This window comes from Leptosomus discolor, chromosome Z (genome assembly GCF_034619465.1).
Source record: "Leptosomus discolor isolate bLepDis1 chromosome Z, bLepDis1.hap2, whole genome shotgun sequence".
In the NCBI taxonomy this organism is placed as follows: domain Eukaryota; kingdom Metazoa; phylum Chordata; class Aves; order Leptosomiformes; family Leptosomidae; genus Leptosomus; species Leptosomus discolor.
Window position 1 is genome coordinate 80,172,392 of NC_141419.1, and position 144,179 is coordinate 80,316,570.

Here is a 144,179-nt window from a genome sequence, read left to right on the forward strand (position 1 = left end):
GCACATAGGACATTGCATTCAGGGCCCCACAGCACAAGAAAAACATTGATAAACTGGAGCAAGTTCAGCACAGGGCCTGGAGCACTTGCCCTGCAAGGAGGGGCTGAGGGAGCTGGGCTTGTTCAGCCTGGAGAAACAGCTTCAAGGGGATCTTGTAGCAGCCTTCCAAAACTTAGAGAAGCTTATTAAGAAGAGAGAGTCAGACTCTTTACTGAGGTGCATAGCAAGAGAACAAGACAGAGTGGTCATAAATTGAAATGGGGTCATAAATTGAAATCTTACTGAATATAAGGAAAAAAAGGACAGGTTGTCCAGGGAAGTTGTGGTGTTTCTGTTCATGGAGGTTTTCAAGACTCAGCTGCATAAAGCCCGGAGTAATCTGGTCTAATTTCAGTGTCCACCCTGTTTTGAGCAGGAGGCTTGACTAGATGATTCCCTGAGGTCCCTTCTAATTCTGTTATTCCATTATTTTGATACGTATTTTTTGTTGTGGAAAACCAAAAGAAATTAAAAGATCCAGGCTGATGATTCAAAAACTGAAAAAAATTACTTGTATTGACATATATATAGCTCCAGTTCTTTAGTGCAAACTATGTACCATAAATAGATTCAGTAGTGCATATACTGCTTTCACAAATAAGTACACGGGAGGCACTGCAGATGCACATGTAGATACTTTTCCACACAGACATACATCTGTGGAAAACATGCCCTTTTAATAAAGCACAATCCCTCAAATCTTACATAGTACTACTAGTAATAATACTTTTTTTTTTTAACTATGTCTTTTATTTTTGGACTTCAAAGTACTTGGAGGATGATATAACAAATATGGAGCTAATTCTGAACTGGCTGGAGTCTCTTAGCCTCTAACGAGTTTGAATTGGCAGTTCTGGTGATAAAAAATGAATGCGTATGTCCTGAATGAGCAAACTCCTGGGAAGGCAGTTCATTTTCCTGAACTGTTGGTTAGCAGAATGCCACATGGCCCCAAACAGTTAAAAATACTCTTGTTTTGCACTGCATGTTTGTTCTGGAATACTATAGGGGAAATTTAAGTAGCAACTTACTGCCAATCCCTCTCTAGTTTCAACAGTCTTCAATAAGCTTTGTACCTCCTCCTAATCCCTTGTCAGGCAGCTGTGCTAAGAGACCCTGCAGAGCTCAGAGCCTCTTCCTTTTCCTTACACATGACTCTGCCCAAGTTAGGAGCTAGGTCTCACTTACCAGCCCTAGGGCTGCCATAAACACCCCATCAGTAGTGCTCCTCCACTCCTGCCTAAGCAGTAACTGGGGCTGCCAGCAACACACGCACTCTCACTACATTCAGGGCTCCTTCCCATCACAGGATTCAGCTCCAGCTCTAGCTCTCCTTGCCTTTGGGGTAGGTGGCAGAACATGCTGTGGGTACTCACAGCTAACAGGCACGCACTCAGTCACCTCACTGAGCTCCCTCTGTCCAGCTGTTTTACCACACACCAGAACAGACGGGCAGGCCAGAAATTCTGGCACATAGACACCTCTCATATACAGCATTGGAACTGGTCTGAGAAAAGAAACGTGGGAAGGGGTTAAAAATTAATAAGATGCACTGCTGCACTAGGCCAAACTGAGCAGAGTGTAAACTCTGCATTATGGGAAATTAGTAAGGGACAATGAGTAACGTACTAAGAAAACTGCCTTTCAAGTATTTTTTCCTTGAAACTAGATGCTAGCTTTTATCGAAATCTCATGGCCATTCTTCTGTTGTTTAGGTGTGGAGAACAGAAATGTTGGAGCTGTGGAGTGCGGTTATAGACTGTATTTGTTCATGAGGGTGGGGGATAAGGTGACAGATACTGTGCTATCAATGATATCTCCTCCTAAAATTTTAATAAGTGGAGAGTGCTCACAGCATGGGATAGGTGGATTTTGCTTGAGTGATTAATATATCTGAAAATTAAAATGAATGTATTTTCCTCACTTTTTTCATGTTAAATAAGGAATTCTTGGATAAATAGGAGTCATGTGAGTGCCCCATGCTGACATTCACAAAATCTGTGCTACCCTTTGACGTTCTGCTTAATAAGAGAAACAGATCTGCAGGGGACAGTGCCAGTCCTGCCAATGACAGCAGGAAACATGCAGGCATTTTCAGGACTTTGACTGAACACTTAATTGCAAACACTTGGTTTTGTTTGTTATAGTTGAGTGTTCACAAAACTGTTAGACTCATAATTAGATTATAATGTCTTTGGTCTGGAGTTCATAGTTACTGTGGCTATAAAAGAACCGTGCACCATTTGGAGGCTTGAAGAAATAAGGAATTTATCTTATGACCTAGCTAAGACTATCGCACAGCTAACTTCTCTGCTTTTTACTTCTATCTCTCTTAATCCAAAACGAATTTCACCATGATGTGATGAAAAACTATTTATGGAGAAGCTCATTGTTCATTAATTCACATTTTCATAGGTGAAAAGTCAAAAATACAGTATATGTGTGCTTTATGATTTCCAAACAAATTATTTTGCCTTTTTTTTACTTTCAGTTCACAGTTTTAGATGGTGTTCTGCACTCACGTAGCTGTCATGGTGTATTAAAGATTCTATTATTTGAAGGAGTTCTGCAAGGAAAATGAATACAATTATTCACATGTACTCACACAAATATTCACATGTTCTCACACAAATATTCACATATATTTATTCACGTAACAACACAAGGATACAAGAACGGCGATGCTGGGATGGACCACAGTATCCTGTCATCAGCCATGGCCAGCAATGGATGCTAAAGCTGAGGAACAGGACAAGCTGCTGTGATGCTTCCCCAGTTGTAGTTAGGGACATCTAATGACCCCAAAGGATTCTATAAAATCTGTCACAGTAAGTCATGGGGATTAATTTCAAACACCCGTATCTGCTGATTGCCAGCCTGCGCAGCTGGTTTCACTGCAGATGTTCTGTCAGGGCTGGTGCTCTCTGCAGGCTGATCTCAGTGTGCCCAACAATCACATGGCTGAGGGAGCCAGTCCTTATATGTTTTATTTCAAAGGTGTGTCTAGATAGCAATAATTGCACGCATAAAACAGATTAAGAATAATGTGTCTTTTTGATCATCCAAACCCACTGATCTTGGAGGGACTCCTGCCACTGATACAAAACAGGTCGCAGGTTCCACTTTAGCCCAACAGGCAGTGCCAGGGAAGGTGTAGCAGCATGCAGAGCGGGACAGGTAATTGTTGCATTTTCAAACAAAATGTAGGTGTTTGAAAGGCATGGCCAAATTGAGCATTAGTGAGTAAAGGAGAAAAGCTACAGTGTGAGGAAAAATTAATTATGACTCTTCAAATTGTGATAAGCATCAAAGCATAATTCTCATCAAACCTATAAAAACATGAAAAACAAATCAAGTGGAAATACTCAGAGGTTATTTTTGGAGGAACTGGAGTATTTCTCATTACAGTCACTCATAATTTTATGGTTGCATGTTTGTCGTTTCTGTGATTCTAAGCAAGAAAATTAAAACATTAGATTTGTTGGGCATTTTTTTGTTTATTTGTTATTACCATGTAAGTTACATTATTTTACATTTTGAAATACCCTGAGCTTTTACGGATCACTACCTGGAAATATATAAACCAACATATTGACAATAAAATGTAATATACCGTGTAAATCTTGCCTCTTCTGCAGTTTTACAACATTTTAAACTCACCTAAGTTCAACTACTGCATTCTAATATTTTTAATTGTTTTGAACAATTCTACTGTAGGTGGTCCTGCTCTGGCAGTGGGGTTGGACTAGATGATCTTTTGAGGTCCCTTCCAACCCCTAACATTCTGTGATCTGTGATTCTGCAAACAAGTGTAGGCCAGAAGTTAAGCTAAGCTGAAGCAATGCATAATTTCTAAGTTAAGTTGGTAAAACGGAAGTCAGCAAAATGTCTGTAAATTCAGTCAGCAAATTGTTTAGGTTTTTCAGATCTAAATACAAAAAACTCATGTGATCCAATGTAGATCATACATGAAGAAAACATTCTCTCAACTAGGAATAGGCCAAATCTGCAAAGCTGAGACCATGATCTGCCTCTGGATGCAACACTTTCAAATGTTCTGGGATACTAGGGCTTTAGATTACAAATCAAGCTCATGTTTGATACAAACAATCACAGTTAATTTCACACACCTCTAAACTCAGACTTTCATTTTACTTGGCCACACTTAGTGTTTAAATAAACTTATTTACAGCATTTTAAATGGGTTTTACAATAATAAGCTGCTGTGGGGAAGGTTGAGTACACACCGATCACAACAGAACCCAAAACAATGCCCAACAAGAACAGAATGTTCAGAACCATTAAGCTGGTCTCAGTACATTTACAGACTCCTGCAAGTTATTGCTAACCTCTACAACCTTCACAGATTTTTGAATGTAAAGAGGTATCAAACCATCATTTTAAGAATAAAGAATGAAGTTTTTTACACTAGTTTTTTAAAAGACAAAAATTTCAATGTCAAATTCCAGTGTCCTAATTTTCAGATGTACCAAGCAGCTGCAACTTGAGCTGAATTCAGAAGCAGCTTGCTCAAAAAGAGCAAGTAAGATGTCTTTAAAATCACTGCATTCAAAATAGGTTACTCACCGTCGTTTAGAATTGGCCCACATAGAATCAAGATTTTCAACTTGGCCAAGTTAGCAATGCAACACATAAAAAGCTTTTTTTTCTAAGCTGTGTCAGACACATTGATCAAGAACAGAAAGTGTTCAGCATCTTCCAACATGCAGTCTGCTGATTTATGCCTTTATTCACCATGTTATTCAGACTGTTCACTGAAAGTGTAACAATCTTGATCCTGTAGTAGAATACACAGTAAGATTATACAGTACAGTGTGCCTATACGTAAGCACAACTAAAACCGCTGAGAACCTAGAAAATCTGCAGATCACTGTGTATGAATACACAGAAGAAAATCTATCACCAATTTATTAGTATTCATTTTGTAAGAATTCATTTATTTGTCAAAAATCAATTATGTAGTAGTTATGTCACATATTTAGGCATTTGTGAGTCCAAAGGTAGCCCACAACTAAATATTATTGGCATCAGACCAAGTATTAACATGACTCAAAAGATACCTAAGACAAAGCAGAAAGCTTTGAAATTAAAAAAAAAAAAAAAAAAAAGAAAGCAGAACGAAATTATTAGTTTTATTGAGCAGAGATGAAAAACAGGTTTCATGTTAAGGCATGTAGTGCAGTGAATTGGAAAGGGGCCAACAATGCAGCAGCAACACTTGCAAATGAGTTACTTAAGTTAGTCAGTTGAGAGAAGACATTGAAGAAGTTGAGAAAACTTCTACCCTGTAGTCACTAACACAACGACTAATGACATAATACTAATGACAAATTATTGTCTGGAAGAAAATATGCTTTCTAAATTCATGTTATGGGACTCTAAATTAACTCTTTGGTAATCTTAAAAAAACTGGGAATTACCCCGAACAGTGTGATTAAAGCTCTGTTCAATCTGCAATACGACAGAAAAATGACTGAGGTGTTAGCAAACATGTGGAAGAGAATGAAAAATAATTCTGGAGCAATCAGGCACAGCTCTGTGCCATTGCCTTTTCCACAATGTTGACTATGGGCCACCTCAGTCCGGACAAAGGTGTCCTGGAAGTGGAGCCTCGAGAGCTGCAATTGAAGCAGAAGCAATTCTCAGAGGAATATGACTGAAAAGTTTCAAACAGTTTTGCTCAGAAGATGAATAGAATATGTGATCAAAGTATAAAACAATGAAACGTTCAGAAACCAGAACAATACTGTTGCACACACCAGTAACAAGGCGCTGTTCAACTTAAACTGAAAATTTGTGAAATCAAAAATGGCAAACAGTTCGTCACGTAACACGGTGACTGTGGAACTTGCTGTGAAGCCAAGGGTTTAGTAAGGCTTAGACTGAGGCTGCACATTTAATTGGAGTTCACAAAAATACTTGGTACTGACAGAACAGAGGGTACTGCAGTGGGGGTAGAACGGCACACTTCAGGACTTAATGCCAACACACACTGGGATTCTAACGAGGGAAAATTACTCACTATTTGCCTGCTCTTCGACCTCTTGCATTTTTTTCTGTAAAACATCTGAGATTGGCTGTGCAGAGCAACTAGATCAGACTAGACATATGGTTCTGATGAACTTTCAGAAAATTCCTACCTTTTTGTCTTGAACTATTGGGATTACAGGCTGTTTAACACCAGGCCTGCAATAGCATTTGGTTCGTGTCAACATGGGAGTAATCATAGTGCTAGGCTTCTTCGCTTGGTTTCACAATCTTTTTGAACACAAAAAGGCCCAGAAGTCAGTACCAAGCGCAGTATCAAAAGAGATAACTGCTAAACAAAATCTACAATTCCATTAGAGAGGAAAATACAGGTCCTCCATGACGAAACCACCGACGAGGGCAGCACCTCCGCTGCTTTTCAGCTCTCGGCTCTACCCGGTGCATTCTCACGACGCGCTGTGCCGGACCGGCCGGGCAGCGCCGCAGCCCCTCCCGCCGCTCCCGCTCCAGCGCCGACATGGGGGCGCCGGGGACCGCCCGCCCACGCTCCCCGCAGGCCTCTGTCCTTCGCGCCCGGGCCCGAGCCAGCCGGCTGTCGGCCCCGGCTTTCTTCGGCCCACGCCGTAACAAGCCGCCCCAGGCAGCCGCCGGCCCTGCGCCGCCCTTTGCCGGGCCGGCGGCGGACGGCGCCGTTCAGCCCGCCGAGCCTGGCGACTACCCTTGCGGGGGTTCGGCCCCTCAGCGCCGCCGGGCGGGCTGTGCGGTCATGGACGTTCTCGGAGGGGGGCCCGGAGACGGGACCGCTCGCTCCGGCGGTCTGCGGCGCAGCGGCACAGCAGCTGCAGCAGCCTTCGGTGGGTAGTTCACCGCGGCAGGAACCGAGCCAGCCCCGCCAGCGCCCGCGGGCAGCCCAGCCCCGCCCGCCCCCTGAAGCCGCCGTGGGCGCTAACAACCCCACCAGCCGCAGCAGGCGCCAGCCTCTCCCGCTCGGCGGGAGGCTCCTCACGCCCCTCTCTGCACAGCGGGCGGCCCCGACCCTCCCCGCCCGCCCGGCGCCCACCGTGACTGAGCCCTCCCCCGCGTCCCCTCAGCCGCTGCCGGTAACCGCCACTCACAGTCCCTCCGGCCGCTGCCCCGCCCGCCCTCCGACGTTAATCTGCCCGGCTCTACATATCCCCTCCCAACGGCCAGCCCCAGCCAAGAGCTCGCCCCGGGCTGTCACTGCAGAACCCGCGCGCCCTCACTCCCCCGCGGGCCGCCGCAGCGGCCGCCGGTCGCTGCGGTGAAGCGCTGCCCGGCGGCGGCCTCCGCGGCGCCCGGGCCCTTGGCGGCGTCGCGGCCGTTCCCGTCCGGTGGCGGGTGCGAGGGTTGGTCGTCGCGGGGCCTCGCCCGGCTGGTTCTGAGGTCAGGCAGGCCTGAGGAACAGCTAATAAGACCAAATCCAGACCTCTGGACCCAACTACGGGGCTTATATACCTAATATATACACATATGATTACATATATAGATAGATAAGGGTACTTCTGAGGCCCTCATAATGAGAAACCAGCCAACTCCTGCTTGCAGAGGGGATGTTCTGTGTACAGATACACGGCGGTGCTGTGGAGGCTATGACGTTTCACTCAGATCCGGGCACAGCGTGAAGGCTAAGCCTGACCTCCCCAAAAGAAGAGACCGGCCCAGTGACCCCTGGGCTCTGCACGGAGCCGCTCGCCTGCAAGGACAGACTGCCCACAGGCCCTGCCCTGGCTCCTGTAGCAGCAAGGCAAATCCCGAGGAGGACTGCTGTGCAGGTAGGCTTTATTGGCTAGTACGTTTTGCATGTCCCCTGTGTTGCCCCTGCAAGGAGGTTTCTGGGCAATGGGATAAACACAAAAAGTGTGCCTGGATGGTGACAGTGTTGTGGGTGATGCAAAACATCAACTTGGCTGGCTCTAGCTTCTTTATTGCAAGTTCTTGCGAGTAATGTGTCAGGAACCTCCAATTTATATTTTAGTTGAGGAAAAGACACTACTGGATAGTGTATGTTTGGGATTGTACCTGTAGAGCCCCCCCGAGAAGTCTCGCCATGTTTCTGAGTGTTGACTCCCCTGTCATTTCAACTTTCTGCAGCTTTCCCAAATGCTGGTCCTCACAGTGGGTGGGAACAGCGCTGGCTTTCCTGGCCATACCTGGGAGCAGTGCTCGCTTTCCTGGCAGTTCCTGCCGTGCCCTGTGCACCTGGGCAGCGGGAGCAAAACTGGCCCAGGCTAGCCCTTCAGAAAGATGCCTGACTCCAGAGGCGGACAGCGAAGCCCTTTGTCGCCTAGGTAGTGAGCAGGGCCAAGAATTGAGAATGATTTGTATGAAATTCTAATCATAACATTTTTTAAGAGGATGAGTAAAGAAACCAGCGCAAATATTAAGGACATTTTTAAGATGATGCCACCAATGCTTTTCTATCATGCAGGTTGATGAATGAACTCAAAGCAGCAGAAGGAAGCATGTGCTTTCAAACTCAAAACCTGTTGCTATGACTGATACAGTTTAGAGTGCTTAGGCTAATTTATCAGTCAACCAGCCTTTCAGTTTGTGCTTAGTGTTGGGCACACGTAGTCCAATTTACTTACATGCCTAAAATTTGAAAACATGTGAGAGTTGTTGGATCATGGCCCTATTACCTGTATAGTTAAATTTCTGCACAAAAAACCCGAGTGCTACTTCTATGCTACTTTGTAGGGATTTATGCAATTTAATATTGGTACAATGCTCTGAAAATTGTAAAGCTTTATATGCCTACGAATTTTATTGCTCTTGCATTGAGTATTTTACAGGCTTTTATGATAGGTTAAAAATGCTGAGCACTAGGATGTTAGAAGTTCCAGTGTTTATAAAACAATTTTTGGTTACATGCTTTGGCACAGTCCCGCTGGTCTAGTGACCTGGTTACTTCTGGCATTGCATCACTGCTAGAATTACACTGCTGTGATGAGACTCCCCAACATATTTTCTTTCTAAAGTTTGAAATAAAGCCAACTGGGTTTCATTTCTCTCAGAAATTATGTTAAAGTATTGCTGGGATAGGTTTTTTTTTTGTTGTTTTAACGCTTGCTTATGCTTGCCCCTATAAAGGTGAGGACTGCACTCTACAGAGATGAGTGGGTGTGACAAGTGCTGTATTTATAAACATTTTTGCAGGCTGTCAGCTGCATGGCTGAACACGGCTGAAAAGAAATATGTTAATTTTTAAATTGCATACAGCATGCTATAAACCCACAGTGGAAGCTAGGAGTAGTAAGTGGAATTGTTTGAGTAAAAGAACTCTTTCCACACTGATCAAGAAAACTGTATTTAGAATCTGTAGCATTGAGAAGAGTGACTGAAGAGTGGGTGAACATGCCTTGAAAATTTAAGACCTGATTCCGCACAACTGTGCCTGGATGAAGAATCCTTGCTCTCCTAACTGGTCTCACTGATGACAGTAAAAGTATTTATGTGGCTTATGAACTATTTGTATAACAAAGAATATGCAACATTGGAGTCTTAACAGTACAGTAAAGCTGTCCTAGAATGAATGCTTCCAGAAATTTTACTTCTCGCTAGTCAGTTGAGTGAACTCTTCCTTTCCTCTTTTTGAGTACGATGAAATGGAAACTCACTTCTTTGACGATGTGCTGTTGATCCAAACAGGGATGTGTGAAGTTATTTACCAGTTCCCTAGACTGTATTTATGGGATGCTATCTGAACCCAAGATAATACACTTCATATTTAATACAGAGCGTTTGAACAGCATGCAGTGCTGTGTTCAGCAATCTCTTCGTGGGCCACCGAAGTACAGTCACTTCTGTAGCAAGCACAGCCAGTGGCTAAACATCTGTGGTATATGTTTAAGTTCTCTAGAGATAAAATTCTCAACAATGATGTTTTTCAAAAACGAAAGGCTTTATCCAAAACTTCATCTCAGTATGTTTGAAGTACTTAATTTTAATAATGCTGAAACTGTTTCTTATAAAACACTTCAGCATGGTTTTGGACTAATTATTTAGAACAATTTCTGTTGAACTTTTTGGAAAATCAGGATTCATGAGAGCTTGTTGCAAATTTATTGATTCACTGACGCTATTCAATAGAAGCATATTCTAAAAGAAATGATTCAATTAGCTTACAAGTCTGGAAATTATGACTAAGATACTGAACTTGAAAATTTCAACATGTGTCTCTGGTACTTCTGTGTATGGAAAACTCTTCTGATTAGCGTTGCAGATTTGACCAGATTAATTTGATTTATGGCCCTGGGTTTTTTTCCCATTTTGTTTTTAGTGGTTACTGATGAAAAAAATCCACCGTGTATGTATAATAGATTTAGATGCAAATGAATTAATCAATCTTGTCTTACAATGTCTTAGCAAAAAAAAAAAAAAAAAATTTGCTTGGAAAGTCCTGCCATTTTGGCATTAAAACTGATCTTAATTTTTAAGTGAGTTGTCCTAGAAAGTACTTCATGCTTCGTAAGCAAAAATCAAAAGTATGAAGGGTAACAAATGGGAATCTGAAAGTAGGTTTCCATGCCCATATTTAGAGTCTTAAATAAGTGACCTGATTTTTCAACGGTGCTGAGCAGCCAGCCGTGTGTGAATTCCACTGGGGTCCTCAACTGCTCGGTGCTTACGGAAACAGACCTGTCACTCAGGATCAGCAGTGCAAGATTTTTAAAAGCTTTTTCTGTACATATTAAAGTTGGTCAATTTTATTAAGTTGGATGCTTAAAGTACTGTTCTAGGACATCCCCATTTTGCCTTGTGTCATCTTCCTCATTTAAGTTTTGGCAGAGGAAAGCCTGGCTTACGTACTGAGGTCACTGAGGGACCTGAGATGTTAGCTGGCAGCCTTGTTGCGCCCTCGCTTGGCTGTGAACTGTCTCTATTTTATGTTCAGTGAGTATTTATAAAACAGAAACCATGGTTCTACTGCAGGTTTGGCAAACACTGTTCTTAGCCAGAAGGTTGTTATTGTTTTTTTGCCTCTTTTTAGATGAAGATGGTCCATCTCTGGAAATATTGACAGATGTCTTTTTGTATCAAAAGCCAAAACCAGTATTTTAAACATGAGCCTGAGCTTGGATAGCAAAGCCTTGTGTTAATTTATCCTACTTAATATTTTCACTATATGTATTTATCTTCTGCCTATTATTGCAGTTTTATTATCTGAAATATAGGTACTTTTGTGGTTTTGCAGCATATTGAACAAAAAATTGGTCGTATTAGTATATAGTCTAACTCTGATGCTCCTTGAGGCAACATGTTAATGGACAGATCACCAGCTAGCGTAAACAAAGTAATTCCTTTTTTTTGAATGGAACTGTACTGTTTTCTGGATCCATGTCTTCCACTTACATGCTAGTCCATTGTTGCTTTCTTTTTCTGGATGCAAAATACCAGGCACAATATTTTCTCTTAGTGTTTTTTTTTTTTTTTTTTTTTCAAGTAATAGCTGTAAACAGCGTATAAGTTATTTTCTTTTCTTTTATTTTCCTGTTGTGGTGGTTTGACCCTGGCTGAACACCAGGTGCCCACCAAAGCCTCTCTATCACTCTCCTCCTCAGCTGGACAGGTGAGAGAAAATATAACAAGAGGCTTGTGGGTCGAGGTAAGGACAAGGAGAGATCATGGGCAAAAAATCCCTCAACTTGTGGAGATTAATTTAATTTATGACCAATCAAATCAGAGTAGGATAATGAGAAATAAAACCAAATCTTAAAACACCTTCTCCCCACCCCTCCCTTCTTCCCCAGCTTAACTTTATTCCCGATTTCTCTACCTCCTCCCCTACAGCAGCACAGGGGGACAAGGAATGGGGGGTTGCAGTCAGTTCATCACCTGTTGTTTCTGCTGCTCCTTCCGCCTCAGAGGGAGGACTCCTCACACTCTTCCCCTGCTCCAGTGTGGGGTCCCTCCCATGGGAGACAGTCCTCCACGAACTTCTCCAACATGAGTCCTTCTCATGGGCTGCAGTTCTTCATGAACTGCTCCAGCGTGGGTCCCTTCCATGGGGTGCAGTCCTTTAGGAACAGACTGCTCCAGCGTGGGTCCCCCACAGGGTCACAAGCCCTGCCAGCAAACCTGCTCCCGCGTGGGCTCCTCTCCCCACAGGTCCACAGGTCCTGCCAGGAGTCTGCTCCAGCACAGGCTTCCCATGAGGTCACAGCCCCCTTTGGGCATCCACCCACTCCAGCACTGGGTCCTCCACGGGCTGCAGCGGGATATCTGCTCCACCGCTAAGCTCCATGGGCTGCAGGGGCACGGCCTGCCTCACCGTGGTCTTCTCCATGTGCTGCAGGCGAATCTCTGCTCTGGCGCCTGGGGCACCTCCTCCCCCTCCTTCTTGCTGACCTTGGTGTCTGCAGGGCTGTTTCTCTCACATACTCTCACTCCTCTCTCCAGCTGCTGTTCTGCAGCAGTTTCCCCCCCTTCTGAAACACATTATCACAGAGGCACTACCACCATCACTGATGGGCTTGGCTTTGGCCAGCGCTGGATCCGTCTTGAAGCCGGCTGTCATTGGCTGTATGAGACACAGGGGAAGCTTCTAGCAGCCTCACACAGAAGCCACCTCTGTAGCCTCCCCACTACCAAAACCTTGCCACACAAACATAGTAAAACTGTGTAAAGTAAAAACTGTAGTTTGTTTTACAATTAAAAGTTTTCTTATGATGTGCAAATAAGATTGCTACAAAACCCAAAGAGGTTATTTTTAGGTTTTAATTTTAATTTAAGGAATTTGAGAAAAATGTTATTTTTTGCAAGTCAGCTTTTGTTATCAGTGTTACGTCTTTGTTGACAGTTATGAACTACTGGGTGTTTTGTGAGAAGGATTCAGTTTTGTAGCTGAAATACCTGATTGCAGGATTGGTAGTTATTTGTAAAGAGCTATACAAATGACATACAGAGTTGTGGGAATAGTAGAAGCTCAGGCAAAATCCAGTGGATGGGCACTAGGCCTTTAAAGAAATTCTCTTCATGAAACTGTTGAAAGAAACATGAGAATCCTGACACCTAACTGATCATTTGCACTCGGTTGGCAAATAGACTACAAAATGCCTATTGCCAGCTCTGTAGTGAAATATGTAAAGGTACAGTTTTTCATATGGCTTTCAGTTAGGCCTCGTTTTAAATCTAATACAAAGCAGAAAAGCAGAACACCATATAAAGTGTCTAACTTTATATTTTATAACGTATTAGGTTAATTTACTGGAAAAGTAGTTACAGCTTGCTTCAACACTGGCTGACTAGTCCCTGAAGAAGGTATTGTCTAGTCACTGAGCAGGAATTTAAAAATCTGGGTGATGTTGCAAACCTTTGACAACACAGAAAGCCTGATCCCTTAAATAGTTACTCAATTTTGTAATTAGCTAAAGGGGATCAATAATTAAATCAATTTTAACAGAACAAAAATTGGAATAAGAAAATCAGTTTCTGTACTTCCTTTCTACAATAGTATACATTGCTGAGACTGGAGGAGAAAAATATGACTCGCGTATAAGAACTGTAATAGCTGTCAAACTGATGCCTGCATTTTAGCACTTTAATCCATATACATAATCAGTTTGATTTTTAGATTGATGGACAGTCACAACTTTTGCTGGAGTCAGCTATCCTGAGTGATACAAAACCTTCTACTGTTATTTTTTGTAGATATAGGTTCCCAACTGTAGATACAAAAAATGTGAAAGTATTGGGTATGAATATGAATTAAAATGTTTTCAGACTTCTGGCAAGTTTGGTTATGGTGAAGATGCAACAGAATTTATTTTCTTTTGAATCTGAAAACGTAAAAATTAACTGTTTAAAAGTTAGAAGTTAAAAAACTTATATTGAGATCACAAATTCCTGTCTTACCCTTATAATGATTTGAGGCATTTTTGCTTTGTGAGGAATAGAGCCTTAACCCTGTCAGCCACTTTTGACTTGCGACTTCAGGCATATGACTGCCTGAAAATTGGAGAGAGATTTGGGCTCATATTCTCTCCGCTGTGTCCTTAGCCCTCAAGGGTTAAGGATCATTTATCTGTTCTCTGAGCAAGATGGAGCAATAATAATACCAACTCTAAAATTTTCAGACCCATGAGTTTCCCAGTTATTTTTTAATGTATTTATTTTGTGAAATTTCTACAGCTTTAGAAAAAGCAGTAGCAGTAAAACTGAGAAGTGGAATGTCACAGCAAAGGCCAAAGGACCCATACACCTCATGGACTACACTGGCTTTTGGATACAAGCAAAGCTGGTGAAAACAATTTTACATTATATCTTGCATGTCATTCTGACTAGTGCTTCCTAGGCTTAGGCAGCAGACAGCAATTATTTTCCCAAATACATCTCTGTATTTTCTTTCAACTGGAACTCTACAAATGCACTCTCTCTCCAACTGGGCATACGAACAACCGTAATTTGCCGATATTGCCCGCGTGTACGGTGCTAGGCGGAGCGTTGAGCAGAGAGATGGAGCGGGGATGCCCATGCTGGATGAGTAGAGCAGAGCAGAGCGGGCACCAGGCCATGTTGGGGGGCTCAGGTCAGCGCACGTTTGGTAGTGCTTCTGCACAGGACAGGAGGGTGGAGCCAGAAGCCACGCAGGTAACGTCTCGAACATGGGAACTGGATGTTTCTAATGTGTCTTTGGGCAAGGCCTTATTTTGAACTCTGAATGCAGCAAACATTAGGCCAAGACCTTTCTAATTCAGCAGCTTCAGGGGAACTGTAGTGAGGAAAAGAGCCCAATCTGCAGTGATTATTCATGGGCAGACAGACAGGTCCGGTGTCTGGACTCTTGGCTGAGGCTGGTGGATTATTCCCGTCCCTGCAGCCAGAGGCAGCCCATTTGGCAGGTTTTTCTGGTGACTTTTCCAAGAGTCTCTTTTATCCACAAGTACCAAGCTGCTGCGGACTGGAGTGGCCCAGCTATAACCAGGCCCTAGCCAGCCTGTGTCTGTCCATGTCCTGTTGAGGAGGAGGAGGAGGGACGGCTCCAGCCCACCCTGCTCCTGCTCCCACTCCCGCTCCTGCCGGCTTTGGCTGCTGCTGCCTCTTCCCTTGGACAGTCAGGCACTGCCTGGCTGGGTGCCCCCTGCCGCTGCTAGGAAAGAAGGGTGCAGAAAGGCTTCTGCTCCCAGCACACTGACATCCTCCCTGGCAGCAGCAGAAAACGAAGGAGAGAAGTTGCTCACCAGTGTTAAAATTAGCATGTTGACATGAATATGTTAACTCCTTGATGGTCGTATGTTACATCCACAAGTAATTCTGCATTGCTTTTCCTGTGGGGATCAGCTGCAGATATTTTAGGCTGGAATATCTGAGAAGTCTAATTGGAAATTGATACATAGGATACATATATAGTTAACGGAAACATATTTTTAAAAATCTGTTATGAATGTCCCAATAGAGGGGTGAAGATCATACTGTTGAGCTACATGGAATACTTTTCAGGAATTAGAAAAAAGTTTTCTTGATTTGGGTAGAAGCGATACAGAACCATAAAATGATAAATAACCGTGGCAGCATCAGCAACCTCTGACTAAATCTACAGATGGCAAGAAAGTTTTTGCTTTGGCTCAAAAGCAGTTGATGGGATATATCTTTTATATTGACTGCAATATCAAAATACACATCTCTGTCTTTAGGAGGTACCATTATACCCTAGCTTCATGTGTTTCTGTTGGTAATCAACCAGTTAATGAATTTTTCTTCAGGAACTTCTGGGTTTTCAACTATTACTGGAATTTTGTTGTTTAAGTTGTAGTGAACTTTCCTAATTCCTTCAAACTCCCTACAACCTTTTAGCTCCATCAAAGTTAACTCTGTGATAGCAAGTCAGTTCCTTTTTTACAGCAATTGACTCTGCTAATTCCATGCTTTGGAGTAGTAAACGTACCTTTAAAAATATTGCTAACTTCTGAGCTTTGAGAGGTATTGTGGTGTGGTGGGTAGACCCTGGCCAAAATGCCAGGTGCCCACCAATGCCGCTCTATCACTCCCCCTCCTTAACTGGACAGGAGAGAGGAGAGAAAAAAAAAAAAAACAACAGGCTTGTGGGGTTGAGATAAGGACAGGGAGATCACTCAGCATTTACCGTCACGGGCAAAACAGACTCAACTGAAAGGAAATGTGATTTATTACCAATTAACTCAGAGAGGAGTAATGAGAAATAAAACCAAATCTTAAAACACCTTCCCCCCACCCCTCCTTCCTTTCCTGGGCGTAACTTTGATCCCGATTTTCTCCCTCCTCCCCCCCCAGTGGCACAGGGAGAAAACAGGGAATGGGGGTTGGGGTCAGTTCATCACACTGTTGTTTTCTGCCGCTCCTTCCTCCTCAGGGGGAGGATTCCTCACATGTTTCCCCTGCTCCAATGTGGGCTCCCCCTCACGGGAGAAAGTCCTCCATGACTTCTGCAGCGTGAGTCTTCCCATGGGTTCAGTCCTTCATGAACTGCTCCAGCGTGGGTCTCCTCCATGGGGTGCAGTCCTTCAGGAACCGACTGCTCCAGCGTGAGCCCCCCTCACAGGGTCTCTGGCAGCAAACCTGCTCCAGCGTGGGCTTCTGTCTCTCAACGGGCCACAGGTCCTGCCAGGAGCCTGCTCCGGTGCAGGCTTCCCACGGGGTCACAGCTTCCTTCAGCCACCCACCTACTCTGGCGTGGGGGCTCTCCACGGGGTGTAGGCAGTCATCTGCTCCACCACCCATGGGCTGCAGGGGCACAGCCTGCCTCACCCTGGTCTTCACCACAGGCCACAGGGGAATCGCTGCTCCGGCGCCTGGAGCATCTCCTCCCCCTCCTTCTGCACTGACCTTGGTGTCTGCAGGATGTTTCTCTCACATATTCTCACTCCTCTCACTCGCTGCAATTACTGCTGTGCAACAACTTTTTCACTCTCTTAAATACGTTATCACAGAGGTGAAAAACGCTGTCGCTGATGGGCTCGGCCTTGGCCAGCGGCGGGTCTGTCTTAAAGCCGGCTGGCATTGGCTATATCTGACATAGGGGAAACTTCTAGCAGCTTCGTACAGAAGCCACCCCTGTAACCCCCCCCGCTACCAAAACCTTGCCACGCAGACCCGTTACATGTGGACAATATGAAGGTTTCTGTAGTCATGCTTTAGTTTTTGTATTTTTCCTTCATTCAATAAGAATGAACAAGTACTTTTTTTTTTTTAAGGAAACAGGAAAAAAGCCTATTATATTTCAGTGAAATACTATTGTTTATGTATGTCACTCCCCTCTAGTGAATAGAAGTGGAATTGCTCCATCTCATGCTGTGCCATGGAACCCCCAGCTGCAACCAGATTATGGAAATTTTCTTCAAATTTCAATGGCAGAGAGTTATCCCTTATGGAGCTGAACAGTGTGAACTTTTTTCTGTGTTTTCTATTAAGGATAAACCAGACCTTTGTTGCAAAGCATGCCAAGTTTGCTAAATTCAGTCCTTTGCACGCTTATAATGCCCAAATATAAAATTAACAACAGCAAATCTGTGATTCTATGAGATCTCTATTTGTTATTACTGCTGTGTCTGTATCACTGAGCTTGAGTACCAGTTTTGTGCTTCTTGCCCCTGTTTGCATACAAGCAGCATTTATTTGATCTGTTCACTTTTTTATTGATTGTTGAATATGTGTCTGTTTAGTAATTTTAACCTCTCCATGGTAGGCTGATATTTGCTTTATTAAACCTTTAAGTAATTGATAACAATGCTAGACATGTTTGATCACAGATATGTGTGCAAGCCAAGATAAAAATATTGATCCATATATTTTCTCATGGACATTTTTGTTGAACAGGTAACAGAGGAAGTGTAAAATGGTGTGTACATGGTAAATATTCTGTCAAATGTCAATTAACAACATGTCAAGTGTGGGATTTCCTGGCCAAAGGCCAGTCATGTGGCTCAGCAGTCAGCCTAGTCAGTCCTTATCACCTGTGGACAGAAATACTTGCCTTTAGGCTTCCATTCATCTCCTAACGTACACAGCTAAAATACGCTCGTGCCCAGAAGCTGATTGTTTCTATTGACTGCACATTACAGACATCTCAAGCTAGTATGAGATGAATCTTGTATGTGGTGGTTTAAAACATCTATTTCTGTCTGCTTCTTTGCTCTTTAATGGTGCTATTTATTGGTATAATAAATGTGCCAGCAACTTCTTTGTTTACACCGATGACCCAAGTTAGTCCATCAGAGTTGCACAGGCTGTGAAAGTCTCATTGTTAGCAAAGGAAGTAGCCTGAAGAAGTCATATAAGATGTAGAAGTAGGGAACTCTAAACATAAAATCTGATGTGAGGCAGCTGTATGCTGAAATACTTTTCATTAAAAAAAAAAAAAAAAAAAGGATCCAAAGTTGTTTTCAGTCATACCTAAGAAATGCAGAGGTATGCCTGAGAGTAGAGTTTACTCTATAGAACTTCATATGTTTATATACCATACTCACACGTACTCACACTGACACTAGGCATTCACATACCTGAGGCCTAAAGCATGGGAAGTGTGACTGTAGCTGGGAGGCCAAGTGTTACATACTCCCTTGCTTTCCTTTTGGGATCATTTTACGTGTCAGATCCTTGCACTTTTTGGAGAACCAAAGCTGCAGTTCACCCTTGGTCTTAAAGGATGGCAGCTGTTGTTTGTAAAGGCTAAAAGCACTTTTTTGTTCTTTTTAACTAAAAGAAGTGTAAAAAAATAAGAGGCCAAATCCTGTGGCATCTAGTTAGGCAAAACTCACATGGGGATTTGAGGACTCTAGCTTTTTTTTTTTAATTTATGGACTGTGCTGTATATCACTGCACCTTTATAATTTCTTCCTTTGTAATGACAGGATAGATTCCTGGTTTTTGCTGCACAGCACTTCAAGAACAGTGGTTGGGACATGCTATTATAGAATTGTTATTAAAAATTATCTCTTCTCTTTTTCAGAGAGATCAGTGCTTTCCCAGCCGACATTTGTTTTTGAAAAGAAGGACCGTCCTTTGAAGGTAAAAAGCTTTTTTTTTTTTTTTCATAATTGATAAAATATGCTGAGATATGAGGATATGAGACAGTGATCTTAGCAGTAATAAGAGGTTTTATCCAAGGTTAAAACTTGGCCTCAAAATAGAGCAGGAAAGAGTAGAAACTAGAAACAAGACTGCTTTTAATGCATATATGCTGGATTCATATCAAATATGTCTCCTGGTCTAGAAGATGGCTGTTCTGTTCTCCTTGACCTTTCCACATTTATATTTTTTTTTCCAGCGGCCTGCAGAAGACCCAGTTTGCAAAGCTGAAAATGGTAATAACCACCCCATTGAAACAGTATAATAATACACTGGCTCACTTGTAGGTCTGACTGTTGCCTGTGAAAATAGTGTTTAGACCCTTACCTTCTATGACCAGGGACAAATCCCTGTTAGTAAACTAAGACTATGTGGGTTGTAGAGCCACCTACTATGTTCTAATATATATATATGTCCCTGTCTTACTTCAAGAATTCTTTCATCTTACCTCCCATATTTACCAGAAAGCCAACCTCCAGAAGCCCTGAAAAGTGCCCAAGTGTATTCATCAGCTCCTAGGTACCCTTTTCTATTTGTTTAAGCTACTTTATAATGTAACTTCTCATTCTTAATGTCTTCTGAGCCTATGGGCTATGAACTGATTCTAAGTGCTTGATTTAGGTTCCCTGAACTTAGTAGAAATAAAGAAGACTCCCTAGGGCTTTGTGTCAGGTGTTGACTGAGATTCCAAAGCCCGCTTGCTTAGCTACTGCCTTAAAGCTGTTCCTGTAAGTCATTCCTAGAATTTACTGTGTTCGGGTTTTGATTCCGTATCATACTATTGTGCTGAAATCTCTTGCCAGTTTGTCCCTGCACAACATTATATTTACTTTTCTCTAGATTTCTTTAGTTGTTCCAGAAAACGTGCAAGATCATCATCTTTTACTTTCCAGAAGTCTGACTCTCAGTCTGACACAGGTATGACTTTTAGCTCCAGTCATGTTTTAGTTACTGTAGTTCTGTATTCTCATCTGGTAAAGAAGAGAAGGAATTTTCCCGTCTAAGAAACGTTTCTGCACTGTAGAAATGCTGCAAGCCATGAAGACTTAAACATTGATACAAACTTGCTGGGAATTTCCAATAAATATCCTTTAAAGTAAAAATATATTAATTTTCCGTACTTACATGATTTTACATAAAGTAGTGAAAAATCTGTGTGTCTCATATCGTTTCCTTGAATTGCTTACACAGTCAAGGGAGGAGGGAGGCTGGAAAAGAATGAGATCCCCTGATTTGTGGAAGAGATCAGTGTTCCCCAGGCAATCCCTGAAAATGTAAAGCAGTTTCTAGAAGGGCCCCTCCTTCCGTCCATCCAACAGCTGACCTGGAAGGTCCTTTACACACTGTGTATTGCATCTACGGGGAATGCACATGAGTTACTGAGGCTACTGTGCTTAAGGACTGATCTGGTTTTTCCAGTGTTTATTTAACATATGGACGGGACCAGAAAGTTGCTTCTGAATTTAGGCATTAATATTTGTACACTATATTTTGTTTTATCTTGTCCTGTGATACACTTGAGTATAGCTAAGAGGATTTAAGATAAGCTAAGTTTGGTTTACTCTGAAAATCATGCTGAGGTCATACACAAAACATCATAGATGTGGTAGAAATGTTAGGGTATGCCTATACCAAAAAATAAAGCAGCATGCAGGAGGAAGCTTGAGTGATTGTCCACACTGCTTAACTGATAGCTCATGCCCTGGTTCTGTTTTGAACCTCTCCAACTGGCAGTCTCCAAGACGAAACTGTTCAGAGTGGGCCAGAGCCGTAAGCCATGGGCTGGAGCCAGGCTGGGCCACTTGGCCTCAGAGACCTCTCCAATTCAGCAATATAGGCATAACCTAACAGTCTGCTTCAGAAAGCTGGCATTTAGCAGATGATAATTTATTCTACTGCCAGTGAAGGCATGACATCAAATTGGCTAACCTTAAAATGAATCTTTTTTTTTTCCTTGAAACAAATGATAATTTCAGTCTCTTATCCTTTCAGATACAACTCTCACTCAAAAGAGAGGGAGATCATCTTCCTTTACCATCCTTCCTACCTTCCCTCCCTCCCATCCAGGTAATTAAAAGCAAACAAGAAAAGAAAACAACAAAACAATAATTATTTATGCAGAAAAGCAGGTATTAGCTAAAATAGTGTACAGAAATGCTTTTTCTGCAGAACAGAGCTGGAGTTCGTTGGACTAGGCTGGTATTTGGACAGGAGAAAGAAATATGTTAGGAGGAGGACTGGCAGTTCAATAGAAGAAGTGTTTTTTGTGTTTGGTGTTAGGGAATCCTGCTGTGCTGGGGAGGAATCTTTGAATGATTTGCAGATAGGCATTTACACAGTGTGGAACAAATTATACTTGAAAGAACAGAGTGGAGTTAAAGTAGTTACATGAATTAGTTTGCTTGCAATTTAGTGGTGATGGTTCCTACAGGAATATCATTTCCTCTCCTAGGAGCCTGTCTTCCACCTAACCAGTGACCCTGGGAGTATTCTCCCACTTACCACTAACAGGAATGATGGAGTGGTCTTGAATCCTAGTCTGCGTCTCTTACCAGACACGGGTCCTTGACAGACCTTGGCATAAGGGATTTCTAAACCATCTTAAGAGGACACGACATTGTTATAGCCACAGAACCCACTCTTTCTGCAATGAAAAGTAGTGATTGTGTGTGGAGTATCAGTTGTGTTACTTTACAGGATGTGGTACATGGTTGCCATCACTTTCTGGCTGGTGTTTGGTACTTTTATTAAAACAGCACCAGAGGTGCGCTGCCATCGTCATAGCAAGTTATGAAAGCCTTTTTAGCAGAACAGGGCAGGGTATGTTTATTTATTCCCATGTTCTTGGGCCTTATTTACTCAGCTTAAAAAAGCCTAAAACTGGACCAGATATCATTGCCATTTCAATGGCTTTTGGAAATGAGTAGTACCTGGTTTTCAAAGCTGAAGAAGGAGTATAAAACATGCGTTAATATCCAAAAGACTTCTGTCTCTAACATAGCCAGAAAACCCATGGTGCCTTCTGTGCGTAAGTCTACATACCTGTAAAATGGAAGACAGCAACAGTTATCTCAGAGGTATTGTTTAGATGATAGGTTGGAACATTGCTCTAAAGTACTACCAAAATAGGGAGGGGTTACACAAATATGAATTAATAATTAAAAGTTTGTTATTACTCATTGTTAAAGTTTAAATTCCTTGTTCTGTAGTAAAGAAGAATAACATATTCATGACCTCAGCTCTTCCTCGAAGAAACCCTGACTTGATCAAAAGTACAGAAGAAGGTAACTACCACTGCAATATTTGTTCACTGTAGTTCCACAAAGATGTTCTTAACAGATACAGAAGACATAAAAATGACAACCCTTCTCTATGCTGAGTGATAGGCTAAGTAGCTTTATGAGGTTCATAAGTTATTTGTTTGACAGTGTAAATGTCCTGTGAGCTCTGTTCTGAGCCTCTGGTCTGACTACTTAATTCCTGAGTGGATTGAGTATAACCTTGAATAGTGAAATTCCACATTTCTGAGTAACTCTGCTCCTGAACAAGGCAATGAAGAACCCTCTTGGCGTCTGCAGGTGCTGAATTAAATTTGAGATACCAGAAGACAGATCTAACACAAAGCAGTAAATTTCAATATCAATCTATATTTAAATACATGAATACAAATATATTTTATAAATATAAAGAAGTATATTTATGTATATACAGCATTACCATTTTATTCTGATAGAATAATAGGTTAGTGTCACTGCAGAGTTCTGTATTTTAGAAGGGATTACAATTTTTTAGAATATGTAGCAAGTAAGCAGTTAAAGATGCAAGACACATAGGTATGAATTAGATGTGAAGCAAAAGTCTCTGTTTAAATATTTTGTCTTTGTATTTTGCAAGGGTCCCTGTCACAAAGTCAATTGCGGAATATCATTAGACCTGCCATTTTACAACCCCCACAAGCCCTGACCTGTCCTGAAAATCCTGTAGTACCTCTAGTGACTAAGAAAGAAGCATGTGTTCAGGTAAAAAGAAAAGTAATTTTACTGACTAATATATGTTTGGAGCTCAAATTAAAAAACCCACTGTGCTGTTTTAAAGCAGTTAATTATTTACTGCATGGTTTTCAAGAAAGTTCCTATGTCAGTTTCAATGGAATTGATGGATCACTGACATGGTGTGAACTGTTAAACTCATGCTGACTGTCTTTGAAAAAAATCTCTTCTCTGCAGGCTGTCTCAGCTTTCAGGTATCACTATTATTTGGGCAAATCAGGTTTGAGGGTCTTTTGGATTTTGTTTATTAAGAAAGTAACATTTTAGCATTTTGATTAAGGGCATTGACTTAGACACAGCTGGAGAAAGCTCTGCCAACTGCCACATATACATATATGTATATATATATACCTTATATATACCTCAGTGACTCTGGACTTCTATCAGATCTGTTTTTAACAGAAAATGAGCTTAGTCTAATTAATTGATCTGGTTTTATTATTCATAGTTATCTGAAGACAGCTCTTATTCCTCAGCTGAGAATTCACTAAGTTCCAAAACAGCAGTGAGGTCATCTACTACCATGAATCTTCCCAGCTCTAAAACAACACAGTAAGTTTTTGTTTATTATATTTCTGAACCATTTTGTCACTTTGCCTATGGCATACACTTTTGCCCTACATGTCTAACACGTTACTAAGCCCGTGCTATCTACTACACCCACACAGTGCTCGCTGATGTTTGCATGTGGTGCCAGGATTTGTGGGTGCTAACATGAGCTCAGTGCACCATAAGAAATGGACCTCTGCTGGGAATTAATCTCTGTGGAACAGTTTGTTTCTCATTAGCAACCCCCAAGCCAGAAACTATTTTGGTTTGCCATCTCGTGCAGCTTTGGCAGTTCAAAACATGTCCCGATTTTGAATGTTTACAGCCATCTTTAGTATTTCACCTGGGTCAAGGCAACCCTCAGTATCAATACAGGCTGGGGGATGAAGGGATTGAGGACAGCACTGCAGAGGACTGGGGCGTACTGGTGGATGAAAAACTGGACATGAGCTGGCAATGTCCACTCACAGCCCACAAGGCCAACCATATCCTGGGCTGCATCAGGAGAAACGTGACTAACAGGTCAAGGGAGGTGATTCTCCCACTCTGCTCTGCGCTGGTGAGACCCCACCTGCAGTGCTGGGGCCCTCAGTGCAAGAAGGACATGAACCTGTTGGAGTGGGTCCAGAGGAGGGCCACGAAGATGACCAGGGGGCTGGAGCATCTCCCCTATGAGGACAGGCTGAGAGAGCTGGGGTTGTTCAGCCTGAAGAAGAGAAGGCTCTGGGGAGACCTTATTCCAGTACTTAAAGTGGGCTACAGGAAAGGTGGGTGCAATGTTTTTAGCAAAGGGCCTGTTGCAATAGAACAAGGAGTAACGGTTTAAACTAAAAGAGGGCAGATTTAGACTAGGAAGACCTTTTTTACAATGAGAGTGGTGAGACACTGGAACAGGTTGTCCAGAGAGGTGGTAGAAGCCTCATCCCTGGAAACATTCAAGGTCAGGTTGGATGGGGCTCCAAGCAGCCTGATCTAGCTAAAGATGTCCCTGCTCACTGCAGGTTGGACTAGATGATATTTAAAAGTCCCTTCCAGCCCAAGCTATTCTATGATTCTGTGTTCTTTGTGTCCCTTTGGAGATCTCTATTCCGATTGCATAGCTGCTGCATCTCATCAACAGATGCAGAGAAACTCAGGAGTTACGAGAATATGCCAGCATATTGGGTACAGGAGACATGAAGAAAACCGTACAGGACTGATTTGGAAGACAAGTTGAGTTCTCCAACTGGTGCTCTGCTTCCCGTGCACACACCAGAATTTCTGGCATGAAAAGTTAGCTGTGATGATGGTGATAGGGTGGCATCTTTGTGCAGACATGGGTTGATCAGCACGGACTTCAGAATGTCTGTATGTGGAAGCTGACTTCCTTGGACTAGGACGTTGCCCTGTGCCCTTGCATCTGTATATGACTGAAAGAGCTCATACCGGTGTGGGCTACTGCCTCTCTCTGGAGACTGACTCATGAGCACATTTGGTCTGCGGTTAGCCAGCTTAGTGTTGGCAGGTTATGTTTTGGGTATTAATACTGCTTGCTGATGGTTGATGAGGGTTATTTACCTGGAAGTTGTGAGCATCAAGAATACACCTGGGATCAGCTATAATAAAAGAATGAGATTTCAAAATGGCTAGGGCCACAGGAAGCACATTTGTGATGTTGCCTTCTTTCCCCCTCCCACTCAAATTGGGCAGAGGACATATTAATTGAAAACGAGTCTGTTCCAGCCTTCTTCAGGGCTGGATGGGCCGCAGATAAAGGTTTCTGCACACAACATTTGGGATGCACAGTTCTGGGTTTCTGAGGAGATAAGGGATTTTTAGATGCACAGGCAACTTAGATTCTTAATCCTTATCAACAAGAAGAGCAACATTAGAGGGCAGATGCTCACTGTGATTTTTGGAAGAGTCAGCCTGTCCTTTTCTATCACAATTAATGCTGTGAATGATGCCCTGAGAGGACAACATGGAGCCACACAGCCTGCTGGATTTTTAGCAGATTCAGAATGATGGTAATGCACATACGGGAAGAGCTAAAGGGAAGATGGCACTGACTTCAAAATCAGTTGGTATTGACACCCCAAGTCTATTTACCTTCTGTTACCTGCACAATATCTAGGAAAAGATAGGTGAGTCACTTTCTCTTGTGAAGTAGATGGACAAAGAAATGCAATGCAGTGTTTCAGTCCTGACAAGTTACAAGACTTAGAAGTGCTTATAGTATTTCTTTTCTTTTTTAAAGAGGAATTGCTAATCTGCTTGGGGTATTTGTGCCTCATTAATTCTGTATATTGCAGTTGTGGTAAATGTTGGTTTATTTAACAAGTTGAAAACTAATTTAAATACAACTAGGTGCTTACTGCTCTTCTGCAATTGCAGGGGGGTGTAGGTGCCATTCTTCTGATCTATATTAAGTGACTGATGCTCTAAAATACCTTGGTAAAATCTTTTTGGGGTAGCTGTTTTCTCATAGGCAATTTGGGAACAAGTACTCAAACAAAGAACTTTTTCAAAGTCCACATACATGCTACACAATAGTGGACATTGCAGCCAGACTGCCTCATTGTTAAGATTATTTTAGATTTGTTTTTAATTATCAATCAGGGTGTAACTATTGACATTTACCTAAAAAAATAACATGCAGAGAGACTCAACAGCAGGGATTACTGCTGCTTACAAACGTCTCTCTTACTTTCCCTCCTGTTCCACCTCTTCTTCTCTATGTGATGCAGTTCTGTAGAGAGATGAACGAAAGTGGTTTGTTAGCCCTCTGCAGCTGTCCATGTCCCAGGAAACTGCCAACAGTTCCATTTCCTGAACAGGCTGTGGTAATGAACTGAAAAGGAGAAGCAGTTTCTCGAGTCTGATTAAAAGCTTGGAAAGGAGATTGTGTCATGACAGAAATATAATGCTGGGAAAACGCAGGTTTCTGGACATGTATTCAGCTTTGCACAAGGATTTGCTTGGAAAACTGCAAGGGTTCAAGGCCAGCACTGGAACTGGCAGCTACTCAAACCCTTCTGGACACTCTGAGAAGGACAGTACCTGGATCTAGTCCATCTCCAGTATCTTATCCACATTTCTCCTTCTCTCATTCTTCCTTGTTAGTGGTCATTCCCTGAATTCAGTGCCTCAGTTTTGCATCTCCATGGAAATGTCATCCCTGGCACACTTTGTTCTTGCCCTGCAGCAACAGTAAGACTTTAAGGCTGGAAGACTTTAAGGCTGGCACTTCCAGTTAACTGTCTGGAAAAAGAAAGATCCTGCACTAGTTACTTTTTCCTTATGTTTCTGAAAATAATCAGAATCCATTTCCCACGTTATTTCTTTGATAAAGGCTCTAGTTTCTGGTTTTTAGCTCATCTGGAGTGCTATCCTTACTAAGTTGCTACTGGAATAGCCTAGAAGTAGCAGATGAAATTGCAGGAGGGAGACTGATCACAATTCAGTGAATTTTAGTGGGGGACGTTCTTAAGGAGAAGAAAGTCATTAGTTAAACACACTTCAGATTCCCTCTTCATAGCCCAAAGCACCTATGAAAGGCTACAAGGCTGAAAAGAGAGAGATTTTCAGATTTCTCTTTCTTATTTGCCGTTAGTCTTAGTGTATTAGGTTTGCATGGCAAGGTTTTGGTAGTGGGGGCGGCAGGGCTACAGTGGTGGCTTCTGTGAGAAGCTGCTGGAAGCTTCCCCTATGTCCAACAGAGCTAATGCCAACTGGCTCAAAGATGGACCCCACCTCTGGCCAAGGCCGAGCCCATCAGCGATGGTGGTAGCACCTCTGTGATAACATATTTAAGAAGAGGAAAAACTGCTGCAGAACAGCAGCTGGAGAGAGGAGTGAGAACATGTGAGAGAAACAGCCCTGCAGACACCAAGGTCAGTAAGAAGGAGGGGGAGGAGGTGCCCCAGGCGCCAGAGCAGAGATTCGCCTGCAGCACGTGGAGAAGACCACGGTGAGGCAGGCCGTGCCCCTGCAGCCCATGGAGCTTAGCGGTGGAGCAGATATCCCGCTGCAGCCCGTGGAGGACCCAGTGCTGGAGTGGGTGGATGCCCAAAGGGGGCTGTGACCTCATGGGAAGCCTGTGCTGGAGCAGACTCCTGGCAGGACCTGTGGACCTGTGGGGAGAGGAGCCCACGCGGGAGCAGGTTTGCTGGCAGGGCTTGTGACCCTGTGGGGGACCCACGCTGGAGCAGTCTGTTCCTAAAGGACTGCACCCCATGGAAGGGACCCACGCTGGAGCAGTTCATGAAGAACTGCAGCCCATGAGAAGGACTCATGTTGGAGAAGTTCGTGGAGGACTGTCTCCCATGGGAGGGACCCCACACTGGAGCAGGGGAAGAGTGTGAGGAGTCCTCCCTCTGAGGCGGAAGGAGCAGCAGAAACAACAGGTGATGAACTGACTGCAACCCCCCATTCCTTGTCCCCCTGTGCTGCTGTAGGGGAGGAGGTAGAGAAATCGGGAATAAAGTTAAGCTGGGGAAGAAGGGAGGGGTGGGGAGAAGGTGTTTTAAGATTTGGTTTTATTTCTCATTATCCTACTCTGATTTGATTGGTAATAAACTAATTTCCTCAAGTTGAGTCTGTTTTGCCCGTGACGGTAATTGGTGAGTGATCTCCCTGTACTTATCTCGACCCATGAGCCTTTTGTTTTCTTTCCTCTGTCCAGCTGAGGAGGGGAGTGATAGAGCAGCTTTGGTGGGCACCTGGTGTTCAGCCAGGGACAGCCCACCACACTTAGCAACATATCAAGCGTGATAGTGCTAAAGAATAATTTTTTCCTTAAGTGTAAAATGGATATGGCTAGTACTTGGGAATTCCTTCATCCTATGTCAAGAGATTTCAAGCACACTGTAGTTGTGAACACATAAACTAAGTTTAAGAGGCAATCATCAAAGTTCTGGCAACAAACCCAACTTATTAACAGTAACTTCCTCTGCATGACGGTTGTGCCGCTAAGACCTCCCAAGGGTGATGGAGATGATTGGTGCTGAAGTATCCTGTTTGTGGCATAACATCGGATTGTCTTCCTGCAAAGTCATCCTTCTGGAACAGAAAGACACACAACTTGAATGGTTTTGCCTTTGTCAGTAAGAGAGACAGTGATTAAGCTCTACAGAAAGCATGAACAACCTGTAAACCTTTTGTAAAAAAACCCAAACCAAAACAAAAAAACAACAAACCAGTAGCAGGAACAACTTCCACACAAAGAAATTTACAAGGGCTTTTCTAGTGACTTTTATAAAAAATGGATCCTGTTAAAGTGGCTATGTAATTAGCAAGTCAAATCACAACTCTATTTATATTAGAATATTTTTGAATGTAATCCATAAGTAGCATACTTTTTCCAAGTTGTGACTATGTCACTATTTAAAAATGCACTCACCCTTTTAAAACTTCTTGAGAGGTAAGAGGCTAACTGAGGTTATTTAAACTGAGGGTGGCAATGCAAAAAAATAAAATAAATGTTTTTAATCCAGAAAACCTGAGATGCTAAGAAGGAAAAAGGGACAGAAGAGAATAAGGATGCTGTTTAAATGTGGGTTCTGCCAAAACCAATCCAGATCCTAAATGTAAAATCATTTATCTACTGTATGAAATTTTCTCCCAAATCTATATCCCCAAACTATAGCTGGCCAGTACCAAAGGACTGCAAGTGTTTAGTTTTCTTTACTTCTCATTTTAAGTATGTTTATGGGTCATTGAAAAATGGAAAGAAGATCTTTCTTTCCTCTTTTAGTTATACTCATCGTAAGCCATCTGCTGTCATACCTGTGAATTGAAAGTGTGTGCATTAGAATACAGTGGCTCTCTGCCTTTCCAAGATGTTGGGCAGATGACCAAGGACTGCCTGTAAGGCACTGCCGAGTGTGTTATTCTGAAGGGTACCAGAGCTGCACCAACATGAAGGGGTAATTGTTAATTGCTGGTAGTCTTTTGGTGGAGCAAAAGAAAACAGGGAAACAAATGTAACTCATTAAAGTTTCTGCAGTAAGACACTTCCCTGAGGAGGAGGAAGGATGTTGGTTTGCTTGTTTCTTGCTTTTAAGGAACATCCTGAGTAATCTTCATGGAATACAGTGTGATACTCTCTGTTCCTTTTATGAAATGTTATGTAGAGAATAGTCTCAAATTCTCTTAAAAATATTTGTCTGATTACTTAAGTGGTCATTTTTTCGTTTGTCTTTAATGTAACGTCTGGTAAAGTAAATGCATGAACTTACTTATATTCTTTTCAAAGTTCTAAATAGCTCTAAATCACATTCTTACGTTATTTTGTTCCCGCAGAAGTCAGTTGTTTGAAGACGGAAGTGTACAAAATGGCAGCAATTTTGATTTTGTGTTTGGAGAAAACATGGTTGAGAGAGTTTTGGTGAGATCTGTAAATGCTGGCAGACTTTTTATCAAGGTTAATGTACTTATAATTTTTTTCAGAGGTTGATTCTTTTTACCTCCTCCTGTTCTTTTAAAGATGTGAGTAAATATGATTCCAATGACTGTGGAGAAGAAAATATCTAAATATTTGCTGTAGGAGGGGTAGGCATCCCTATCTTCCCAATCCTAGATAAGTACTCTAACTACTAACGTATGCACTTTTTTTTGTTCATTTTTTTGACCTGAAAAAGGGGGTTTCATATATTCTATGTAATGTGGGACAGCCACAATATAAGATAAAAGAATGTGGTCCCCACCACTCTAATAGTTTCCATGATAACTGTTAAGAGATGAGAGAAATTAGTATGAGGGGAAAATTGAACACCCCTCCTAGGTAGTGTCTATGTTAAACTATATTGTGCATGCTGTGAGACAGCTTAATGGATCAAGTCCTGAAGGAAAGTCAGAGAAAAAGACAGTTCCCAAGCGGGGACTGCACCATTTAAAATGGAATTGAAATTAAGTTTTTAGTACAATGAAAATAGTATGCATATCTGCCATTGAAAAAGCGTGGCAACCATAGGCTGGGGTTATGACTTCTGACCAGGATTTAGTTATAAGGTAGGTGTTAAACCACTAGGCATTGTCTGGAGCCAGAGCATTTTTTCAGACATGCCTAAGAAACCTTATCTGCAAAAACTGAGGGTCATGGAAATTTTTAGTTCCTCTAAGGTTAAGTTTGTAGTGTCTGGGGCTTAAGTGCTTAAACTGGAAATCAGCTGGTACTTAAACATCTAAGTCTTTCAGTGGATCTAAATCCTAGTCTAGGATCCACAAAAAGAGACTTCTTGGTGGAAGAATGATGTACTGATTTTATGATAATAAAATTACTTCCACTAGGGACTGAAATTGTATCATCTGGGTCAGTTTTTACTCTTAAGATATTACAATTGCTAGTCTTCAGCCTAGCATGCATTAAGTGATTCAATGTTCTGTTTAATATGAAGTAACATAGCCATTTTATTTCAATAGGAATTCTTATTTCCCCTGGTTTTTTTTTTAGACTCCTGAAAAGCATCCCAAGCTGTGTAATGAAGCTGATCCGTACAAAGGAGAAATAACATCCATTTACATAGAATCTTTTCATGTCAGTCCACAAACAAGTAAGCATACTCAGCAAACAAGTACAGTTAGCTTTATTATTATATGCTTCACTGTATTTTAGCGGATGTCAAATGAGTGGTGGTCAATAATTTTCATCTATTCTCAGGTTCTCCAGTCACTAGTACACTTGCAGTATGTGCCAAAATCTGTGTTCAGATAGGTACAATTTGGTTATGAGATTTGAACTGGACTAATTTAAGAATGAATGATCTAAGTTACTGAGGAAAGGATAGACTTTTACAGCTTATTATTATTTATTACAGATTATTATTATTTATTATTTGAAAAAATGCACTGAACTTCGTGAATGCCACTTGGACTGCATTTTTGAACTACAATTTTAAGCTGTCTGCTGCCTGTATTTTGTGATTGTTCATATAAATTACTTTGCCATATTTTTATCCTAATTGTAGGACTGAAACTTCTACAGAGATGGATTTCAGGGGGTTTTGTGACTCCAATGTGAGCTTTTCTACTAGATAAACCACATAAACCTAGGCTGTGAGTGAATCCCAAGTAGGCCCTTATCTTGAGCCCTCTTGCCAAATTTTGCACCCCTTTTTACTAATGGATGTATTGGATCCTCTTACTTCATATGAACATTCTTAGAAGTAAAAAAAAATAAAAATGAAAGCCTATGGAAAACATATATAGATTATACAAATATAAAAAACTTTATAACAATGTTCTTCTTTCAAATCTTGTCCTTTCATATTCCTGTCAAATATTCATTATGTATGTATTACTATTCTGAATATTTGGGCATGTCTTTCATTATTTATTAATCTGCACAGCAATGTGACAGACCAGTTTCATTTGGAAAATCAACTTGTACTTATTTAGGGCTTGTTTCTGCAAGTTGTCCCTTGGGGCAAAACTCCACAACTGCAGAGAGCCCTGTTCAATTCAAAATAAGCTTAAATAAGTGAGACATTTTGCAGTATTCCAGCCTTTTTCTCTTCTATTTACTGCTTTGGCCAAAAACTTATTAATAATACTAAATAATATCAGACACCACAGGGATTACTGAAGTCACAGGCCATCCTATGTGCTAGTTTTGTTTTCCTGAAAATATTCCCCGTGCAGAAAGTATTTCCTTTTTTTTTACCCCTGCCCCTACAGAAACAGCTTTGTTGAGGAATGCAACACTAATTGAATCAGCAGCTGCTTGTATTTCCAAGCCAGTGGAGAAAATTCTGTTAGATAAAGTTGAAGTTATAACAGGAGAAGAAGCAGAACACAATGTATTACAGGTGTGTATTTCATAAAGCCGTGATGATGAGCAGTTTTGTTGTTGCAAAAACAATCTAGATCTATTACAGATTGCAGCAATCTGAAATTAACCCAATTTATATTTTAAATTTTCACTTTTGTAAGATATGTCTCTGCTAACCCATTTTTCTGTAGGCTGATACTTTCTTTTTTGTATTATATTTCTTCATTTTATGGTCCCTTTCAGTGGCTGCTTCAGAACTTCATTCTACAGCTGTATTTTATAAGCGTCTACACAGTATACCAGCAGTAACCAAAACTTCAAATTGGAAGTGATTTGAGTAAAGATTTTTTTGGGAAAAGACAAAACTTTTTTTGGAAAAAAGCAATGTGTTGTCTAAGTAATTAGTTTTATAGTTCATCTAAAATATCAATTATCTTTCTGGGCTGGCAGGACATATCTTGCTATTCTTAATCTTCAAAATATTATTTTCCCAGAAAATAGCAATGATGTATATGATTTGAAAAATCTTAACATTGAAAATTACATTATTTTATCATTGATTAAATCTTCTGTCTTGTCAGAAATGAAAGTTTTACTTTCTTTGGAGTGATATTCTCCTCATAGTAGTATGGTATCCTGGGCTGCATAATGTTTCTGATGAGTAACGGAATAAGACTGCAGGACACTTGCAACAAGTTCAGCTATATTAGTGGTATCACAGATGAAGAGTTAATGAAGATGAAATAATTGAAAAAGTAAACTGGGTTTCATACTGAATGTTTTCCAGAACTAGCATGGATCTCGGAGCCATTTATTTTAAATAATAATGGTGATCAATCAATCGATCGATCGATCGATCAATCTATCTATCAGTCCGTATCTTTGTATACATGCGTATGGATGTATTAAAAGCCGTATTAAAAGGTTTAAAAACATAAAGTTTTAGAACCAATACAATTAACATTGGCTGGCAATTTCCATCATATATTTCTCTTCCAGATCAACTGCAAGCTGTTTGTATTTAATAAGATTTCTTTAACCTGGATTGAAAGAGGCACAGGATCCCTGAAGCTGAATGACACTTCTAGCAATAAACACGGAATGTTGCAATCAAGGCTAAGTAAGAATTAAATAACAAAGTAATACATAACACAAAACACTGAATAATTTGTACTGCTGCTAGCCAGTACAGAATTCAGAACGTTTAAAACTGAGTAGCTAGTTTTATTTAAGTCAAGTTGCTGATAATCTTTTTGACATTGCCTGATAAATTTAGCTGTGTTATGGGCTGAGGCACTGGACATTTTTCACTCAGCTTGTACAGTCACACTTGCATACATTGCTAAGTTCTGTGTATTTCTACTGCAATGTATCTTTAGCTCACTCAGCAGCCTGACAGTTTGCTCTTTGTTGATTCTGCTTTTACAGGAACAGTTTCAAGTCACTTCTGGAATGTTTTTACTGTGCCGTCATTTTTTTTTACATTATTGCACAGATTCAGCAGATTATTTGCTTTGTATGCCAGATGTATTGAAAGAAACTAAGACATTTTGGTATTTAAAAAAAAAATAATTAAAAAAAATCACACCATGTCAGGTTTTAGACCAAATTAAAAAGAATAGTTCATGAAAATATTAGTTGTATGCAAGTGCTAGAGAAAACTGCTGCAGTAAAAATGGAGATAGTTCCAATGACTTGTCATATAAACCTTATTTTAGTTATGCGAAATCAAGGAAGCTTGAGACTCATTCTCAACACCCGACTCTGGGATCAAATGGTTATAAAAAGAGCAAACAGAAAGAGCCTGTGCTTCACTGCAACAGACCAAGAGGACCACTCTGTTCAAGTGTTTCTAGTTCAGGTAAGCAAGTGATAAAAACCCCTCCCAAATCGCCATTTCATTTAGGATTCTGAAGACTTGTTGAGGTCTTGGCTTTAGCAAATGACCTTTTATGCTCTGTCAGGCAGTGCTTTAGCTTAGCTGTTACATGGCTTTTATTATGAAATGAGCTAAAAGTGCCATCCCTTGGTATTTAAAAAAAAAAGGTGTGAAGACAGGATATGGCCTTAGGACAGACTTTTCCAGACTTTGGTTCACATACTGTTGATGGAATGAATATCATTCCAGTTTTATACAGTGATTACTCTTTCTTACGGAAGCAACACTGTAAGAATTTCTGCACAGGTAGTTACATATTTCTAATTTAACTTTCATACAAGGCAGCAGCTTTCTGCTGTGGTTCTCAACACAGTGCTTGCATCCAGTGTAGGACCTCCATTTCTCAGCTGAGGAGAGCACAGATTTTGTGATGTTACATTATGTAAGACAATAGTCTTGGGAATCCTGGTTTTCTCTAGGGCTGGTAAATTGAGACTGGAAATGTGGTAGACTTTTTTTGCAAATAAATAGCACCTATGTCCTAGGTTGGGAAGTGAGAGCATCCACGTGAAGTTAACGATGTCTCCAGTTTCCCCAGTAGACCTTTCTGGGAAGGGTTCAGCCTCCTAAGCAAGAAAAATAAATCGCCACTTCCAGGAAGCCTCACATGTCGTACACAAACAAAGCACCATGCACTGTGTATGCAAGTACTAGAAGTTTATCACTTCCAAACAGTGATTGACTTAACTATGGCTGTGCTGCACAGCTGGTCTGCATGAATTAGAAATGTCCTAGATTTCCAGATGTGCTGCACAGTTTTTCTAGTGTATATAGATGTAAATAGATGTAAACATTCCTTAAATTCTGTCCTGGCACTTCTGGACAGTAGAAAAAAAACATGTATTAGGAAACTGAGATACATGAGAGCTATATGTGTGTAGCAAGGGTTGCAGGAAGCTGCTTCTACAGTCATCACTGAAGTGACTGGTATCCATCCCTATGGCTGGTACCCAGCCAAACTAACACCGAGACTAGAGTGTGCAAGGTAAATTAGTCAATGCGTGAGACATCAAGCAGGCATCATCAAAGCCTTGGCACATAAATCAGGCTGGTCTAGTGGTCAGTGAGGCCCACTTACCCAAGGCACCAGCAGATATTTTTAACTGCTATTTAAATTTGTTTTTCCTGTGCACATGAATGATTTGATACATTTGGTTCAGGGATATTATCCAAAGGGCTTCTCATGAGTGAGGGAGGAGAGTCATATGTGCTGCCTACAGAGGAGGCAGTCCACAAGACTCCCATTAGGTTGGTCCTGTAGACTCACCCAGGTTAGGGCAGAGGGCTGACCCTGCCCCATCCTCTCATGCATGTTTCTTCCTCCTCGCTTTTGGTGGCATTGGAATTCATACAGCTATGAGTGAGGCAGATCAGAGAACTGATCTGGGTGGGTTTTTTGGGTTTGCTAAGTTAGGTTTTTAACTTGATTTTATTCACCCTGTTATCATCCTAATGGTGGTACTGGCACAATGGAGAGGGTAGAAATGAAGAGTCAGAGGATGCATGAAGGTGAGTCGACCCTTCTTGGCAGAAGCCAGAGTTCATATTCGGTTAAAGTGACAGAGGAACTCTGGCTTTTGAATGAAAAAGTAGAAAGCTACAGATAGAAAAGATCAGACTGAATAGCTGCCTTTTTCATATTTATGACCCTACATTACCTGAAAAGCCATGTTATCCTGAGAGCTCGGATTTGTCCACTGAGAATTGCATTTGCATTTAAGACACCTGAACAACTCTGACCTGGCACCTTCTTTGCCTGGCTGCAGGGAGAGAATTGTGTGCTGCTGCAAGCCTGGGTAGCACCGAAGGCAACGCTGATATGCTGCTGCTTCCCAATTAGCATAGCTTTTCCACCTGCACACACTGAAATGTGTCATTCCAATCTAAACAAGACATATATCCTCCTATTGCCAAGTGACACAGATAGAAATTACTCCACATGATACACAGAAATGGAGAACTGGGCTACAGAAGACCATACGCATTCAGTTACCCTCTGGTAGATGATCCACTTCATAAGAACATAGGAAGTACTCTACTGGCACCTCCGACAGTGCCCAAATGCAGAGCTTTTAGACAGCACAGGCAAGCATGGCCACCATATATGATCTGTTCACCTCATTGACCCCCAGTGTCCGTAAGTATTGTATTAGGGATGTGAGAGCATGCACCTTTACTTGTTTCCTTTGCTATCTGTTTTATGAAAGGATTGTCCCTGAATTTTTCTAATTCCTTTTTTTTTCAATTTTTATTACTATATTTTGGGTCTGTTGTTTTTAGTTTATACTGTCTGTCACCACTTTGTCCTGAGGCAGCAAATTCTAGAAGTTCTTACTCTGTGAAGAAGCACTTTCATGAAGCATACCCTAGTGCATTTATTGTGTGGTCTGATGAAAAGCTGTACCATATTCAGTTTATCCACCACTTTTCTAATTTTGAAAACCTTAGTTATACCCCCTTCTCATCCTTCTCTTTAGACTGAAAAGTCTCAACTCTTCATAAGGATCTGCACCACACCCTTGATCACTTCTTGGTGCCCTTCTCTTTACCTTCTTTAATTGTACTATATCCTTGAGATGCAATGACCAGAAGGGAACACAGTACTCAGGACACGGCTGCTCAAAGATTTTATGTCCTGGCAAAATGCTGCCTTGCCTAGTTCTCAGTACCCTTCTTGATAATGCTCATCTTCTGTTCAACAATAGAGCAGAATTCATGGTATCTTTAAATTTTATAATCACAAATAATTTTTTGTAGTTAGGCTTTAAAAACATTTGTTCTGTAAACTAAAATGCAATACATATATTAACATTTCAGTGCTTTCTTCTAGAATCATATTTAGGAATTGTCTGGAATATGAAGTAGTACAAACAGAGCCATTCTTCAGGGGAAATAATAATTTTTAAGCTGATGTTTCTTGTAACTATGGAGAAAATGATCAACAGCTACATATTATAAAGCTCAGACCACTTAAAGAAACTTGACGTTATTTGTATGTAAATATATTTTATGAAATGAATTATTAAGTGTGAATCTTAAATGGATTGTTTGGATTAAAAAGGAAAAAATACAGCTCTCATTACTTTTGAAAATATCTTAGCTTCTCTGTAAAAAATAGAGATTTTTCTCTGTAGTTTGGACTGTATGAATTTTATGTTCTGCAGGCAAGCTCAAAAGACACTGGATGCCTGTATGCAGCAATACATCACCGCCTTGTGGCATTGCGAAGCGTTGCTGAGAAAGAGCTAGATGCTAGTCAAGTAGACACAGAGTCAGAAATAGCTTTTCAGCCATTAAACTGTGATAGTGGTGATGAAGATGATGAAAAAATAACTCAAGTGAGCAGCAGTGGATCTGGTAAGCAGAATTTTTCCTGGGAATGCTATAAGCCTTTCAGGGTATTTTCTTGAAAGCAATGAAAATTGTACTTTTTTTTTTTTCCCCTATGCTGACTATAACTTTCATCTATTACAGATACCCCTTTTCAGGTAGGAAAGGCTAATTCCTTTTAGTATTTTGACTTACTACTGTTAAAATGCAAGGTTTTGCCAGATCAGGTATCTGCATATCGTTATAGCAGTGGAATATTCTTTTGACAAAAGGCTAAGGGGGCTAAGAAATTTTAATATTTCAAGCTTTACCTGAAGGTTTCTTCATTGTATTTCAATAGAAATGACTAGAGATACAGAGATACTAATTGTTCCTTGAGTAAGTGAAAGTTGAGTCCCTTCGCATCAGTGCTTAGGTAGTTACTAATGGCTTGAAGCATAATGTATTTACTAAGATATTTATTATGCAGTTATTAACTTTATTTAAAGCACTGATTTTTGTTCAGCTGTACCAACTATCTCACTAGGAAATTTGCCGGTCAAGATTTACACACCAATTTTGCCAGCCTTCTTCAACATAATAAAAATGTAAGCTTCTCAAAGAGAAGAATGCAACTAAAAGGAGAGATAAGGGGCAAGCAGCTGACTTAATCCTTTTCTAGAAGCTGTTAATACAGCTCACAACAAGGCTGGAGTCACACTTGCAGAAAGCAAGGCATAAACAGCTGTCAGACTTAAAAGCTCTTCTGTGTTAGCAAAAGTCACATTTCTGGGGTGAATTCACTTGCTTGTGCCAAGCTGCTACAGTGGATACAGGAGCTGCCAATTACATTCAGTTTTCTAATAGAAGGACTACAGCGTGCATGTTTGAGTTGTTGCTCGTAGCATGTTTCCCTCTGCAACTGAGTAACATACTGTCCTTATATTAGAAACTCTTCCTTCTAACAACTATTCAACAAGAATCAAGCCATGTGCAAGTAAGAGCTATGAGGGACTGTTTCCTCCTAGTCTATTTTCCCCTTTAGGCAAATAGATGGCAGTTTACAGTGCTTCCTCCCATTATTAATTGTTTAACTACATTTCAGTAGCATTCAGTGCTCTAAACAAAGCATGGTGCTCTTATACAATATTTTCTCACAAATACCTTTTTTTCTGTTAAGGAAGTAGGAAAATTGTTAGTTCTGAGAACTCCCTGGATTGTGCCCAGGTAATCAAACATTCCCTCTGTGATTCCTAAATAGTCTCTATTGACTTTACAAAGAGTTTCTGGTAACTTGAAATTCTGGTTGGAGCTTGATTGCTTTCCAGATTTATTGATGATAAGAACTCTTTGTTCTTTTAGGGAAGGAAAAAAAAAAAAAAGAGGGGAAGGGGAATGTCAAAGCATTGTAGGAGCACAGATTTACAAGTTAAATATTTGTTTTGATTTGCAGAGACTTCTGATACAAATATTCAGATGGCAGCCAGCGAATGAATTCTCAGATATGAGTGTCAGGTGGTTTTTTCTTCGCCTTTTAGTTTAAGCATCTGTCCTTCATTTATGCCCAGTTACTGACAGCAGTTACAACAATCCCTTTCAAGTGCTTTTTTGATGACTTCTAGCATTTCCTGCTTATCTTAATCTCTTCTATTATTCTTAGAGCCATGGGGTTTTAATTTTGCATACATTTCAATTACTGGTATCCAAGTCCCACTTGACATGCAGACATTCACATCTTACACATGCCTGTCCCTGGAACTCTGATTTCCCAAACAGTAAGAAAAATATACCTCATGGGTTTTGAACAGGTTGAGGTCAGTATTAAATATCAGCATAGAAACATCTATTTGGATGCAAGAGATCAGGTCCTGCATATTTAAAAGCATTTATTTAAATCTTTCATTTTCTTGCTTTCATTTTGATTGAAGGACATGTGTGAATAAGTCATTGTCTTTTTATTGATGTAACTCAGTTTCAGAGATTACGTCTCTTTAAGACTACGTAAATGTTAAGAGGCATAAGTTCTCAATGAGTTACATTACAAGAAATACAATTAGAAATTATGCCTGCATTTTATTTCATTCCATTCTACCCGTTTTGTCTCAGAAGCCCCAATGATAGTTTTTTCTTAATATAGGCAATTTCCTTCTTATTAAACTGAACTGTCACAGTTCCCTAGGTTATGCTATATATTTCATGACCCTATAGAAGATGTGAAAAAGTAGATAAGAATTATCTTTAGTGCTAGAAACTGAAGAAGAAAGCATATATGATATACATAAGTCAAGCGTTATGAACAATAAAGTGAGTCTATATGTTTGCAAGATATTTTTGTAAGAATTTTTTACACAGAATTCGTCATTTTAACTTCCACAGGATGTTAATGCTGTATAAGGCCACTGTATAAGGTAGTAGAGATACTTCTACCATTATACAAATTCAGTATAGACATTTATTCCAGTATTTTTTAAATTCTTCATTGAATTGCTTTGCTTTCAAGTAGAGATACTAATTTCCTGAAGTGCATAAAGAATAAGTTGCTGTACCTGATACTTTTATCAGATCATATTTCACCAGTTACAGATTGGATATTTTTACCAACAAATTACTCTTTAAATCTAAGTGGAGAGAAGCAGCACAATTCATCTTTAAACAGATTTTTAGAGTGGATGGGATAAATAACTCTCTGGGACGTATTTATCTTTTCCAACTGACTACAAAGTGAGCAGCAGAGATGAATTTAGACTAGACAGCAAACTTCTAAGCTGACCAAAGTCAAGCAAATCTCTTCTGTTTCTTTAATTGCTAATTAATTTATCTGCTAAGTATTGTAATTATCTTTGCCTCCAGTCGTCTTCATAGAATCATAGAATCATAGGACGGTTTGGGTTGGAAGGGACCTCAAAGATCACCTAGTTCCAACCCCTCTGCCATGGGCAGGGACACCTTCCACTAGACCCGGTTGCTCAAGGCTCCACCCACCCTGGCCTTGAACACTGCCAGGGAGGGGGCAGCCACAGCTTCCTTAGGCAACCTGTTCCAGTGTCTCACCACCCTCAGGGTGAAGACCTTCTTCCTCATATCTAGTCTAAACCTGCTCTCTCCCAGCTTTCAGCCATTATCCCTCGTGCTATCACTGCAGGCCCTTGTAAAAAGTCCCTGCCCCACCTTCTTGTAGGGCCCCTTCAGGTGCTGGAAGGCCGCTAGAAGGTCTCCCCAGAGCCTTCTCTTTTCCAGGCTGAACAAGCCCCACTCTCTGAGCGTGTCCTCATAGGAAAGTTGTTCCAACCCTCTGACCACCTTGGTAGCCCTCCTCTGGACTCGCTCCAGCAGCTCCGTGTCTTTCTTGCCTTGGGGGCTCCAGAGGTGGACGCAGCACTGCAGGTGGGGTCTTACGAGGGTAGAGCAGAGGGGCAGAATCACCTCCCTCAACCTGTTGGCCACACATCTTTTGGTGCAGCCTTTGTAATATCTAGCTTAGTAATATCTAGCTGAGGACAGGTCAGCCAAATTCTTTATTACACATAGGCAAAATTTTCTCACTAAATAACGTAACAAATAAAACAATGAAAAGTGCTGATAAGACAATGTGTGAATGATTAGACCAAGAGCGCTCACTTCTGAGAGAAATGCCACTGGCCTCAGTTGCATAACTCTCCCCTTTTGTTCTTTTTCTCCTCAGAGCAGTAAACTTTACGTTTGCTGTGTGGTAAATCTGCTTCAACAAACAACAGAGAATTACCCTCAGCCAGGCATACAGAATGGCCTAGTAAGGGAGCATGGTCTCCTGGTAGGCAACCAGTTGTGCCTGACCCCTGCGAATAAAGAGGACTAGCCCCTGTAGGTCTGTCTCTGCTGCGCATTCTGCAATGAGTAAACATAATGTCAAACCATTGCCACGACCTCCTCCTGCTTTGCTAATAGATCTCACCCATCAATTTGGGGCTTTCCTGTGCGACAGCACAGCTGTGTCAGGTATCTGTGCAGACAGTGTCTTCTGACTCCTCTTTTTTAAACACCTTGACTACAAGCAGTTACGAATTCAGCACATGGGAGTACTGAGTTGCACTGCTAATATGCGTAAATTCCACATGTAGTTATTGGAAAGACAGTTCCCTAATGCACCTCTTGCAGGGCACGCATCTCTTTCCACTGGCAGCACAAAAAACCAAGGTACCTATGTCAGGCTCCAAAAATCATCCTGCCAGAACATGGATCTGTTAGAACCGCAACACCTAAGCTTGCCATTGGTCCCAGGTGGAGTGATTGGAAGTCACTGCTTAGATCCATAAGTGACTAAGATGTGTCCAAAAATGTTACTCCTTGCTTCTGATGCTTTTAAGAGTTTTTTCCATGTTTTCTTCATAGCCATAAGGAGATTCTGTCCTTGCTCCAAAGGAACGCATTTTGTTTACATTTAGAAACATGTCCATCATGGTCATCAGAGACAGTGCAAGGTCCTTAAAGTGATGTAACCCCGTTAGTATTTAGAAAGAACTGCTACTCTTTGTAGCATAAAGGCATTTCTGTCACAGGGGAGTACGAAATGTCAGTCATAGTAGTAGAATAGCATGGGGCTGTAGGTAGCATGGTTCCTATGAATTCCATCCTTTTCCCTTTTTGATTTCATAGGAATTTGTTTATTTGTGTCCTGAGGGGGAACAGAGAAGCTGGAAAAGTACATGAGAGGGACAAGGATGACAGTGTCACCAGGCAGAGAAATGTTTTATGCATTCTTATACTGCACCTCACTGATAACTCTCTTAAATCTTCTCCTAACTTCATCCTGATGGAGAGATCCTCTCTTTTGATTGAGATGTCTTCTCTTTCCTGGCATGGAATTTTCTTTTAGAAGCTATTAGGCTGAATTCAAAGACACTGGAGTCTAGGACTAGGTTAACTCCCAAGAAGTCTCTCCACATGTATCCACTGACCTTCAGAGAAAACCATGGTGTGCAATGAATAGCTTGTACCATATGGGCCCATGAAGAATTGTATGGATTTTGGAGCCTAGCAGTGTTGAGAGCTGGATGGTATTGTATCACAGAAGTGCAGCCTTTGTTTTCTTTTAGAGATGTTTTCTAGTCCACTATAAAGGTACCTCCCACATTGGAGTCATTAGGACTCTGTCATCTGCTGGTGTTTATCAAGATTTAAAATGTTACAAGAGCCTGTTTTATTTTTAAGTAAAATACTTTTGAGATTCTTAAAGGAACTACTGTTCAGCAACAGGAACTCCTGAAAAACTGCTGTCTTTGTTTGATGTTTCTTGTCAATTTCATTTGAATTCTTATCAGCTGTTAAGGATTCCAAATCATAAATCTAACACACACACACATATACCTGATAGTGATTAAAAGTGAGGAAAAGTTAAGAGTTAATTTATTTGTTGGAGTCCAAGTTTCTGTATGCTTTCCAGCAGATACCGGTAATGTCTAAAGCAGAGAAGACAACTCTGATTGGCTTTAAATGCTGACATATCAGGAAGGAGAGGGGGGAAATCAGGTTTAGTATTCTGACAAATGCAAGGCCTTCCATTTCACCTGCAAGAGGTTTAAAAATGTTAGTATGTATTTAGTGGTGCCCTGATGGTAGCAGCAATTTTTAAACAGATACTGAGATAGTGATACTATGTCCAGCACTAGTCAGCTATACTTTCTGCAGATGAGTCAAAGTCATAGCAATTACTCATCAAAAACACTCTTAGGTACTTTAGCATGACCAGTGAGTGGTTTGAAGATATGTTGGGTTTCTCACAATTTACTGAGCATCTATTATGAAGTATTAAGACAATGTTCCCCATATAGAGCGAGATGATTTGCATCCCAGACACACTGTGCTATCTAGGCATCTGAATCCTTAGTGCTTATGTGCTTGTCCTTATTGACATGGGAGGCCACAGGCTTCATTCACTATTCACGTGCTCAAATATTTGTGAATAATCTTGTGTTATCTAGTTAGATATTTACCTCATCATAGCCAAACTTTAACCTACTGCTTTGGTATTATGAAATGCCGGATTGTTTCAAAACATGGATACACTCAAATAAGCAAGATCTTTTAAAATTCTTTTTCAGACCATTCCAGATGGAACCGCAGGCAGTCTGTAGTCTGCCCATGACACCTACCAGAGGTTACAACAGCACGGCTGGGAACTCATCTTCCCAAAATGTCTGAGCCAAGCCATTAGTGCCTGGATGGAGGAAATCAGATGCGTTTTGCTTTATAACTTTTAAGCAAAGATTCATTTTAGGGACAGCTTAAATTTAATACATTGAGAAAGAACTTGAGATGCACTTTTCAGGGTTCCAGTTGGCTTGCTTTGCACTGAGATAGGAATGACACAGTGGCTTCCAATGCTCAAGAAGTGTTACAAGGGCTTCAGATTTTAGAATTAAATGTATTTACATGCATTATTAAAGTAAGGAATTTTATGGGGAATAAATGTTTATTCATCACATTGGTGGATAAACCACATAACCATGAACTAATAATACACATGAAGAGATATTTGTTACTTTTCACCTGTTATTTAAAAGATACATTTGGAAAGCTTTAAGTCGGGCTTCACTGAAAATGTTTATTTAAATCTGTGTAGTAACATTCAGCATCCTGTTTGTCAGTACACACGAGCAGAATTGGGAGTGGCAGTTTAGCACAACCAAGGCCTATAGAAACCAGCCTTCATAACAAGTTTTTTTTTTCTGTTTGTTTTGAAAATACCTGGAGTTATATACTCGTTGTAGAATTTTGTTAAAGGGCAAAGAAGCATGATCTGCCTTGACAGCTGTAAGCAGTAGGAGTATTCACCATGAGGAACTGCAAGCCAGTTCTAGGAGGCATATGAGCTTTAAAATATAAAAGTGTATCTGCTTGCACTCATGAACACCTTTTCAGTTGCACAAAACAAGCACTTGGGCTGTTAATTGTCCGTTTGATATATGCAAATAAATGCATGCACAGTGTAACAGGATATCTACATAAAAATTTCTTTTAAATGTGTGAGATTATCTGAGATTACTTCTGCCTTAGCTATAGCTATCCCTAAACACCCTCGTTCATTGAAGCAGATGAATATGTTACACATCCTAATGCATGCAATAATCCCAATGGTGCCAAAGACCCAGTCACTGTAGAAGTGATTCCTCAAACTGCTGCCTTCTACCCAACCATTCTCATGAGGAATTAGAAAAATCAATTCTCTCTAATGCCACCTGTGAATTAAGACTTACTGGATCATCGATAAGCCCGCGCAGAGAACAGACACCATTTAGGCTCTGTGTTTCCTATTCATTCTGTCAAAAGATAAAGAAAATATGTCTGCAATCATTCTGCTGCAACTCTATGCTGCCTTGTATGTTGTTGGTTACCAAATACTACTTCTTTGTCATCCTCAGAGCTGAAACAATGTTCTGAAATATCAGGAGTCCTTTTAATTAAGGTAATTGTAACAATTTCTCCATCTGAAAAGCTGCATCACACCTGAAGAGTCAAATTAAAATTTAGTTTTCTGCTCTGAACGTTATGTATGAAGTTGGAAGAATACAGTCGTCTTCTTGAATTCTCAGTGCCTTGTCAAGATTAGCATCCAGATGAAGCTGAACTAGCATCTGGATGATGCTGAATACTAAATAGCCTGCCAAAATTAGCACTTGTCTGACATCGATTTCGCATCTGGATGACAGTAAGCTTAAATGGGACTGGATTTTTGCCTTCAGGAAAAGGGGAGCACTTCACAGCAGAGCACCTAAGTCAAATAGTGAAGCAATGGGATTTGCTTTGACTCTTCAGTCTGACGATAACAAAAATGTTCTTTCCATAAATAGCTGTACATTTTGTCCTTTTCTATCAGCCTCACTCCTGACCACAACAGTATTTGCATCACTGACCTTCATATTTCATTGCTGCAACTCATACTCAGGAACAAAGCTCCATGTTATAAAAACTTGAGCAGTTGTAAAACACAGCAGCCCTCTGTATTTAGCAACAGGTCATGGCGATAACTTTGCCCTGGAGTTCAGCTGGCTGTGCACTGAATGCAGTTTGATTTCAAAGTCTGTCCTGATAATCAAAGCCTTCTGTGAAATAGGATTTAAACACCTGAGTGTCATGATATCCCTCTAAATTCTACTACAGCTGTAAAAACCTTGGCAAATGAAGGAGCGCCCCAGGGCAGGCACAACAGAACTTTTGCAGACACAGGACTTAAAATTTGTCATTTGCTCCCACAGCATAAGGAACAAGGCTTTTGATCATTCACAAATAAACTCTCTTTTGATCTGCCTCTTCCCAAAATTGTTACATATATGCTCAAGTATATACACACAAACGCACATGCTTATGTGCACCCACAGTCTCTCAAACAGCCACGTCTCCTAAAAGCTGAGGAGGAAAAGAGATGTTTAACTATTTTGAAGAGTTTGGATACTGTGGTTATAGAGGACATATAAATACATGCATGTGCAGACATATTTATGGTATGAATTTTTACTCTTGAGCTCCAAATTATTTATTCTGTTTAGTCTCATTGCACTAAAATTCATTGTTTCTCAAGACTGAGGGTATGCTAATATGTAATATATTAACTTGATTTTAAAAATGTAAAGTTTGTCATTTTATGACAGCCAGAGCAACAATTTCTATGCCTGAACAATAAACAATTTTCTCGCAGCATTAATTTCTGTCTAACTAGTTGTCTTATTTTGTGTCCCATTTAGAGCTTCCTACAGATGGTGCCTTCCATGCCACAGAATTTCAAGTCTGTTTTCCCAAGGAAACAAGATTTGAAAGTTTGTACTCTGTCCATCTATCTGTCAGACCCCCTTCAAGCCCACTGTTATGTTTCAGAAATACGGGACAGGAGGTAGTAAGCTGAAAGACAAATTGAGTTCTTCGTGAAAACTGGCAGTTGTTGAGTGACAGACAGAGGAAGGTATCCCTTGAGGAAGAAGTTTCAGGGTAAGCTTGGAATTTTCTGTGAGGCTTCTGAGGGTGAGTGGTGTGTTCCTGCTTCTGAGTAAGTGGCAGCATTTGCTGGGAGGGAGGAGGAAATAACCATGGAAGGATGGATACCTGGGATTACTGTGGCCTGAAGAGGGGTGTAGGAACATGACCCAAATCCGTGTGAAACTAGACATCATTAATTTTGCTGTTTGTGAAGCAACCTATTTTTCTATGCTTTTTTTTCAGATGAATGCTATTCATTTATTTATAACAAATCCCAGTGATTAATTTATATACATAAGGGATGCAGAGCTGGAAGCTCTTATGTATTAGTGCAGTAATAATTTTCAAAAGGAGGGAAAACTAACAGTTCCTAGTACAAGGATACATATGCAGATATCTGCCACTTAAGATTATGAGTTTTTAGCAAAATCTACTCGGATGGGATAGCCTAAATGGCTTATTTTATGTTCTGGAAGTGTTTGTATCTCTTCCTAAATCAGATTTTTATGTCATGATCTTTAGTGACCTCTGAATTAATTTTGGCAAACTGTATGAAGTTGAGTTTGGTAATGTCTCTGTTGAACGAATGAGTATAAGGAAAACCTTGAGCAGAACTGATACTGCTTTTGGTGCTACTGGCAGCCTGTACCACACAGACAGGGAGGGAAAGAGCATCCTCTTTTCCTGAGCTGGGTTTTAGAGGATGTACCTGCTGGCAGGAAAATCTAGAAAAAGCATACATTGCCTGTTCTACAGCAGTTGTCTGTCTAAAAAGTAAGGTTCAGATTCCTGAGTTGTCTTTTGCAAACACTAAAGTTACCTTTACAAAAAACATGTGTCTGCAGCTGTTTGGGCATATTCAAATGGCTTCTGAAGTGGTGAAGTCAGTTGTGTTAGTCCACTTCAGGGATGGTGCAGTTTGCATAAGCAAAGAGTGGGAAGAAAAGTAGAAAAGTAAATTTCTGTTAATTATAACATATTCTAATGAAAGTGTGGACAAGAAAGCTTGCCCCTTCTCATTGGTTTTGTGTGAAAAATTTTCAATAATTTGCATTCAGAACAATAACTGCACTTATTTTGCTTTTTCTGAAGCAACCCCCTTCATTTTGGAATTTACAAAGCCAATTATATGACCCAATATGTAATCGCTGTTGAGAGTACATATGTTGCAAGCAAAATGCAAGCACACATGGCCACACCTCCTGGGATCAGACATTCAACCAGACTACACTGGCTAATGTGTTCATCTACCAGCCTTGTAAGATTCTGTCAAGTTGCACGAGTGACGTGAGCTGGGCTCAAAATCTGAGGACTCAGTTTCGTGAAATGTCAGCTGTCATGGTCTGCTCACCTCCTCCTCTGTGAATGCAGCTGACACTGATAGCATTAACATTTTCAACACAAAGATAGCACATTTTCAGGTATCAGTAGTACGTAGGGGCATATAAAGGAAGTCTAGAGAATGTAAATGATTGGATTAGTTAATTACATAACTGGTTGTTAATTAAATGGTCACAAGAAGGCATTACTCACAGACTTCAATAAGGAGTAGAAATGAACAGGTGTCCTAGATTGTAACTGCACTAGAAGCAGTATGTACATTCTTTTGGACAAAAAAAAGCCTACATTTGGAGACCTTCTTACGTAAAACTGCAGGTACAGTCATACATTGCCAGTTTTGCAGCTAGTGTAACGTCTTAGATATAATTCAGTGTTTACACAGAAATTTTTCCAGTTACATTGTTTTGTTAACACAGAATAGATTATTTTAAGTTTATTGCGTAGGAGTTTTTTAAAGTCCACTATACAACCTGAAGAATGTAGAGCTCAGGATGCCTCATTTTCTATGGATTTGTGCCTTGAAATGTACTTTGTGTATTACAACTCCTTGGTGTCTAAAATGGGCATTACTCTGAAGCATTTTCCTTACTGCAGGCAGTATTGAGGTGTCTGCTTCCATGAGGTATTTTTAAGTACTCTGTGGCCAAAACAAAGTTGGTTGTGGCCAGCCAAGGGTTTAGAAAGTTATTGCAGTGGGAATTCACCCCTGCTGTATACTTTATCCTGTAAGAATACTAGGTTAAAATGCCTATGCTTATTAATTTAGGTCTGTATGGATGAATTTAGGTCTGAGTCTGTCCCTTAATGCACTAAGTATATTGCTCTAAAGTCATTGAAGATGGGACATGAAGACACGTCACAAACTGTGAATATATTTCAAAGCAAGTAGTGTCATTTGACAGATACTTGTGTCTTGTTCCTGTGCACCAGGTGTGAGTTCAAATCAAAAGGTGTAGTAAGGGAGAGGAGGTTAAATAAGTGTCTATTGAACGTTTTTTAAGTAGGTCCATATACAAAGTGAGATGCAAACTGTAAGTAACATCACACAAACTCTATTTTATATGTTATGGGAACTTTAAACCTTTTTCCACATAGACAATGGGGTGTCAGACAATCTGTGTACCCTTCAGCTTATCTGTCAGAGACTTCATTCTGGGAACCCTGGATGAAATACTTCACAGAATCACACAGAATCACAGAATGGTTGGGGTTGGAAGGGACCTCTGGAGATCATCTAGTCCAACCCCCCTGTCAGAGCAGGATCACCTACAGCAGGTTGCACAGGATGGCGTCCAGGTGGGTTTTGAGTATCTCCAGGGAAGGAGACTCCATAACCTCCCTGGGCAGCCTGTTCCAGTGCTCTGTCACACTTAATGTAAAGAAGTTCCTCCCCATGTTGAGGCGGAACTGCCTGTGCTCCAGCTTGTGCTCATTGCTCCTTGTCCTGTCAAATACATTCGTGCTCCATTACTCGGCTCTGCTTCCAGAACATTAAGATATCTTCTACTGTTTTGAATTTACATTTTAAAATATATACTTCATATTTTATTCTTATAATGCTTGCTGTGGGCATCAATTCAAAAGACTGTTAACATAATAATTGCATGGCCCCAGAGTAAGATACTGTTCCATATTCAGGCTTGCCTTGGTGGTTGAAACTGATTTGTTTTTCAAACAAAGATCAAAACAGTTTGATATAAATAGATAATACGTGAAGCACAGAATCCCTAGAGGAGCAGCTCAATGGGCAAACAAGTTATAAACCAGATGTGATTCAGAACAGAGCTGTAAATTTTCAAAACCTCTTCTATCCTTTTGGTCTCCAGGATCTCATATTATCTACTGCTTTGTACAATCCAAAAGTTAGTTATGTAGAGTGAGGCATTTTCTGGTTAGCAAGGGGATTAGTTATGTTTATTTACTCTCCTGGTAATCTGGTTTGTGGTAGTTTCCTTCAAGGCTAAGCTAATCAGATCGAAAATCCCCCTACCCATCAGTAAAGACTGGATGGAGCTTTTGTATTGTTATAAAGAGTAAAGAAGGACTGAATGGCTTTAGCTACTCTCATTTCCTGACTCTCAGCAAAGCACTGTGGAAGGGTGCTGTACTGACAGGTAAAAGCTGCTGCTTCAGTCCCTCCCCACAGCGAGAGGGAGAGGCCGTGCCTTCCTCCAGGGAAAGAACAGGCACAAGGTGAGCAATGAGAAAAACGTGCATAAATGAGGCTTTCACTGCAGAAGCACTGTCTGTGAAAGTCAACACCTGAAAAGGCAGTTATTAATAATGATGTAACACACACACACCCCGCCCCCTCCCCCCCCCCCCCCCCCCCCAGTATTTCTAGATAGCTTGCTTACAGTATTAAAAAGTAACTCAGGATCGATTGTTTTGAGGTTTTTTACCCGGTGTTGCAAAACACAGACTCATGCACTCGCAGAGCTGCTGCACAGGTCTTTCTCCAAGGCTGCTGCTGCTTTCACTACGTTGCCTTTTTCTGTGCTTCCTCAGGCAGGGCGGGAAATGTAATGAAGACCAGAATAATCATGAATGACAAATGGACAAGCTGCACAGAACCTGATGCGTTTTTCTAGCTTTCAAAGACCTTTTCCTCAGTCAAGTTTAACTGAGGAAGCAAGCCAGCTTCCCAGCGAGGAACCTCACCGAGGCCCACCTCAGGATTTCCACAGCCTGTTTAGTACCAGCTCCTCTCTCCATCAGCTAACACACGGGACGCAAATGGCTTTATTTCACAAAGCGTTAGCACAGAAGCAGGCTGAGTGGAAGGCCGCGAGGGCTCAGGAGGGCTCCCCGTGGGGCGAGGTAGCCGAGGCGGCCCGGCTGAGGGGAGCCGGCTGGGGGGGGGAGCCGGCTGGGGTACCCAGCCCCGCAACAGGCAGCCCGCGCGCCTGCCTACGTGCCTCCAACCCCGTCCCGCCCGCCAGGGCCGCGAGGAGGCGGAGGCGGGGCCCTGGGTGGAGTCGGTGGGGCGAAAGAGGCTGTGCCCCAAACGCATGCGCAGTTCGTGCTCCCAAGGCGCGGGACGGCGAGCCTTCCCTTCCTCGGGCCGGCGCCGCCGGTCGAGAAGGGCGCATGCGCAGGCGGAGCCGGGCCCGGTTCGGGACTGCTCCCCACGGATCCTGCCCCGCCCGCGCGGGGGGGGTGCGTGCCTAGCGGCGTTCTTCTGTATTGGTGGAGGCGGCGCCTGCGCGCGCGGAGGGCGGGGCGGGGCACCGCGGGGCGGCCGTGCCATGTGTGCCGAGCGCTGCCCGGGCGCGGAGGCCGCCTCAGAGCGGGGGCAGCCGCCGGCGGGCAGCGCTGAGCTCTCCTTCCCGCCCGCCGGCCGCAGGCTCCTGCCTCGGGCAGGGAGCGAGCCCGGGCCATGTTCTCCGCGCGGGGCTTCCTCTACGGCTGCCTCTGCCTCGCCGGCCGGGTGCCCGCCCGCCGTTCCCTGCCGCTCTACCAGCGGGCGGCGGGAGCTTCCTCCGCCCTGCCGGGGCTGCAGCTCCTCGGCGGCGCCCGCCGACGCCTCCTCGCCCTCCGCGGGCTGAGCCCCGCTGCCAGCTGCGCGGCGGCAGGGCGGGAGGCGGCGGAGGCCGGGCCGTGCGCTCCGCGGCGGCGGGGCTCAGGCTGCGGCGTGCTAGGGGAGGCGGGCGGCGGGTTCCGGCCGTCGCGGGTGGCGGTGGTGGTGAAGACGACGCGGTACGAGTTCGAGCAGCAGCGGTACCGCTACGCCGGGCTCTCCGAGGAGGACCTCAAGCAGCTGGTGAGAGGCGGGGGGGGGGGGGGGCTTGAGGCGTTACCGAGGCGCTGCCCGGGCTCCGGAGCGGCGCGCCGGGCTGTGCTACCTGCAGTGGGCCTGGGGCTTCCCCTCATCCTCGTGCGCGGGGCGGTGCCGTGGGGCTGGGGCGCGGCCGCTCCCCCCGCGTTCGGCCGCTGCCGGGCGGCTGTGGCCATCCCGCCGCTTTCTCGGGCCCGTGAGCCCGCCGTGGTGCTCTGGGAGAGAGGGTGCTAGCCGCGCCGCGCAACCGCCCTTCATTCATCTATTGCAAATTACCGAGGGGTTTTTGTAGTAGGCATGTTACGGTTTTATCGTCGGAGTGATTCCAGCAGTCTTCAGCAAGCTGCTGTTTTTTTCTTGCAGTGTGTAATATAGGGACCATATTTAGAGAAGTGCACGCGGAGGAAAGCACTACGTTGTGAAAATCCCCTCTGAGGCTTAGAGAGGACTCATTTCCTCCTACTCCTTTGCTCTGCATCCTTGCCTCGCCTCCTCACTTCATCCTTCAGGTGTTTTTTCTAACAACTCCTCCAGCTGAACAGTCAAATCTCTCATTCATCTGTCTCGCTACAGCTTTTAGAAAAGCCTTTTTCTTTGGTCTTTAAGAAACATATGGTACAAAACCAGGTGGCTGTTCCATTAATGAAGATATATTAAAGAAAGCAGATATCTCTAAGAGTTGGTACGTGCACCCAGTGCGTAGTGTCGTCTTCACCAAGCTGAGTGACCCTATCCTGTCCTCCATGAAGGATGGCACCTGCTGGAGTTACTTTTGTTGTGGTTGGTCTGTACAGGCCAGGTCCTGAGCTCATGTTATCTTCATTTTGAGTAAAGACCATTGGGTCTCTGTAGTATTTGGTTTCTTATAACAGGAAATGTTTTGGACCTCTATTTGTTTGCAACGTTTGGATTAAGCTTGTAAAATGCCTTTAACTTAGGTAGCAGGGACAAATGCCTGCATAGCCTTGCTTTGTAAAGGGCTAGGATAAGAAGTATAGTATCTAAAGCAAGATAGTTCTGATGTTTTTCTGTGTACTTCAGTTTGTCTCCTGTGGAATTCTGGTCCAAATATTTTTGGTTATGTTGTAAAGCTCTAGTCCAATGACATGAAGTTTAATGTGGAAATACAGCCTTTGTTCTTATTCTCGCCTGCATATAGGTTCCTGTCGCTGAGATGTTCCTGTACTTCCTTTCATATGATGGCTATGGAAAAGCTATGTCTCTCACAGCTCATCTGTAAGAGTGCTTTTCTGTCTTTGTTTAAGCTTCTCTTGAGGAAGCATTTCTTGCTGTTAAGTACAGAGAATCAGATTGTCCTCAGTTTGCAGCTAAAACCAAGAAAAACAAAATGGCGAGTTTGGTCACCTTTCCCTAATTGCTTGTGTACAGGCAGGACTGACTGTGAATCGGTCAGTGAGCAGTGTTGTTAGTGTTTCATATCCTAAAAGTGCTGTTGACTGAATGTAGCAATAGCTGCAGTTGCTCTTCTCATGAGAATGGATGTTTTGTGTGATGGGTAGCCTTATCAGTCTGAAGATGAGTTTTAAGAAGTTACTGTGAATGCACAGTGTCTGATTTTAGCAGTTGTGGACACACCTTAAAGTTTCTCCATTTGGAGAAAGTTACAGATATAAGATAATTCTCCATATTTGGGAGAATTGTAGAATTTTTATTCTAGGAGTGGTGCTTTTTTTTTAATTTAGCTTTCCCCTGAAAATACCTCCATGTGAAGAGTTGCAACAATAAAATTTACAGCACTGACAGGTAGACAAAGCTACATGCCTAACTATGCATCTAGAAACATTAAGTTAGGCTTGTGCCATGTAGGTGGGAATACAAAGATTTGTGCAAGAGCACACTGGAAAGCTCTTCCAGAATTACATTTTTGAAACCAGAAATAAGAGTGAGGGAATTCTCCTTACTACCTGTTACTCAAATTTTGTAGCTGACCTGTAAAAATTTATGTATTTACATTCTGCTGTGGCTCTGGTCTCAGATTTCTGAGCTAATGGTAGCCTCAGTAAATATGTTAGGTGAAAGTTCAGGAGACTCTTACCCTCTCTGTTATGGACAGAGATGACTACCTAGCAGAGTGATTGCTGCAGAGTGTCCTTCCCGCTCTGTGCCGTGTCCTTTGTGGGCAGCTTGGGAACATGATGTGTTTTGTTTCCTGAGGTTAGCTGCTCTCTGTGTCCCTGCTTCTCCTTGAGAGATTTCGGAAGCTGGTCCCAAGGCTGCTGGTCTCTGAGAACGGAGGCCAGATGCTGCCTGTGGATGTGCTAGTCGCTGCTGCTGCTACGCAGGGTGATGCTCAGTTTATCCCGAAGGTTGTGAATTGGAGTGGTCATGAATCTGGCATGGGAGCTCAGTCAGGCCAAATGGCCCTACGGAGGGCAGGGTGGGGGTTGAGGCTCACATGAAAGATTGCTGTTGGGGTCGTGGCAAAGACTGAAAGCAGAAGTGTCTGGGAAAGGTTTGGCTCACCTGATGTGTAAGCTGTTAGCTAACCTGGATGGGGGTGGTGGGTGGTGGTGGGGATTGTGTTATGTTGCAGGGGCTTGAGCTCAGGTGACACGAGAGCTTGCTTGTGGTGTAGCAGTGTTAGGGTGTGAGGAGCCAGGACCAGTGGAGGAGCATGGTGCTGTTGTCATCTGTCATGGATCTTCAGATGTCCAGACACTGGCTCTCTGAAATACAGAAACTGGATTTCAAGGCAATGTTGAAGGCTTAGGTTTGAGAAGTCATAACTGGACTTGTTTGCCTAGTGGTTGTGAGGAGAAGAGATGTTTGCAAGTTCCTGGAGATAACTGACATCTCTACTTGGAAGCTTCAGATTGTAGTATAGCACAAATAATTATGATAATGGGCTGAAGCCGTTGTGGCTGATCACTGAGACAGTACAGCAGACCTGAACTTAGCTGTTGCAGTTTGTGTGTTATGTATTAACACGGAAAATGGAGTAAGTCACTTAATGGAGAAGTGACACTGCATGTGTGCCTTTGGGCACACATCCTAATTAGGTGGGATTTGATCCATATTTTAAGGAGGCTGAAGATGAATCATTGGCATACACCAATAGATACTAAAATATGGTACAGATCATATGATATACTAGATAAATCACAGTATACTCCAATAAGCAGAATGTCTCAGTATCAAAGCTGGCTGGCTGACACTAATGGGCAATAGAGGCCCTGAGCAGCTGTGGCCTAAATACTTCTGTGGCCTTTTTTTTTGGGCACACAGTGAGTTGTGCTATACAGATGCCATTAAAATGTTGCAAATTCAAAGCTGCAAGGTCACGATTCCCAAATTCTTTGTCTGTGGAAAGGGAGATGGGACAGGTGAAGAAGCAGTCCAGACAGCAGAAGAGCAGAACAGGTGGGGGAGAGATGGAGAGCAAGGGAAAGCACTTTGAAAGAGTGTTCAGTAGATCTGTGAAAGATTAAATTGTTTGTGGCATCTCTACCTACATGTTATGTGTGCTTGCTTCAGGTGATTGTTTTTAAGTATCTTGTGGCAGATACTCTTACACAGTTACAGGTGAGTTTTTTTAAATCTGTTTATAACGGTACCGAAACACATCTGACTATCATAATTAGTATTCTAATCCTGAACTACTCTGAAAAGTGTTATAAAGCACTCTGAATGCTGTTGTACAGGGGAGGTTTTCAATCTAGTTCACAAGGGAGATTAGACACCTATAAAATTAGAGATTTCTCTTCTAATAACAGGGAAGAAAAATGCCCTAAAATGACCGAGCACTTTAAAAAAAAAAAAAGTGTTCTATCAGTAAATTCTCAGCATCAAATCACACAAGGAATAATTTTGTTTGCCTTCATGAGATTTAAAAAGATGATTCCTAACACTTGCAGTTACCAGCTTTAAGTTAAATAAAAATACTAGTCATTTTCATAAGTCCCTACTAACAGTTTGCTTACCAGAAATGACAGCAATTTGAATTTCTTCTTACCTGGTTATTGGGGTTGGCATCTAAATATGGCTGGTTACAAAAATAAATGGTCCAGTCAGCTAATTAATACTGAAGGCTACTGTATGTACTGACTGTTTATTTCACTCTCAGCAAACCCATGCAGAGCAAGCATGGCTCTTGTCCTTATGTAAACTAAGAGAACTTAATATCCCAGTAGTAGATAAAGCCAATTTCCTGAGTCCTGTTTTTTTGTTTGATAGTGCAGTTGAGGTACAGCTGCTGACTTCTCATTGCTGGAAGGTGTTTAGGGAAATTCAACAATTTAGGTGTCCAAACACAATTCATATGCAGTTTTAATTACCTTTGAAAATGTTTTGTCAGATTAAAAGTATGTTCCTTTTGGTCTTAATGATTCAGTGTGGATCACAGCTGATACTATGTGGTGGCTGGTTTATGTGTCTTTATTTGGAGCGGGGATGAAGAGCAAGGAGTTGGAGATTTGGCTCTTTTGGACTGCTGAAGCTAATTGGCAGGGACGGTCATTTCAGAAACGTGAAGTTCATACAGCTTTCTTGAAAACTACTGTTTGTGTAGAGAAAAGGTAACCTGTTAGCAGGATATAGCCTCCCCTAAAAGAGACACAATGTGAACTTATCTTCAGCGTAGCTGTCCTGGTTTGGGCTAAACCAGAACTAATTCTGTTTTAGTGATTTTACTTTTCGGTTAAGTCTCTTCTAAGTAACGGCACTTTATGAAGTCAACAGCATGTTTTTCCAGACAGTGGCAGCTTCTAGCAGTGATCAGGCCTGATGTTTATAGTTCGTACCAAGGCATGGTGTGCAGATAGGCCCTTGCTTATTCTTGTTCTTACAGTGACCAAGGTCACTGCTAAATCTTGTACTCCGTGTTGGGGTGCGGGAGTGAAAAGGATGACAAGCACGAAAAAGGTCGCACCTGCAGGGAGGAGCGAACCGGACAGGGGACCCAAACCTGACCCACAGAGTGTTCCACCCCATACACGTCATATTCAGTGTAAAGCTGAGGGATCACGAGGGTCAATCTCTCTTCTTCGATGGCTGACACCTGAGGAGGACTCTCTGTTCTTCTGTCGTCGATCCCGACTCGTGCATCCCGTTCCTGTCTGCTGCCCAGTCCAGCCTGGGACCCCAGTGCCAGCCCTGTGGTGCCAGTGGTAGTGTATCATCATCAAGGTGGGGGGAGTTGGGTTCAGTATTGGTTTGTGTATATTTGTATATATTTCATTATTCTATCATTATTATTATTTTTATTTTTATATTTTCTTTTATTGTTACTGTTTCATTAAAGCTGTTTTAGTTTTCTTTTCCAACCTCCAAGTCTCGCTTCCCTGTTCTCTCTCCCTTCCCTTTCTGGGAGGGGAGAGGAGTTAATAGAGAGCGTCTTTCATTTGTTAGTGACCGGCCAAGCCTCAACAATAGCACACAAACAGCTTCCTGATCAGGACTAGTCAGGAAGGAAGGAGTTTTCCAGCAGGTAGGAGAGCTTCAGTTGGAGCTCATATACTCTTGTGCACCAAACCAAAACCCACAGAACTGTGGAGGGTGGTGTGTATGTACAACACTACTTCCCCCTCCCCCCCCCCCCAATTCCTAATTTAGATGCTTATAGCACTAGCTGTTATTAATCTGCACATTAAAGTTTTCATGTTTCTTAGAAAATTTTCTCTTGGGGGAAATGTACTATTTTACCTGTAACTTGGCAGGTGATTTTTTTTTTAATTACAGAAAAAATTCTTTACCTTCTTTTACATTAAATGGTGCCAGATACATTTTCAGTATCACTTTTGAATTAGCTTTCCTAAGTACTAGTGTTCCATGTTTGTGAATGTCACACCAAGGTAGGTTTGTGGAAACTAGCCAGTTATTTCATTGTTACATTTCAGTTTTAGAGAACTGCACTTCAGTCCAGATGCCTGTGATCCACTAGAACTCTGTTTAGAGAATTACTCAAATATTTTCAAAACACTGGGATTTTTACAGATGCAAGGAAAGTAGAAGGAAAAAGTGATATGCAAACTTAAAAGTTGAACTGAATTCTAGCTTTAAAATTAAATTGCATAATGCAGCACAGTTTTTTTCTTAATAAATTGTGTTTTATTTTTTTCTTGGGGAATAAAAGAAGTTGAGTTATTCTAAAAAGAAATAAGTGTTATGGTATTTACCCCTGTGTTTTCTTGTGGATCCACATGTACAGTGGTACATTTGAAGGTAGTAGCCTTAAATAGGAACTTCTTTCATGGATTAAATGGTACTGTGAAGTTTTTCATTGTTCTGTTGAATTCAGACTACACATCTCTGGTTATTTGGAAATGTCAATTAACTCAGTAGATTTTCTTCTAGGGAGCACATAAAGTGTTTAAAAACTGACAGGACTGTACTTGGCTTTATCTCACCCTGAAAAGGTGGGGTGGGGCATATACCATCTCAGTCTTACTGAATTTGAAGCATGGAGAATTCAAGACACAGGCTATAATACACCAAGATTATATAAAGACACTTCTTTTCAGAAACAAAATTTTTGAGCTAGTTGACTGGAATCTGAGATGGGTGTAGATATTTTTCAGGTTACACAAGCACAGTGTGCATTTGTTTACCTTTGAAATTTGTTATACTTACATCAATGTTAAGTAACTCAAGTTGCATCTGCTTTCTGAAAATGTTCCTTCTATGTTGTCATTCTGTCATAAGCAGTCTGGAAAATGATGGAAACAAATAAATGGGGTGTAGTAATTTTTCCATAGCATTTGTTTTTTTTTCCAGCACACAATTCATGTATACTCAGTCTTATACAGCAGATACATGCGAAAGTAGGGCATTTCCACGTATTAAATTCAGCTTTATGTACTGTCTCACCAAGGGTCTGATGCTTTATACAGCTGAGAGAGGTTGCTTTTTGGAAGTGACTTAATACTGTTTTTAAGTACTTAGCTAGTTGAAATTTATGACATTATTTTGGTGTCCTGCTGAATTAACGAGAAGTGAATGATTGAATTGCCTGTATTGCGCTGGGTTTCTAGAAACCTGGCAGCACATAAAGTAGTTTGTGCTCTGTTTATAGTTAACACAACAATTTGCTCTGCATTAGCCTTTGAATTACAAACCACTGTGTATTATTCGGTTGTGATTAAAATTACAATAATACTTTAATGTGGTAGATGAAGAATTAGAAAACACTTTATGGTATTTTACTTTTGTTCCATGTATACATCAAACTCTTGCCCCAAAGCAGCATTTCAGTAAAGCGTCAGGAACATAATGTTGCCAGTTTCACTTACCAAGTGAAGAAATTATTGAAGTCAGCTGCTACAGAACTAACGGCATAGAAAATGCTACAATATGTGAAACACTTCATAATCATTACTCTATAAGAAATACAAAGGCAGCATTTGAAAGACTGCTATGACTATGTGATCAAAGTAAGGGGTCGAAGTTGCTGAAGAAAACAGTGAGGAGAGTATAAGGAAAAAAACTTCATAGCCAAAGCAGCCCACTGGGCTTCTATGGCATGAAGGGTGACGTAGCAAACTGGTAGAAACCTAGCAAATGGCCAGCAATAATACTGGGAACAATTCTGAGCAATTGACAGCTGGGCTACTACATCAATCAGCAGTAGACAGGCCAGAGTGCTGGTCAGGTAGGACCAGCCTACTACCTACCTCTCTTTTATGGTAGGTACTGACCTACTGCATTAGTTAACCTACCACATTTTTTAATAACGAAGCAGTTAATGGCCTGTATAATATCTGATAGCCCAGACTGGGAAGGGGGAGGAAGTGGGCTTAATGCCTGCGGCTTGCAACTCAGCAGTAGTTTGTAATTGAAGACTTGATTCATGTTTAAAGCTTTATGGAGAACTTAAACCTTAGCTGAGGTAACACTGACTCACAGTAGGACTTTGTTTTGGGAAGCCGTGTTGTTTCTCTGCTGCTTTAGCTAAGGCAAATGCTCATTACTGAAGCCGTGCTGTAAACAGTGCATGGAGTTTGTGGATTGCATTTTAAAATTTTTATTAAATTTTCTGAAACCAGCCAGGACCTGCAGCTGCTCAGTGAAACTGGGTCTCGGGTTCACTTCAGAAAGGAATTCAGAGCACTCCTGCTGGTCTGAATGATCTGGACTGCAGGTCACTGAAAGACCTGGGTGTCCCAAAATGGGTTAATCCACTAGTATCACAAGTTTGATTCTGCTGAAACCTGCCCTGTTGTTAGCAAAAGGTTGAGCCAGAGACTTATCGAAGTATCGATTCAATGAGCCTCAATTTTTTTCAATAATACTAAAATTTTACTAGGTTTTTTTTTCCAAATCTCACTTTTTTTCTCTAGCAAAACCGTGTAAAATCAGACTTGATGCATTTAGTGTTTCTAGTGCAGAAGCAAGTAGGAGAACATACTTCCTTCCCCTTTTAAGAAGTTTGAGACATTTAAGTTGAGCAAGCTCTGTGAAAGCAGCGTTACAGAATGGTTTGGATTGGAAGGGACCTTAAAGATTGTCTAGTTCCAAGCCCCCTGCCATGGGCAGGGACACCTTCCACCAGACCAAGTTGCTCAAAGCCCCATCCAGCCTGGCCTTGAACACTGCCAGGGAGGGGGCAGCCACAGCTTCTCTGGGCAACCTGTGCCAGCATCTCACCACCCTCACAGTGAAGAATTTCTTCCTAATATCTTGTCTAAATCTCCCCTCTTTCAGTTTGAAACCGTCACCCCTCGTCCTATCACTGCAATTCCTGATCAAGAGTCCCTCCCTGCCTTCCCTGTAGCCCCCTCTAAGCACTGGAAGGCCACTACAAGGTCTCCCCAGAGCTTTCTCTTCTCCAGGCACAGCAGCCCCAACTCTCTCAGCCTGTCCTCATAGGGGAGATGCTCCAGCCCCCTGATCATCTTTGTGGCTTCCTCTGGACCCGCTCGAGCAGGTCCATGTCTTGTGCTGAATGCAGCACTGCAGGTGGGGTCTCACTAGAGCAGAGTAGAGGGGGGGAATTATGTCCCTCAACCTGCTGGCCGTGCTTCTCCTGATGCATCCCAGGATGCGACTGGCTTTCTGGGCTGTGAGCGCACGTTGCTGGCTCATACTCAGTTTTTCACCCACCAGCACCCCCAAGACCTTCTCCTCAAGGCTGCTCTCAATCCACTCATCCCCCAGCCTGTGTCTGCACTTGGGATTGCCCCGACCCAGGTGCAGGACCTTGCACTTGGCTGTGTTGAACCTCGTGAGATTTGCACACACCCACGTCTCGAGCTTGTCCAGGTCCCTCCGGATGGCATCCCTGCCCTCCAGCATGTTGACCACACCACACAGCTTGGTGTCATCGGCAAACTTGCTTGTCCTTAGTATAAATACAGCAATTGAAGCTCATAAATGATACTTGTCTTGATAGTTCCTCTCTAATTAGAAGAAATTGAGGGTGGGCATGCTGTCGTATACTTACTGTGAAAGTTGGTGTCATATCCAAACCTGTACATAACTTGTATACAACCACCAAATTCAACTCCCCCATCAGTTCTGGCTGATGCTGGAAAACTCACTGAAGGTTCAGGGTTGTGGTTCAAGGTTTGCTGAGGCTGTAGTTGTAGCAGACCCTTTCCTGTGAAGCATTTGAAATGTGTCTCCAAGGTGCACGTTTCTACTGGGCAGGTTCTGCTGTGGCCAGCTGTGCAGTTTATCTCTTTTTGTCTTCTGCACTTTAAGATTCAGAAGCTGAATCGTGTTCTAATCCCACTTACTTGTATGCAGATTATTTTTACATTATGAAAAAGGAAAGCTTAATATATGATTTGAGCTCTTGAGAAATCAGAAAGTTCGGTGTCTGCCTGACCTAGAACACTAGAACACAGGAAAATTACTTGCATGCAACTATAGATTGCCAGCCTTTGGCTTTGGTACTTAAGAGTACTTGAGTCAGGGTTCCATGTTTGTCAGGGAAGCTAAGAGGAGTGTATTACTTGAAGTACATGCTATGTTCAAAGCTGTTTCTAGTTCAAAACTTCACAGTTTTGGAAAATTACTTTTTTCCATATTCCTGTCAAAATAAATGCTTGTTTCTTTTAAAACAGAGAGCACAACTGAGAGCATTAATTTTGTTGATCTGTGGGAGATGTGGTTGATCTAGAGAGACAATCTGAAAATTCAGGACTTTTAATAGTGCCGTGTTCTGCTTGGAAATGGTTAGAGGATTATAGTTATAGTGGTCATAGTATTTTCCTCTTCAAGTTAAAATTAAAAATTCTGCATTTTGCTATTGCTCTCTAAATCAATTTGTTTGGTGGTTCTTTCTGTAGAAATTAGGTAGACTGGAAAGGAGTGATCTGTTCTTGTTTTCCTGCTGGGGTACATGAGTGGGCAAGTTCATTGTGGAAATTTGAGAGAGTAATCATTGCTAGATCTATGGACATTTAGTTTAACTCCTGAGCAGCATCATAAAACTACTGGTTGGTCCACTGAGACATTAACATCACCCTGGTGCAGTCGCAGTTTAAGGGCTGTAAATTCAGGATAAGCCAAGTAATGGGAATATGAATATGTATTTATATAAATATATATATATATTTTCTTATATAGCCAAAATGCATCTGAAAAGTTCCTGTTAGTGTACTAGGATGAGATGTAGAAGGTGCTTGATTCAGAATTTCCCTCTGTCAGATTTGTGTTACTGTTTTGAGAGAGCATACTGTTTTATCCTAATGCTTAGGTTACCAGTGTCAATAAGGCTTGGATATGGCTTTTCTTTTCCCTGTTCTCTAAATCAAGGATCATAATGCACGTACATAGACAAGCATGGGTGTTCGGGTGTTGCTTGGCTTTGTGTTGCTTCTGTATTTGTGGCTACAAGCCATGTCCTTGTTGCGCAGCATTGTTCCTGGAGGGCCCACATCACTCAAGGACAGCAGACCCACAGTTCAAACCGAGTGGAGTGAGGCTTGCCAGAGGTGACAGCTAAGACTCCAGAAGCAAGGCAGTCAAGGAAGTGTCTTTTGCCTAAAGGACTGTTAAAGGACCTCTGTGAAAAAATATACTTTCATTAAAAAAGATGAGAAGAGGTTTTTTTAAGCATTTGGTCTAGCTCTTTTCTCCTTCAGGCTCCTGAGGAAAAAGAACTCCCATTATAGAACATGTTCTGCTCACCTGAGTGTGTTTTCCAGTGCAAGCTCTTCTGGAAGCCTGCTTTGCATTGTATCTCTGCTGTGAGGTTTAAGAACACTACTGAAGCTATGCCCGAATGTATTTTTGGCCAGTTTGTCCCTGCTTTCATATGCTAATGCATAGCTAGAACAGCTCTTATGTACATATTCATGCATTTTATTTTGCAGTTTTGCATGCTATTGAGGTCAGATTAATAGGCCTACAGTTGTACTTCTTGTTTCTTCGCACTTGCCATGAATACTTCTGCTTTTGGGTACTTCCAGTAATGCCATCCTTAGCTGACTACCTTTGTGCTCTGGTGCAATATTTCCTGTACATTTTACCCTTATTTTTTCCTGGAGCCTCAGCAAGTGGGACGCAGCAGATACTATGTTTTCTGTGTGTTTATAGCCAATAACTTCTATTCATCAGTACTTTTCAGTTTCCTTTGCTCTTTCTGATCTTTCCAGATGACTGCTGAAAGAAATTACTTAACCTGCAGTCAGTTGTGTGGCCCCTCACATAGACTTTTACAACTGCAATACTAAGAAATGCCAAGCATACTCCAGTTTGAAGATCCTGAGCTCTGTAGGAATAGCAATTTTTATTCTCTAGCCCATGTCTAGAAAGTCAGTCTGCAATCTGGCAATTTTTGGAAGAATAGTGCTAAGTTTAAATGTTTCATGTTTTGCAGTATACTTCTTGTACCATATTGGTAGGATTCTTAACGTTCTTTGTAATTTTTTATGTTTTCTGTGTTAGTACGGATAAGTTTTGCAGACTACATACTATTACTCCGTAACACTTAGTTTAGTTTATTTTCAATTTTATGAGGTTTTCTTCAGTTTCATGGGCTAAACAAAGCTGCTTATTCCATGGAAGGAAGCGACTTTTCGTAAAGATTAGTGGTAGATGAAATAGAAGGATTACTTTGAATGAGAACTTTTTCCTGTAAAACATCAGAGCTCTGTTGTGTTACTTCATTTAAGTCTTAGTAAGGATTTTAAAAAAGAAAACCTGAAGAAACTACCTTATACAAAGTTACTTACATAAATGTTATTGTGTTTGGTGTAACTCTTTTTCTTCAGGTAGATTTGATACTCAGATCAAATTGCTACTCCGTACAGCTTGAAATACCAAATAAAATCAACACAGGTCTGTCATAATAGTTGTTTTTCACATTTTAGCCAAGTATGACAATACTTCGTATAAAGATACCCGCTCTGTAAGACTGCCGGACTGGCTTTTGGATGTTGGAAGTGGAGAGTGGCCTGTCAAATGCTTTCCTTTTGAAAGAACGATCATGATAATTGTAAATCAGAGCTTCCTCTGAAAGAAGGATTTGCAAGTTGTCTTCATGGGGAAGCTAAAACCTGCTGGCCTTTTTGAGGAGTCAGCTGGTAAGACTCAAGCCTGTCATGGGTTCGTGGGCCTGTCTGGTCAGTGGACTTGGGAGCCAGGCTGCCCTGCAGTCTGTGGTTTTCTGTATGTCACAAGTTCCTCCCAGTCTCTTTGGGGAGGTGATCATGCCCACAGCGACTGGGCTGTCTTCAGCTGTTTTTAAAGAAAAAAGGAGGCGGTGGTCTTGGTTTGTCTTATTCTTTATCCTCAGGGCAGAGCTTTTTTAAGAAGCAGCATTCGTTGTAAGTTTAATATGGCATTCAGGTCCTGGATATGAGGCAGGACCAGAGGCAGTTGGCGCAAAGTGAAATACGGGGAGGTCTGTCTGGATATTGGGAGACAGTTTTTCACTGTGAGGATGACTGAGCACACGGACAGGTTGCCCAGAGAGGTGGTGGAGGCTCTATCTGTGAAGATCTTCTGAAGCCATCTGGACATGGTCCTGGGCAAGCGACTCTAGGTGGCCCCGCTTGAGCAGGTGATTGGACCAGATCACCTGCAGAGGTCCCTTCCCACCTCAGCCACTCTGTGACTCTGTGCCCGGTGACCACAAGGGTTGTAGGCACTTTTCTGGTTCTTCAGAGTAGTTACATGAAGAGCAGCTGATGATTGGCATTCCTGTTTGATACACTTGATTGTGGTTAGCCTCAGGCAGGCTGTCCCTTTGTGAGTTCTTAGATGAATGAGCTTGTGACTTACTTCTAGAGGGATGAGGCTAGAGATGAGCAGACTTTTAATCTCTGGAGCCTTTTGCAAATTAGGACAATTCATTAACTCTGTAGATGTAGCTTGGCTATTTAAACTCAAGGCCCTAACTTTTCATTTAACTTGTTGCTTAGTGATACCTGCTTACTTGTTCTAGAGCTAAGTGCAAAGGGGAGACCTCTATGCATTAGATACTGTTCTGCAGTGCTGCTCTTAGCAAGCTTAGAAGTATCTTGGAAATTGTTCAGCCAGTTATCAGGATACTGGCAGCTTATTTGCTGAGCGTCCTCTTCTGCTTTTTGAAGCTATTGATGAAACAATTTAACACAGCTAAGGCAGATGTAAGTTACAGAGCAGACTGTTCCACAGCAATGACGCTACCTGTATCTCTCCTGGCTAGTAATACCAATGAAATGTTGGTCGTAGGCTCACCGCTGATGGTGGATCAAAAGGCTGCAAATGATCATAGAGAGATTGATTACACTGTCATCGTTCTGAGATAAAAGCTTTCTGTCACTAAGTTGAAAGATAGCATGCAGACAAAATCACCAAATAAATGAGGTACAGAAGATTGTAAGATGGAGTTTGCAGTTTCTGTTGGGTGTGGAAGGAATAGCCTGTCGAAATAGCCTGCAAAACGTATGCTTGCAGCAGCAGTCTGCTTGTCAGGTGCTCGTGTTTCATTCACAGCAGATATTTCTAGAGAAGCATGAATGGGAACCCTGACTTTAGTAACACAGTTGATTTTTTGGAGGTTATTTGCTATGGATTTCTTGTTCTTTCCGGTGATAAAGCAAGGTCAATTTGTGCTTCAAACGTGCAGTTGAAAACCCCTCTTCTAGCAAATTAGACCTGTGATGCTCAGTGGCAGATGTTGTCTGTGGAAGCTAATACCTTCTTTTCTCCTTTCCACTTTCTCCTTTTTGCTCCAAATGGATCATCAGAGTCTGACAGCAGACCCAGCAGCGGGCAGTGCTGTAACTGGCCATAGCCTTGGGTACTCTTTCCCTCCCCACAGCTTATCTGTGTGTTGTGTGACCAAGCACAGCTGGCAGCTACTCCCACTGTCTGCCTGTGGTGCTGTTGATGGCATACAGGTGAAGTCTAGGAGCCCTTCTGTTGGAGTGGTTTCTTAATCCCAGCTGTAAGAACCCCACATGATCTCATTCCTTCGAGTTAATCACTGGTTGTAAACACACTGAACAAGACAGTGGTGCAGTTTGAGAGCAGTCAGTTCCGTTCTTTTCTGTAATTTCTTCAGTGCCAAGTCTGTCTTTGAGCTTAGCTCATGGTTGGATTTCTTGACATCAGCCGGTGTCAGATGAAGAAAGATTGCATTTGTTGGGTATTGGATTGCTGCTAACTGTAATTGTCATATCCTGCCAGTCCTCTCCCTTTTGCTGTGGAGTTCTGTGGTGTGGCAGTCTAGGGAAAAGGGATTAGATGTGGCTGTCTGGCACCACTTTCTCTTGAAAGGGTCTGCAACTTTGAGTAAAGGCAGTTGAATGAACTGCTGGAAGTGCATATTCAAAGCTTCTGGCACAGATGAATTTCTCTACACAAACTCTAGCAGAAGTTCTGTTTCCTTGCTGGTAAATTGGTTTTAACTGGTCAGGGGAGAGGACAGTGTCATTGCAGAATAATGAAGGCTAGAAGGAGCCTCAGGAGGTCATCTAGTCTAGCCTGCTGTGCAAAGCAGGATCACTTTTGTTATGAATGTATTTATAAACTCCTTTTGCTTAACAAGCTTTTCACACACTTTCTTTTGCTTGCTTAATCTCCATGCAAACAGATATTTGGCAGTACTTAGCCCCAGATGAGCACTAAGTGAGGTGAAGAATGAATGCATATAGATGACTGAATTACTTACACAGAAACCTGTTGCAAAAAAACCCTAATCTTCAGCCAGCAGTCTTACGTACCTGCTCGTAAGAGTCTATGAACCGCAAAATGTTTCCATCCTCTTAAGAGTCTGTCAAGATTAAATATTTAAATTCTCTGGCTTCCAAGAGGAATGATGCTAGAATGCAACTGCTAAATACTATTTGTCTTGTTATTGATGTGAATTTTTTTGAAAAAAACTTGGTCTGTAATCCAGAGGACAGTGTCAAAGGGAGTCGGTAGATTGTCCTTAAGCTTCTTTTGACGCAGGGGAAATGTCACCTTTATCAGCACTTGGCAGTCTTTCATTTTAGCTCAAATACAAGTTGAAGGTTAATGCTCTAGGTATTTCAGAGATTCCTGTTTTCTTAATCGTCATTCCTATTGCTTTTCCTGTTGTCCTCTTTCTCTATAGCACAATGTTTATAATTCTTAAGGTAATTAGCTCTTTGTCTGGGTGCTTTTAGCACATGACAGAAGTATAGTTAGTATAACTATTCTGCGTAGATTAACCTAGAGCTTAAATTACTCAGCAGATTTGGGGAAAGCAAAGTGTCTGAAGTGGAGTAGAAGTCAGTGAAGCACACTTGTTTGCATATTTGTGTAGAGCCCTTAAAAGGTCTGTGATTCTTGGCTGCTGTGGCCATGTAACTCATTTAATGAGCTGGTCAATGTAAGCTGACTGGTATATATACATTGATGTAATTAATGGCATGTTTATAAAAGCGTGTGTCTCTACTGAGATACAATACATGCTTTCCTATAGCTTTTATTTGTGTTACTCAAGAGCATTTACTGTAGTGATTAACTTCTACAAAATCAATTTATGTCTTACAGCTTGCCTTGAAGGGATCTAACTATGCTGGACTGCTGGAGCGGCATCGCATTCATACAAAAAATGTGGAGCATGTTGTAGACAGTTTACGGTAAGAATATATGGATGTTGAGCATTTCAGATACAGTGCAAATACCCACAGATTGTGTGAAACAACGAAAGGAAGCTTTGTGCCACAAGCTCTATTAAAATGGGAATACTGAAAACAGGGTGATGCAGATGATGCAGATGAACAGTCATTCCTGAAACAATTGTAATTGTAATGTGAACTAGCTCGGTTCACTTAACTAATACGCTATGTTATTTTCTTGAAAACAAATGAAAAAGCTGTAAAGGATTTGTGTGAGTGTCAAATGCTTACCAGCCGAATACCAGTTTAATTAGTCCTTAATTACATGTCAGTTTTTCAGAAGGATGTGACAAGGAACAGTATAGGACACATTCAGACTTTTTCTGCACTTTATAGGAATGAGAGGATAGAAGTTCGTCTTGTGAAACGTCGAGAATATAACGAAGAGACAGTTCGGTGGGCAGATGCTGTTATATCAGCAGGAGGTACGACTTTGTGGAAGGGAAGTATTTGTTTCAGTATGTTTTCATAGATAGATTTTTCAAAAATATTTTGCAGTGTGTGAAGCATCTGGAGGTATGCATATTTTGAAACCAAATTGCTTATCTGATTGTCAGAAAACATGACAAAATGCAATGATTGTGATGATCCTCTCTACCTCTAGTATCTAAAATTGTAACTCTAGGAAGTGAATCCCAGTGCATGACTACTTTGGAAATGTTTAGTTGTCTTATGTAAAACAGTACAAACTGGGGAGTTTACCCTAGTTTTCAACTACAGAGGGTAAAATGCTTGCTGTCATGTGATTACACATAGCCCTTAACCCTACTCTTTTGTTTTTGGTATGTGAGGTGGAGAATAACATACTAGCTTTTCCTTCCCTTGCTCAATGGTCTTTCTTGCTTTTACACTTAATTCTAGTGACTGGAGTAGCTACTTGCATGGTACATGTAAAAGGATGCAACTACTGAGCGGCCTGTGACACTGATTAGAGCTTTTTAAATGAACCAACAGAGCAATTATCCTGATTGTTTCTTTTTAGCATTGGATTGCAGCAGTTCATTCCGTATGATTTTTGTGATTTGCGTCAAATACTGCAGTGTGTTGCTGGGCTCTGACATAATATTCAGTCACCCGTGGTAGTTAGACTTGACCACTGCTCCGCCTTTCTCTCCACCCCACTGGTCCACTTCGCCCTTACCTACTGGTTACTATGCAGAATGGCTAGAAAGGGGTATGTGTACTTCCCTGAAGCATCCTGATATACTGCTGTAGATCTCAAAGAACTCCTCTAAGCTGGAGATTAAAGTGCCAGTTTGGCTGTGGTGATATTTGTCCTGGTTATGAGGCAAGCAGCTGGAAAGTGATGCATCATCCGAGGATTTCATGTGATTGACAGTAAAATTTGGTATTATTTCCTGTCTCCCTTGGCTTTGATTAGCGATACTTTCTAAATGTATTTTCTTAAAGAATTTATCTTACCAGTTGATAAACATACAGAAATTTCCATAAATATCTTTTCAAACTTGCTTCTGCCAAATTCAGTTGCCTGGACATGTATAGCTGTCAGATGTTGTACTTTTTCCGATCACATTTGCCATCTTGAATTCAGTGTCACTACTCTGCTTTGAAAGGTGTCAGTAGTTTTGTGGTCCTACTTTATTTTTGTGCAGTTAACTGATGAGTTGTTGATATTAAAGCATGTAGTGGTAATGCTGCAGTACATGTGAGACTATTTATCTTTGGGATAATAGAATGTGAAGTGAAATTAACTTTTTTTTTTTGCTTTTTCTGTAGGTGATGGTACAATGTTGCTGGCAGCCAGTAAGGTCTTTGATAAATTTAAACCAGTTATTGGAGTAAATACTGATCCTGAAAGGTAAAAACACGTTTAGGAAAGCAGTGCTTCATTTAGTATCAGGCATAATATGCATCTGATTTCATGATGCATGCATGTAGCATTTGGCAGTGTAAATGTCTGTTTTAGTGGATTGCAGATAGCAACTGAACCTGTTGTTTTATTAGAAAAGTTTCCACAATGAGTTATCCTGTCTCATCTGAGAGGACATAAGTAGTATTGGATCAGCATGACTGTATTAAACTGCCACAGCTGTTTTCTTACACCGGTGTAACAGCACTTGCAGCTAGTTAACCTGTATTACTAACCTGAAGTTTGGGGCTAGAGATTTCAGTATAGAACAGAAACAGGAAAAGGAGCTTAACAAAAGCAACTAAGCTATATTTTAAAGGACAGACTAGGGAAGGGTTTAAAAAGAGACGTTGTTCTGTGGTGTGTTAACATTCCAGAATACTTTTATAATGGCAAACCATCAAACAGAAATAAGTAATTCACATGAACACACAGAAACACCATTTTGTGATGGTGAATCCTATTGGAAATCTGATAGGGCCTCAGATGAAGAAGTTTGTTCTGGTTTCTTCATGTAAATCTTGTGATAGCTCAGAGAACATAGTCTCCTGAGCCAATTAATGGCATTTAGTTGTCCTATTATAAACTCACACAAGTTGCATCCACCTAGCTGTAAGATTGATTTGGACAGGTGGGTACAGTGTGCCTGGTTGGTATAACCTTCAAATGGATGGCAAGTAAAACGCAGAATTCGCCAAGGCTCTGTCTGATGATATTTCCAGATTTAGGTTTCTGCTTTTGCTATTACCAGTTAATTTAATCTTGGTAGATAAGAAAGTGGTGACCAAAAGTTTTAATTCCTTCCATACCTTACTCCTCTTCCAAAACTTTTCAAATGCTGTGAATAGATATTCTACAGTATCAAGCCTGAATAGCAGGGTTCAAATAACAGTGGCTTCAAGTTATCAAATATCACTCATGAAAGGGGGGAGCAGTGTAGTCTTCTGGCTTTGCCATGGGATTCTTCTGATCTCAGGCATGTTGCTTACCTGCCTTGTATCACTAGCTTATCTGTAAATGTCGGAAATTTTCTTTCTAACTTGCAAGCTTTACTAAGCTTGAATACCTTGCCTAGAACTGTGATGACAGGAACTATGTTAGTACCTACATATTCCTGCAGAATTACTAGCTGAACAGCCAATTTTTAGGGGAAATGTGGGAGGAATATCCTATGTGTCACCCACACACACCTCAGGAGCTGAAAGAGGTGTATTGTTGCTGATGTGCTATTATGTAAGAATAGTATAGGTTCGTAAAGCTCAAAGTGTGGCTTTGCTTTCTGTAACAGAAAGAGATGTTTGTATTGTTTTTTTAAAGGTACCAAGTCTTAATAGTTATACTGTCATTTTCAATGTCCTTTTTTGCTACCAGATCAGAGGGTCACTTATGCTTGCCTGTGAGATATACACACTCGTTTCCTGAAGCACTACAGAAGCTTTATCGTGGTGAGTTCAGGTAGGATTCACTGATCTTTGGTTTTCCAAAACATATTATGATTGAAAAATACTTAATGATGTTCCTAAGGAGAAGACGATGCATAGTAAAATCTTAATGCCCCAAATAATTAATTCTTTCTTAATATTTAATGTGTTGAAAAATGTGGTCAAGTGTGAGATTGGAAATACAAAGGATAAAATTGACTGCCAGTTCCAGCAAAAAGGCTTTTGTTATGACTTTCAGTAACTGATGTTCTTTTCTGACTTCATAAATGAGGAACTGCATTCTTGTAAAGGGTGTATTGGTTTACATGTTTTAACAGTTGAAAGCATATGTAGTACAGTGGTGGGCCATACTAATAGAAGCTGCTGAAGCATAATACAGTTAGGACATGGTCAGTGTGTTGTATCTGGGGTTTTGGTGATTAAGGTAGAGTGGCTTAAATTTTGTTAACAGATTAGTGTAAGGCAGAGGTTTTCTTTATGCTGAGGATAGCTTGATGTTTTCAATACTAGATATTCTTAAAATAGAAGAATCTCACTTGAATTAAGGAGGAAGCAATCTGAATGTTAAAAGACAGACTAGGGAAGAGTTTTTTAATAACTGTTTAAAAAGAGACATTGTTCTGTGGTGTGTTAACATTCCAGAATACTTTTATGATGGCAAACCATCAAACAGAAGTCATTCACATGAAAATATGTAGCGATTGGGTTTTGCTTATCCTTCTAGCATATTTAATTTGTAGCTTGAAGTATAACTGTATTTGTGACATAGAAAAGTTCTGAAATGAGGAGAATACAGTCATCAGGATTAATTATAAGTAACTGAAGGGGTTTCAATTGGTATTGCTAAATTAAAAGGTACTTTCAGCTCACGTATTCTGAGACTTAGAAAACAGAAGCTTTTAAATCTCCGTCATGCCAAACTGCTTAGGTAAAGCTGGTAGTGCTAATGTAGGTAACCCTCCTTGGTAATCTAGGCACTTCTGATGTTCTGGTGCATGCCATGTTACATTTTTGTTGTTGACACTCCTATTGTTGCTCATTATGGAGCAATCTCACCAGAGTGAAACGGAGAGGATCTCCCTGATTATTCTACCAGAATAACAGGAACTAATACTCCTAAGCAAGGACCTGAGTGGGTGTTTCACTTGGCAGTTCTCAGGTTTATTTGGACCTAAGAAACCTTTAAATTAGTTGAGTAACTGGGTAGCCTGTCTGGAAGAGCTTCTGATGGCCTAGAGTTGGATAAGGATGGTGAGGTGCCAGAGACTGGAAAAGGGGTATTGTCTTTTCTCCTTATCCTTGAAGTGTCAGTCAGTGCAACAGCCTGTGTGAGCACACCTTATAGTCACATGAAACAACCAACATTATTGATTTATAAAGGATAAACTGTATCAGACTACCCATGTTGCTTTTTTAAATGGTCAATAGTGTAACAGGATCTCAGAATATGGGTATAATAGAGGTACAGTCCTATGTTCTAATTTTGTGGGGTTTTGACATATTCCAGCATGAGTATTGTAAGGAGGCTAGCATAATGATACTTGTTGTGTGCTGTCTGACTGACTGCCTAAAACCATACTTGGAATTTAAGGGCAGATAGGTAGTTATACTGAGGATGTGTTGAATGAGGCTCTACAAGGGTAACAATGAGGAAAAACTAGTAATTAGTCATATAAAGCTTAAGTCTTCCTTGCTGTAATTTGAGGAGACATGTAAGCTTGTTACTGTCAGCTGGGTATCAACAATCTGAACTGGGAAAAGATGTGCTCAATAACACTCCCTTGTGATTTGCTTTCTTAATTGAAACTACTAGTACTATTTTGTTCTATATAATCTCTAAATTCTAAGAGGAAAAAGGAATTGATACCTCCTCTAGGAAAAAATAAAAATCTGAATGTTGTAACAGCTTAAGGAAGAACACCTTTATATCCTTCTTTTTCTTCATTTGAGTTCCTCTTAAGCATCCTAAAGTTCATAGCGTGGGAGACATTCTTAAAATGAAAGGATACTTGTGGCCTTATGCATAAAGCGGTGGATAGAGCTGCTTTTCTGGAAATCTACAAATACAAACAAAAGATGGTAAAAATACATCATGTATTGCGGTATGAATTCCTGAGAACTGCTTGTTCTCAAAATCATTGCATCAGTTATGAATTTGTAAGTTAGGATCACATACCTGAAAAGATGAGTTATCTGTAATGTTTGTAGACTACTTTTGTCCTCTTATTTTACACATGCAAAAACCATTAGATTGGCAAGTGTAAAGTATTTACGTTTTAGTGTGATTAACTTTCTAAATTTAGAAGTTATAGTGGAAGCTATAAAACTTGAAATTTGACCTTAAATAAATTTAACTTTTAATCTTAAGATGCTCTGCTTTGAGAGTGAAGACTCTCTGATCCTAGCTAATTCTGTAATGAATATTTCAGCTACTGATACCAACTTCTTTCTCCTCTCTAAGGTGGCAGTGGCGACAAAGAATCCGACTGTATCTTGAAGGAACTGGTATTAACCCAACCCCTGTAGATTTACATGAACAGCAGCTAAGCCAAGAGCAACACAGCAGGGCTCACATAAATGAAAGAATCCAGGATCAAAGTAGGTTAAAATCTGACAAGAATATAATCACTTTGCTATGATAACTTGGAATAGGAGATAAAGATTTGTAAGAATTAAAGTATTTGAAGTCTGGTTGTTGTATTTGAGAGACAGGGAGAGACAACTGTCATTAGCTGAAGACCTAGATTAAGGTTTTTTTAGAAGGGAGTATTTTTTGTTTCTATAAGTTTATTCTGGACTGCACACTTGGAACCAGTTTTCAGTATTAACAGTTCATTTAGACATGTTTGTAAATAGTATTATCTGCTGGCTGAGCTTTTTTAAAAATTATGTCTCTTAGGGCTACTACAGACACTTGGGGTTACCACGTTAACATTTTACCATGTGTTTAGCTGCTCTACACTAAAAGCGTGTGTGTGTGCGTGTGCATGTGCTCTTGTGCTAAATTTGAGGTGGATTCCTTTACAATTGAAAAAGCTGGTCATAGAGTGCCACCAAGCAAATGAGGAATTAGAAGTGAGAATCTCTTCCTGGGTAACTCTTTGGCCATCAGACACCTTTGACTGTTTTTTGTTTGATGGATTGAAGATGCACAATTCGATCCTTAACCTGTGTCTAGCACTGCATTTCCTCACCGAGAAGTCCTTAGTCAACAGGAACAATTTGTTAATCCCCCTTAATTACCCTGTGGTATAAAGTCAAATTCTTTGAACTTTATCAAAAATGTCTGTTCAGTCACTGTCGGTGAATTTAACTAGGCTGACAGAGTGACTGACAGAAGAGAAGATTTCGATCTGTCTGATTGCCCATGAGTTTTCAGGGAAAGCAATGTCTGAACATAAATGTCATTGCCTTATTGACCTTGGTTCAAATATTTGTAGTCTCCAGTAAAGGACAGTGACTGGCTACAGCCTAAACCAGTGAAAAATTGAGTCCTTGAAGAAAATGGAGCACTAGGCCTAGAACACAAACACAGGCAGTAGAGTGTATACTCCAATGAGTCGTGAATTGGTTTTGAAAACCTAGGGTTAGAGCAATGATTCAAAACTGTTACATTCAATATCTGCAGGATCTGACATTTCTGGTCCACACCTTCTACCAGTGAGAGCACTCAATGAAGTCTTCATTGGGGAATCTCTTTCATCCAGGTATGTTTAATTGTTTGTTGTTGCAGCAAGGCACAATTGACGTAATTTCTTTTTATTACATTGCAGCGGACAGTCAGTGTTGGGATGTCTTTGCTGTCAAATTTGAGTTCTAGTACATGAATATATAACATTGATTGTATTGTTCCTCATTACAAAGTGTATTTTCAGAGATGTAAGTGCAGTGATGTTAATTTCTGGTTTTCAACCTTCCTGTCTAGCCATTCTTTCATTATTCCTGGCTGTTTTCTTTCCTCTTCATTGTTTATTCTTTTCCTGGATAGTTCTTGTGTAACCATATGCCTTCAGTTGCTACCTTACAGCGGACTGAAGATTTAAATATCTGTCCTTAAACTGCCTCCTCTCCTGCATCTCTTCTTAAATACCTTTTCATAAGCTTTTTGCATGACCAAGCAGAAGTAGATTTAGCTATTAGTACTCCTTGCGTTGCCTCTTTGTCATTAGAGGCAAAGGTATCAGCCTGCTTTTGGCAGAAGCTTTGTTATTGTGGGAAAACACTCATTCCTTGTTTTAAGAAATGAGTTTGTATCAAAGCCTGGTACTGCATTATCCGGGATACCTTTTGACCGTCCTTTCTGTTCTGAAGATTAGTGTGTTTCTGCCAGCTGAATGATTCCCTGCCAGCGAGGAATGTGACTGGGGCTGTGGGAAAGGAGTTAAAACATGATCTTTGGTCAAGATTTGGCCAAACTTTTACTTGTACTTCATATCCCTTTTCCCTTTAGTCTGTATCTTTTTAAAAGAACCCAAGCAAACAAAACTTTATAGAGTGTAACATCTTCTTGTGTTTGTACAGTGCCTGGGACACTGTGGTTGTTTTTGGAAACAGTATAAATGTTCCTTGAGTGCTTTATCTTCCATCTGGACTGCAGCCTCAGACTGGCAGAAGGAATTAGTCTCAAAGAGATACATATTTTGCTCTCTACTTAATCAAACCTAACTTTATCAAAATTCTAAGTAGTTTCTTTAACATGCAGTGACAGGAACACAAAGCTGCTTTCCAACACTTTGTAATAGCCCTCTCTTTACTTCAGAGTGTCACAAACACTTTTTTCTCTTTGTTTCCAGTATATTTGAGAAGCATTGAGGAACAAATCTCTAGTAGTAAATATTGTGTTAACAGAACCTTAACACTTGAAGACTTAAATAATGATGTCACACAGATGAATCTTCTGTAAGGTTCAAATACACAAGTCTGTTGTATATTAATACAAAATGGCTCTACGTGCTCCTTCCAAGGTCTTATTCTGCATGTCAGTTAAGACAACAAGGAAACTGAAGGAAAAAAAGACGACAAACAAAACCCTTTCATACCCAGCTTGCAAAAATTATCTTAAACTGAATCAAGCTGCACACCTGTGTTCTTAATTTGCTACCAGTTTTTTCATCTTCCCATCTTCTCAGAAGTGAGTACATGAAATACCCTTAGTTACCAAGAGTCTAAACTATTTGACACTAAATATTCAAGAAGTGTATTTCTAGTTGAAATGAAACATACTAGTTGACTGAAACATTCATCACCTAAACCAGCTCAGTAATCTGCTTTTACTAAGAAAGGTAAAACTCAGTCATGCTGAACACAGTGAAGGTGGTGTTTTCCTAAGAGGTCTCTATTAATCTGAAGACTATGTCATACTGTTTGAATTAGGCACTACGAACATCAGTAACTTTTGTACATAAATACACCCCTGGATGTTCTGAAGCTTACAGAGACAGGCTGTCTGGTCTCTCTAAGCCTGACATTAGGAATCCCCTGATATATGAATAATACCATGCAGAATGATAATCATGCTTCAAGACCTCCTGCATTTGAGTTTTAGAAAGAATTTGCCCTGGAGAGAAACGTTGTTGACTGTTGTAAAACTAAAACTGTTCATGAAGAATCACAGTGGATTTTTAATTACTAAAGTGATCAAGATTTCAGCTTGAAGCCATGCTATTACTTACTGATGTTGGAGTGCTTTACCTCTTGGTGTTCCCTGATGTAATTTTATGAGACCAAATCACAGCATAAACACAGGTTTTCGGTAGTTCAACAGTTAGCAAGGAAGGTAATGTATTTGTAGTTTCATTTGTAAGTCCAGCAAACCCTGCTTGTATATAAAGCTTTTCCCAGATGAACCACAGAGTTCTTTGTGCATAATTTAATATGAAAAGTGGCTGCAGAAAAATTGCCTAGAACTTCATGCTGCAAATCACTTCTGTTCGTTATAAAAACTGATATAAAACACATATAAAAAAATATGAATCAAAAGTGGCTGCTGAATCAGAAGCACACTGCAAAACCTGTGAAATTGTCATCCAGATTTGAAACTAGCCCCGCTAAATTTTTATGTGCCTGATAAGGCTATGTGTTCTGTCTTATTCAGGGAGAACTTTAAGTCCTGCAAACCCAGTTTTAAATTCTCGCTTCATAGGGCCTCCTATTATGAGATATCAGTTGATGATGGTCCTTGGGAAAAACAGAAGAGTTCAGGGCTTAATGTGTGTACTGGAACAGGATCAAAAGCATGGTAAGTGAATGTTACTGCTTTGATATGAAATACTGCTTCAGATAAGCTAGATGGACCAATTTTGCTTAAGCATTTTGTCCATACTGAGAATCTCTTGGGCTATGGATAAGTCAGTGCATGTCAGTTATGTCCAAATTTCTCATTGTCAGTGTGGTTCAAAGCTTTCTCGGGTGTATGAGAGCAGCAGAGCACCCCTCACTTGTAGGTATGGAAAGAAGAAATGAAAGGGTGAGGAGCTGAGGCATTGAGACTGAAGTTTACCTTAGATGTAATTTTGGTGAAAGAGGTTGCATGCCACGCATGGAGATGAATGGTTGGAGGTGGAAAGGGAAAGAGATTCTGTTCTGACTTGCAGAGCATATTGGGGGGATCTGCGAACTACTCTTGTTGGCTAAAATTAAAATGCTTGGATGAAGTAGCTCAGAAAACTTACAAAAATATAAGCTCTAAGAAGAATGGGAAAACATGTACTTAGAAACAGTGTGAAGTGTTCTCTGGCACATCTATTGTCCATTCTACTTCCAAGCCTCTTGCCTCTTTCAAACTTAATTGAAAGGACACAGTCTCTTTGCCAAAATATTCCCCTTAAACAAAGACAGGCATATCTAAGCAGAGCTGTGCTAGCTTAATCAAAGGGATAAATTATCTTAACTTTAGTTTAAACAAGCAGCAGTCCTGCATGTAAGTCTAATCAATTTCATTTTGAGATGTGAGAGACATGTACAGTGAGAGCCTCTTTCATTTGGAAATATGGCTGGGCTTATAGTTTAAAGTTGTACAACAGGCCCTGGATTTATGTGGCAGGCTAAGATGAACTAAAACTGAAGCTTTTCATTAAATTCAAAAATGAATATTCATGCTGTAACCATGGTTACTGGGTTTTACTCTTCATTGTAATTCAGAACTTTGTATTCAGTCAGCATAACTGGGTCCTGGAGGCTGCCAAGGATGAAGTTGGCAGACTGCTAGGGGAACTTTCCTAGTGTTCAGTACCTTGGGAATGTACAGTCTTAGTTCAAAGCTGTTCTTATGCTTTTCATTTGCTTATATACTCCGTACTGTGCAATCCCAGAATGAGGGACCAAACTCCAGGATTGCCCATTTCCATTGCTGTAATCAGTTTGTACTGCTGGACAACTACAGTGATCTTCCTTAGCTTGTGGTTTAGAGGCTCTCCTGGGATTTCAGACCCCTTGGACTGAGAGGCATTTAAATGTCCAAGTGCTCACTTCAGCTGCCAAATATTGCAAAAAAGGCCATCTTGTTGAGAGAGAGAAAACAATTTCACAAACTGTGCCATCCCAGTTTCTTGCTAGCATCTGCTCAGGCTTGCAGGTAGGCAATAAGTATATGAGAGCGGCCCTTGGACAACCACCCTTCAGCAGCTCTGTAGTCTGTTAGATGTATAGCGGATGTCTGTTGCAGACTTGGGTATTTTACTCCCATGACAGAAGTGCTGGACTGAGGATTTTAAGCTGTATTGAGACCTGGGCAACTGAGATGTTCAAAGTCATGCACCGAGGCTGTGATTAGTACCTAATCCCTTTTGAGCCTGGGCACAGGAGGGAGACTTTTATTGGAGTTTAGGCTTGGTTCAGACTGAGGCTTTATGGCTGACTTGTGCATCCAAATACGGCAAAGGCAAAAGTGTCTGATCTGACTGTTCTTTTCTATATAGACTGATTCTTGTGAGATTGAAGCCTGCCCATTAGGGTACAGACGAAGACGCGTAATATTTGTAAAGAAGTGTTGGGTCCCATAAATAAGAACTAACAGAAGGAATTAATTAGAGGTGGATAGAAGGGATAAGAACACACAATCTGCAGAACTGTCATGCTTCAGTGTTTTTTAATGCAGAATTAAATCAGCAATTACTGGAGTTTTAAGGCAGGAGGATTAATGATAAGGAGACTACATCCTGTGTGCCGTGCTCTTCTTTCCTGAAGACTTCACATGCCTTTTGTCAAACCAAGACTTAATTTAAGGCATTTTTTTGAAGAAACTGATTTCAGCTCACACTTAATAGCATTTTTTTTTAACTTGATGTTGAACATAGTTCTTCATTTGCATGCAAGATTTTTTGCTTTGGTTTTGTTTTGTTTTCTTCCCAAGTTGTATGGCTTAGCAAACAAGATTTCTACTTCTCTGTCTAGGTCCTATAATATTAACAAGGTTGCACATCAAGCTGTTGAAGAGATCCTTAAGATCGGTGAGTGAACAGTGTGGCTTTACTGGCCAAATTTATGTAAAGATACAAATGTCTAATTGGAGCTCTCTCTTTTGGCTCAACAGCTAAAAAGCATGGAAGTTTGAATATGCCGTTGAACACAGAACTAGTACAAAAAGGTTAGTGAAAAAGGCAAGATTTCTTTAAGGTATCTTAACTTTGACCTGTTCATTTTGTTTGTACTCTTAATTCTCAGCACTACTTTTTGTATATTGGCACTCTTGCAGTATTAGTCTTTCATACAAACATTATTTAGGCACATTTGGTGAAAAATGTCTTGACTATTTGAAAGCACTTATTTGGACTTTTATATGTATAGATCTTCAGGAGAATTTCAGTTCTCCTAAGATTTGAGACACTTAATGTATTTGATCACCTGAACAGAGCTGTTGAGTGTAATGCAATAGAACTGAAGGAAATCATCTGTAAAATTAATTTTTTTTGCAGGTGAAGCCTGTTGAGCATCTGGCAAGACTCAATATTCCCTCTTGGTAGGGAAGCTGCTCTTTCCTGCAGGGATTTGTGTTTCTGAGAAGAACTGATTTTCTCTGGAAGAAACTAATGGCTGATTTCTCTATTTACAGTAACAAATGATTACAATGAGTCCCTGCTCTACAGTCCAGAAGAACCAAAGATGTTTTTCAGTATTCGAGAACCTATTGTAAACAGAGTTTTCTCAAGTAGCCGGCAGCGTGGCTTCTCTTCCAAGTAAGAGCTGGCTGTAGAAATCACTGAAGAGTTATTTCATTACGTGTATTTGTCAAAGTACAAGTAATCCAGGAGTTTTCCTTGAAGTGTTTCAACATCCAGTTTGTGTTTTGAGAGGCTTGAGTATTGTTTGCATAACAGGAAGAAAATGTTTCCAAGTTGTCCTACACCTTTTTAATGTTTGATCCATGCACAATCTTACAGAATAAGAGTCTCACTCTGCCCAGTTTTGGGTGTGTGCCATTTACCTCAGTATGAGATACAGGATTGACAAACTGGTGTGAATTCAGGAAAGGGCCACTGAGATGGTTAGAGGGCCAAAACACACAGTATATAAAGAAGAGACTCAAACGGTTCTTTTCTTTAGCCTGGAGGAGACAAGACTAAGCAGGGTGGATCCAGTTGCTGTCTTCAGCTACCAATAGATGGTTACAGAGGAGACTGAGTTTAACTTTTCAGAGCAGAATATGAGGCAACAGCCAGGATTTTGTGAGACGTAAGATTCTGATGATAAAAAAAGGAGAAAAAAATTCACAGTGAGAATGGTCAGGCAGTAGAACAGGTTGCCCAGAGATTGTGCTATCACTGTCCTTGGAGATACTCAAAACTTGACTGGTCAAGGTCCTAAGCAACCTAATCTGTCTTAAAGTAAGTCCTGCTTTGAGTGGAACATTGGACTAGATGCCCTTCCAAACTAGATTATTTGGTAAATCTGCCATTTTAACATTTAACATGTTAAATTCATCTCTAAGTATGCTCCTATGTGATTAAACCTTTACTGACCCATGCAAAGGAATGTCCAAGAACCCATCTTTCTGTTCAGAAAAGTGCTTGTGTGAAATACTTAATTTTTTAAAGTATTTTGTGAAAACTTTTTTTTTTGGGTTTTTGCAGAGTCTGTGTCCGTTCCCGTTGTTGGGATGCATGTATGGTTGTAGATGGAGGAACATCTTTTGAGTTCAATGATGGGGCGATAGCTTCAATAATGATCGATACAGAGGATGCACTATGCACTGTTCTGCTGGAAGAATGAAGGTCCCTAGTGTTTTCTGCTGAAACAATTCTGGATCCAGACAGAGAACTCCTGGAGATAGACAGCATATCACGGTGCTGCACTATGTTGGAAGATGGCCTTTTTGGACGCAAGAACATTTGGAGGAAGCTTGGGATGCTTTTCATTCCTTTGGGTTGGAGAAACCTTAGCCTGATATTTAAGCTCTTTTTGTATGTGGTGTGAAAGAAATATGTGTGAAGTCTTACCTCTAACTTCAGTGAAAATTGACATTTTAACCTGTAAGGCAAACATGAAAGAACATCTTTTTAGACACAGGTAAATGGGTTCAAGTGTAAAGTCAGTAGCATTAAATATTCAGATGTACAGTTTTTTAGTAACAGTCTGGGACTGATGAAACTAAACACCTTCATACATACACTTTTGTAGAAAAGTAGACTGTCAATCTAGCAATTTGATGCAAGGATATGTAGATTTTGGTAAATCCTGATGTTGATGTAATAGAAATGGAAATACAAACCTTTTATATGCTTTTCAAAAATTTTACAACTTTGTAGTTTCATACAACTTGTGACAATTTTTTTTTGCTCTTCCAGTATTTTTTCTACTTTGTAAATTTACATCAAAAGTAGAAGTCTGGTTTAATCACATCTTGAATGAGGTAGCTCTTGCCTTTTCTCTAGTGAGAGATGTGAAACCCAAGGGTTTTCTTAGCCCTTTAACAGGAATACACAAACTATAAGAAACATGTTGAAGTAAGATATACTCCTTCACTGAATGGATTAGCTGTCTAGCAGGTGTTCAGTCACAGTAGTGTATGTAGGTGGTTATCATTAAGAAAGATACTTGGCCATCTTAAGTTGAATTGTTTGGAATTTTAGGTTCTGAATTTCTTTATAATTGAAGAAGAATAAGATATGCTGGGTGCTAGTAGTTGGAGCACAAGTTAATACCTATATCTCTCCCAGTTTTCCAAGTGTGCATTTCAAACTTCCCAAGAAGGTTTACATTTCCAATGCTATGCTGAATTCTACTGATACTTAATTGGCAATAAATTAATTTTAATTTTATGTGCTGCTGATCACGTGTTAGGTAAGTTAGCAAGTTGATAATAGTAAAAAAGCTCTGCTTATACAAGAGGAAGTGACTTTTTAGGTGTTTTAACAAAACTGTGAACTATGACTGCCTTTGAAAGTCTGTGCTGATAATAGCATAGATGAGGGGGCAGAATTTGACAAAATGAAGATTCCTGCAGCAGGAACTCTTCTGCTACATGACTTGAAACAAATTAGTTTTGTTCCATCTACAACAAATTTCCAAAAGTGAGTTTTCTTCAAAATACTTTTGCATGAAGAGACTTCTGTAGCAGATGTTATCAGGTCTAATGGAAATGTTCTCCAGTGTGGCAAATCAGTGTATCTGTTGCCAATCACAAAACGTAAACTGATCTTTACAGGTGGAGGAAGGGGATAAAGGATTTTTTCCTTCTACTACTTTAGTGTTTGTGTTCACTCTAATCAATTTAGACAAAATTGATTTGACCAGACCATTCAGTTCTCAGAAAGTGGGATACTGATGGAGGTTTTTGAGTAAGCTATCAGTGTTTGTGTACATTTCACTTTAAGTGTGCTGCAGAATGAGTTACTTACAGCTTCTGCTTGAGTTATCACAATTGCAGACCAGAAGAGGAGAATCAAAGTATCCAAATACTTGTTCAAAACTTGCTAAGTTCAGGAACTATCAGAATAAAGCTTTTAATGTCTAAAATAATCTGTAAAACTAAAGGTAAAGATGCAAAAAGACTAATCTTTCTTTATAAAGTTGGCTGCTCAGAGAGTTACTCCTAAACCATCTGTAACTAGTTAAGGATGGTTTATGTGCCTCTGTCTAGTACACTAGTCAGTATGCTGTTAAGATCCAAAAAACACACCAATGCCATTAACACTAATTTATGACTTCCTAAAACTTCACCACTGTGTTAGATCAGAGGTTTAGGTATTGAAAGTGTCCTTGAATTACCTGCATAGGTAAATTTACAGCAGAAACCCTGTCTCCTACTTACAAGACATTTCTGTGCTGTAATGAATGTTGTAATGGAGACTGATTAGTCTGACCAGGGTGGACACCTCTTAAAGATGCCTGTCGTTCTGTATTATCAATGCTGAGACCAAAAGGCAATGTTTTCAGGCCCTATACACCCAAAGTATGATCTGGTTTAGGGCTTACTAAGATTTCCCAGTAAAATTCTTAACTTAGCAAAATGGAAACCCAGCCTACTCATGAGTGGCCTCTACTGGTTTTGTCTATACTTAATTGCACTTCTGTTGAAGCATTTACTGGTGAATGGTTGATTTAAATAACTAGGATAATTCAGAGATCTATAATAGATAATCAGTAAGCAGCTACCTTTTTTTATTAAAGAATTGTAGAATCCTTTTTAAGCATCCTTTGTTACAAAGGATTGCAGTACAGACAACTTACCTGGTAGACAGTATTCCATGACAGGACTGAGTATTGGTTTAACACTGATTTAATCTGCCTGGACTGGCAGTGAACTCTGCAGCTTTTCTACCTGCTGAATCAAATCCATGGTTTTTTCATTCAGTGCCAGTCCACACTGTGTTCTGCTAAACTAGACCTGTCATTCTTGGCTTTTTTTAAAAAAGTGGTGTTTATACATTATGTAATAAAAATTAAAAACTTAATAGGTGCATGAAGCTGTCCTGTGCCTTATTTCAATTTTCAAGTGTTTCATGTGCTCAGCATCTACTCATTTACCATGCAGTTTGTTTTAAATAATAGTTTGTAAGCCTTTACACTTTGAAGTAAAATGAAGAGACTTATCTATGTAGCAGGTTTTGGTATGGATTGCTTGGAGCTACCAAGTAACTTTTTCCAGTTAGGTGCACCTTACCTAGAGGACTTCCATTATGTGCCTGCTACAGCTGCCATTATAACCAATAGATCTGCAATAAAATGGTTGTCCTCTTGTAACACTGAACCTGTTACTTAAAAAACCCCACAAGTTCAAGACAATTCTTTCTGGCTAAAGCCATACTACTACCCAAATTCTCTATGGGGTTTTAGAGCACAGTCTATTAAATGCTAAATGTATTGGTGACAACACCCTGTCCTCTAAACCACCGTTGTTTAGACATTGCTTGGACAAATGTCTCTTTTTTAAACTCATGACACAAAGTTGGTGGCAAGTCAGGGAAAGTGTTCACCCATCCATCAGTCATTGTGTACAGTCTAGCAATTCCTTAGATCTTTATTAAATGCAAGAGAATTTGTATGGGGTTACATTATGCATAGGGAGAAGAATTTACAATACTGTTGCACTACAAAGATTTAGGTTTTTTCTTGGAAGTAATTTAAGGCATAAACCTAAGGCTGCAAACCGTGAAGCAGTAGAATATCCAGTATCCTACAACCTCCCATCACTTCTCCATTCCAGCTTTCACAAGGTATGTTGCCCATTCACTCCTTCATAAGGGGTACAAGCCCATAAGTGACTCCAGTGTTACTTACACTTAAATTTAATGAAAAAACAAACCAACTTAGAACAAAATAACAAGATAATGCTGTATTTGCTATACTATAGAAAGACCAAGTTAAATCTCAGTTTCTCAACTAACACTTATAACTGCTGGAACATTACAGGCTTATGCATGAGGACCTTGACAATAGACCCAGATAAGAGTTTTTTTAAAATTAATTACGTGTCCCTGTCCTTAGTTTGGTGGTGTTACAAACAACCAACACTAGTGGTTAGAGTTACCAATACAGGAAGTGAGATGATACTATAGACATAAGCTATTATAAAAGAGAAATTGATGTCTTAAGATAGCACCAAAGCATGTCTTCCTTTCAGCGCTTTGTACTGGAGTCCCAGGTTTTGGTTCAAGATCTAGAACCATTTGAGCCCTCCTCCTGCAAGACTTCTGCCAATTTATCAGTTGCAGCTGAAAGATGTTATTTAAAGGAATTGAGAACATTGTAAAGAAGTTTTATCTGAGATAAAGCTCACAGAAGCTACATTAAGGTTCTGTGATATTTAATCAGAAAACATAGCACCACAACCTCGAACAATTGATAACTAGCATCTGCTTTTACAAATGCTTATTCTGAATGGGCTTTTCAGACTATATTTTGTTAACAATGAAGAATACTAAACAGAGATGTTGCCTTTGTGGCCTGCTAAAGAAAAACTTCACTGTAGCTCCTTTATACTGCTGCTTAACTTGTACAATATTGAGCTACCTCTTAACTGCTTTTGTTTAGACATCCTTTTCCCTATTTACTGTTTTCAGGTTTGGTAGATTCAGAATCAGTCCTCTCTCCCTCTAATAGCCAGTAGCTTCTCATCTTACTGTAGATCTTGTTCAGCTGAGGATTTGAATAGGTTTTATACCATTATTCATTTTGAGTTCAGTCCTCTCTCCCTCTAATAGCCAGTAGCTTCTCATCTTACTGTAGATCTTGTTCAACTGAGGATTTGAATAGGTTTTATACCATTATTCATTTTGAGTTCTGCAAACACACATGAAAATTTCTTAATAAGATACCTACCAACTCTACAAGCTGTTTCAGGAGCTGTAGAGCTGGAAGAGTTAACCAAAAGCACCTTTAGAACACCTTAGAGCAACAAAAGCTGCATCAGAACCTGATAGAGGCTGACATTCTTTAATTACAATTATTAAAAAAATGCTCCCCTGGAAAAAAATTCTGCAATTGCTCACACATCAGGTTTCTAAAGGTTTTAAGTAAAAAAATATGAAACTTCATTAAGGCATAAGACCAAATTAGAATGCTTTTTACAGTAACAGTACTATGATTAAAGGTGCTCCAGCACTGTGCTTCTTAAGGAGCTTCACAACACAGAGTGTATCCATCACATCCAGTGCATTGTATATGATCATAGGCCAGTAGGATTACACAGCGTCAATCTGCATTTGATACCCCAAATCTCACAGTTCATTTTACTGCTAGCAGTTGGCCTTGCAATAGTTGTAAGGGGTATACTATTGATCATCACATTAGGAAATGTTTCCCTGAGGACCTGTAGGGCGCCATCAGTCACTATTCCAAATACCTGAAGAGTCTTTAATGTTGGAATTTCACCAAGTTCTCTAAAAAAGAAAAATACAAAATTAATTGTAAACCTGAAAAGATATTTTTTCCAGTTTGTACCCAAACAATATAACTGCATTTCTATGAATTGTTTTGAAGTAGGGTAACTATTTAGTCTAAATCCTCCTTCCTACTTTTTAAAAACACATGTTTAATTGAAACTAGTTCTCTGCACTGATAATTCAGGAAACCTGCTAAATAAATTGCTTCTTGCTGTTCTCTTTCACACACAGAGTGAAAACAAACTAGTTCTTCCCCTGTCATTTCCCTCGACTTAACTAGGAAAAGTGGAAGAAATTGTGCCAGATGAAGTTTCAGGATGTAGCTTAGAGGGCAAAAGCCCCTAGGTACTAGAGTCTCCAATTTGTTACAACTTTTTGGCAAATAGCCAGCCCTGGCTTCTTGATTGCTTCAGATTTGCCCAGTCATGGGAACTTTGTATCTAAAAGAAAGTATTGGACACAATTGGAAAGCAGATACACACAAGCTATCACCACAACTGCACACACTGCTACAAAAAAAGTTCTTCAGATTCCCATTTTGGTAGTCCTATTCCTCTCAACCTTTTTCTTGTTGATCATTTCCTTAGAACTGTCATCCTTCCCGAGATGATTAAGACTGATAGCTGCTATATCAATAAAAGGCAGGAAAAACCCACAAGCAAGTAACTCAGCCATGTTTCAGTGGCAACCAATAACTGGTACAGGTGCACACAAAAGCAAAGGAATATAAACAGATTGGCTAGTCAGCAAGCACTGTCAAGTCTTAACTTTTCCAAAGGACTATACCTTCCTTGCTGCATAATTGAAAGCCTAATATTAACACTGATACTGATCATTGGCAGGACTGGAACATTCAGCTGTACCTCACAGTAATGAGTACCAGTAGTGTAATGCCATTAAAGGAAGTCCGATGCATGCACTGAGCAGCAAGTTCCACAAGCACAGACTGACATTACAAAAAGATCTCAGACACCTTTCGTTTCAGTCTGGATTCTCAAAGGTGCATGCTCTAGCAGTCATGTTATTTTATCTCAGTTCCTTATTTCTAACTCCTCACACCAGTAAGTTTTTCAAAACAGTACTTGCAATTCTAAACCTAAAATAAAGCAAGCTTAAATTAACTTATCCTCTGCATGAATAGCAAACCAAAGCCAGTTAGAGATTACTTACAGTAAGGCACCAGGTGATATATGATAACATCGGCTAAGACACAGATGAGTTAGAAAGTTGAGTTGACGAATATACTGGAAGCACTCAGGCTTCAACATCATGCTGTCACTGTACATGAGAGCACATGAAATAGAGGTTTAAGTATAAAGCAGCAGTAAATTGGTTATTTCCAAATTTCAGTCTGAGAAGATTAATGAATTTCAACTTTTTTCTACCACTGAAGTATTTTTTTGTCAGTATGGAATTAACCCATTTCTAGTGTGTGTGTGTGTTGTCAGGGAGGGATTTTGGTTTTCACTGAAGGGCAAGTGAAACAGAAGCTTCTCTGCAGGCAGGTTTTTGGCACCAAGAACTCATGCCATGAAAAGGCAATTACTTTACACATCAAGATTTAAAAATATTTTAATTGGCTAATCAAAACCAAAATACACTTTTTTCCTCTTTACAGTTCTATGGCCAAGTAACAAATTTATGTCAGAGCTGAACTAAACCCCCTCTAGGATGCTAGGGTTATAAACTGTATGCATCTAAATGCTTCCTTCCACTCCACCTCTCTGCTACGATCACTTGTTAGTTAACAAATCCTGTATGTAAGTAACATTTATGCTGAAGTAACAAATAAATTAGTTACCTGCTCCAGATTAGGTCATGCCATTCAGTCAATCTTTTGTAGGTTTAGCATAGAAAGTATTTTCTGGCTGTGCAATCCAACACAATCATGCATTATTGCTATACAATTACTGCACTGCAACAGAACTAGCAATGCCCTGAACCACAAGGATTTAAGGACTAGCTGCATAGGTCTTCTTACCTTAGATCTAAATGGACGAGAAAAGGACATCTTTCCACCAGTGTTTTAACATCTGAAAAGAGGTCCCAGCGTCAGTTCATCTTTCAGTAACAAGACAAATGTGCTTTATACAGCCTAGTCATTTCCATATATGTTCATTTATATCTCCTCTACTGGAACCCCACATGAAACAAATTTTTGTTAAAATAATACACACTTAAGACTTGCAGCATATAGCCTGCCTATCAAGATACTTTACAGAGAGTTTTACTTAATCCTCAGCAAAACATCCATTTAGTCTGAAGAAGCATCCCTAGAAATCAGTTGCACCAGCAACTTAGCAAGTGGATAATTCAAATCTTATTACTGTAGAAATCTACCAAGACACAGAAATGGTGAGATGCCTGAAATCCTTACACATAGTGGAAAAAAATAACAAAAATTTTCCACACATCAAGTAACCTTTCAAGTTCTTTAGTCATTTCAATTTTTACTCACAGGAAGGTCTTTCCTCATGACAAAGTTATGGTTTTCCCAATTTAAACTAAGTCCTTGAGACCATCTTTTCATTGTCCGCAAATAGCATAGAATCACCTGTGGCTCAGATAGCACCTAAAAGACCACTATTATTAGCAAGGTGCTTATCAACATGCAAGAGGATTTTGTTATTTCAGAATTCACATGCAAAAACTAAAGAAAACAATACCTAAGTTATGATCATTAGGGAATTATTCAAATCTTATGCCTTATAAATTGCATTGAAACCAGAGTAAAATTACTCATAGAAAGTGTTTGGCAAACAGAACAGCTCTGCATACTGTTTCTAATGGTCAGATCAACAGAAAGTTTAAATTCCTGATTTGGAGGAGATTATGTAGCATGTTTATGGATTCTCCCAAGATAAAAAGACGACTGGTGTATTTCCCCACAAGAGAATGCATGCTGAGGTCTGTGTGACATTTAAACAAAAAAAAGAGAGGTCACCACCTGTGTCACCTACATGCTTGTCAGCCAATGCCCTGTTGTCACATTTGCTCACTGAGAAAGTTAATTTCTCAGAAAATGGGAACATGCTTCCAGGACTTACTTCAGAAGTAAGGGCTATACCTCTCAACTGAAGATGAAATAAGTTTCCACCTGACTGTTTTTAAATTCAAAAGACAAATCATCTCACCCCTCATGGCTGAGCCAGAGACATGAGTAAGAGTCTGCCAGCGAGAACATCAAGCTATACATACCACAAAAATGGTGCTAGTGCATGACTTCTATACACACAACAGATGCCAACATGAAGAAAATATAAACCCTGCTGCTTTACCCCATAATGGGATAAAGGTTTGCCATGCTGCTCTTTACCTGATACTTGTAGACTCTGTCTGTATCCACTTAAATTTAATTGGGTTACTTTTGAAGTAACATTATTGACTGCTGCTTTGACATGAGAGGCTGTGAAGTCACACCAAGACAAGTTCAGCTCCCCCAGCCTACACAAATGAAAAAAAAAATTGTTTGGAAGAATGACTGAAACAGTTTTGAGTTCTGATATTATTTATTACAGTTGATACTTTTAAGGCAAAAACTTGTAACACCTACCAGCTTCCTGTATTTGTGACTAAAAATTTTGCTATGACAATAATTAAGCACTGGCACAGGGTACCCAGTGAGGCTGTGGAATCAGTCTTTGGCAGTTTTCAAGATCTAATGAGAGAAAGTCCTCATCAACCTGACCAGTGCTGAATTTAGACCCTGCTCTGAGCAAAGGGTTAAAGTGACTTCCCAAGGCCACTTCCAACTGGCATGATTCAATAAGATCTTAGGAAATGAAACTGTTCACTCCAGGGACTGCCACAGGGAGACACTGTCTTTTCATCTTGCTTCTGGGTTTGTGACCTGAATCTGTTACTACTGAACAGATGTTCACATTGAGAGGAAAAAAGTCTATCCATTATTAGCATTGGTCAGATGACCAATTAATCCTAATTAGCATAAAATATTCCACAGTTTTATATAAGCATGAGCCATGCTGTGACCTTAACTCTCTTTACATGCTTGATTATCTATAGTCCATCACCATTTGGGGCTGGGATAGTTTTGTGTGCAGGTGTTGTAGATGTAACTAGAGGGCAATGGCACAGCACAACTAAAGCATTTAGCTGGCAATCTCTGTGTAAATGAAAAACAGTTAAATTGCCACTAGCATTCCTAGGATCAGGTTTGCCATCTGCTATTTGCTGTGCACTGTACAGACCACCATTCTCTAAAGAGCTCATGATCCAAGTAATCAGACCAAGCAATAGAAAGTATTATCTACCCACGAGAGGCAGAGACAGATTAAGGCTTTGTCTGTCCACTAACTTGCAGTTTGATTAAAAATGTTTTGGAGAAGCAAAGATTAAGTAGATTGTACAGTATCTCCCAGGAAGTCAGCAGAAAGATCAGGATATAAATTCCAGATTGACTGAGGCTCAGTTCAGCAACTGCCTGCCAACAGATGGTTTAATCACTGGAGCTGTCACTCTGAGCACAGTGCTTCCTGAAGGAGAAGGTTACTGAAGGATTATTCTATTGTGGATGGAATGGCACAATGTTTTCTGTCATTCATGCTGTACACTGATTGCAAAGGAAGCTCTGGGACTTAATTCTTCAATTTCAAAACACACTTTCACTTTGTGAGGATCACATACTGCTTTCATTAAGAAAATTAAATTTAAGTGGCAAAGGAACATAAATGGGGTTTACCCACCAACAAGACTTCAAGGATGAGTAAGGAAACTCATGAAAAACTACCAAAAATACATCTTTGAAAGAAGAAAATAGTTTGACGGAAAGAAACTATTTTGACTATTCAGCCAAATCAACTGTTAGGCATTTAGGAACAGAAGGAGACTCAAAAAGAGGTATTACAGACAAGTACAATTGGGATGTCTATGGTAAAAAAAAGGATCCATTTTCTCAGGAATATCAGTAAGAGCAAAAACTACTTTAGACTTACATAGAACAGCTGCTCAACATCAGCTCCAAGGCTTCTGCAGAAAACCCTGAGCACCCACAGAGATTTAGTCGTATCAAATTGGGATTCTTGGCAATGCTCCTGTAGAGAGGAAAAAAGAAAAGTCTGATAAAATTTAAATGTTGAACATACCTTGCATTCCTACAATGTGTGATTATTTAAGAGACAAGATCTTGGGCACAGAATTATTTGTTAAACCTGCAGCACTGCATCTTTAGTAAACTGACCAATCTAAGAGTCACTAAAGATCTCAACTCTGTACTTGCTGCACCACAGCACAACTTCCAAAGCGATACTTGCCTATTTACCTGACATTCCTGACAAGTCTGCATATTTATAAACTGTTGTTTTTAAAAGGAAACAATCTGTTTTCATCTTCTCCTGTTGTATGCCATTAAACACACACCATGGCTTATTAGAGATGACTATACCTCTACAAAAGACAAAGCAATTATCCCATTCCTGAAGACAACCCTCTGCAACATGGACGTTATTCCCAAGCACATCCAAACAGCATCCCCCAAATGCATTTGTTTGCAAGACTAGAGCAGACATACAGTTGGCAAAACCTGGAAAAAGCCTTACAACCAGTTCTACATTAGCACACAAGGCAATAAAATGCCATCATTGGTGCTTAATTAGTACCCAATTTTCAGACTTTTTAAATCTGGTATCAAAAGCCAAACAACACTGGTTTATTTGCGCTCTGATCCTGTTCCCCTTTCTCCCTTTCTGGTGAGGAAAGCATGAGAAAGCTCAAGAGTAGAAAGCAGGACACCCAGGGTCTCTGCCATCTGACTTATTGTCCCTGGCACCTCAATCACCCAATGTGATTGAATAAAAGGTTGACTGGACACCCATTAGTGTCTTTCCAGTTTAACCAAACAATAGTTCATCTGTTTGACAGAATCTGTAACTTTCCAGACAGAGTGAAGTTTAACAAAGAAGTGATAAACAGTGCAGAAGCACAATAAGCATCTGGTGGGAGAGCTGCTGAGACCCCTTAAAATACAAAAGAACCTGTATGCCAGACAAAGTTTTCTTGAGAGCACAGAAAGGAGAAAATAAAAGCTCTGCTGTACATCCTGGCTGCAGGTACAGCCAATGGACACAAACTCTAGACAGATGAGCAGTTTCTCCACGTTCCCCTACTCTGGGGAATGAAAAAAAGCGCCACCAAGCAGTAGTCTGGAAGAAGGGTGTTTCCTCCTTACCTAACCTCTTGGAGAACAAGCTCATCTAACCAGCTAGCTAGATCTCCTAGGTGCTTAAAACTGGCCATTTCAAAAGACTCTCACAATAAGCAACTCTCAACTGCATTCTTTCACTAGCCTGCGCAAAGTGTTAGCACCAAACAGAATGTATTTTTACTGAAGATTCCCAAACATGTCACTCACTTAATGATGTCATCAGAAAGCACTAGTCCCTCCAAGCTGAGGTTCTGCAGCCTTTCACACAGACAAAGAATACTCTGGAGATCTGCAACAGACACTGTGGAGTTTGACAAATCCATATGCTGAACTTTGAGAGGTCTAAAAAAAAAAGGAAAGAAGCAGGTTACTACAATTGCATTAAGATCTGCTTCACAAATTCCCCATATCATGAATATAGCCTGTACACTAAAACTGTGCAAATCTTGCGGAAAATTATACTGTTGTATTCAGCTGCACACTGGACATAGTAAGCTCACTGGACCTACTGCTAAGCTACCAGACAAAACTACAGAACTCATTTTCAAGGCATTTACAGGATTTGTCATAACACCTGAAAGTCTATACTGCTGAGTTAAATAATTTTTTGAGTTTCCCCATATAAAAATGCTGGAGATGCCAACAACTCTAGATTATATAAATTGCAAGGGGATGATGGTGCTCGATACTTCAAAAAAATCACATTAACTTTGCTTTAAATAACGAAGATGAATGCAGATCCTCTTATTTCAACACATGATCAGCTCTTCCACAATCCAGAGACAGCACAAATGCTACTACTGGTGGAGACCTTAAAACCAAATACACAGAGTAACTGTGAATGTTTGAGATGTGGTTTTAGGATCCAGAACATGCAAAAAGTCTTACTTGTTTGTTTTAAACAATGGATTCCAAATACAAGATCTTGAGCCCTGAAATACAGTAACACCTGCAGGCAGCAACAGTCCGATCACTCCTGGCAGCAGATTTCTACCAGACAGATCAAGAGTCTGCCAGAGAGATTCGTCAAACCTAAGGTACAGAATTTTACTTGTTAGTGAGTTAGAAAGGGTCAGAACTATGAGTACAACCACAGAAAGTTTTCAGTGTCACAAAAGACTGACAGGAGGGAAAGCTATTTAATAGAATTTACTTCTGTTAAAATATGTGAGCCACCTTTTGATTATATATACAAGTAACCCACATTCAGCATAAACTGAATTATACATGAATAAACAAGATGAGAACCAGATCATTTAAGAGCCTATGGAAGCAAAGGTTTTTGTAGTACTAAATGAGAAGTAATACTTACGAAAGACGGTGCCATCTCTTGCAAGTCAGGGAAACATTTATCAAGTCTTTTAGCGGCAAGTATGCAAAGACTGCCAAAATCAATTCATCTGGAAGTGCATCCCAAGAAAAACCTTCAGGGAAAAAGCAAATATGTTCTCATTAAAGCTGGTTCATTTTTGTCTGCTGATCAGATGCCTTGTTTGTCTTGGTTGTTAAAAGCACCTCTGCAGTCTCTCTCTAGGCTACACAGACATAGCCCACTACACATCTCCCTTTCAGCTTTTCATTGTAGGAAGATATTTCCATCTTTGCTTATGTATGCCAACACAAAGCTTTCCATAACATCAACTTAGTATACATACTAAAGCTACAGAAGAACAGTTTTACTGAAAAAATTATAATAATCTTTACTCACATACTTATTTTGGAAATAAGAGCATCTCTGTTACTTCCTTTGTATTCTGAGGCTTGTATGGTCCTTTTTTTTCCCCTTGCTGAAATGCCCATTCTTCCTATGCATGTCAGTCTCCCAGAGAGGAGCCCAAGGTGAACTATGCTTTTGCACAGTATATGGGCAAAAGTAGGAACTGCAAACTGTTCCCTGAAACATGCACACTAACTACAACCCCCCAAGAATTATCTGAAAGGATGTGGTGTGATCTCAACTTCTCACAAGTGGACACAGGGGTCCAGAAGGTGTTGTCATTCACATGGAAGACTTCTGGGTGGTGGAGCTCAAGAGCAGCTAGCTGCCTATGACCAAGTGCTCTACCTTACTTAAAAGCAGGACTGTCTGAGGGCATTCCCACCTTTCATATCACAGCCTAGTGTCTGCAGAGAGCTGTTTATTTTGCATTCTGTGGTTGCTGCAGACTGCAAACACATTTGCAGACCAGGAACCCAGCATCCTATAACCCCTTCAAGGGCCACAGGTCTTCAGGTTACAGCCCTCCTTATTCCCTGCCAGTCCCTTTCCAGCCCAGGAGCCTTACACCCTTTGCTGCACCTTCCCTGTAGCTCTCTGGCAGGGTACCTTGCATTGCTCACAGCTCAGCTCCAACAGGAGTGGAGATGCTGCCCCTTCAGCATAACTCAGCCTGTGGATCTCTTTAGTCTCAAGGAACAAGTATCTTACTTAGATGCTTAAGTAAAAAATAATCAAGCCCCCCAAGTTTCAAAATTGGGACAGCAGCACCAATAGTCCACATTCATCTGGCAGCCACAGCTGTATTTTGTGAGGAGCTGGCCCCACCTGGTGTTGGTGGAACATCTCCTGGAACAGGTCCCTGGGGCTCAGCAAGAGGCAGCTCAGGGCTGTGCTGGGCCAAGGTGCCACCCAGTTCTCAAGCAGCAGGAGCAGACAGACACAGGGACATGCAGCACAACCCCCCAGCACACAGACAGGGGCTGGCAGGGCTAGTCAGGAGCCAACCATGGCTTACATGGGCCACAGTCCTGGAGCCAGACACCCTTCTGCCTAAAGGCTTACACCAAATAGGACTTACCAGCCCAAGCCTGAGAGCCACTACTAGATCTAGAAGTTACATTCTGCTGGGATAGAGTAAAAAATGCAAAGAATGAAGCACTAATGACTTGTGATGCCCACTTTCCATCTCTGCTGAAGGGCAAATGAAACCTGGACCAGGGCCGCTGTACCTGACTCTGCCTCTCGGAGCAGCCGAGGCCGGCGCACAATGGCAAAGTCTTCCAAGTCGTTCACCTTCTGCCGCTTCTGAGGAGGACAGGGCAACGACAGCAGCAAGTCCTGAGGCGTGTTTTCATTGCCCAGATCATCCTTCTTAAGGGTAGACACTCCCATGGCAGATAGACACCCCGAGGTCTTGGTAGACTCGCCATCCCTGGAAACATTGGTGCTGGAGGATGGGATCTCCTGGAGGTGTTTCCTGCAGACACAGCAAACCCCACAAGCTCTGAAGGCACCGCCAGACTGAGATCAAGCACAGGATGGGGCTGCTCGTACGGAAGCTTTTCACAGTCACGCATAATCCACATCCCCACGCAGGACAATTAAGCTTTGGATCCGTGGGCGCTAGAAGCACAAGCGGCGGCCGCAGCAGAGGCGCGTGCTGGGCGAGGCAGGTGAACACCTGCCGGGGATCAAGCGCACGCCGTCCCCGGGCGGAGTAAGGGGAGCGCTAGCGGAGGGGCTGGTGAGGGAAGGCGACGGAGGAAGTGTGCCACCGCCGCCAAAGCCTTGCCGCGCAAACGCAACAGAGCCGCGGACGCCGGCACCAGGACCAGGCGGGGTGGCGGGAACGCCTCGCTCGGGAGGGTCGGGGCGCGCTGCAACCGCCGGGCGCCAACAGCGCACCGCGGCGAGCGCCGCCACCCCGCGGGATGCACGGCGGCGGCGAGAGGCTTCCACCTCCGGCTGCCACCCGCCGCAGCGCGGAAGAGAGTCACCGCGGGCACCCCCGCCTCACCGCCGGGCACCTCAAGGACCCGCACACCTCTCCCCGCCGCGAACACTCAGGGAGCCCCAAGAACCCACGCGTGCCCCCCCCCAAGGGACCCGCGCACGCTGCCGCTGCTCTCACGCACGCCCCTTCCCCTCGCGCAGAGCGGTAACCCGCGCACGCCACGCCACCCCGCCAGCGCTCGCGCACAGCCCGCGCACCACGCGGCTCTCTCCCATCCAACCAGCGGGGACGGCACTGCGGGCAGCGAGTGCTCCCCGCGGTGCGGTGCTGCGCGCGCCCGCCCGCCCCCGTACCTGTACATAGCTGCGAGAAAGGCGAGGACAGCTCCCCACAGCGACGTGCCACCGAGTGCGCCGCGCTTTTAAGCACCGCGCCGTCCCGCCGCGCGCGCGCGCGGGGCTCCCCCCGCCGGCCGGAAGCCGGCAGGCTCCCGCTGCAAAGCCTGTCGGGAGTTGTAGTTCGCCGCCCGCCAGCCCCCTCAGCGAGGAGGGCCCGTACCCACAGTGCCTTGCGCCCGCCTGCGGGGCGGGGGCGATGAGGACGTCAGCGCCGCTGGGGACGGCGGGCCGTTGGCGGGGGGCAGATGTCAGCGGCGGCGGCGGCCCCGGTGGCTCTGATACGGAAGGGCGCGGCCGCCGCTTTCTGTGTGGCAATCTGAGCCCTCGCGCGGAGGCCGGCGGCAAGCCGGGATGGAGGGCGGCGGTGCCCCGCGACGGACTGCCTGCTGAGCGGGGGGCTCGGGCTGCGGTGAGGGAGCGGCGCGGCCCAGGGCACCGACAGGCGGGAGCGCGGGCCCCGGGGCGAGCGGAGGGGAGAGGGTCGGGCTGGGGCACCGCGGTCGCGGGGGTGCCGCAGCGCCGAGTCACGGTGGGGCGGGGGCAGCGGCCTGCGCGGGGCCTGGCCGGGCCGGGCCGGGCCGGGGCGGGCGCCGTCGGGTGAGGTGCGTGCAGCCGCGTCCCGCTTCCCCCAGCCGGGGCGCTCTGAGCGGGGTGCGTGGCCCGGGTCGGGTGCGGGGAGACCCTGGAGGCGTCCCGGGCTCCCTTGGACTGGGAAGTGGAGAGGACGGGTAGGCGGCAGTGTCTGGGAGGGGCGAGGGGGGCGGGAGGAATCCGCGTGTTCTTTTTCCTGCTCTTAGCCCCTAATTTTTTCTTTCCTTCGGGGACCCCAAGCACGTACGTTTAAGGCATGCTGATGTTTGTTAAGTGACTGTAGACTTTGATTCCGTGCGCCTTATCCAGGCCAGTGGATATACGATGACAAGCCTTAACGGCTTCAGTGTGCAGTGGTGGTGTCTGGGTTGGAAGACCAGAATCGCGCTGACAGTGACATTTTACCGTGAAAGGTTTTCCTGTGTTTTGGAAACGCCTTCAAAGTCAAGGCCTTAAAATTGAGGGATTGCCAACATATTCTGGTCCTATGCCTAACCGTGCTAGTTTAAACTCTGCAGTCTTTTTGCACCATGTTTCACATTTATGCTAGGCTTTCTTTCAGTAATACAGCTCTTCATGCTTTTCCTCCAAACTACTTGTTTGGAAATTGGTGGAGATGGAAAAATAATTCTGAACACACCTACAACTCCGCTCTTAGTCAGCCACTTGCTTGTAAATGCTGTCCTTTGTTTACGGGGTAACGATGGATGGAGACACGTGCCTGTTAAATTGAAGATGGTAATGGAACATGTGGCAAATCATACACAACTATTAAATCAGATACAGACAACGTGACTCAAATTTGCATTAATATAATCTTAAAATTGTGTTAACCATTTCCAGTTTTAACTAAAGTCATGGAACAGTTGTTTAAAGGTTATTTAAGTGGATAATCAAATGAAAGAGGTGGTTTTTTAGTTTAAAACAATAAGCAGATTCTATTTAACCTGTTCAGCAGTGCTTTTTTTTTGATCAGGCTTTTCACTTTCAATTAATGCTGTGAAATTGAAGAAGAATTTGCTGAAAGGGGTAAAATCAAATTGTTTTTTAAAAAGCTCTGAATTACCAAATAGTCCAAGTTTGCCTTAATGCAATGTTAGGGTTGTAGTCGTGTGATGGACTGTCTTACTGACACCTGTGTTGTGTGAGTGCATTAGTCTGGCAGCCCAGGTAGCAATTTCTATTATTATTTTAGATTCTTATTGCAACTGTACAGCTCTTATGTCTGATTCTATTTTAGTTTCTCCAAGCAAGTTGTTTTCTTCAACGTGTTATTTCCAGACCATTCCTCTAAACCCTATGAAAGCACCTCTGTGATACTTAATATCCTTTATTAGAGGACAAGACAGCACCATGTAAAGCAAATAGGCTTCCTGTGGTTTCGCAATGATGGTCCCTGCTTGCTTTTGAACGCAGAAAATTCTCTATGTTCCTTGGTAAAGCATTTGTCTTTTATTTAGTGCTTCTGTGGAGAACCTAGTCTCTCACCACATCAGAGAATACTGCTATTTTGAATGGAGGCAGCGCAGCATTCTATTATTTTTTTCTTATCATTAGCAGATACAAAACTTATTTCCCTCAATATTGATATTCAAGCCATTAAATGCTTAATCAGTTTAAAATCTTTTCTTCATTGCAAGATAGTTGACATTACAGGTACTAATAAAGTATCAATCAGTACATAGCCAGAGTAGCATTTTTTAGAAAAACAAAGGTATAGAAATTATGTTTTCGTTAGTAATCTCAGAGGTTATTTCTCGCAGATAGTGTAACTTCTCTGCTCAGTTTTCTCAGGAGAAGAGAAATTTATTAAGAAAATGCTATTTTATTTTTTTAGATAGTTTTCTCACTGTGCTCAGATTAAGCAGCTCCTTGTCTGGCTGTTATCTGCTTATAAATACTATTTCCCCAAGCTGCAAGGGTCAATATGTAATGAGGAAGTAAAAAAAAAAACAAATAAACCAACATCTGTCCCAAACCAAACAAAAAAAAGAACCCCCAACAACACACTAAGCAGACTTGGATATGAAAGTTGCTGAAGGGGTAATTTGTGTTGTTGCTTGACCTCTTGTTCTTCTCTTTTTAAGATTTCTAAAATGTGAAGTTAGCCCCCTTTGTTGTTTAAAGGTGAAGTGACAAGGGCTCTTAGTGTGGGGCGGTTCTATCAGTCCGAAAGGTTTAGTCATGTCTGTGAAATGAAGTCTTACTTTAGGATTCTTAACAGCATAGTTTTGCATGGTAGGGCAGGCTTCAGAAACCTCTCACAGGTGTTGGGGCATACTATTTTTCTTTTGCCAAGTGAAAGACAGCACCATGGGTAGGAACTAGCAGATTGTTGCCTAACAGAAGGGCAAAAGGTCATCATTGAACTGGCCATTGATATTTTGCTGTAGATGGCAGCTTTCAGTTTATACTTGCTGCCAAGTTGTGAATTCAGCTTGAGATGGGAGATGCTGTTGCACAGATGTTTCTTTCGCTGTGCTGTGGCTTTCAGTCCTTTACTGTCTTTGGTATGTCTTTCATAGTTGGGTAACTTCCTTGGTGACTTTTTTTTTTCCAGATGTAATTATGGTGTTTAAAATACAGAGTAAGGCACGGAAATCTCTAGCTGCTTGCTTCTTCAAGTGTTTTAACTGAAATATCTGAGATTTCTAGAGATGTAACTTTACCTGACAATACTTCAAGAACAATGGCGAAAAAAGGATGTAGTATTCTAAAAATGGCTGAGGTACTGAAGAAACGAAAACCAGAAGCATGGTGGCTGTCTTTATTACTAATTTTTGAAGGACAGGGAGAACTACAGATTGGCAGAACAGTCGTCTTCCTCTTGAATTCCTGAAAAAAATTCCGGAACAAAAGCTATTTGTAAGCATCTGGAATATAATAGCTGAATAGAAGACAGGATCAGTTTGTCAAGGACAAATTGGTGAAGTAATCTGCTTTCACTGACAGGCCTACTGTTTTCGAGAGGATCAGTTATGTATTATATTTGGTCTTTAATTGGACTTCTGATTCTATTTCTCAGGATGTTTTTACTGGGGAAGAACAGTGAGAATAGCAACTGTTACGATTAAGGAGGCCAGTACTTTGTCAACTACTCTTCAGTATTGACACAAAGAGTTTCCATAGTGAAATAAAGAGATTATTAAAACTTAAGAAGGCATAAAGCTAGGAGGGACTGCAGACCTTTTTGAGTGTGGCAATGGAGATCAAAATGCCTTGAAGATTCAGAAGCCTATGGGAGGAGAAAGAGTACAAAAGAGTAGAGTTTCATGCCTGCACTTAAGCAGAAGCAAACAACTACTCAAGTACAGGATAGAGTACAGTGTTGTATTTCTTAGAGGGAAATAATTTGGAGGGCATAATAAGATGAGTATGTGAAGGGAACATCACACAGGTTATGCGTCTATGCATACATTTGGTAAGGCATGTGAAGCAGTTTACCCTCAGTTCAGGCCTTTTGAGGCATTAGCTGGAACACTGCGTGGGTTCCAGCTCATCATAGAAGGAAGTGGGTAAGCTGGGGAGAGTGTCATGGGCAGCAATGAGAAATCTGCAGAAGGTGTGGTGTTAGACTGGCTGGGAGGCATTGAAGCACCAATTTCATTAGTTTGCAAAATGAACGATCTGGTGGTAAAATGCTTTCCTGCAAAGTTTGAAAAGAATAAAATTGTGGTACAGTTTCATCTGGGATTTCTGATTAAAGGAGTATTGGAGTCCACTTCAGTGAGACCAAGGAACTTTCTTCATAGATGTGCTGTTCTCTTTTTAGCCCTTCTTTAAGAATATAGTGTTGGAGTGTCTTTGTTGTTAGAATTGATGCTTTATAAAAGTGTGTTTTTTTCGTTGTCTGCTGTTTCATTTAGTAACTTCAGATTTCTGTAGCAGGCAAAGTAGTTAGTTCATTTGTAATGTAGATGGTCCTAAGTATGGTTAGTCTCATGATTGGGAAGGTAATTTAATGCTATTGATAGTAGGGAGTCTCCAAGGGAATTGAGTCTTTTGTGGTGCTTGCAAAGAGTTATTAGCTGGCTTTGGACTCTAGAGGATTTCATGTCAGAATTTTGAAATTGTGTCCTCTATGAGGGTAACTGCACCTGGACCTGAAAACTGTCAGGGCTCGCTTAAGACGTGGTAACGAGCAGGTCTTTCAGGAGACCAGACGAGACACACAGAGATGGGGGCTCGCTGGCCATTGGAAAGTGTTACCTTGTCTTCTCCTGCTGGAGCCACTTAATTAGAAATGACCACAGGCCAGACTCAGCTGGGATATACATGGGGCCCCCACCGGAGAGCTGTTTGGTGTCTGTCCTCCTCTGAGCAGCAGGGCTGCAGTGGGGGACTCTCCCCTTGGGTCCGGACACCTGAGGGAACTCCCCAGGGTTGAGTGCACTCACCCCATCTTGGGTGGGTGATTTCTGCTGGATACATCCTTGAGTGAGCCCTTGTCCTTCTGGGTGAGTGAGGATAGCTTCTGGCTCCCATGCCCTTGAGAGAGACATTTTCCCCCTTTTGTAGGTGAACAAGTGCACATTTTGGATTCTCTTCCTAACAGGCCTGTTTGAATAACTTAGAAATGCTTAAGACAGCTGTGTAGTAATATATTCCCAACTGACATCCGAACCTTATTTTTGTCTACAGGAGTGCTGTCTAACTTTAGTTGGAATAAATCACCATTTTTGGAGTAGTTGCTCTGTCTGTTTTGTGAGTGCCTCTGCCTGGCACCTGCAGTTGCGGTTTGCTCAGGTTTGTAGGGGTGTTTGAGTGACCGTTTGTTGTGTGGGTGCATCCGTGACAGTAACCAAGCACTTCCATTCACAAATAAAAAACTTTCTGATTTTGATTGTGTCTGAAACAAAGCAAGAAAATCCTAAGCCTACACAAGAGCATGTCCTTGTCTTTTATTAGTTAAGTTGCGCTTCCAGTGCCAGTGTTTCAGCTTTTGATCTTAATTGTCTGAATCTGTAGCTGCCTTACTCTCCAGCAACAGAGTTTGCCAATAGATACTCTTCCTTTCAGAGTGAGGAATGTTTGTTATTGCTTAATAGGAGCATGGTTTAAGCAGTTGAAGGTTGTGCAGTACGAGAGAACTCTTCTGAAGTAGTTAGTTGATCTCAGGAGAACATTCTTTAGGGGTTCAGAAATTTCAGCTACCTGATACTAGGGAGCTGTGCACTAATAGCGAGAAGCCTATCTAAATAAAATGAAGAAAGAGATTTACGGTTGACGAACTTACTGTGAGCTAACAACCAGGTTCAGAGGGAAATGCTGCTTGCCACAGGAAGCCTGTGGCAAGCCTGCAGTAATATCTTTTAAGGTCTGATACAAATAATTATAGTAGCCCAGGTCCCAAAACGTATGTGATGTTAGGCATGATTTTGTCACAGCAAGAGCTGCTCTCAAGCATTGCCTTCTTCACCTTGTGGATATTTTCCATTTAAGCTGTTTGTGTGGAGACCTAGTTTAAAGTGGTTTCTATCTAAAAATTTTGAACTGTAATTTTGAAAACGTGTTTACATTATTTCAAAACAGCTCTTATTTTGTCATCAGTTGCAGTCTAGTAAAAATTAGGACTTCCCTTTGTATTTTGTAATTAAAATAGGAACCAGGTAAAGAACAGAAAAATATAGTTTACTTTGATAACTGCGAACTTGCTTTTGTCTTTGAAAGTGAGTTAAGTTGTGGTAGGACTGAATTCCCTCCCTGTTTTAGCATATGAAGTATATTTTTGTAGTCTTTTTGAACTTTCCCTCATGGTAGTAACTGACTGCAGCATCTTGCACAAAAACTTTCCACCTTCTGTTTTGATAGCAGCTTTTTAGGTGTGACTGTAGTAAAAAATTGTATGGGTGTGACTGATGCAGGGTATGCCATGTAATTTTTTTTTGTTTCCATGGCATAAGGTGTGGCTATAATGGGCATCCAAAGCTACACATGTCAGATAGCTCTGCCTTAATGGAGTTGTTATACAGTATTCATTTGTTGGAGTTTGCTGTTATACTATAAAACAAAAGACTGTTTTCTGAGGAAACAAGAAAGGTACAATGGAATAGACAAGGACTTGTTTAGAATAAGTGATTGAGAAATAGGTTAGATATCCTGAGTTCATGATTTATGAATGATCTAGCCAGAATGTAACACAGGCAGATAGTAAGGGGATGTTTTGACCTAAGAGAAATGCTAATAATTTGATAAACATGTTAGATGAAAGGCAGAAGATAAAAAATGTGTCTATCTATGATAAAAAACAGGAAGGTAGCTCGAGCTATTTTCAGAATACGGGCTACTTTGTGAACCAGCCAATATGGAGTGAACAAACTGCTCTTACTATTTGGAAATTAAATGTGAAAGTAGCAAAATTGAGGGAAGACAAGTCTTCAGGGAAAATCACAGGATAATTCCTCTGTGTCCTCAAGGAAGTACTAGCATCACAAACTTAGGAATTTTTTAGTGGAAATAAGACAGTTTTTACTGCTTAGTGGCCTCATCCATAACAGATCTGCTTAAGCAGTGTGCTGAGAGATTAGTAAAAGAAAGGGTTCACTTTAACAAATTCTGAAGATATTTAAAAGTAAATTGAGGGAAAATTTAGTAATAGCATTTCTTTTACATCTCTAAAGTCCCAGTGAAAAGTGAGAGCACTGAAAATATAACCGGGGGAAGCCATAGCAAAAACTGTTTCAGTTAAATCAAACTATCTAAAATGGTAATCTTGATGGAGAAGCAAGTTGGCCTGACCACAGTAATAAACTTTGGTTTTTTAATGTGTGAAGTGCCTGTGGTAGAATGATGCTTATTAAAAAGGTCGGAAGCAGTTTAACTAATGACATAAGTCAGTGAAATTTTCTTTAATAGATTGGTGCAGCTCCCTGTCCCTTTGCAGTAGTGTGTCTGTATGAAGGTGTATGAACTTTCTAGGCACTTCTAGCAGTCCTGACTATAACACAGAGTAACTAAACCCAGAAGGATGAGCAAAGCAAAAGTGTGTCATGACAAGACTAATGAATTGAGACCTTTCTTTGTCTGAAGAATGGAGGAGTAGGTAGGTGAATTAGCTAGTGTGTTGCCTCTTATTACATGACATTTCAAACTTAAGGGGTACGTCACAAATAGACTTACCATATTCTTTGCTGTATTTTTATGCTCTGTTGACTCTTGATTGCAGAATTTAGATACATAGTTGAGGCACGGTCCATTAAAACATTGCTCATTAGCTCTCCAGAAACATTTAATTTAAACATTTAACCCTTTGTCCAGATTAGTTAATTTCTTCTAAAAGAAAAATTACAGACTAGGTTTTCTTTTGAAATTTATGCTGGACTTAAAAATTAGGTTTATAATCTTACTCGTGGGCAGAGATTTGACTCCTGGATCTATTATATATCAAAAAAATGAAGAGGAATTGTCCTAATATATTGCTAGAAATTACAAGATTGCAATGACATGATATTTTGATTTCTGCAGAGGACTTTAGACCACCTTGCTGAAAATCTTGTTCTTCATCTGATCAGTGTTCTTGTCATGTGAAATAAGAAAAGGCTATTAATATGTTTTAAAATGTCTGTTAAACAACGGTTTTCTGCATAAATATCTTCCAGAGATTTTAATGTAATTAAATGTCTTTTTGTCTTACAGTTCTGATCTGCTTTCTTAATTGAGCTGCACTGAGTGGCTGGAGTGAACATTCAATAATGAGTGGTGCAGCACTGGGCCTTGAGATAGTATTTGTCTTTTTTCTGGCCTTATTCCTACTTCATCGGTATGGAGACTTCAAGAAACAGCATAGGCTGGTGATCATAGCAACGTTATTGGCTTGGTATCTCTGCTTTCTTATTGTATTTATACTGCCTCTGGATGTCAGTACGGTAAGAAACTTCTGAGATTTTCTGCTTAGTTGTGTAAATTGTGTATGGTATTTTTTTAAAATCATAATTTCAAAAGACAGTATCTTAAACAGCAAGTAAATTTTCCAGGTAGCGTGTTATTAAACTCAACACTTATTACCTTTTTGCGTGGCAGTGTCTGTTTACTGTTAATTTTAGATTTTGTTGATCTCATCAGATAACAAATCTATTTTAAATGTTTTAAAATTTCATTGTTTATGTGCAACTTTTTTAAAAATCTGTTTGGGCAAATAAAAACACTTTCAGTTTTTTACTTACTTGTCCTGCAGATTGCATGTTGTTTTGAGGGTTTATTAGTATAATTGCTCCCAAATGTAAACCTAGAGTACAGGAAATGTCTTTAAAAATGGGACTTACTATTTTAAAATAAATATTATACCTTTTTTGTCACTGATATAAAATTAATTGTCTTTTAGACTATTTATAATCGGTGCAAACTTGCTGTTAACTCCAGCCCTGTGGAAAGTAATGGCTCTTATGTTACTCTTGCTCCAAGGTACGAGCTATGTTTTCTTCAGTAGACTATTATTAAATAAGTATTTTATGATTATATTTTTGTCAAATGGTAGGAGTGTACTGTGTTTTTAAGATTAGTATACAAGTGTTGCTTGTGTGATATGACATTTGAAGATTACAAGCATACAGGAAGGTGAGGGAAGAGGTGAAGAAAAGGGCATCTGCATCTATTGATAGTAATTATACAGTAGTTCTAAGTGATTACCTAAATATTCTTTTTTTCTTTCTTTTTTTTTTTTTTTAAATTTCATGATAGATTTCTTCTATTTTGTTGTTAAAGCAATAGGAATAAGTTTTTCAAGCAATCTCTGTTATCTGTGAGGAGAGGCCTTGGTGAATGCTTGTCTTCCCTTCACAATTTTAAAGACTTTACACCTGAAAATCTATTTTTATACCATATGAATAAAATTAGTAGGCTTGTCTTGTATATAAGCAGCATATCTAATTGCTTATTATAGTGGAATGTATATAGTAATTTGAGTTATATGAAATTTGCTAAGTTCTATCAAAGTAATGACTGCCTGCTCACTGTGTTCTGGCAGGAAGGAAGTAATCCCTAACATGGTGAACACAGGCCCTTCCCGTAGCTGCTCCTTCTTTAGCGTCCATTGGCTATTTCCATGTCTTGTAGATTTGTGCAGGGTAGTTATTGGTGAGATGATCAGAGCATTTAAGATGTCAGCTGATAACGTCCATGCAAAGTATTGCCAGTTTTGGTGCCCCAAAGCAGACGCAATCTGGAGGTGGTATATCCATGGAAGAGCAGGGAAATGGCAAATGTAGTGACCCAACATTGTACCCTTTATTTAAGACCACCTAGTGTACACTAATTAAAAATAGTTAGGTAAATACACAATTTGAAAACTGTTCAATAGCCTTTGAATTTACCTGTAGTTTCAGACCATGCTGATGGATGTTATACTGTAGTATACGACTTAAGTATATCAAATAGAGATACCAACTTAAGTAGTAATTGAGCAGATACTGTGTTGGTGCAACTCATATCGTAAAACTTTGTTTGAAACCTTCAGTCACGCTACCTATCATTCTGTGGTAATTTGGTATGTTTGAAAATATTTAGGCTGTGTGCATAAAAGCTCACAACTCAGGCTTAACTAGTTTGACTCTGGAAAACACCAATTATTTCTCAATAGATACTCCTATTAAATTGACTGCATTGCCCCTTGACTCACCATTGCTTCATTACCCAGACAGGTGTGGGGAGAAACCCTGAAGTGTCATAGTGTGGGTGGCCACTTTGTCTTTTGCTCTTCTTTCGCTAAAAATTCTGGTCTTCTGAAGCAAACACTACCTGTCAGAAGAGTATTTGCTTGACAAATCGAAGTATATGTAAGCCTGACTAAGTCCAGCTGGGTGACAGAAGAAACAACCAATACACTTTTTTTTACCACTAAATGCTCTAGGTAGTAGAGCTTCGTGATGGGGTCCCTAGATATTTTTTTAAAAACCTGCTGAACTAACTGAAGTTGGATGGTCTTGTCTACAGGAATGTTTTTATTTTGCTTGAAGAAAGTACTTCCTGCCCAGAAAGAAAATTTGTAACCTAAAATTGCTGAGTTGCTTATTTCTCTTTAGTCTTTGAGATACTGTTTTTTTTTCTCTGAGAAAGCTGTCCTTTCCAGATGTGTTATTTGCAGTGACGGGAATAATAAATACTTTTTAAGTGGTGATTCAGCTTATTTTCTTCTGAGATGTCTGATGGTTGACTGTGTACTCAAATAATAGTGTATTGCTTCTATGCGATTTTCGAAGACCTTTCTAGAGAGGGGAATTTATAGAAAATGGTTTTGTACTCTTGGCCCTACAACTAACAATAAGCTTCTTTACATTGTTACAGCAAGCAAAAATGTTTCAAACCATGGAGTTATATTCCCAATGGAATTATGCCAATTTTCTGGCGTGTTGTATATTGGACGTCACAGTTTTTAACATGGTAAGTAGGGCAAAAGAATATTACAAAGACTATGATATAGGTATAATTTCTAAGTGCAACATCTTAACAGTCATAGCATACTCTTTAAGCATATATATCGCTATTCCACAGAGCTGTCTAATCATATATATTATTTGCTAGCAGTGACATTTCTCTAATAATTACTGTACTACATTTGGCATACTTTTTTTTTCTCCTTTTCAGGTGGCAGTCATTTACTCTTGGTTCACTTTTATAGTTGAAACTGAGTAATTTACATGTTTAGGGATAGATTGTCTGAAAAAAAAAAGTTTTAGGCAACCAGACACCAAAATAATTCCATGAATAAGTTGTGTAATTTTTGAAGTAATATTGTAAATTATTTGTTTTTATTTGATATAATATATAAAGCTATAGGTATAGCTACAGCAAACAGATGGATGTGTGGTTTCTGATCAACCTATCATCAATAATTATTTTTGTAGCTCAGTCAAGAATATCAGGGCTGGTAGTGAAACAGATTTTTCATAGTAAAGCTAACTGTATTATTTTTGCCTGCAGCTTGTGTGAGGTTTACTGTCAGACCAGTACCTATAGAATAAAAACATATAACCAGCTAATCTGTTAGAAGCTTGGCATTCTTTAGCTTAAATACCCCTGTCTGATATCCTGCTGCTGCTAAACTACCTTTTTTTTTTTTTTTTTTTTAATTGGTTGGCTGATGTGGTTTGGTTTTGTTTGTTTTCCTCTTAGGATTCTGCTACCTTTCATGCAGTCATATGCTAGATCAGGAGGTTTCTCCATTACTGGAAAGATTAAAACTGCACTGATTGAGAATGCAATCTATTATGGCACTTACTTGCTGATTTTTGGAGCATTTTTAATATATGTGGCTGTAAACCCAAACTTCAATTTACAATGGTAAGAATAATGTAAGCACTTCCATGAGTTCTTATGAATTTGTCACAAGTAATCTCTTGTGTATATGAAATGGGTCTATTTTAAAGAACAATTTTAGTTGATCTGATTTTTGCTAAGCAGTCGTATTGTTTTGTTAAGTTTTTTTGATGGAAAGGGTTTTTTTGACTATTTATAGAAATTTATCTTTTGCTTTTTTCTGATTTTGATACAGCAGAGGAATCCTTTTATATTTGCAATGGGTTCATTTTACTCCTTATGAATGCATTTGCAAAGTTAGTGCAGAAACTTTCTCAGTGTTTTCAGAATAACATCTTTCAAAACATCTATGTCAATATTTCCTGTGTAGCTCTTCTGTCTACTGTAGTTTCTATTTAAAGGCAATAAGGTAAATTAAAATAATTGGTATTTATAACATTGCTAATGGTCTTCCATACTAGATAAAGTAGTAAACACTGTCCTGTAATGCCTAGTTGCTTTTAACTTCCACTTCTGAGTTCAAATCCTGGATTCTGACAGTGTTTCTTCTAGTGACTGCCATTATGGTGTTTTGACCTCACTGTCAGTAAGTTTACTAAATTCACGTTGTTTCCTGAAGGAACATAATCCTTTGAGAACAAACATTTTTTTCTTCCCTCCAGAGGGGGCAGAAACATGGGAGATACGGAAAAATAGTGACAGCTTTAAACATGGCCAAGTAGCAGACTGGCCCTAGGCAAGAATTACAGATGATACTGTTTCTGTAAACTTGAAAGCTATATTGGTGCATAGATACTTCAACGTTGCTTTCTTGCAGGTAGGGTAAGAGAATGTTGTTTCTTTGTTTTTTCTTTTTTGTTTTTGCTATTGTTTTTTTCCTTAGGAACCAACTTCAAACTATTGGGATAGCTGCTGCAAACACATGGGGTCTCTTTCTACTTGTGTTGCTTTTGGGTTATGGTTTGGTGGAAATTCCCCGTTCTCACTGGAATGGGGCCAAGAGGGGTTATCTACTCATGAAGACCTATTTCAAAGCTGCCAAACTGATGACTGAAAAAGCAGATGCAGAGGAGAATTTAGAGGACATTATGGAGGTAGGTAACTAGTTTTCGCTATGAAATAAGTGAAAGCTGCTCTTAAATCATCTCTGAATTTCCTGGTGTTGGGCACTTCTGGCAAGAAAATGTAAGTAGTGTGAACTTAACTGTGGAATATCAGTAAATTAAGAAAATTGTCATACTGTGCCACTTGGTGACGCTTGATCCTATGTAAAAGTCAAAAGAGGAATAGTCCCTGATGTGAAGAACTTGGTAACTTGATAGCCATTATTTGTTGGTTTTATTCTTTTATGGACCCTTCTGCAGTAATATTGGTCACTGATGAATAACATTCCAGATTGAACTTGAAAATACAGTGTACAGATGTTTCACTAGTGTTCATGCAAATTGTGTATGTCTGCTTTTATGCTTTGCTCCCAGTACATTTCTGGAATCTTGAGAAGGGTTTTCAAGTTGCATTTGAAGGATGTTGTTGTGTGCCTTTTGAGAAGAGAATATGTAGGTCATTGTTTTTTTCAAGGAGTTTCTTTTGAGACCGTGTTTATTGTTGTTTGTGAGAGAGCAGTAGGCTCTAGTGTAGTTCAAGAATAGAATGACAATCCAACCCATTGAACAAGCTATTCCGTGTTCTACTGTTCTGATACCATGGCTTAAATTACACTTCTGAAGAGTAATTACACTTCTGAAGGGTAGGGTGGTAACTTCTTCTGTGATACATTGACGTAAAATCACAGTAGAATCTTCATACTTCAGTAATAGCATCTTGAAGAAATTGCTGAAAACATCTAAGTGGGACATAGCCGCAAAACTTAGTAGAAAATGAGCAGGAAAAACTTATTTTAGCAGAATAGAACTTAGAATAGAACAGAAAAGAATAGAATATTTCGGTTGGAGGGAACCTACAATGATCATCTAGTCCAACAGCCTGACCACTTCAGGGCTGACCAAAAGCTAAAGCAAGTTCTTAAGAGCACTGTCCAAATGCCTGGGGAGGAAAGTGCTGATCTCTTCGTATAGACTGGTTTGGATTGGAAGGGGCCTTTAAAAATCATCGAAGTCCAGCCCCCCGACCGAGGGCAGGGACACCTTCCACTAGATCAGATGACACCAGGCTTTGTGGTGTGGTCAACACGCTGGAGGGAACGGATGCCATCTTTGATTAGTACCTGTGTGAAAGAGCAGGAACGGGTAGTAGACTGAAGGTTGGACTAAGCTCTTAGTGGTGATGTCCCTAATTTGGGTCTGTCACTGTCCACTCAGTGGACTCGCGATGGTTCTTTTGATGTGATCTCGAAGTGCCAAATTAAGGCGACCACGCCAAAGAGGTTTGCTACGATCAAACCGTGAAACTTTGTTTGCCTGTAAAGCAGCGTGCAATGGGTAAAGAGGGTGAAAGGAAAGGAGAAAGTAAAGTGAGAAGAGGAAAGAGGTCGATAGCTACCACCGTGGCTCCAAGGCGTCCCGATGGTCCCAGGTCCAGGCAGCGTCCTGCCGGTCCTAACGATTGTCGTGATCCTTGGTGGGGAAAGCTTCCAAAGTTCGGGTGCTGAGGAGCCCTTTTGTGTGCCAAGGGGCACCCCTTGCTCCTCCTCTGCATCTCCAGCTCTTCTTGGCTCCATCGATGCTGATCAGTCTTTCTTGATAACGGTTCTCGGGCTCATCCCTGGCACCGGAGAACGACACAGCACTCTCTAGCCAAAACAGAGCCGTCCTGCCTGCGCAAGGCTCCCTCTTTCGGCTGTTCTCTCCCCCACAAGGTTTCTAGAAGGGAGAAGCAGAGAGCAGCATCTCTATCCTTTTGCTGTTTCCGGCCAGATGCGGCTCTCGTCCTTGCTCTGCCCTGGGCACAATGACCTTACAAGCCTGGCGTTCCATTCCCAGGATCAGCAGCTGCGTCTCAGGCAGGCCGCTGCAGACTCATGTCAAGATGTTAGCCGAACTTTTGGGGTAATTTATGGTCCATGTCCCTGATGACAAGGTTGAGATGTCTGTTTTCGGACTGACTCTTACAGGGTCCCAGGGAGGCAGCAAACTTCCTTGAAAAGAGGGTTTTGTACTACTCTGCTGGTTTGTAGTAGATTGTCCTTAAGTTAAGATTGTGAGGTTGTAGTATGCAACATGAAATACATTGTTAATGCATGATGAAACCTTGTTTTGAGTTTTGGCACTTCACTTTTCTTTTTTCCATTTTTTTTTTCTTTCAGTCTAGAAACAATAGCACTATACCTTAGAAATCTTAGCCGATACTTTGTTTTCAGCCTTCATAGGAACACTGCATACCTTTACTTAAAAATTCTTAAGGATGCCACTGCTGACGCTGAGAACCTGATTGTAAATAGTGTGATTTGCTGCTGTTTCAAATAAATCACAAGATTTTAGCTCTCACCCACTTTAGTTTAGGCTTTAATTTTCTTCCTTTATCAGAGCTTCTGAAAACACAAGGAACTGTAGTACTGGAGGAGGCTTCTGCATTTTTTATTTTTCTCAAGTCCACTGCTGTATTTGACGAGGCTGAATATGTTATGATTGACCCTTACAGATAGTCTTGTGGGATTTTGTTTGGTTTTTTTCATAATCCCACTACATAACGAAAAATTCTTTGCCGCTGACTAATTGGATCTCTTGTGATTGGATCTCTTGTGATCATTCCATCAGGAGATTCAGAGGGAATCCAGAATTATCAACAGTCATCTGTTAGAACAGCCTTTTTTATGTTGAACGACTGTCTGTATCCATTTAGCCTTTCTTCTCACATTAAACAGATACAATTCTTCTGTCTGCCTAATCATCCTATTTGACAAGATTTCTAAGCCTTTACAATTATTTCAGTCCTCCAGACTCCAGAACTTTTGTCTTTTGAAGTGCTGTTTGTAACAACAATAAAAAAGCATCAAAAGGTTATCTGTGGATTGCGGTAGGATGAAGAACAAAATTTAGTTCTCACTAAGCCTGATAAACTGATACAGCCAGTTCTGACAGAACTTACCTAGCTGTTAGGTAGTGTCTTTTTGTTACTGATAAATGCCAGATTATCTCAGAAATGAGCTATATGGAGATAAATGTGAGGAGGATATAAAATGAAGAGGCATAAAATATTTATCAAGCTGCTTAAAGTAATGAAAGTGAAACTAAATGAAGTAAGATAGAAACTCCTCATTTTTACCCATAACTAAAACAAGAAAGTATTTTCCATTTCAACATTCATGCATAGAAACCAGTCCTTCACACATGCACAGAGTCATGTTTGCACACTGACATTGTTTTGGTTTGTTTTTTCTAAATACATGTATGTTCTTTATAAATACTTCAGTTATTTATTGAATGTCTGGTAAAGCTGTGGCTTTTAGGAAGTTCTATTGTTTTTAAGCTCTGATGGTTATCTTTTCCATTGGGAGGGTTGGAACTCTATCTGACCCTGAAAAAATTTTAATCTATTTAACATAATAAAACAATTCTGTATTTTTTTTCCTCAACAGGAAGTCCGTAAAGTAAGTGAGAGTATCAAGTATAACCACCCTTTGAGAAAATGTGTTGATACAATACTGAAGAAGGTAACAAATTGCTCATCTTCAGCCTTAATTGTTCAATTGGGAGGGGGGTGCTTCCTGCACTTGCTGGATACTTCTACATTATTTTCTTTTCCACTTAACACAAAATCTTTAACTGGCACCTTATGAGTTTCTGAAAAGACTTTGATTTGACATATGTGGTATTTTAGAAACAGAAAAATCTATGCTTAGAGCTTTTCAGTTGCATGAAATGCCCCACGTATTTACAAATAATTAACAAAGAGCCCTTGCTATTCCTTTGTCTTCCAGTTAATTTTCCCTTTTCCTTCCAGTGTCCTACTGAGTACCAGGAAAGAATGGGTAGGAATATGGACGATTACGAAGATTTTGATGAAAGACAGAACAATTATCCAAGCGAAAAAAGTTTGGTCAAACTTCACAAGCAGGTATATTAATAAATGAGAGAATGCCTTACTTATGCTAATGTAATGAGAAGCAATGCTGGTCAAACAAAGATTTTTCAATGCACTTTACCTGAATCGCTGAGTGTAGTGGGTTTGGGGATTGCTACTTAACAGAAATTCTTCTCAGTGAAAGGAAACATAGAAGTGTAATATCCCAAGTGATGTTGAGAACAAATTTCTGGCTGCACAGAAAGGGTACTTGTTGCGTTATAGGTTGACAGTGTTTTAACTGTCTGTGAGTAAGCCTTGTAATGATTGATTGACAGTGCATTCTAAAAAAGAAATTGTAATAAAAGCTTGGTATTCACTAAGATGCAAAAGTAAAGTGGTATGTTGGAAAAAGTAAGCCATTACTGTTATAGATGGATTGTCATGAACTGCAAAACTCAGGAATCATGTATGTAGTCCTCCTATGATTTCTATATTTAGAGAATTAACTACTTGCTTTTGTGTGTATACAGAATTAATCTTTGCAATTCTGTAATGCAGACATTTTTAAGGGATTTTGCAAGGCTTTTATCTCCTTTTCAAGAAATAAGTGTGTTGTAACCATAATTTCTTGTAATTTATTGTAGGTAATCTATTCGGTACAGAGGCATCGTCGTACACAGGTCCAGTGGCAAATTCTGTTAGAACAAGCATTTTACCTAGAAGATGTGGCAAAAAATGAAACCAGTGCAACTCGACAGTTTGTTCATACCTTTCATTCCCAGGAACCAGAGAATAAAATTATACAGTATTTCTACACACCAACTGTTGGTAAGTGCTGTCATGCAGATTTTGAATATGTAAAGGAGTAACTGGTGCTGTTTTGTAAGAAGAACTGATTGTTTCATGTAAAAAGTTCAGTTACTGTAGAGGAAAGTGAATGTGCATCTTAATGCATTTATGTAGTGGAGTAGCCATCAGGTGTTGATTTATGCTCTTGACCATAAGCTTAGTTTTTTTTTTACAGATTTAATAGCAGTTACATGTTGTAGTAGCAATAGCAAACTTCAAAGCCTTAGAAGAAAAATAGGAACTTTAAGGTGTTGGATCATGGCTACCTTCTGTATTTGTGGAGTATTGAGTGGCACCACTCTTCCAGTAAGGCAAGGAAGAAAGGGCTCTTTGTTGATTGTGTACCAAACATTAGGAGATGCAGCTGTTTGTGCACCTTTTCAGGAAGTGTCTTCTAATCATGTTTTAACTTCTAACTTGTTGTGCACTAGCAATGAGTTATTTCTAGGGTAGGACAATATAATTTTACAGCTTAAGTTTTTTTTTTTTCTGAGAGGGTAACAGATGAACAAACAAAAAGTGGATCACCCAAGTATCTGGGCCAAAAGTGAAGGGTTCTGCTCTACACACCCCACACCCCCAATCCATTAGCAGCATTTGCCTCCTAAATCTCACCCTGTTTTCCCTAGTTGTGCATATGATTCTTTAGGGCTGAGCCAGATCTCTAGGCATTGGAGAAGCCCTGAAATTTTGTGACCTCACATATTCCAGCCTTCATTTTAAGGCATGCGTGCAAGAAGTTCATAACAGTTTTTGTGACGGAGTTCCTTTTCTGGTTCTGTAATTTTCATTAACCCACTCCGGATGTTTGTGTGTTTGTTTTTTCCAGAGTGGTACTGGGAATGTCTTCTACGACCATGGTTTTACAGGGTGCTTGCAGTTGTTCTGGCCACGTTCTCTGTAATTGTTGTGTGGTCAGAGTGCACGTTTTTCAGCACAAAACCAGTTTTATCGCTATTTGCAGTTTTCATACAACTGGCCGAAAAGACATATAATTATATATACATAGAGGTAAGTTTGAGATAATCACTCCACAAAAATATTTTCAGCTAGATTTTTATTACAATAGTAGACCATGTTGATTTAAAAGTAAGTCTCTAATCTGTCAACTTTCAGAAGGTCTCTGAAATATATAATACTGAACTTTCTTTCTGTGGAGGCAGTCTGCCTTTTGCCACTTCTTACAACTCTGCAATATGAGGTGAAGGTGTGATCCAGTTGAGCTGAATATCATGTGTAGAGTAATTTGTGAAACATTAACTTGGAGCTTCGTTGATTAGACTTTGTGTCTAGTCAGCCATGTGTGTGACCTCTATTTCGTAAACAGGAATTTGCTGCTGACCAGAAATCCAGTCATGGGAGGGCTAGCATATGCATGCACAAATTTATCAGTAAAAGAACTGAGATGAAAAATTCAGTATACTAACAAAATAGGTTGAATTGAAAACACTTGTTTTTATCACTTTTTGTGGGAAGAAATGTCAAATCAGTCATAGTAATTATTGAGACAATTACAGCAATTTCATGTGCATAACAGGGAGAAGTAAGATAAATGTTCCTAGGGTCAATTGTGTTAGCATATATGAAGTGCAGAATGTTACAAGTATCATTCTCAGTTTAAAGTCGTAAAGAAAAGTTGTGAGACTCTTCTTAGAGCTGGTGTCCCATCTCGAAATGAAAAATTAGACTGCAGTCAGCCTGTTGTATGCACAGACTATGTGCTGAATGCATTTCAAAGCTTTAGTGGAGTTCTACATTCAAACAACGTTTTTTTTTTATTCCCCAGATGGCCTGTTTTCTTACCATCTTTTTCCTAAGTATCTGTGTTTACTCTACTGTCTTCAGGATCCGTGTATTTAACTATTATTACTTAGCTTCACATCATCAGACAGATGCATACAGTCTCCTTTTCAGTGGCATGTGAGTATGTGGAATATATTTTGCAGATTTTCTGTCAAATGCGTGGTTGAAAATGTCCATGAAAGTTTCGTTTCTATTCTTTCGTTTATAATCATATGGGTATAAATCCTAATAAGCTGTACATCATTGTGTGGTATATCCAGTTATGGCTTCTTAATATTTTTAGTGCAAGAAATTGTTTTAAGTGCTGTGGCCTCTTGCATTTGTGCAGGTTATTTTGCCGCCTTACTCCACCATTATGCTTGAACTTTTTGGGCTTGACCCATATGGATGCAACAATCTCTCACAAAAACACTCAGCCAACTGCTTATACGTCTGTAAGTACAGAAAATGTGGTTTTAAGACTTCTATGTGGTTTGGAGAATAGGCAAAATGTTTTTAAAGACTTACGAGTATAAACTTCAAATATTCAATCTTTTCACTGGTGTTAAACAGGGTAGAAATACTTATTTGTAGCCCAGGAGTCTGGTAATGATTGCTAGGAGTTATCAATAGCTCAGATTTTCTGATCTTTTTATCCTAAGAAAGTAAAGTATTATGTTGAAGAATTCAGACTGTTCTTCACTTCTTACTAGCTTTAGCTTCCACTGGCTTTAGCACGTGGGATATCTTTATAAATTGGGAGTGAACCTAGCTTGCCACGAAAACCAGTGCATTTAGTTTTACTGAACAACCAGTTTCTGTAGGACAGCAAGTTATATCTTTATTGTTAGCAAGTAGTTTCTTAGTGTTGTCCAGAGACTCCTGTCACAGCAGATGAAAAGATCCACCAGATTTGAACTGATTCTGGGTTAGGTGAGACAAGAAGGTATAGCATCTTAGAAACCTCGAAGTGGACACACTGTAAGAAGCGGCCTTTATATCTGGCTATTTTGGGTCAACTGTCTGAATCAGAGCTGTGGTGATAATACTTGTCTGTGTTTCAGTAACTGTAAAGGATTTTTTGTTTGTGTGTTGTGGACTGAAAACAGTGAGATGGCACAATCTTTATGAATATATGTAGAATATATCTGATGAGAGCTTGTTCTTGTGGATTTTTTTTCCAGATAATGGGATCCATGAGAGTGCTGTCCTTCATTGCAGATGGATTCTATATATATTACCCAATGCTTGTTGTCATTCTCTGTATTGCCACATACTTCAGGTAAGTGATTTGCAAGGCTGATCCTCTGTGTCTCTTTACATTAATAATACTAGTTTCAGCAATCAGGAGGAGATTCTCTTCTCCTTTTCCAGCAGTTGAGTTGTGTTATATTAATAAAATTTGTGACATTAATAAAAATTCAAAACCTAAACAATAAATTGCCATTTATATATGTGAAATGTGTGCATTTTAAGAATATCAATTGTATTAACATGTAACGGAGTTGTGGGGTTTCTTCCCCGTTAAACTTTATTCCTGGATTCTGAGGTCTGATCTGTTCAAACTTTCAAATCTGTTCAAACAACCATTTAGATTCTGCTTTTAAGTTTAAAATTACCATGAGGAAGCTATGTTTTCAGTAAGGTTTTCTAATAAACCAAGAAGCATTAGCAGAAACTTCAGGTAATGAACTTTCTAACAGACTCATAACAAATTTCTGATCCCTGACCAGACTTCACCTTAAAAGCATAGTGGTTTAAATAATTTGATCTTGTTTCCCTAAGCCACTGTTTGTTGCAGGCTGGAAAGGTAACTGCAGAAAATAGTTGCAAAAAAAACCCAAACAGGAAAGCAAATGACAAAAAACCAGTTTGTGTGACTGCTTGTCCATGATGATCCTGGGTCTTGAATGCCATAGTGAAAAGGAAGGAAAGATGCTTTGCATAAACTTTAATGCCCTCTAATAATTCAGATACATGCAAAACTGAATGATTAATTAAAATCTATCAAGGAAAGCTGTCTCCTTTGTTTAATTTAGTACTCTTCAAGTTCAGATAGTATAGGAAAAAGAAATTTTCAGCATAAATACACCATGAAGCCAAGTTTGAGCTGGATATTGATGTTCCAGTTTGGAGCAAGGAAACCAGTAACAAAATCGGCAGTTGTGTTTTCTGGTGTGAAGTTGAAAAGGTCAGAGTGATTTCATGCTATTTAGTTCAGGACTAGCTTGAGAAAGATGGAGCAAGCTTATTATCTGACTGCTGCCTAATGGTATTCAAAATGACAGCCAGAATCCTTACATCCCTACAGCCATTTCTCCTGAGTGAAACCTGAGATGAAGGTGACTTTCCTATGTTATTACTGTTTCAAAAACACAGAAATCATAATAGGCAGAATTTATATAGCGATTGTCTTCTGGCAAAGAAGAGTCAATGAGATATCATAGATAAAAATTCTGTTATATCTGAGAACATTTCAAGCAATTGTCTTAAATCATTTGCACTACTTTCAGACTATGAACAGTTTTATCTCTCTATTTGAACAAGATTATTCCATCACTTTCAGTTGGATTTAGGAATGTGTCACTGTTTTAAATTTTCTGATTTCTCAGCTAGGGTAATAATCTGTCTTTTCTTCTATATTGCTTTTTTACTTGATTTGTCTGTAAATTTCTGAATAATTTGTTTTACATTTTGCATTGTAATATATCTAAACTATTCCATTGTAAATTAACAAAGGAAATTGCTTCTCCTTCTGCTTTTACCAGTTTAGGAACTCGTTGTTTGAACCTTTTGGGATTCCAGCAGTTCATGGGGGATAGTGAAATGACCTCTGATTTGATTGATGAAGGGAAAGAACTAATCAGAAGAGGTAAGTTAGGTCCTCTATCCTAGTCTTCCTACAAAATATGGTATGTTGTTGCATTAAACATGTCTGAAATTTGCACAAAAAAAAGCATATAGCTTATCAATATTTTGAAAACTGTACTGAGGCAGTTTACTGCACAAAATGCGATAGACTTAGAGCATTGTGGTTGCTGTATGTAAACAGTGCTCGACTTCATTGACATCTTAAGCGAAGTATCAGTTTTACTCATCCAGTATCTGAATTTTAGGTATTTCTAAATGTTTTACAGTTCCTTTAAGTGGTGCTTCTCTGAAGTCATTGCTGATCTAATAATACCTGAGCAGGGGCTTGTGTAATCTAACATAAAGGATAGTTAGCACTTAAATTGTCTTTATCATCAACAAACTCATTTTAATCTTTCTTTGTGTAAGTGTGTTGATTGAGCTGCCCAAATTCTGTCATTTCCTTTAGGACTTTTCGTTGTTTCAACTAGCCTTGTTTTACCACAGAAAGCGTGTTCTGTAGAGCTGCAATTATTTGCTGGTTTGGCGAGCTTTTTGATTTTTTTAAAAGTTAATTTTTATTGAAAGTGTTTCTTGAAAGTTGTGAGAAGTTGTTCTGACTCTCGAGTGAATGTTTAGAAATTAAAATATCTGGATACAATGTTATATTATGGAATACTTTTATTTTCCTTTCATAGTTTATGAAAAACGAAACTAAGATTTACTTAGAGTAGTAGTATTTCTCTTTTTTTGAAGAAGGAGAAATGTCTGTCATTCCCTTAAACAAGAGGTTACTATTTCTTTGATACTGTGATGTTACACTTCCAGCTTAATAGCAGATATGGACATAAACTGTTTGGGTCATACTTTGGGCCTCACGGAACTTCAGCAAGATTTTGATTCAGTAATTCTCAAGTTTCTTCTTAATGTCATACTTTTCCCAACTATTTCCAAGGGGTTCATTTTTTTTCTTTGCTACCTGATATCCAAATTTTATGCCTTGACCCAAGATCGTCGTGATGAATTTATTTTAATAGGAAACTCCGTAATAATAGACAAGCAGCTTTGTCTTTTGTTTTTATTTAATTATGTGAGCCATCTATTTCAATAAGAATCTTTGCTAGTTAACTTTGGATTTTCATCGTTTGTTTGAAAAAGAAATAATGGTAATGATTTTTCTTGTATGGAGCTCAGACAATTTTTTTTTTTTTTAATAGAGAAAAGAAAACGACAAAGGCAGGAAGAAGGTGAAAACAGAAGAAGGGTATGAGATTATTTTAGCTAATTATAATATTAACACATTACAATGTCTGATAGGATTCACCATTGCTATTTAATTCAGTATGATCTATTTCACAAAACAAATAAGTCCCCAATGATTAGTTATATCAGTTTAATCTTGCAGAATAGTCTTGGGGGGGGGGGGGGGGGAATTTACATTTTAATTTTAAAGATTAAAAGGGCAATTGCGTTTGCACTACTTGCACGCTTTTGTTCCTCAGTGTGCTGTGAGAAAGGTTTGTGCCAATAGGTGTAACAAGCATTAAAAAGGGTCCTGATTTCTAGGATGCAGAATAATCTGAAATGGCTTATTATCAGTCTCCTATGTTGATACTGCTCTGCTTGAAATAACTGCAGTTGCAGTGTTGTTGTATTCACTGAAACGGGACTGTATGCTCCTGCCAAACTTACCCATTGCATTGTGTGCTTATTGGAAAGTAATCACAGAATCACAGGATGTTAGGGGTTGGAAGGGACCTTGAAAGACCGCCTAGTCCAAGCCCCCTGCCAGAGCAGAACCACCTAGAGTAGGTCACCGAGGAACGCGTCCAGGTGGGTTTGGAATGTCTCCAGAGAAGGAGACTCCACAACCTCTCTGGGCAGCCTGTTCCAGGGCTCTGTCACCCTCACAGTGAAAAAGTTTTTCCTTATGTTAATGTGGAACCTCCTGTGCTTCAGCTTGCACCCATTGCCACTTGTCCTGTTGTTGGCCATCACCGAGAAGAGCCCGGCTCCACCCTCCTGACTCTCGCCCTTTACGTATTTCTAAACACTAATGAGGTCACCCCTCAGTCTCCTCTTCCCCAAGCTGAAGAGCCCCAGCCCCCTCAACCTTTCATCAGAAGGGAGATGTTCCACCCCCTTCATCCCCTTTGTGGCTCTGCGCTGGACTCTTTCAAGCAGTTCCCCGTCCTTCTTGACCTGAGGGGCCCAGAACTGCACACACTATTCCAGGTGCGGTCTCACCAGGGCAGAGGAGAGGGGCAGGAGAACCTCTCTCTACCTACTGATCACACCCCTTCTAATACACCCCAGGAAGCCATTGGCCTTCTTGGCTACGAGGGCACCTTGCTGGCTCATGGCCACCCTGCTGTCCACCAGGACCCCCAGGTCCCTTTCCCCTCCGCTACACTCAACTGGCACAGATTTTTTTTTTTTCCAGTGGAAGGAATTGCATGTAAGACAGCGTTAATACTGTTACCACCAAGTAACAAACAGAGCGTTTGATTCACATATTTGATCATACTTTGAGTGCATAGTGAATTGAAAGATTTGTGAAGGTGGTCAGTCTGAATAGAAAATAATTCAGGCAGCTTCATTTTAAGGAGCTTCAGTTAACTATAGCTTTTGTTTTTCATTATAACATTTGGAATTTAGTATGGAAAGTCACAATCAAAGAGATAAATTACAAAGATGCATGCAGAAAATGAACTGTCTAAAGGAAGGGAAAAATATTGTCTGCAGAAAGGTAAGATACTGGGACTAAAATCTGTTGGCTTTTGAAGCTCAGGTATACTGTAATTCTGGATGACAGCCAGTTCTGTATAGACCTTTCTTCTCATCTCTCCCCTCAGTCTTACAATTTTAGAACATGAACTTACTATGAAACAAAATAGTAGCAGATGCATGATGTTTAGTATACCCTGAAGTGATCTGACATTAAGTAACAATTTTAGTTCAACAGTAAGCTGAGTTTCAGCTGTTAACTATTTTTTGAGTTTGCGTTCAATACATAGCACATTCATTCTTGAAGCTTTGGGGCTTTTGAGAGTCTTACCTTTTACTGGATCGTGATTAAGTGTTTGATCCTTCTACAGTTTAGAACTGTAACATACGGCGTAAATTAGCACATTAACTTTGAGGATACCAGTTCCTACTAGTCCATAATCTGGGATCTAGATATGAATCTGAAACATATTAAAGTTATTGTAGCAATTGGAAAAGTTTCTGTTGAGACATGAAGTTGTCTTCTAATAAAAGCATGAGACATTTCCTTCTTTAATATTTCATTATATTTTATACTAAAATGTTTACATTTTACTAAAACGTGGTGGAATGGAAGGAAAACAGAACAAGGTTAGTAAACACGGCCTGTCCAAATGGGGGTTGGTGCTATCTGCATCTGGTTATTTTTGCATTCTACCACTAGATGGAAGTAGAAATCAGAAAAAGCAACATTCCCACCACAACTTAGAGCAGTTGCCTGAACTTTAAGTGCAGACTTAATGTGTAGTTTGTCCTCTGCAAGTGTTTTTTTCTAAAGAGCAGTTATGATAACCAGTTTAGTGAAGGGACATATGTTGAGTTTAAAACAAAACAAAAATTTCTACCGGTATCAAGATACTGAACAGAAGCATTTTCAAAGTATTACTTGCGTAGTCTGATTTTATTGACCAATTGCCTCTAAATTGTGGATCTGGAATATTTCTTGATCCTACATATGCTTTTGTTGTGTTGCTTTGTCCTCACAACTTATGTTTTCTTTTTTGGTCTTTTTTCTAGGAATGGAAGGAGCGGTATGGAAACAGAGACGATTCCACTAGAAACAGAGTTGTCCACACAGACCAAAAAGAATCCAGCTTCTCAGAGACCAATACTAATAGACGTAAGCTTTGTGGGTTTTGGGGGGAGTTTGTTTGATTTTGGTTTTTTAATATCTTGTCTGCACATCACTGGCTGTATGAGTAGCTTCAAATATATTCCTTTTTGTCTTAGATGATGTGCTGATATATTCTCTTCTGTGGCACAGTGCCATCTTGCCCATTAATGACACCTGAAAAGTGCTGTGTTTCTTCCCATTTTCAACACTTCAACTAGCTGAGGTTGGAGATACTGGCTAGTCTCGGTTATTTGGTCTTCTTGTGGGACTAATGATTCAATTAGAGCAGCAGTTGTCAATAAAGTGACTTTATTTAGGATATGTCTTGAAGGTGGGAGTTTTAAATCTTAAAATTTACCTCTTCTAGTTGCAAATTAACTCTCTCAGACTGGAATAATGGAATAATCAGGTAGAAGACCGACAAATATAATCCACTGACATACCACATGAGTGTATACATGTTCATTTAATAACATATGTTAGCAAAAACTTTTTTGTGGATGCTCTAAACTTCCAAAAAGTTAATTTGTCACAGTGTTAATGTTTTGTATGTATTTTATGTGCTTTTGTTAAGCTAACAACAAGAAATGAAACTAAAAAAAGAAGGAAAAAGGGAGGAGCAGGGAAGCTTTGAACATCATTTTGAGGCAACTCTGGTAGATTTTTTCCTCCTCTTTATGAAGTTTGAAACCCAGATTTTCAGTGGTAGACTAACTGAAATTACAGGAAATTATTTTTTTAATGTTAACCATAGGATTTGTAGCATTCCAACACCAAAACAATCTGTACATACTGGCCTAGTGAAGGTGACAGAGCGAACTGCAAACCAACTATATTTCATTAATTCATGAGGTTGCCTCTTTAAAAACAAAACCAAACCAAAAAAACCTCGAGCTAGCTTAGTTAAAGTGGGAAGTTGGGAAGATGAATAGATGATTAATTGATTCATTTAAAGTAAAGTTTGCATGTAACTTCTCATTTTCTTTGATCATTTGCAAAGTAGATCTCATCCTACTTGAGGAGCAAAAGAAAAGTTGTAGTCATATTGTTATGGAGATACAAAAATGAAATACTACAAGTCTGAGCATGTAGCCAGATTTGGTTTAATACTGAATCATCGCACTTACACTTTGGATGAGATACTAGCAAATTTGAAGTCTGATGTTTCCACACACTCCAAGGTGTTCCTAGAGCAAATGAGTGTCTTTCCTTCCTTTTACTTATTCAGCACTATCAAAGTATACCCGATCAAATGGTAGGACTGAAAGAGATAGAATAGAACTCCTCCAGGATGCAGAACCTTTGGATTTTAATGCAGACTCAATTAACGATGACCCTCTTGAATCGGACTCGGGAAGGTGAGGAATCTTCTGTGTTATTTACAATTAAAAGACAGTAATGTCTTCTGTTTTCTGACCTGTGACAGCTATATCACATGGTTTTGTAATAGTTTTGTAAACAAAATTTATCACCTAGCTCTTTTCCTTTCTTCTCCCCCATGATATGGGTATTGTTTTAAAACAAATTGAAACCTGAAAGGTTTTTTCAGGTTTTTTAGAAATATCTAAGTAAGATTTGAGTTGAGTATAATTTTATGTATTGATATAATCTGAAAAATACTGCATATAAAACCAGAAAACTGGAGAATGACCTACATATGTACAGTATAAGATTTTCTCTAATTTCCTACAAGGCTTTAGAAAGGTCACTTGATTTCCTTATGTAAAAACCATCATAAAGTGCTGCACGAAAGAAAACAGTATTACAGGACCAGTAGTTGCAGGAGTACAGCTGGGGATCAGATCTTTGAACTACTGGAGTAAATTAAAATCTGAACTAAATGAACAAAGTCACAGACTGCACAGTGTAGTTCTGTCTGTAATAGAGAATTCTGTGATTCTGTGGGTGTGACTGGCTACGACATCAAATTTCCTTAGTCATGAAATGGAGTATCTTATGTAACTGCTAAGTTCTGTTCATATTTAAGAAATAAGTAATGTATTTTATGGGTGCTTTTTTAATCTAGGTAGTTATGATGTAGAACCATTTAATGACAAATAATTTTAAATTCCATTGTAAAAAGCTATAGTTTACGTTATTTTTCAGCTAAAACTAGCATACCCAATCTAATAAAAATTCATAAATGGTTTCAGTTGACTAATATCTATGATGTCAGCAAATAAATGCCCATTCAAAAACATGCAAAGAATGCTGTTAAATGACAGTGCCAGGTTTTACAGATAGATTCAGCAGCGTTAGTTTAGATCAACAGTTAACTTTTTAGTCTAATGTTACCACATTTCAAAAGTTGATTCTTTTTAAGCACAAGAGTTTAAAGAGGAACTAGCCTAGCAGTTCTACAGCTATTGACTTCTATATATGTGAAAGGGACAATAGTCTGGAAAAATAGGAATATGCATATGTAATTCTTTTGGAACAAATACTTTTCAAGTACAGTGTCTGAAGTCTTCTAGCACCTATACAGACTTTGCAGAGTGGAATGTTCTGAACTTTTTCTTTAAAAAGAAAATCTAGAGCCACAGAGCTTAGTTGAGCTTTCCTCTGGTAACTTGCATTTCATTTCACAGAGATAATAAATCAAGAGTCATTGCATATGAAATTTCAGTTCACTTAATAGCTGATGTAACATTGATTTTTAGAACTATAGATCCTCCAATAGTTAAAAGCCTTCTAGGACAGTAAGAGCCCTAGGGACACTAGGTTCTGGCTTTGTGTCTGTTCAGGTTTTGGTAAGTACTGTAGAGAGAAAGTACATTGTGCTTGTATTGGAACTTGTTTGTGCTTTTAAAATGCTTTTAAAATATATTTGACCAACTATTTGTGAAGCTTCTTTTTTCCCACTAAGTATGCAGTCATTACCTTTGATACTCCATTTCTCCTAGGAATACCCAGTGAGATGTTCTGTTAGTTACCCAAATGACTTTTGAATGCTGTTGTTTGGTTTTGGTTTTGGTTGGGGGGTTTTGTTTGTTGTTTGTTTGGGTTTTTTTTTAAATAAAGAAAAAAGTTCTGTTCCACAAAAACATTCAACTTCTTTCCTTTGTATCAGGAAACGAAGTTCTTTAAGACTTCTGGTATTCCTATCACTGTTCTTCTTCTTGGTTCTGTGAGATTTAGTTTAATGACTGCCTATCAAATTCTCATGGAAACAGTAATTCAGCAGAATTTCAGATCCTGTAATTCACTGAGAGTTGAGGAGTAAGAGTGCAGCCAGAGTTATTTCATGGATACTTATTTTTCTGTTTCCTGTGATACTTTTTCATATTTAAAATTGGTTCTGCAGGTACCAGCCTGGTGGAAGATACCTGTCAATGTCTCGAAGCAAAATATTTGATGATGTCTAAACTCCTTGAAGTTATAGAAAATTCAGTGGAAACCTATTTCCTACTCATTGCTTGGAAAATACTGTGTTTATGATATATCACTGAACCAGAAAAGACCATTTTTGTCTCAGAATATGAAGGAACAACTATTTTGGAAATGCACCTGTATGATAACTTTACTACTTATGACAAGAATATGCTTCTTCTATTGTAGATATTGTTATGCATCAGTGTGGGCTTTTGTGTCATGACCAAAAGGAGAAAACTATTAATTAATTTAATAGAGGGTAAACTTCATAAATATACCTAGGGCTCAAGTTGAACTGTAGCATTGTAAGTTTTAGGAAGAGGATTTTTTTGGAGTGATTTTTTTTTTTATTTTATTTTGACAGATGCTGTGAGAGCATCGTAATGCATCCAAAGTGCAGTTATATCAATTACTATAGTAAACACTTTCTATGATTTTTCTATTTGAACTTTATGCCTAGTCTGAAATCTACTGAATTAAGTTAAGGCTTCTTTGAATCAGACCATGTATAAGCTGAAAGACTGAATGGCAGGCTGTTGTTTATAAAATCATAAAATACATTGTTCCAAAATTTAAAGGGTGTCTACAAAGAAGATGGAGACTCCCATATTACAAGGGGATTTTTTCTTTTCCAACATTATATGCAGGTAAATGATTTTAGCATGTGTAAATAGTTGAAATTTAATATGGACCAGAGTTTCACTGTCATATGAGCATATGTGCAATAGCAAGATTACATTACCGAAGATACAATATCTGCTTAAGATTTTTACAGTTGTAACAGTTGAAAATCTTGGCACACTAGTGTTTTTGTAACTGTAAAAGAAATATAATGTGAAAATCGAGTTAAATGCTGAAACATAATTTGCACACACCTCAGGCACAGCTTCAAATTGTAGATAATTTCTTTAAAAGAAGGGAAATACATAGCATGACTAAATAATGGTAAACACTTTTAGTGTCACAAATGCCCTGGTTGCATTATGTATCTGTTTTTAAGGTGCCTGTATTTTTCAATAAGTTGTTGCAAAAAGAATAATGCTTGTTCATTTGAATGCCATTCAAAAATGCCAATTATGAGTGTAAAAAAGCTTCACATTAATTTAATTGGTGTAGATATCTTTTTAAACTGTAGTTAGTTGAATGAATTTTCAAATGTAATCATAAGGTAAAAGACATGGTCAGAGTCATGATATCTTTGGAAATTTGATTAATTTAAAATGTTGCTTTATTGCAGTTTGTCTTAAGTCTTTACCACTTGGGAGTTTTCTTATGTGCTTACTGCAAAGTTATGCTGAAAACTGAAAGAGAACACGTTTCTATCATGAATTCTTTATCATGCTTCAAAACCAGACATCCCTTAAAGCAGCTAGGAATGAGTTATTGTGAAAAGTAAATTCTCATCTCTCATGACTGAGATGTTCCAGTAATTTTTAAATATAGTCTTTGTTTTCTGAAGTAATTTTAATGGGGATCTAACTACCTCCTGTGACTTAGTACTTAGTACATAATGTTCTAACAGTAGTGGTATTTGTAATAAGTTGATCTGCCTGTTTTAAAACACTGAATTGTTACGATGAAGGAGAAAAAATACTTGTATTTGTATAGAAATAATTACATTAATAAATTGGCAGACACGAAATAATCGTCAGTTCTGTTCTTAGGTGAATACACTGAATGACAGACGTGCCCACATATATTCAAGCTCATGCAATTTTCAGATTACTTGTAAGATGGCACTTTTTTTGGTTTGGGTGTTTTGTGTATTGTAAAAACTTGACCAAAACCTTATGGCTGTATCAGGGACTGGAAACTGAGAAAATGGGACTTTTTACTCAGATTGTTCTTTAGCAATGTTCTTTATGTTGGCACCTATTTAATTTATTTTAGATCTACTTAGAAATGTTGTTCTGAATTCAGCCTTATATGAAAGGGGTTGTATATGTTCTTGGACATAATCCTCATGAATGTCCTTAGACTTGATATCTCTGTTTTTAAAATTTATATCTCATTTAAATGCCCAAAAGTTTATTTGTAAAAATCTTTGTATGAAATAAGGTTCAAGTTCTTTAACTCTTGAAATGTCACTACAAAGGGATCTAATTCAGTGCTAATGGAAAAATTATAGAAAGAACGCTTGTTTTTCTGAATGCTTGTGAAGTATCCTTACCTAGCACCTGCTGACTTCAGAGAATTGGATTGAGCCTCTCAGAAATCAGTGGAATGGCTGCAAACAGAATTTTCAGTGGAAACTTGGTCAATATTTTATATACAAAACTAACTAGTCCCTGGTGTAAGCTCCCTGTGCAGTTTTCATTGGGGTACAGTAATTTGAGGAGTTGATTGTATAAATTAATGGCAGTGGGATTTCAGTTGCTAACATAGAAATTCTGAGCTCATTTGGGTGGGAATCCACTGACCTTTTTTTGATGTTGCAGTGGAATAATGGAGTAACCAATGGCTACTTTTTGAAAGTATGGGAATTAGAGCTCTGAAAAGCTCTCTCTGAAGAGCTCTCAAGAGTTCTTCTCTGGATTGTGCTTGGAGATCCCTGGTGTTACACTCCCTTTAAGTAGTGAGTTGGTAAGTGAAGTCAGGTTTCATCAATAGTGTTCGTTTGCTGACCAACAGTTACTCTTGCTCTAATTATGTGCAATATGTAGGCCAATTAATACATGTGTTTTGGAAAGCAATTATGAGTTCATATGACTAAATCAGAAAGACTTTCAACAAAGAAATACAGAGTACATCTATAAAAGAAAGACTTTCAACAAAGAAATACAGAGTACATCTATAAAAGAACATTGTGGAAATACGGGATATGCCTGCACAGCATTTGCTGTGTGCTTGAGACACTTTTAAATTAGTTTGGTTACTGTTGGTACAAGTAATGCAGAACATGCCTGGGGACTGCGTGGCTAAGGATTTACCCCACTCCAGAGAAGTGGTAGAAGCCCCATCCCTGGAAACATTCAAGGTGAGGTTGGACAGGGCTCTGAACAACTTGATCCAGCTAAAGGTGTCCCTGCTCACTGCAGGGGGGTTGGACTAGATGACCTTAAAATGTCCCTTCCAACCCAAACCATTCAATGATTCTGTGATGATTCCCAACCAGATTGTGGCAACTCTTCATGAGTTCTTTGCTACTATAACTAGTCCTAACAGTACCACAGCTAAAAAAAAGTTAAATCTAGCTTTGATATATTTAAGCAGTGGCTGTACTGTAGGTAAGGTGTTCTTATATCACATTTGATGCTCCAGATTAGGTGATTTAAAATATAACTGCCTTGCAAACTGTGCTTTTGGGAACTGAATGTTAGTATATTTATTCTGTCGGTTTATAGTTGTATTTATTTGCAGCTAAAGAATGTAAATTGTATATTTCTTTAGTATTTCACTTTCTGAATTACTGAGTATCATTTCCGTGGTTTCCTCTTCAGCTGTAAACACCAAACCCCCCCAAAACACAAAAAAATCCACCCAAGTTAAGTACAAATGTTTGAGTATCTTCATGTCAAAGATTGAAGTCAGTGAAAAGGATCCATGCAAGTTGTAATGAACTTTGAAAAGTGGGAGTGAAAACAGTAGCTGCTTTAATACTGTGTCAGTGCTGGATTTCTTAAAAAGTATGGATAGCAAAAAGGTCTGGTCAAACTTACTACTCCTACTAGGTTTGTAGTTCTGTTTTTCCAGGCATTTAAAAATACGCATATTCTGACATCTGTATTGGGAAATGAGTCCCCTGCACTCCACTTAAAGATGCAGCTCTTAGCAGTAAAGTGTGGGAGTCTCTTCATGAGGGAAGGTAAAGGATATGCAACTTCTAGTCTGTGCTAATAGTGACACTTCAGGCAAACCATGATATATTTTATTATTTAGGTACGATAACGTGTTAAGAAAAAACAAACTTTATACTACTGTAACTTACACTACTGGAAAAATCATGTTATGTAATCTGCCTTTATTTTGCAATCAAACACTTGTAAAATAATCATCAACAGTATTAATGGGAATGGCAGAAACCTGCTGTCTTTTCAATATTTATTCTTGCTATTTTAAAATATAACCATGACAATGATTTTTACATATGAAGTATTTAAAAAGTGATTACTGTGATTTTCTGTAATTATGATAATTTGTATTTTATTAAATTAAATTTATCTTGGAATACTGTAAATGTTATGTGAAAAATCATTATTGCTGTAATTACTTGCAATATGAGGGGCATGTACAATACCAAATAGAGATCACTTTATGAGGGAAAACTTTTTATGAGGCTTTTTTGAAAAAATCCAGTCTATTAATTACAGACAAATATATGCATCTTAATTATTACCCTAAGTAGTGCTTTTGTTATATGTTGTCTCTTAGCTTTTCATTTTTCTTTAAAATTCAGAAAATGGTTCATTTTTTCGGAGCAACTTAATATGAATCTTGTAAACTTTCTGAAACTTTTACATTCCTTTTCCATAACGGGCTCTGCAGGAATATTTACTGCTTCATGGCAGTTCTCTAGTACTAGCTGTGCCTCTAATTAAGTAGTCTAGTCTGAAGCTGAGACACTCCTACACCATATGATCATGTTAGCAGAAACCCAGTGTTCCAAGCAATAAAGCACCTTGAACTAGATCCCTTTCTAATACATTAATTGCTGTCATTGATTATGTTGCATTATATTTGGTATCTTCTGTTTCAGTCATGTGGTGAGCCCAATCAGGTTTATTCTTTGTTTCTGTTAAAATGCACTGGAACGTATTCCTCAGCATGCTTTTCTGTGTGTGTGTTTTAGTTGTAATTGGCAAGCAATAATAATATGTAACTTCATTTATTTCTGGAGGATAATGCACGTGTATTGGACATATTCCTGTGAACTGTAATACTTTCAGAGTGATAGGTTAGCTATCACTGTAGAAATTAATTATTTTCTATAGAAATATCTTATATTTCTATAGAAGTATCTGGAAGATAAGGGAATTCATTTGTAAGTATAGCTTTAGTAATAGAAGATCTTCATTCTTCAGTGTATATCAAGGATAAGCTGTAGGAGTGCTGCTTATGGATAGACTATCTTCTTTTGCCTTATGATACAAGTATGTGAGCATAATACCTTGTTTTAAAATTCACTGAGTTACAGATTTTTCTCTGTAGTGTTCTGAATTACTGTTGTACTGGATATATTTTTGAAATGTGTGTTAAAATATCTAGTCAAAGAGTTAAGTTGGCATGAAATAAACAATTTCTGCAATACATTTTTGCTGGTGTATTTGAGATAATCATGCTCCTCTGAAGTGTTTGATAGTGATCTTTTGGAGAAATTTGACCTATGTATTTTTTTCCAGGTAGAAATTTAGGTTTCGTTAGATGACAGTCCCCACTGTTTTGGTCATCATTTTGCATCTTCTTTAAAGCAGATTAAAACGGGAAATTGAGAAGAAGCTTGCGTACCTGGACGTGTCATTGTCAGAGTCCGGGGATGAGACTTGGACCCACACTTCAGGCCAGTACCTTCACTGACAGCTCACCCCAACTGTAGAAGCGCAGGCAGCTTATGCAAGGGCAGGGAGATGGAGAAGTGCAGCCAGGCTAGCTGAAGGTGTAGGCTTCCCGCAGCGACTGGAGGAAGCCTATAAGGACCCCGTATGCTCCTGAAGCTGAGCAGGCACTAGGTGTTTTTGTGGGGCATAAGGTGGGGAGGAAGGTAGGGTGGGGCTCCTACCCCTCTCGTTTCTTTCCGTAAGGGGTCAAGCTGGGACATAATGGCTTCTAGATGTACCCAGCCATTGGTGAGAATAGAGGTAAGAGGCTGTTTCCACTGCAGCTGTGAGGAGACAGGAAAAGTGAAGGAGTTAACTCTCTCTCCTTTCACTGCTTGCATATTTATCACTTTTCCCTACCTAAAAAAAAAAAAAAAGTCATAAATAAGGTGAAGGAAGAAGAGAGAAAATAAGAAATTTTTTTAATTTGAATATTTTATTGTCTATATACAGCTACAGTGGCAGGGTATGTTTTTCAGTTTCCTTTTTCATTCTGATAAAGTGACTTTTTTTTCTGAGAGGTACAGGAGTATCTTCTGGATATTGTAAATTGAAAAGCCGTGCCCTGGAACAATTCATCTTAGCACATCAGAATCTTTATAAGAACTAAGACTAGATGATTCCTGTATTTGATTATTTATGGTCTCCTATAGTTAATCCACAACTGCTGTTCTAAGTGAGTTGTAGGAAACATTTTGCACACTGAAGACCAGCCTGCTATCCCTACAGCAGGCATGTCTTGACACTGTTAGTAAAGACTTCTGACACATCACTTCTGGGACTGTCACCTGCTCTGTTCTGCTGGGCTACCAAGTGTCTTTCCTCGATCTTTTTGTTAGTAATTTTTAGTATATGTGTGATGAGAGTAATGTAGTAAATGAGTGATGCATGCAGATGTTAAGAAAGATTAGTAACAGAATGTTTGGAGGACCATACTGAGCCATCTGTCATAGTCCAGTGGATGGCATTTTCTCTGTTGAGGGGAGAAGAGCCAATAGTAGCAGAATGGGGATGAGTGGATTGAGAGCAGCCCTGCGGGGAAGGCCTTGGGGGTGTTGGTGGGTGAAAAGCTGGACATGAGCCAGCAATGTGCGCTCACAGCCCAGAAGGCAAACCATATCCTGGGCTGCATCAAGAGAAGCATGACCAGCAGGTCGAGGGAAGTGACTCTGCCCCTCTACTCTGCTCTGGTGAGACTCCACCAGTGTTCAGTGTTGGGGCCCTCAGTGCAAGTAACACATGGACCTGCTTAAGTGGGTCCAGAGAAGGCCACAAAAATGATCAGGGGGCTGGAGCACCTCCCTTATGAGGACAGGCTGAGAGAGTTGGCGTTGTTCAGCCTGGAGAAGAGAAGGCTCTGGGGAGACCTTATAGTGGCTTTGCAGTACTTAAAGGTGGGGAGGGACTCTTGATCAGGGAGGGTAGTGATAGGACAAGGGGTAACGATTTCAAACTGAAAGAGGGGAGATTTAGTCTGGATATAAGGAAGAATTTTTTTACAATGCGGGTGGTGAAACACTGGAACGGGTTTCCCAGAGAGGTAGTAGAAGCCCCATCACTGGAAACATTCAAGGTCAGGTTGAATGGGGCTCTGAGCAACCTGGTCTAGCTAAAGATGTCCCTGCTCACTGCAGGGGGGTTGGACTAGATGACCTTTAGAGGTCCCTTCCAACCCAAACCATTCAATTATTCTATGAATGATCTGTGTATGTTTTTATTTTTATTCCAGAGACGGTTTGGATACTGGAGTGAATCACTCTCAGCATAACCAGCCACTCTTCCTCCAGACTTACTGTGATAAGTAGCTACTGTAAGCCTAAGAGTATATGGTTCAGATGATGGGAGTTGTCCTGTATTAAATACTAACTTTCCATTATTCATTGTCGGATTTTTATTTTCTTTGAGAGCACTATATATTCTGTTGTTTAATTGTCAGCAGTTGCTTATGAAACTACCTTGCATGCTCAGTGAATTTTAAGACTTCTGAAACAGCATTTGACTCGCTGTGAATTACTGGTGTTGTGAATTAATCTTTCTCTGCCCTTCTCACTTCACCTCTGCCTGCGCAGTGCCATGGTGTGCCTGCCGCAGTGTGTTGCTTGTTCATCCTAGTCTCTGCTCTGCACGCTGTGATAAAGATCTTGACCCTTTCTCTTCGTAAACATCCCATCTTTTGCATCATCTTGTTATGTGTTTGTTCATTGTACACCATTGCCTTCAGGATTTTTTGAGAGCTTTATCAAGAAGCCAAACTTGGTCAGGGCCTGACTTGGACGGAAGACACAGTTTTTTTTCCCTTCTCAGGGAATATGACCTGAGCTGCACAGAAAGATTCAGCTTATAAACAGAGGTCAGGTATTGGAGTGGTTTATGAATGTGGGTTATGCACAAACGCAAGAAAAGCTATCGGGTTCCTTCCACAGAAACAGCTTATCTGGTTGAAGGTGGTGTTTCAAGTCTCTCAGTCAACACCAAAGCAAAAGTGTAACTGAGGCAGTGCCTAGACATGCTCTGTGGAAGCCTGCTAAGCTTTTGAAATCCCAGTAAACTCTTGCAGATGAACAGTTCACTGTCAAACGAAATAATTTCCAAAGCTTAGGAAAGGTCATTTATTCTAAGTAAACTTCACAAAGGCTGGATGCTGGTGGGAATTTTTCATGTGTGTTCTGTGTCCCTCTTGTCCCCCAGGGGCTGGGTCCTTCCATAAGCACTAGTACTCCTGTAAAAACATCATGCTTTTTATTTTGGAAGATCTTACTGGTTTTAAATTTATGGGGATTAAGAAGAAGATGCAAAAGTCGTGTACTACTCCAATATGTTTCAGTGAGCAAGCGACAGCTTTCAAGCCCAGGTTTCACAAATAATTAGCAAGTCTGTTGCAAGAGGCTAGCACCTGTGGCACCAGTGTGACACAGCATCACCCCCTTCAACAGTGGCTCGTGTGTGTCATACAGTGTATGGAAAGGAATAAGGCAAAGTGAACCCAGGGCAGAGAGAGACAAAGGAAGTGGGTTGAGAGGCAAAGCAAAGCGTGGGAGAGTATTTGAGTGGTGGTGACAAGGAAGGTGTGAGTTCTGCCTGCTCCCGGGCTAAGTTTACACCTTTTGCTGCTCACATCCTCACCTCAAATTTTCTGTAGGAAATCTGATAGCAGCATGCTGATGGCTGGCCCCAGAGATCTAAGAATATGTAGCTTTGACTGCAGAGCAGGGGTAAAAGCCTGTGTTGGGCTCAGTACTGTGCAAACACCCTGTAGCTTTTTCCTCTCTTATTTCTGGTATCTAACCCAAGCACAACTCATGGCTTGAAGTTAAGAGCACCCTGAGAGAAGGAAAAGGGGGGAGTGAGTTGGGGGAGAGATGGAGAGCATGAGTAAGCATAGTGCGATTCAGAGCACCAAAATAATAAAGACTTACTTTGTGTTACTGCCTCTCAGAGACAGTTCAGTGGTGGGTTGGGAAGACATAGACAGTTGGAGTCAGGCTTTCTAGACTGATACTTTAAACACCTTTACGAATCAACAGAAACTTGTCAGCTCTGAGTGATAAACATGGCAGAGACTGTGGCTGCTGGCTTGAATGCTGATGTGTTGTAAACTGATAGACAACCCAGTGCAGAACAGGAATGGGATGTGCAGGCTCAGGGGAGTGGGTGGGTAGGCAAGGTAGGAGCCCCTTGCTAAAATGACTGACAGGATGATCTTTTGTAAGTGTGCTCCTCTTGTCAGTTCTGAGTGATTTGGAACAAATTTAGAGCTAGGAATAAATAAAACCTTAAAAACATTTCCATAAAAAGGGATGGACTTGCTTCCTGTTTAAGCAGGCATCTGTTGAAATGCTGCAGCAATATAATCAGTTGTTCAGTCACCATTTACCAGGAACAATAATTACTATGGAGCCTTAGCAGTTACAAGCTTGATTCTGCCATTGTTGAAATGAGGAAGATCTTTGTCACGAGCAGTACCAGACTCTGTCTTTTGTGGTTATTTCTCTGAGAACTGTTACATAGATTGTCTGAATGCAGTAGTATGTTTTGATAAAGAACAACTATTAAACAAGTCTTTAGCTTAGCTATATATTCTAGCTATTGGAGTCCATAGCTAGTTGATCCTCCTGAGGGATCCAAGCTGTAATGTTCACAGTGTGGCAATCTGAGGTCATCAACCACAGGGCAAGGTGACACTTTTATTTACTTTGGGGTAGATGGGCCAAACCAGTGTTCCTCCAGAAGACCATGCTCAACAACAAGACTGAGAGTAGCTGGCCCAGTGTCAAATGAAAAAAACCTGAGATTTTTATTTTTGCTATGAAGTCCTTCAGCACTTGCAGAGAAATCATGACAATCTGTGAAACAATTCTTTGGTTCTAATGGTGCCGATGTTGGATTCAAGCAGTTATTTCCTTGGATGCTTGAGATGTGTTTTCATATCTCTATTATTCTAAAATCAGGAACTCCAACAGTCTTTGCCATCTGCCACCTTGGCTTCTGCCACACAATCAAGAACAACAGAATAGCAACTGTTACCCTATGCAAAGTGAAAGAATTGTGGATGTCTTTTTAAAATAAACAAAAAAGGTTCTATAGACAGTCAGATTTGTGTTGGATTTGATTTTTCCTTCTTTGCTGATATTTTTCAGTTCTGGTCTGCTCCCAACTTTCTGCTGTTAGTGATCAGAGAGACACAAAACTCTTCTTCACATGGCTCCAGAAGTCCATGGCTAAGGGGATTAAATACCTCAGTATTCACAAAACATGTGGCTGTCCACCCCAGCTTGTGGCCTGCTAGCGATAGGGAACTCTGCTACAGGGCACACCTAAATTTTTCTACAGCAGAGCAGGAAGGATTAAAAGCATCAACCATGTTATTCCAAACTTCTCCTTCAAGGAACTGAGGTCTTTGAGTATAATATTGGTGTGTCAGTTGACTAATATAACTCAAGTAAGTGCCGAACATGTATTTGCATGGGAAGAAAAGCAAGACTCTAAGTGGATGTTATTGGTTTTGAGCATTTTAATTGCTACTTCCTCACAAATCTATAAATTGTGAATTATTTACACTTTAATGGATTAGAAATTAGAAAATTTGCTTAACTTTTCAATTAATCCTGTTGAAAAGAATAATAAAGTGAATTTAAGAACCCTGTGCACTAGTACCTCTAGATTAAAAAAATGTCCTTCATGCTTGTTACTACTGAAATCTACACTTGTAAGATTAACAGAGGATGTCTGCTTGAACAGGAGCATGTACTTTGTTTCAGCAGCCTCCTTGTCAGCTGTGTGTGTGACCATCCCACTCGAAAGCTGCTGCTTCCCATCCCACACCACGGCACACTCTTCTGGACCGCTTGCTGCTTTGCTTGTGACGACAGGAAACCATGGGTTGCTTTTCAAGAGACCAGAGTTGAGATAAGCATCAAGGTGCCTGAAATAGCCCCAGCATTCAGGGGAGGCAAAGTCCTGCCTCCCAGGAAACCATGGAGAGTCTTGAAAAATTCTAAACAGATTATGCTGGTAGGCAAATTCTATTTACATGGCTATGTACATAGCTAGCTAGCTAGCTGTCCACACCAGCCACTTAATGAGAGGTTTGTTCTTCATCGTAGCTCCAAACTCATCAAATCCTTGAGCTCAGGGATCATTAGGTCCTTTCATCTTCCTCATCAATTGAAAAGCCTGTCACCAGAGTAGTCTCCTAGGTTTTACACGGACTCTGGAACAAGATTTGGGTAAGACTAGAGAAGAATTCATCAGGAGGACGCAGCCCCACCCCTCTCCCCTTTTGCAACAGTGAAGGATTGAACTGAGGTTTTAGGATGGGCAAAAGGAGTTCAGTGTTTGTTCTGGTTTGGATCTGAGTTGTGACACTTCGGAAGAATCAGATGTCAGGAGCCCTTAACTCAACACATCAACTCTTTCCAGGAAACTTTGCTACTGGGAAAGTCCCTGGGTAGAGAGTCGGTGAATTTAAGTGCTTTGTAAACTTTGCAAAGGAAATCTTGTACCACCCAAAAGTTCCTCCAATGCACTCCCTGACTTCTGAGCTAAATATTAAGGTAGGGGACTGATGCCTTACCCACGCTACCCACAGAAGATTACTAATACTGATGACGGGGATGTCCCAACCAAAAATCCAAAACCTTGAAAGAAAATGTCACACCACCTAAATAAGAGATGCATTGTGTTTTGTGCTTCCTTTTGTTTCCACATGCCTCAATTTGAGTAACAGCCCTGCATTGAAGTGCTGGTGATACATAGAGAACTACACTGACCTGAATGTCATGCCTAGAAATGTTTGTATTTTATTCAAAGCACAAGATCCACTAGGGAAATCCCTGGACATGAAACTGCAGGACTTAATTCTATGAATGTGTTTATCTAAAGTCTGTTTTGTCTTGCAGCATTAGCTTTGTCTAGGAATAACATTGTAAAGAACTGTACCTGCAGGGGGAAGGGAGAAAGAACTTCCACTGAGTGACTTCTCCAGCCTTACTTCATTATTTAAAGCCTAGTATTTAAGAAGCTGCTGTCTGGGACTATGGGGAATGCTGATGGTCTTTGCAGATAATCCAAGCTACTTAAGGAACTGTACACAGAAATTACCAAGATTGTGTACTTGCCCTCTACAAATCTGTCAGTATTGCTGGCAAACCGTATTTTGTATTCATCAGTGCAGTCCTGGCCTCCAGAGTACCTGGTACCTCGGTAGGGATTGGACTACTCCTATTTTAACCCACATGATATTTTCAGTATTTTCAAAGGGAAGACGTTTTTAACATACCGCCTTTAACTCAGCCTCCGTTTCTTTTTCCTGTGGACTCTTCGGAGGCTAAAATTAAGGTTTTCTTCAAAAATGAGGAATAAGTAACATTGTTTTTTCACAGCTCTGGGGCAAAGAGTTCACAGATTATTCTGATTTGGATCCCAGTCAGGCACCAAACCTCTTGGAGAGATCCACTGGCCAGGTGTAAGTCTCTGTGTCCTCATCCTCCCAGTTTACCCACTTTGTCCCTAACTAAGAAACAGGCACTGTTTTGGGCCATGTAATGACAAGTCCTCCAAGATAGGCTTGGAGCACCAAATTTTCCAAAGGTCCAGGGCCCTCCGTTTTTCTTTTGGCTAGAGGAGGTCTGATTCCTGGCATTGGAGTGATAGTGCAGTTAGGAGTGTTTACTTGACACCTGTGTCAAAACATTGCTGATAGCAGCCAAAGCAGTCTCAAGACTCTGCTCTCACCTTCTTTCTTGATGCTACATGCCATGTTGGTGATGGCAGGACAGGGCTGTGCCAGGTCAGGCAGTATGGGCAGGGAGTGACTCCAGGCAATGTCAGAGGAAGAGCTGGACTTGCATGCTGAAGGTGCTGCTCGATAGAGCCTCTTACAGTCAAGGAAGCTGTGGTGAGTAACACGCCATAGACTGCAGCGTAGTACTGCAGCCTCTGTCCTTGGCAGAGGCGACTGGTGGTGGACTAAACGCACCATTATTAGAGTTTACTTAGTGTTTACAGTAGAATTATAATTAGGATTATTCTTGTAATGCTGTATTCCGAGAAATGTTTTGTCACTTTTTGTTGTCGCTATGTGAGCTGGGTTTTTTTGGGTTTTTTGGTTGGGTTTTTTTTTTTTTTTTGCTTGGCATCATCAAAACAGCCATCTTTGGTGACATCCGGATCATATGACTGTTTATACAAGAACTTGTGAGGTTTCATCCATCAGAAGATAGTAACTTCCTTATGTAGATAACAAACATGTCAGATTATGCAATTTCTGGTTAGATAAAGTTTGCAAATTCTTGTTAGCATTGTCTGGCCTCAAACGCAGGAACAGTGTACCAGAAATGTGGCAGTAATTGTAGTCTGGTTGCTTGTTCATATGGCTGAACTACATTTTTCACCAGCATAAATCCGTTTGAGACAATATGACCAACTTGATTTTAGAAAGGACAAGTCTTCAGGTAAAAAAAATAGTTTACAAACACTTAAATGCTGACTTGTGCCAATATCCTAGACTTCATATTGTGTAAATGACTGCTTCCTGGTTCCTGCTAGTGGTTTGTGCTGTGGCGGGGTCTGTATCAACATCAGTGTCTGTAATGGAGATACACAGTGAGATACAATGTGAGAACATTAGCTAGTGTAAATGGTCATTGCCTAACTTCAGGGAGAAGTATGGATACTGGGTGGATCTCCGTTGCCTTAGGCCTAACTGCACATGCTAGATGCTACAATTCTAAAATCAGCAGCAACTTTCCTAGGGAGTGAAATTATGACTTGACTAGTAGAAAAGGTCTTAAAACAAAGGAGGGTCTGTAACACATTGTAACTTGGCCTGTGGAGCTAGTGAAGTTTGGGGAATCCTGCTACCATTTCTGCAACACTGGGTGTGCATACTTCTCTGCATTTCCCTCGGATGTTCTTTCCAGCATGTGCTGTAGAACTATGTCACTGTACAATGCTCCTTGGTCCCATCCCACACAAGCCATGTGGATGTCTACGGCACCGTATGAGGCGGAGTCATGAATGACTGCCTGGGAGCTGTGGACTCCTACTCCTGGTGGCACTCCCACCTAATATGCATCTGGACAAAAGCACCTGGATTACGGAAGAAAAGCTTGTGTGCATGTAGGGGAGATTAACACAGATTTTTTTGTTTCCCGGCAGTCATTAAAATAGAGGGCAGACAGAAGAAGAACAAAGCTTGCGGGTGTGAAGGGAAGTGCATTGCACAGCTGGGGCATATTTCCTCACAAGCTGGACAGGAGGATCTTTGCTGGAAGATCCAAATATCTGATGCCAAATCTGCTGGGCACAACCAACACATGCTATCACCTCTATTTGAAATCACTCTTGATTAAATGCTAAACAGGTATCAAAGGTCAAGTGAGGGGCGTACAAAAAGACATCGCTACCCTGCAGCCAGCATGGAGAGAGGTATCACCTGCCTTACTTCCCAGCTAAGAACAAACACCATCCCATTTCAAGGGAAATACTCAGAAGGGGCAAAGCAATCCCACTGCTGGGACAGACCTCGACTCTGTGGATGTGAAAATAACCACACACAACATAACAGTCAAACTTCCTGTTAATGTAGTTCACAGCTGGCAACTGCATGCGTGACATGCCTTGGAGAGAACAGGAGTGACATTGTAGAGCACCTTTCGGCCTCTTGCTAGCAGCTGAGTTTGAAGAGACCGTCATGCTCATCTTTCTTCCTTTCTGTTATACTCAAGGTCTTGTTCAGGTGCAAAAGGAAAGAATATCTTACGTATAAGTAGAGCCAAGAATTTATTGTTAATTGAAATGTGAAGAGTCTTATTATTGCTAATCCAAATTAATTGTTATAGAAAAAGGAAGAATAGTAATGCAGTTAAAATACTTTAATATGGGGAGAAGTGTCAATAATAAGAATACAACTAAAATTATAACACACACCTAGGTTTTATGCATTTTCTTGGGATTATGTTCACCCTTCCATTGTTCCTCTGGGTCTTAAAGTCAGCATCTTCAGCCTGCAGAATAACTTAACACTTTAAATCTTCAGCTTCTGGTGTTCTTTGTGCGAAATACTGTCACTCTGATGCTTTAGGATCTACTTGCGGTCATTTGTGTTTCCTAACGAGCATTTGCATCTTTCTTTTTTTTCCACTGGTCCACAGCGCCATGTTACAGCTGAATTTACTGTATGTGACGTATTTCACATATACTAAACGCTATTTCTTTTTTCTCTTTGCTGCCACTAAACCCAGTTTTGTCCAGTTCCAGGTCTATATTTCTCTAACTGGCCATTGATGAAGAGCTGTGGGGTCTCCAATGCCAAGCACGTGCCCCAGCTTTTACAATTTCATGCCTGTACTGCATGCTCTACACTGCATTTCATGTCTCCACGTCTCAAGGCCTCTGCAATTGTACCAGTCTGGTATTTCTCAGCCCTGCATTGTGTTAGTTGTAACCATCTCTTTAGACACAGAATTACTACTTATTGCTGCTATCTATATAAAACTGCACTATACAAAGACAAACAAAATTAAAACAAATTACTATAGGCAGCTGGTCTGTTAGAGAAATTGCTGTCACAGGAAGAAGTAAAACAAAACTACAGGCAGATGAAGAAAAGTTCAGACAAAGCAAGCCCTTGTCCTGAAGCTCTGCAAACTCACTACAAAGTTGATGGCCTGTTGCTAGCAGTGGCAATGCCAGGTTATAGGGCTGCACTGCTGCACTTCCCAGCATTTCTTGCCTGCCTCTCAGGGAGTAAGGCATGCTGTCCTGTGGAGGAGTACTTTAGATTTTTCTGATGTAGTACATCCAATGCAGCTGCATAGCTCTCCAGCTGAGTGTTCACCAATGAAAGAGATTATCCAGATTTTGGAAGTTTTAGAGATCAGTAGCTATAAGTGGAACAGCAAAGCAAGGAACAGCTCTTGGGGTTTTTTTAACCTTCTGTATCATCTGGCACCAAATTAAGCCTTCACTTCAGTGCACAAACATGTATTTCAGAACCTTTCCTACTACTAGTACTATGCTGCCAAACTGGCATCAAAAGTTTGAATCATTTGTGTCAAAGGCATGACGAAAACTTGCTTGTAAGATAATCCTCTCAGCACTTTTTTTCATTTCAGAGGTTTGCAATACACAGGGGATAGTAAGCAGATGGAACTAGTTTATGTACATTCTCCTTCATGTGAATTCTTTTAAAAAGGACTTCTAAAGTGAGATCCGTTTGGCTGAAGTCTTTAATGCCATCATAACAGAAAGAGACATAACAGTATAGAGACACATCTCTAATTTGATTTCCAAAACCACCATGTGGGAGAAAGGAAACCTGTAGTATTGAGATTGTTTGCAGCTACTGAAAGGAATTCTCTGTATTTCATTTCATGTTAAGAGGCATTAAAAAAACCCAGAATTTTAAAATTAGGGTAGATAGTTTGTTTCGTTTTTAATTTTGCCTATCAAAAGCTAGAGGGAAAGCATCTTCATGTTTCATTTTTTCAACGATGTGCAGTAAGCTCCACGCCAGAGCCAAAGCACTTTGGTTTTATCAGAACTAGACATTATGATTGACCTGAAACTGTGCTGCTGAAAACTTTTCCACCAGAAATTTCAAATATGTTTTTGCCTTAATTTACAGTGAAAAGTAAACACAGGATTGCCTTTGAAAGGGAAAGTCCATGATACTCTTCTTCTCACCTGCCAGCAGACATGCTGTCCTCCATCACCTCAAAGTGAAGGAGTCACCAGGCTGTGATTTTTGCTCTGAGCTACAAGGGCTGCACCATCTAAGCCTGTTATTCAGGTCTTGCTGATATCTGAAAAACACTAGTTTTGCTGCCAAACCCCAGAAAAATTGGGGTTTGGCTATTTCTCCTAGTCAGCATTTACAAAGCTGCAGAAGTTCGCAATCTCAAGCTGGAGTCTGCTGTCTCAATGGTCTGCTTCCTCCAGTAATGAAGAGCATGTCCAGACTGGATGCTGGAGGATGATATTGGAAAAAACAATCCGACAACCAAACTACAGGGAGCCAAGACACAGTGGAGAAGGAATCTGTTTCATTTTATCCCATGTACATGCCCTGAGTGAGCTGATGGCTTAGGTCAGTACTCCAGGCTGTGATGGCAGATTCCCCATCTTTCTGCTGAGTGCCTTGCTCCCGTGGAAGTTTCAAGGAAAATGGACACTAAAATTCCTTAGTCTTGCCTGGAGGGCGTCAAAGGCACCTGTGCCTGTTCACTGTCCAGGTAGGGAATGCATGCACTCCTTAAGTAGGGAACTCATGTTCTTGTTAGGAACAGGAAAACACACCTGATTAATGTGTGGCTCAGAGAGTATGGTGCCATCAGTGGAATTTTGTTTTTTATGATCACAGAGAGGTTTACACAGCACTGGGCCTGCTGGCAACAGATGAAGTTCCGCTTTCTCAAAGGGGGGAAAGGATTATTGCATGTGAATTAGCAGGGCTCATCTAGAAGGCTTTAAACTAGGTTTGAAGGGGGAAGGGGATGAAACCAGGGCCACGAGAGATGAGTCAGGGGTGCATGCCAATGTTAGGGGTGAAATCGATAGCTCAGCTCAAATGCATCTACATCAATGCACACAGCATGGGCAACAAACAGGAGGAGCTGGAAGCCATAGTGCAGCAGGATAGCTGTGACTTGGTTGCCATCACAGAAACATGGTGGGATGACTCTCATGGCTGGGAGTGCTGCAATGGATGGCTACAAGCTCTTCAGAAGGGATAGGCAAGGAAGGAGAGGCAGTGGCCTGGCTTTGTATGTTAAGGAGTGTTTTGGTTGTGTAGAGCTCAACAATTGTGACAAAAGGATGAGTGCTCATGGGTAAGGATGAGGGGGAAAGCCAACAAGGCAGATATCCTGCTGGGAATGTGTTCTAGACTGCCCAACCAGGATGAAGAGGCAGATGAAGCATTCTACAAGTGGC

The 144,179-nt window shown here is 40.4% G+C and overlaps 3 protein-coding genes across 4 annotated transcripts; all 3 read left to right on the forward strand.

Annotated features, from left to right (window-relative positions):
* The first annotated feature begins 7,585 nt into the window (after positions 1–7,585).
* RANBP3L (RAN binding protein 3 like) lies at positions 7,586–43,826 on the forward strand. Its single transcript, XM_086480160.1, has 15 exons — positions 7,586–7,841; positions 18,992–19,050; positions 19,310–19,346; positions 19,951–20,028; positions 21,103–21,177; positions 22,320–22,394; positions 23,005–23,129; positions 23,608–23,711; positions 29,991–30,075; positions 31,141–31,240; positions 32,364–32,494; positions 33,457–33,577; positions 34,176–34,318; positions 37,561–37,753; positions 43,783–43,826. Exons 1-15 carry the CDS (start codon positions 7,586–7,588, stop codon positions 43,824–43,826), a joined length of 1,626 nt encoding a protein of 541 aa, XP_086336286.1.
* A 7,545-nt stretch (positions 43,827–51,371) lies between these two features.
* On the forward strand, positions 51,372–81,367 carry NADK2 (NAD kinase 2, mitochondrial). Of its 2 annotated transcripts, XM_086479644.1 has the most exons (12): positions 51,372–51,755; positions 67,683–67,771; positions 68,147–68,235; positions 69,548–69,629; positions 71,052–71,135; positions 73,584–73,720; positions 74,751–74,829; positions 77,217–77,360; positions 79,514–79,569; positions 79,653–79,706; positions 80,172–80,295; positions 81,190–81,367. In XM_086479644.1, exons 1-12 carry the CDS (start codon positions 51,372–51,374, stop codon positions 81,326–81,328), a joined length of 1,461 nt encoding a protein of 486 aa, XP_086335770.1. In that variant the 3' UTR covers positions 81,329–81,367. The 2 variants fall into 2 exon arrangements, with proteins under 2 accessions (XP_086335770.1, XP_009960164.1); XM_009961862.2 differs by lacking the exons at positions 51,372–51,755; positions 67,683–67,771; positions 68,147–68,235 and having other exon boundaries at positions 69,559–69,629; positions 77,265–77,360.
* A 23,582-nt stretch (positions 81,368–104,949) lies between these two features.
* On the forward strand, positions 104,950–126,218 carry LMBRD2 (LMBR1 domain containing 2). The gene is made up of 17 exons (XM_086479440.1): positions 104,950–105,130; positions 105,586–105,665; positions 107,544–107,639; positions 108,372–108,539; positions 109,399–109,609; positions 113,050–113,124; positions 113,415–113,528; positions 114,122–114,305; positions 115,156–115,337; positions 116,113–116,246; positions 116,458–116,563; positions 117,293–117,390; positions 118,877–118,980; positions 120,176–120,222; positions 122,742–122,844; positions 124,067–124,196; positions 126,143–126,218. The coding sequence occupies exons 1-17, from the start codon at positions 104,957–104,959 to the stop codon at positions 126,201–126,203; spliced, it is 2,067 nt and encodes a 688-aa protein (XP_086335566.1). The 5' UTR covers positions 104,950–104,956; the 3' UTR covers positions 126,204–126,218.
* Positions 126,219–144,179: the final 17,961 nt, after the last annotated feature.

Bases quoted from the DNA above. Each gene is read 5' to 3' on its own strand.
- NADK2 (XM_086479644.1), top strand. From the start codon at position 51,372: ATGTTCTCCGCGCGGGGCTTCCTCTACGGCTGCCTCTGCCTCGCCGGC. The intron at 74,830-77,216 runs GTATGTTTAATT...TGTCTTATTCAG, and splicing joins GGGGAATCTCTTTCATCCAG to GGAGAACTTTAAGTCCTGCA. The intron at 79,570-79,652 runs GTGAGTGAACAG...TTGGCTCAACAG, and splicing joins TGAAGAGATCCTTAAGATCG to CTAAAAAGCATGGAAGTTTG.
- LMBRD2 (XM_086479440.1), top strand. From the start codon at position 104,957: ATGAGTGGTGCAGCACTGGGCCTTGAGATAGTATTTGTCTTTTTTCTG. The intron at 105,666-107,543 runs GTACGAGCTATG...ACATTGTTACAG, and splicing joins TATGTTACTCTTGCTCCAAG to CAAGCAAAAATGTTTCAAAC. The intron at 120,223-122,741 runs GTATGAGATTAT...TCTTTTTTCTAG, and splicing joins AAGGTGAAAACAGAAGAAGG to GAATGGAAGGAGCGGTATGG.
- RANBP3L (XM_086480160.1), top strand. From the start codon at position 7,586: ATGAGAAACCAGCCAACTCCTGCTTGCAGAGGGGATGTTCTGTGTACA. The intron at 7,842-18,991 runs GTAGGCTTTATT...TCTCTTTTTCAG, and splicing joins CGAGGAGGACTGCTGTGCAG to AGAGATCAGTGCTTTCCCAG. The intron at 22,395-23,004 runs GTAACTACCACT...GTATTTTGCAAG, and splicing joins GATCAAAAGTACAGAAGAAG to GGTCCCTGTCACAAAGTCAA.